General features: G+C 41.9%; 2 protein-coding genes across 2 annotated transcripts; one reads left to right on the top strand and one right to left on the bottom strand.

The window, feature by feature from the left end:
* Window positions 1–26,933: 26,933 nt before the first annotated feature.
* On the top strand, window positions 26,934–28,547 carry LOC116521173 (protein ZBED8-like). Its single transcript, XM_032235866.1, has one exon. The coding sequence runs from the start codon at window positions 26,934–26,936 to the stop codon at window positions 28,545–28,547; it is 1,614 nt and encodes a 537-aa protein (XP_032091757.1).
* Window positions 28,548–42,209: 13,662 nt separating this feature from the next.
* PDCD6IP (programmed cell death 6 interacting protein) lies at window positions 42,210–121,594 on the bottom strand. The gene is made up of 18 exons (XM_032234698.1): window positions 121,237–121,594; window positions 104,962–105,016; window positions 104,359–104,428; window positions 101,920–102,048; window positions 98,939–99,092; window positions 89,003–89,103; window positions 80,428–80,559; window positions 78,159–78,381; window positions 76,994–77,117; window positions 76,324–76,501; window positions 75,844–75,955; window positions 73,689–73,858; window positions 66,176–66,424; window positions 63,501–63,635; window positions 60,894–60,988; window positions 52,453–52,588; window positions 47,909–48,087; window positions 42,210–45,182 (listed from the first exon to the last, which is right to left on the bottom strand). The coding sequence occupies exons 4-18, from the start codon at window positions 102,028–102,030 to the stop codon at window positions 45,011–45,013; spliced, it is 2,271 nt and encodes a 756-aa protein (XP_032090589.1). The 5' UTR covers window positions 102,031–102,048; window positions 104,359–104,428; window positions 104,962–105,016; window positions 121,237–121,594; the 3' UTR covers window positions 42,210–45,010.
* Window positions 121,595–144,179: the final 22,585 nt, after the last annotated feature.

The raw sequence follows: 144,179 nt of genomic DNA, 5'->3' as shown, positions 1-144,179 counted from the left end.
AGTGTGGAAAGGAGAGATATCGAGCTGCAGAATGCTGTTCTCAAGCACTGGCTAGGAAACCAGAACACCCATTGGGTGGAAACCTACGAAACCTGGCCAGCGCAGGAAGGAGATGGCCCTGACCAGCAGGGAGATTGTAGAATCTCCACCTCCTCACCTCTTTGAGGAGGAAACCCCGGCTTCTCAGCAGGAGGGACCATATTCATCCGGAAGCAATCCAGAAGATGAACCACTGGTAAGCAAACCAATTACACCGCTTACCCTCACCTTAAGACTGTTTATCCCTAACTGGGAGAGACGTGGCTAACAGCTTTGAACCTGAAGTAGTGGGAGGTGAGGGCTGCCTTGAGTGCAAATGTACCATGACAAAGATGGAATGCTGTTGCTATGCAAAGACAAGTACAGGGGCACTCTTCGCTCCACACTTAGGCTTTGGCCATAAAAATGTAAGGTAAAAACTGGCATTAATATTAATGGAGAAAATATAATATACTAATCCTGCAAACAAAGCTGTAGTAGATGTATAATATCAGTACAAGAGCTAGTAGTCCTAATTTGAATTTCAAAGTTTGCTTACAAAACCCAGTGAGGTCTTTGCAGGCAGTGCTGTAGAATATATTTCAGTAGATGTAATGGTTTGTCCAGTTTTTGTTCATCACATCTAAAATTAATTCACAATTCTCACCTATACTTAAGGACAATCTGTTACCATGGAAACAGGCAGCAAGTACTAAATATGGAATATATATAAACAGCCCAAATACTCAATATATAAAGTGATGTAATTACAGCAGGGGTGTCAAATTCAATTTCATTGACAGCCACATCAGCATTATAGTTGCCCTCAAGGGTCTGTAGTTGGGTCACCATGTCTAGGTGGGCATGGCCAGCTCGATGCTGCTCTCTGGTCACACTGGCTAACTCGATGTGGGGACTATTCATTACCCGACAAAGTCCTCACCTCCCCAAACTGCTAGCAGCCAAGTGCCTGCATGTGTACGTGCATACATATGCATTCCAGGTTTGGCAACTTTTATCCACCGAGAAAGAAGAGGGGTGTGTCCCCAAGCCCAGGCATGATTGGCACTTTGTAAGGTCAGATGTGGACAAAAGTCTCCATGGAGACTTTGGAATGATGTGAGTGTGTGTGTCATTGGTGGGTTTCAAAATTTTTAGAACCTATTCTGTAGATGTGGCTGTTTTGTGGGAGTTGCTCGGCGGTCATGTGACTGGGTAGGCATGGCCAACTTGGAAAATGTGGTGAAAGTCATTTAACAACGCCCTTGCTTGGGCTCAATTGTGGTCATAAGTTCTATTTCTTCTTTCTTTCTTCCTTCCTTCCTTCCTTCCTTCCTTCCTTCCTTCTTTCCTTCCTTTCTTCCTTCCTTTTGTCTCTCTCCCTCTTTCTTTCTTCCTTCCTTTCTTTTTCCTTCTTTCTCTTTCTCTTTCTCTTTCTCTATCTTTGTCTCTCTCCCTTTTTTCCTCTCACTCTCCCTCCCTCCCTCCCTTCCTTTCTCTTCCTTTCTCTCTTTCTTTTTTTTCTCTCTCTCCCCCCTCTCTCTCACACACACATCCCTTCCAATTATATTCATAGATATATTATATGAACTAAAACCGGTGCCCAATAAATCCTATGATCACGGCATTCTGTGTCCTACAAGCCAATTCCCAGAGCTCCCAATTTAGCCTCTTACTGATCTGGGGGTTAACCGAATATGGTTAGTCATCCTGTTATCTCTTGGCCTTGGTTCCCGCCTTTTTAGTAGAGTGGCAAAGAGGGCTAATTTCAAACAGCTTTTTTCCTTTTTGTTGAAGCCCAATTTCTCTGCTGCTCAGTGGATGACTTGGTGGGTATCTGAAGGTGTTGGGCATGCTACAGAAGGCACGCACATCACACACACACACACACACACACACACACACACACAGAGCCACAGACACACTGTACTTGTCGCAATGCAAGGCGCATGTGTAAGTGGGACTGGAGCAGCTGGGAGGCTGGCAAAAAAAAAGCATTTGTTTCTCCTCTGCCGCAATTCACAAACAAAGGAGGCGGGAATGCTGACTGGCACTCTCTTTATTTACCGCTCGCCCCTGAGGCCCGCCAGCTGGGGGTGGCTGGCTGGGAGAAACAGAGGCTTCTTTTTTACCAGCCTCCCAGCTGATTCAGTTCCCCTTACACATGCGGTGTGTGTGTGAGAGAGGGGGGGAGAGACAGCCGCCTCTTTTCCAATGAAGGGGGGCAGAAATCCATGCAGAGGGAAGAAATTGTATGGATTCCCCACCCCATTCATTGGAAATGAGGCGGCTGTCAGAGAAGAGAGCAGCACGCGCCCATGGGCTTGTCCAATGAATCCTCACCTCCTGTTCCTTCTTTGGCTGTTGGAGAAGACTACGTGGTGTGTGCTGTCCTCTTCTCTTTGACAGTCACCTGGTTAAAAAGCCATCCTGCTTAAAAGTACCTGGCAGTGGTGCTTTTCCCTGGGGGACTCCACAGAACATCTCAAGACCAATACCACCACATCTGCCCTCTTCGGGGACAGGCCAGCTTCAGAAGGATGAGCCCCCATGGTTCCTCATCTTCCCACCCATGTGGATGGGCTCTAGAGTCATTGCTGGCTGTGCAGAACCTTGCCAGCTCCCTGCCATCAGTCCTGCAGTTTGGGCCAGCGGTTTTGTTCCCACTCTCTCCCGGTTCCTTTTTTTTATGCACTTACTGAAAGGCCACTAGTGGCCTAAAAGACGGTTGCAGCCCCACGCCATGGAAAACATAGGAGTACGTACACCCTACACAATTACAGCCCCAGTGGAGACTCCCAGAGGGAAGCCTCTGCACAAGCCCAGGCGAGTGAGAACAAGTTCCCACCATTACAAAGGCTCTGGGATGAGGGACACAATCTTTGCTGCAGGACAGTAAAGTCCCGTCCTCCAGAGGCAGCAGGACCAAAGCCCCTCTCCCAGCTGGCCCTTCCTTCCTCTGAGCGTGAGGGACCAGGCTGCCTGGCTGCCTCTGGCAGACAGGACTTTACTGTCCCCACCACTTTCATTGGAAATGAAGTGACTATCAAAGAGAAGAGGGCAGCTCATGTCCCGTGGGCTTCTCCAACAGCCGAAGAAGGAACAGGAGGTGAGGCTTCGTTGGACAAGCCCACAGGTGCACGCTGCTCTCTTCTCTGGCAGCCCCCTCATTTCCAATGAAGGGGTGGGGAATCTATGTGATTTCCTCCCTCTGCATGGATTCCCCATCACCTTCATTGGAAACGAGGCAGTATCAAAGAGCAGAGGGCAGCACATGCCACGTGGACTTGTCCAACAACTGAAGAAGTAACAGGAGGCGAAGGTTCCGGTACAGGGCCTCTGGAAGAACAGGTACACTATGGCATGCTAAATTTCACCAACTGATATGCCTGTACTGGTCCGTACCACCTGAAATCCCTCCCTGATGTGTGTTCTTCTACCACTCAAAGACATTGTTCTATCAGTCTACCACTCAAAGACATTGTTGACTTTTCCCGGTCTTGAGTCCCTCCATGTCTGGAATTTCCTCTGAGTACAACTTCTGCCTTGAAAGATCTCTGGAGAACAAGAGGAGGAGGCAGGGGATCAGTGCTCCCTCATCTTGCACAAGGGAGGCTGGCCTTTCTCAAAAGAGAATCCCTATTTCAAATTGTGTGCTGGCTTGTTGAGGCAACCTTCATTCATGCAGCTCCCAGTCACCTCCCTGTGAACTTTCTCTTCCACCATTCCACACCCAGCAGCATCCTCACCTCCACCTCCAGTGTGTGTGTGGGGGGGGAGACAGGTAAGTTTGGGAGGGAGGATCCAGAAGTCTCCAGTGGAGGAAGGCGAAACTGGGGCAAGCACCAAAAAGTAGTCCACCAGAGGGGCCTTATTGTGTCTCTCAGGCCACATAGAGGACCCCCTGGACAGTGGCATGGGCTGCCCAGAGCACCCTTGAGCTCCCAGGGCACTGGGACCCCACAGCCCATTACAGTCCTGCTTCCCCGAGAAGGTGCCCAACTATCCTTATCTCCTCCTTGAGGCTGCTGCTGCTGTGCTCCATCTCCTTGGCTGGGTTGCTATGAAGGGTGCAGGATTGCAAAGTGTAACCAAAGCATCCTCAGTAACAGGATGGGAGACCACTGGGAAATGCCAGGAGGAGGGAGCAAGGGGATGGCAAAAGGGTAGCAGGGCTGCTGGTAGCCAAGTGCTAAGGTAAAACTTTTCTTAGACCTTCCCTCCCTCCCTCTCATTCCAATCTCCATTTTTCATTCCTGTTTCCCTCCATAGTTAGTTAGTTAGTTTATTAAACTTGTATGCCGCCCTATTCCCAGGGGGACTCAGGGCGGCTAACAAACCAATAGGAAAGGGGGGCAATACAAAGAAAACAAACAAGACAGGACAAAATACAAAAAACAGATTAAAAAACTCCTCAACAGCCACAAAAATTCGAGTGGGGCTGGGAACTCATCAGCCCCAGGCCTGCCGGAACAGCAAGGTCTTGACAGCTTTGCGGAAAGCCTGAAGGGTGGTGAGGGTCCGAATCTCCACGGGGAGATCGTTCCAGAGGGCCGGAGCAGCCACAGAGAAGGCCCTCCCCCGGGGGGTCGACAGTCGATATTGGCTAGCAGATGGAATCCGGAGGAGGCCTAATCTGTGGGATCTAATTGGTCATAGGGAGGTAATTGGCAGGAGGCGGTCTCTCAAGTACCCAGGTTCGATACCATGTAGGGCTTTAAAAGTAACGACTAGCACCTTGAAGCGCGTCCGGAGTCCAATAGGCAGCCAGTGCAGCTCACGGAGGATAGGTGTAACATGGGTGTATCGGGGTGCACCCACAGTCGCTCGCACGGCTGCATTCTGGACAAGCTGAAGTCTCCGAATGCTCTTCAAGGGCTGCCCCATGTAGAGCGCATTACAGTAGTCCAGTCTTGAGGTCACAAGGGCGTGAGTGACTGTTCTGAGAGCCTCCCGGTTCAGGTAGGGACGCAATTGGTGCACCAGGCGAACCTGGGCAAATGTCCCCCTGGTCACAGCCGACAAATGGTGTTCTAAAGTCAGCTGTGGATCCAGGAGGACTCCCAAATTGCGAACCCTGTCTGAGGGGCGTATAATTTCACCCCCCAGCCTGAGAGTTGGAATACAAGGCCAATTATTGGGAGGGAAAAACACAAGCCACTCGGTCTTGTCGGGATTGAGTGCAAGCTTGTTCACACCCATCCAGACCCTAACTAAGTCCAGAATGCAGCCGCGCGAGCGATTGTGGGTGCACCAAGGTACACCCATGTTACACCTATCCTCCGTGAGCTGCACTGGCTACCTATTAGTCTCCGAATCCACTTCAAGGTGCTGGTCACTACCTATAAAGCCCTACATGGCATCGGACCTGGGTACCTGAGAGACCACCTCCTGCTGATTACCTCTGTCAGACCAATTAGATCGCACAGGTTGGGTCTCCTCCGGATTCCATCTGCCAGCCAATGTCGGCTGGCGACTCCCCGGGGGAGGGCCTTCTCTGTTGCAGCTCCGGCCCTCTGGAACAAGCTCCCTGTTGAGATCCGGACACTTACTACCCTCCCGGCCTTCCGCAAAGTCACCAAGTCCTGGCTGTTCCAGCAGGCTGGGGGGAGCTGAGAAGCATCTACCTCCACGGAAATTGTGAATGTTGGTTTTGTTTTTAATATGTTGTCTTTGTCTCGTTCCCCCCCTTTCCCTTGTCTTTTGTGAGCTGCCCGGAGTCCTCCGGGAGTGGGCGGCATACAAGACAAATAAATAAATAAATAAATAATAATAATAATAATAATAATAATAATAATAATAATAATAATAACTCCGCCGTTGCCGGTCCCAAGCCCGGATGAGAAAGGAGGAAGGTTGGGATCAGGTTGGCATCTGGTCCCGTAAAAAAAACCCCCGCCAACCCATACAATATGGTGAAAAAAACGAATAAGAATTCCATACCGCATCGGTCGTTGCGCGGGTTAACAAGGGCCGCGGCGGATGTTGGGGTCCCTGGACATCTGTCGACAAGTGGGCTACAAGTGGACCAGCCAACAAAACGACAAAAATATAGTGCAGATGAAAACCGTGCCATAATGGCCTGTTACTACAACTCAGAGCCAGAAAAAAGAGGATATTTAAAGCGAATGTATGAATTATGGAAACAACAATATCCAGATTCAAATGTTAGTGAACAACGACTAGCAGATCAAAGGCGATTTATTATACGGAATAAAGTGTTTAGTAAAGTTGAACATGAGGAAATTCAGGCAAATTGCAAAACCCAAAAAACAATATCACAAGCGGAAATAACTGATATTCAAGACACAACTAAAGACACTATAGTAGAACTCCCAGAAGAAGCTCTCAGGGAGGAAATAACATCACCACCACTAGAACCAGTTATCACTGAACCAACTGATGAACTAACTCAAAAACAAAAAGAATTGAAGGATAAGATCATGGAGCATTTTCTGCTTAATGAGGAAAGGCAACGTTTACCATCACTAAAAACTGTGCCTAAGAAAATTTTGGCCCCTATCATGAAAATGGTTAATGCAGTGTTTTCAACAATTGAACCGGGATCCATCTTGGAAACAAACCAGTTAATGTACAGCGCAGCTGTAATAGTCACTAATGAACTAGGCATTAAAATTAAAGTACCTAGTCACACAACAGAAAAAGCATCAAAGCCAAAGTGGAAAATCCGTCTAGAACAAAAAATCAAAAAATTAAGGGCAGATGCTAGTAACTTAAAGAACATGCATGAGCAACGGCTTAAAAACAACAAAATCATAGATCGGCTAATCAGAAGATATAGATTGGATACAAGAAACATCAATGAAGCTGTAGAGATTGTAAAACAGCAGATAACAGCAACAGCTAGAAAAATTGAAAGATATGAGGCACGAATCATCCAATATAAACAAAATCAGCAATTTCGATCAGACCAACGGCGTTTTTATCAAAGTCTTAATGTGAATGGTGACACCAAAAGTGAAAAACCAGAAAAGCAGGCCACAGTTGAATTCTGGAAAGAATTGTGGGAAAATGCAAAGGACTACAACAAGGAAGCAAAGTGGATACATGACTTTGAGAAAACCATTGGCAACAAACAAATGCAAGTATTAGAAATAACAACTGAGATGATCAAAAATCGAGTTAAAAAGGTAAAGAATTGGACATCACCTGGAAAGGACCAATTACATGGTTTCTGGCTCAAATATCTGACCAGTTTACATGCAATATTGGCCAGGCAACTGAATGAAATTTTACAAAAGGGCCAAATTGATGAATGGTTGACAACTGGAAAAACATACTTGATTCAGAAAGATCCAACTAAAGGAACAACACCTGAAAACTATAGACCAATAACATGCTTACCAACAACCTTCAAATTACTCACAGGCATTATTGCAGATAACATGATGGATTATTTGGAAACAAACAACATCTTGCCAGTAGAGCAAAAAGGCAACAAAAGAAGGAGCAGGGGCACAAAAGATCAGCTTCTAATTGATAAAATGATATTAGAAAATTGTAAGAACAGAAAAACGAACTTGAATATGGTCTGGATTGATTACAAAAAGGCATTTGACTCACTGCCACATAGTTGGATCATAAAATGCTTAGAAACAACTGGCATTAGCAAAAATATTACATCCTTTACTGAAAAGGCAATGAAACAATGGAGAACTGAGTTGGCAATAGGGAATGAGAGCTACGGAATGGTTAATATCAAGCGAGGAATTTTCCAGGGTGATTCACTTTCACCTCTTCTCTTCATCATCGCAATGATCCCACTATCAGTAATCTTTAAAAAAATGAAATTAGGCTACCAAACAGCCAAAAAAGCTGAAAAAAGTTCGCATTTACTATATATGGATGATTTGAAACTCTATGGAAAGTCAGAAATAGAAATCCAATCATTGACAAATACAGTCCGAGTATTCAGCACCGATATTTCAATGCAGTTTGGCATGGAAAAATGCGCCACTGTATCCATAAAAAGGGGCAAAATCACTGCATGTGAGGGAATTGAAATGCCCAATGGCCAACTAATTAAATGCAAAGAAAATGAAGCCTACAAATACTTAGGCATTCTGCAGTTGGATAACATCAAGCATGGAGAAGTAAAAACTATTGTCAGGCGAGAGTACACCAACAGAGTTAGGAAAATTTAGAAATCTAAATTGAATGGTGGAAATACAATCAAGGCCATAAATACCTGGGCAATACCAGTTATAAGATACACAGCTGGCATAGTTAACTGGACACAAGCTGATTTGGACCTTTTGGACCGAAAAACCAGGAAACTAATGACAATGCACTACAGTTTACATCCACGTGGTGATACTGATAGACTATATCTGCCCCGAAAATCAGGTGGCAGAGGATTATTACAAGTGAAGCAAACAGTTGAAGAAGAAAAACATGCACTGGCTGATTATTTAAAAGAAAGTCAAGAACATCTATTAATCGAAGTAAAGAACAAAAATCTACTGAAGGCCCAACAGACAAAACAAGAATACAGAAAAGATGTGATAAAATCAAGAATGGAGAGTTGGCAGAACAAAGCACTGCATGGTCAATTTCTGGAAAAAATAAAAGATAAAGTGGACAGTGAACAAACTTGGTTATGGTTAAAAACAGGTACATTAAAGAAAGAAACAGAGTCACTAATCCTGGCTGCGCAAGAACAAGCTATCCGCACAAATGCCATTAAGGCCAAAATTGAAAAATCCTCTGATGATGCCAAATGCAGACTTTGCAAAGAAGCTGATGAAACTGTTGATCACATACTCAGCTGCTGTAAAAAAATCGCGCAGACTGATTATAAATTGCGGCACAATTCAATAGCACAAATGATCCATTGGAATTTGTGCAAAAATTATAATATTAAAACAGCAACAAACTGGTGGGAACATCAGCCTGAAAAAGTCACCGAAAATCAGATGGTCAAGATCTTGTGGGATTTCCGTATACAAACCGACAAAATACTGGCGCATAATACACCAGACATCACACTGGTTGAGAAAAATAAGGTCACAATCATAGACATCGCAATACCAGGTGATAGCAGGGTCGCCGAGAAGGAACATGAAAAAATCGCAAGATACCAGGACTTAAAAATCGAAATTCAACGACTATGGCACAAACCAGCAGTGGTAATTCCAGTGGTAATTGGCACACTGGGTGCTATTCCAAAAGCACTGGAATTACATTTAAAACAGTTAAAAATTGACAAAATCACCATCAGTCAAATGCAAAAAGCCGCACTGCTTGGATCTGCACGCATATTAAGAAAATACGTTACGACGTCCTAGGCCCCTGGGTGGGGCCCGACTAGTAACCAATGCCAAATCCGGCGAAACAACTGGCCGCTGTGATACAATTGTATAATAATAATAATAATAATAATAATAATAATAATAATAATAACAACAACAACAACAACAACAACAACAACAACAACAGCCTCCAGGCACTGACACATCACGTCAACTGCTTCACTGAGTTGGCACGGGGCGGACAGATACAACTGTGTATCGTCCGCATATTGGTGGTATTTTATCCCGTGCTGCCGAATGATCTCACCCAATGGCTTCATGTAGATGTTAAACAGGAGGGGGGACAGGACCGAACCCTGCGGCACCCCATACTTAAGGGGCCTAGGGGTCGACCTCTGCCCTCCAACCAACACCGACTGCAACCTGTCCGAGAGGTAGGAGGAGAACCACCGAAGAACGGTGCCTCCCACTCCCACCTCCCGCAACCGCCGCAGAAGGATACCATGGTTGATGGTATCGAAGGCTGCTGAGAGGTCAAGGAGCACCAGGATGGAGGCATGACCCCCGTCACTGGCTCTCCAGAGATCATCGATCAGTGCGACCAAAGCAGTTTCCATGCTGTAGCCAGGCCTGAATCCAGACTGATAGGAATCTAGAAAATCGGTTTCATCCAAGGACCGCCGGAGCTGAGAGGCCACCACCTTCTCAACAACCTTCCCAACAAAGGGAAGGTTGGAGACTGGACGGTAGTTACTTAGAATGGCTGGATCCAAAGACGGCTTCTTCAGGAGGGGTCTCACCACTGCCACCTTTAGGAGGGGCGGGAAGGACCCTTCCCGAAGAGAGGCGGTGACTATCGTCTGGATCCAGCCCCGTGTCACCTCCCTGCTGTTTGCAACCAGCCAGGAGGGGCACGGGTCCAGCACGCAAGTGGAGGCACTCACTGCTCCCATGGCCTTGTCCACTTCCTCAGGTGTGACAAGTTGAAAATCAATCCATAAATTCCACTCAAGACCCTCCCCTGGTACCTCGGCTGGCTCTGAGCAATTGGAGTCCAGGTCTGTCCGAAGCCAAGCAACTTTATCTGCGAAAAATTGGAAATTCCTCAGCTCTACCTTATAAAGGGCTACCCACATCCCTCCCTTTCAAGAGGGAGCGGGTTATTCTGAACAAGGCAGCTGGGCGGGACTCAGCTGGGCGCAATCAGAGAGGCAAAATATGCGCCTTTTGATGTCTGAATTGCCAGGAGATAGGCTCTGATGCAGGCTCTCAGCAGTGCTCAGTCTGACTCGGACTTACTGGCCCTCCAGCGGCGCTCTAAGCATCTCTTTTGGCATTTCATCTCCCGGAGTTCCTCCGTGAACCAAGGAGCCCTCCTGGATCCACTACCTCAAAGAGGCCGTAAAGGGGCAATCCGGTTAAGAGCCTCCGCCGCCGCTGAGTTCCAAGCAGTGAACAAGGCCTCCACCGGACTGTGGACGAGAGTATCAGGTATAACACCAAGCACCATCTGAAAGCCCGGAGGGTCCATAAGGCGCCGGGGGTGGAACCACCTAATCAGTTCCTCCTCCCTACAGTGGGGGATTGGCCTCCGAAAGTCAAGCCTCAGTAGGAAGTGGTCCGACCATGACAGGGGCAAGATCTCAATACCCCTCAAACCAAGATCACAACTCCACTGCTCCGAGAGAAATACGAGGTTGAGCATGTGACCCACTGAGTGAGTCAGGCCCCGAATTACTTGGGTCAAGCCCATGGCTGTCATGGAAGCCATGAACTCCTGCGCTCCATCAGGGTGCTCGCTGAGCGAAGGCAAATTGAAATCCCCCAGCACCATAAGCCTGGGGAACTCAACTGCCAGCTTGGCTACTGACTCGAGGAGCGAGGGGAGAGCTGTTGTAATGCTGTTGGGAGGCAGGTACATTAACAACAAGCCCACTTGACCCCCAAGGTCCAACTTCACCGGTAAGGATTCACACCCGACAAGCTCCGGAGCAGGGATCCTATGAGGAACTAGAGACCCTCGGATAATAATGGCCACTCCCCCACCCCTTCCCTGCGGTCACAGCTGATGTGATGCAGGAGGGGTTGCACAGGTAAACCCACCAGTGGCTGGCCAGGTTAGGTGGTCTTAATAGAATGGACCTTATAAATTCATATTAGTTTGGCTTTTCATTCTAGTGCCCTGGAGTCCCATAGTTGACTTTTAGCTGGAGTGAACTTTCTCCCCAAACTTCCTTATAAGTATTAAAAATAGGGCTGAACAGTGTGGCAAGACCCTGTAAAGGGGGGCACAGGAAGCCAGACGTGGGCGAGAGATAGAACAGAGGTAAAAAAACTGCTGACAGCTTAAGACATTATAGGAACTGCTCTTTCTTGTATTTTTCCTATGTACTTCGCTGTAACATTCCAAATGAACTTCTTTTCGAAATGTCATGCTTGTCTCGTGTATGGAAACGCCTTGAGAATGCACCGTGTGGAACACGGCATAAAAGTAGCAACCTGGGCAGAGCCCAGGCAGTTCAGATTTTGGTGTGTGAACACGCTGAACTCGATGCATCCAATAAACCTATTTCTCTTCCTTCGTGGTATCAAGTCCTGGTCTTTCATAAGTAGATTACAAACCTCTATTTGCTGCAACATTTTTGGTGAGCCAGCCAGGAGTTGAGGGGTCTTTGGGACCCTCTGGAACGTCCACCCCGGTGTCAGGGCTCATCCTGTCAGGGGGAACCTCCCTGGCGCCAACAGACCCTTGATCCGAGGGACTTCCCAGCAACAGAGGGCTCTGGCAGCAGCGGTTGGCGATTCCAAGAACCACCAGAGAAGGACCAGAGACCAGGCATCTGAAGGCTGGCCAGCGTCGCAGGAGGGAAGCCAGGTACATGAGGCAAGTACTGTGGGAACCCTATTTAGGCCCGGACTCCTTGTTGAGCCGGAGGTGAGGCCTGATCTCCCTTGCTAGGTGGAAGGTTTTGAGGTGAATTGTCTAGTGTATGTGTGTGTGTGTGATTGAGGGGGGGCTACTGCATTTCCCTACGGTGGCCGTGTCCATCCGGTACCCTGGGTCAGAGCCTATGTGGGGTGATTGCTAGATTTTTGTTGTTTGGTGTCTTGGGAGGACCATGGGTGGGGGCAGCAGTGTTCCCTTGACCCCCTTACAATGTATGTTAAATCATTTTAAAGAAGGATATATGACTCAGGATTATGGCATTGAGTGGAGCAGGCATGAGCTTAAAAAAGTTTTGTGAATCTGAATGGCCCACTTTTGGTTTTGGGTGGCCCAACAAAGGCACTTTTGATCCCAACATAGCTTTGAATGTCCATAGGTTAGTGTTTGATCCTGATGTAGGACATCAGGATCAGGCCCCGTATATTGACGTGTGATACAATTTTTTGGGGAGACAGCTTGGCTAAAAAAAAAAAAATGCAAAGACCAACAGTAGATTCTTATGGCTGTTTGGGTTGCACACCCCAAGCAGAGATCACCAATCCTAGCTAGTGCCCCAGAAGAGTTGCCAGAAGAGGAAGAGGAAGAGGATCACCATGACCCTCACCCTGACCATGCCAAGGGGGGCTACACCTAGTAGCTCAGGAGACTCGAGGGCATCAACAAGCCGTTCATCTGTGGAGTGGATAGAGTGAGGGCTGGATGTTGTGACCTCTATGATGTCAGAAGAAAGTCCTGTCAGAGGAACAGGGGATGGGGACCCTCTGAGCTCACCAGAATTTTGGAAGAAGAAGGAAGAGGAGATAGAGCAGTCTGAAGAGAGGGAGAAGATTAGAATTGCAGTGTCTAACATTCTAAAACCTGATGTCCGTGCTCACACCAATCTGGCTGACTTCATTGAGCAACTCTTCCCTTCAAGGGACCCTAGATGGAGTCCCTATGACCCCCACCAGCTGACTCTGCTACGTAATCATCAACAGTTAATTGTAAGGGCTGTCCGGCTGGGAGGGAAGCCAGCCACCAATATGTCTAAACTCTGCCGAAAGCCCCGAGGGTTTTTTTTTATGCTAACCACTAACCTTCCTGAAAATGCTCGGATGCTGGCTATGGCCTTTATTTCTCAGTCAGCCCCTGACATCAGACAAGCTGCAGAAGCTGGAAGGGGCACTGGGGAAGCCCCTCAACGAGCTTATGGAAGTGGCTAGAAAGACTTTCATCAATAGGGACTTGTTGGAGAAAAAGAAAAAAAAATCAAAAGATGCAGAAAAAAAAAGCAGAAATGCTCGCGGCAGCAATTAGGGAGGGGGACAGGGCCCCACCCTTGGGACGGAACCGATGTGCCATCTGTTACAAACATGGCCACTGGGGAGGGGAGTCCCCCAACCGGGATTGGGCTCCACCCCCTGAGGAAAGGGAAGATGACCGCCCTAGGATCCCCCCCCCCTACCAAGCTGCCCTAGGAGACGTGAATCTCACAGGAGGCCCTTCAATGGCATGCAGAGGCGAAATGGTTTTCAGTCATTGATTCAAAGGATGCTTTCTTTGAAATCCCCATCCATCAGAAAAGTCAGCATTTGTTTGCCTTCGAATGCCCAGTCACAGGCAGAAAGCAGCAATATGCTTGGACACACTTGCATCAAGGCTTTGAAAAAACTCCCCCACCTTATTTGGGGCTGCATTAGCCATGGATTTGGAACTTTTAGACGTTGCCCCACCTGATGTGGTTTTGCAAATGTAGCTGACTTGTTGGTCAGAGGCCAGACGGAGGAAGCCTGTCATGCCAATGCAGCAGCCCTACTGCTCCTCCTACAGGAGAAACGCTACAAGGCCTCTCGGACCAAAGCCCAATTAGTCCAATTGGAAGTTAGATATTTGGGTTACGACATCCAATAGGGACAAAGGACTCCGGGCCATGAAAGGAAAGAGGCCATTTGCCAATTGTCAGCCCCATGAAATAGGAAGGAATTAAGGGGCTTTTGGGGAAGCAGCTGGGTTTTGCCGCATTTGGATTCTCAATTTCGCATTGTTAAAAAGCCACTCTATGAAGCTACCAAGGGGAATGGAAAAGGAACCCTTGAAGTGGGAGGAAGAGGAATAGAATAGCTTTTTGGAATTGAAGCATGCTGTGACTCAGGCTCCTAGTTTCCTGACTTGACAGGCCTTTTCAGTTGTTTGTGGACACTAAGCAGAATATGGCCTTGGGGTACTGACCCAAAAGTTGGGAACATGGTATCGTCCGGTTGCATATTTGTCCAACCAGATGGATCAGGTGGCCAAAGGGTGGCCAGCCTGTCTCAAAGCTGTAACAGGAACTGCCCTACTTACCCAGGAAGCCAATGAGCTCACCTTTGGACAGCAATTAAATATCTACACACACCCCCAAGCTCTTCGGGCTGTCCTAGACCAGAAAGGTCATTTGTGGCTTACCAATCCACGAATGTTGAAATACCAGGGGCTTATTACACATAACCCCCTCATCAAGCTTGTCCAGTCATATGCTTTGAATCCAGCAACCTTATTGCCTGAACCAGACTCTGAAATCACTCATGATTGCTTGCAAACAATTGAAGAAACCTATGCCAGTCGCCCAGATTTGAAGGATAAACCCCTCTCCCACCCAGATGCAACTCTTTTTACAGATGGAACCAGCTTTCTACATGAGGGCGTGCGAAAAGCAGCTTATGTTGTAGTCACCCTTGATGATGTGTGGGAAGCCATGCCCCTACCACCAGAAACCAATGCCCACCTGGCAGAACTACATGCCCTCACAAGGCTTTGGAATTGGCACGAGATCTACGAGTCAACATTTACACAGACTCCAAATAGGCCTTCCTAACTGTCCAAGTCCATGGAGCTTTATATCGGGAAAGAGGCCTCATCACAGCAGGAGGAAAGGACATCAAATATGGCCCAAATTATGCGTCTGCTGGACAGTGTATGGGCCCCCAAACAAGTTGCCATTATGCATGTATGGGTCATCAGAAAGGGGTTTCAACAGCTGAAAGAGAAAACAACAAAGCTGATCGAGTTGCCGGAGCAGCAGCTTTGGATCCCCCTTCTCTACAGGCCACATGCCTCACTCTGTGGACCCCAGCCCAGGAAGAACAACCCCCATCGTATAGTCAATCAGGAACCCAACAAGCTGAAGCGATAGGGGTGGAACTACTAGATGGGTGGTGGGTTCTGCCAGACAAAGAGGTGTTTGTTTCCCAGCAGTTGACATGGGATGCTGTCTCCTCCCTGCATAAGCATTTGCATTTAGGAAAAACGGCTTTCAAAAAAAAAAAAAAAAGCCTTGGCTCAGGGAGGTCTATATCAACAATTTGTCTAGCCTGGCAGCTGATGTTTGCTCTCAATGTCAGGTATGTGCTGCTAACAACCCATGTCAAGGCCCAGTTCAGGTGGGAGGGTCAAGAGGGCAGATCACACCATAAGGGATAAGTTGGCCAAAATTTGTCAGGAAACCCATCTCAAATGGCCGGATGCCCACAGCATGGCGTTCCTGGCAAAGAGGTGCGCTCCCACCAAGGAGTTGGGTGTCTCGCCATTTGAGTTGTTGTATGGGGGGGTTCCTAATTTGCTTGGCCCACAGGTGTTGCCCACCCCCAAGTTGCAGACATTGTGAAGCTCAAACAGTTGCAAGCCCTGAATGCCATAGTCCATCAATTACAAAAATATGTTCTGTCTTGTCGTTCTCATGGAATTGTAACTCCAGTCCACAACTTCCACCCAGGACAAGAAGTCTAGGTGAAGGACTGGTAGAAGGAACTCTTGGGCCCCAAATGGTGTGGGCCGTATGCTGTTGTTGTTTTTTTCTCCCCTTGTTGTTAAGGTAGCTGAAATTAAGCCTTGGATTCACTGGACCCATCTCAAATTGGCTGCAAAGACGTGCTGGACTGCCTCCAGGGACCCTGCCAAGCCTCTATACCTCACGTTTCGGAAACACCAGAAGGACGCCACCTCTTCTGCGGATACTCGGGAAGCTATCGCTCTACGAACAGGTGGTGAAGAACCAGCGCCCTCTGCCACCTTGTCTGCTGATACACCGGAGGCTATCGCTCTACCACCAGGTGGTGAAGAACCAACGCCCTCTGCAGGTGTCGCTCCAGGTGCCGCCGACATCCATCGCACAGGCAACGTAACGCGCCTACCGTGGAAACTCCACCCCCCAGGCACAACCATGGAGACTGACTAGCACCTACGCCAAGCTGCGTGCATTAGGAGAGGCCTGATGCCAGCAGTTCTGATCATGGTTTTTCTCCTATTCATTTCTATTCTCATTGACTCTCTTTATCTCTATCAGGCAATCTTGGCCAGAGCAAAGGGTGAGGCCCCATTGGTGGTGTGGGAGGTTCCAAATGATTACGAGGACCCAACCCCCTCTCCTGCTCCATCCTTTCCTATAGGGGGGAATGAGGTTAATGAGGGTACTCCCCAACAACCAGAAGCTAGGCCCCTCACCTCTACAAATGACTCCCCTCCACTGGTAACTTCTGAGCCAATGCTAGAGGAAATGGTTCAGGGCCCTTTCCCCTTTGCAAAGACTGCTTTTATCAGGGTGAACAGGGACTGCATTTTGTGTATAATGAACGCTGGTTATTAAATTGCCATCCGGAGGAGGAGCTATCTCCCTGTTCAGAGGAGACAGGGAACTATTGGCAGTGTCAAATGAACCCCAATGTCACAACTTGGGCACCAAACAAACGATACAATTCGACCATTAGGTGCCATTGCAAAAAGCCCATTCAGAGACCCTTCCCAGACCCCTTTCCAGAAAGGACAAGGGCTCAGGTGAAGTGGGCACCCCTTGATTTCAGTCTGAAAAATGGAATATGACATAACTTATGACCAGATTCCCATAATAGTGGAAATAACTTGTCAGCTTATTGGGGATGTAGGGAATCAGTGGTTTCTACAATGGTGGTCAGAGGATGAGAATCTATCAAGCATGAATGCACAAGATCTGAGTAAGTACTGGCGCATAGGTATAACGTGCAACACTAGTGCTAAAGCCAGTTGCCTGGAGATCTGGATAACCCAATCCAACTACTTGGAAACATATCAATGCCATGCGGGGACACTTGACAAGGCCCTCGGCAGAACAGCTATAGCCACCCTAAACACACAGGGAAAGGGAACGGTGGTTCTGGAGCCACTCCTACAACAGGGTAGGAACCCCCGTCCCACACGCACCCCTCAGAAGGGTGGGAGGGATGGCCCACAAGGGAAGGAAAAGGGAGCCCCAAGGGAACCCAAGGCCACAAGGGAGGCCATTACCCCCTCTCCATTGGAATGCACTCAATGCCTGCAGGATCCACAGAAGGACAAAATGGGAAAAAAGCCATGGACCCCATCTGGCACTTGGGAAGCCCCGGAGAACATGTATTGGATTTGTGGCACATTGGCCTACGAAGTCCTCCCTGTGTTCTTGGATGGATAAAACTTTCGTTCTTTCTGTTGCCCATCCAATCACGATAGGTGCTAGGGGTCCCGGTGTATGACTCAGTGGGCCCCACCCATCAGAAGAGGGAGGTGGACACAGCCTTCTCTAACTTCCCTTGTAAGGAACTGGCTGAATACGAGAAATCCGGCATGTGGAACTCAGAGAGAATCGTATGCACAGATGGGAGGGCCCTTGGGCATAGGATGGGTCTTGGGGTTACCGCACCCCAATCTACATGATCAATCAATCGTGCGCTTGCAGGCAGTATTGGACTTGGCTGGGGAGAGGATTGATAAATCTTTGAATATCCTCTCCACTGCCACTGACAAATTCTGTACCAAAATCGATTGGCTCTTGATTACCTCCACGCAAGGGAAGGAGGGTCTGTGGGAAGTTCAACTTGTTAAATTGCTGCCTTCAAATTGATGAGATTGGAAGTGTCATTAAGCAGCTCACCACAGAAATGAGGCAACTCACTCATTTCTCAGGGTAAGAATGGAAAGGATTTAATTTAACCTCCACTTTTAACTCCTGGTTCCCAAAACTGCCAAGGTTGCAGGCCATCATTGCCTTGATTGGCCTGATCGCAGCAGGCTGTGTAATCATCCCCTGCATTATGCCAATCTTTGTCTGTACTATCACAAACTCCTTACCCCTCTTGATGGAGAAATGGGCTACTGCAAAGGTCCTGGCCCTGGTGGGACGCTCAAAGGAAGGATGCTTGAGGAAATATGTTGGGCTCATGCTGAATGGAGAGGAACCTGCCATTTATGAAACTACACAATAATCTTAGGATTGGGTGAAGTTTCAATAGGGGGGAATGATGCAGGAGGGGTTGCACAGGTAAACCCACCAGTGGCTGGCCAGGTTAGGTGGTCTTAATAGAATGGACCTTATAAATTCATATTAGTTTGGCTTTTCATTCAAAGCCTAAGAGCCAGCGCTGTCCAAACATGTCTCCGTGATCATGTGGCCAGCACGACTAAACGTCGAAGGCATACGGAATGCTGTTACATTCCCACCAAAGGTAATGAGTTCACTCTCTGTTATGCGGCACTAGGGATTCGAACCACCGAACTGCTGATCTTTCTGATCAACAAGCTCAGCATCTTAGCTACTGAGCCACCACAGCCCTTATATACTGTATATGAAAATTTCTATACTTGGATTGAGATGCATCTTTTATTAATATAACTAAAGTCTTTTTAAGGTTTTGAGTGAGTTTATGTGCTAAAACAAACACAACTTGAATTTTCGAGGATGTAGGATCGAAAATAGACAATCAGCAGCAACTTTGGATGACCAATCAAAATGCACAGAGGCTAAATCTATGAGCCAATCAATGTCATATTCTCTGACTATAAATAGGCATGAAAAGCATTGAGAAATTTAATTTAGGTCTGGCTGCAGGCAAGGATGAAGGTCTTTGCTTTCACCAGTACTGAGTAGTGATATCACATCATTGTGCTTCATGAAGAGAGTTACTCCTGTACAAAAATAGCCAAGAGAGTGAAATGCCATTGCACCACAGTGAGCAGAGTGGTTGAAAAATACCAAATAAGTGGTTCGGTTGATAACAAGCTCCTCTTTGGAAGACCAAGAAAGTCAACAAAACTGCAAGATCGGGGAGAAGAAGGCGGGGCTTAGCAGTGAGAAGATGGAGTTTCAGGCTATTCCTGAAATTCCTCTATACCGAAGGATTTTTGGACGGGTTTTTGAACCCTAGCTGTCCCGGAGACGACAGTGAAAGGTGAGGGGAGACCCAGTGACCTCAGAGACGTTCGCAAAGTCTCGGGGGGGGGGGGTATTAACCCCTCTTGCCAATTCCTTTCTGGATTAGCTGCGTGCTAAATGAAACTGCAGGTTGCCCCTAAGAATGGCAGAAGTGATGTCATCTGGTAAGCTGATTTTATTATTCAAGAGAGACTGTCCGCGCTAAAAGCCTAAGCTAATTGAAACCAAAGAATAGAAGAATCTAGCGGCGAATTGGTCTCCTTTTTATGGATTTATGGCTGGTGGCTACTTTATTTCTTAAAAGCTTCAAGGAACTCTTCGACATCCCCCCCCCTCTGATTCTCTCTAAGTGGATCGTAAAGTTTACTCTCTACTAATTAGCCTTTCACGATTTGACATTTTTATTACTTGGTTGTGTTTACGATCAGATAAGATTGCACAGTTTTCAGCGTCTTTTTACTTGTAATTTTTAACTGCGACACATCATGGCTTCACTCCAGATTCTTTTTTCCGCATGTCGAGAGCTTTTTGACTCTTTTCAGAGATTGGAAAGAAAATTGGATCTGACTTTAAAATATGAAGGAAAAACTGAGATCGTTGAATGTTTGAATGTTCCTGAAATACAAATGGAAAATGTGAGAAATGGCGTCTGGTCTATCTCAGAGGAAGAAAGGAGGGGGGGAGCTATAAAGAAGATTCACTTAAAGAGACAGAGTGTAAGAGAAATGAAAACTCCACCCCTGAGAATTAAAGTCAATTTGAAAAATTTTACAAGCCCGGGACAACACTATTATTTCATCACCGACATTCAGAGCCAAAAGGTGCGAAGATATTTTTGTTTGGACTTGCTTATAAAAACATTTGGTAAATTTATCCAACGCGTGGCAATTGGTTTGAGAAGATTTTGCTATTGGAGAGACACAGGCTGACAGATGGAAGAACGCAATTTAAAATTAGCTAAATCTGATTACCTTAATTTATAATAGATATAGCTGAATAATGACTGATATGGATAGTAATGTATATAATTTGGAACTGGCTGATAGATTGAAGAATATAATTGAAAACTAGCTAAACCTAATTGCTCTTTTTTGTAACAGATATAGTTGAATAATAATTGATATTGATAGTAATGTATATAATGTGGAGTTGATATGATAAATAACAATTGGATATGAGAAAACATTTTTAGATTATACATAAAGAGTATTAACTACAATAATTATCACTATTAAAAAAACTAAATAAAATACATACAATCAAATGTTAATCAATACTGGGAAAATGTTATGATATATGATATAATTAAATATTATGGATGTTCAGCTAAAATAGGACATGAGGATTTGATGATAATAGAGGATTTTACAAATAAGTAAATGAAATGTCAGCATGTGTTATGGATTAATTCTTTGGCATAGCTAAGGATGAAGGATGTTTAAATAACCATAGGTAATTAAAACTAGAGGTATAATGATGTTGATATGGTAAATATTCGAGTTAAGATATTTGAATTAATATGAGTTAATGGAAGAGAAGCACCAAAGCATGTTGTAACCAGTTGATATACTTCTTTTTTTTTATAATAGATACCTGTGTTTTGTTTTGTTTTCCTGTCTTGTCCCTTGTCGTTTTTGTCTTTTTTTTGTATTATTTTTATTTTTTATTTTATTTTTATTTTTTTGCCCTTTCTTTTTGATTTTTTCTTTTCCCACCGGTGTGGGCAGGTATTGTTCAAGATTATTACTTTTATTAATATCTCTAAATAATAATTACAGTTAAATGAAAATTGATATATACCGTATTTATCGGCGTATAACACGCACCGGCGTATAACACGCATCCCCCATTTTAACACAAAAATTTGAGTAAAAATTTTTTTCATTAAAAATAAATGACTTCATTGGTACTACAGGAAAGTTGAACCATTCTAAAAGACTGATAAATAGTAGCTTTTCTTGAACCAAATCGTCATACGTAATCAAATTATGGTTTAATTTAGATAAAATATTCTTAAGCGCTCTTTCTCTAATTTCACACAGCTCGTGACCTGTTTATTTTTTTAAAAAGGGGGGAAATATTGCAAAAAAAGAGTTATTTTTTACATACATACATACATACATATATATATATATATATATATATATATATATATATATATATATATATATATATATATACACACACACACACACACACACACACACACACATTTTATAAATTCCAAACAATCTGCGGCGGAGTAAACAATTTCTTCCCTGTACATTACAGACCATAATTTAGCACAGTGCAGGTGACAGGCAGATGTTTTTAACTTCCTAGTCTAGGGCTGAGAGAGAGTGATTGGTCCAAAATTACCCAATGAGCTTCTGTATCTATGTTGGATTATTAGAGACTGTGCCTCCTCATATCTATATTCTTGTACATGTGATACCACACACATATTCAAAATTAGCCAGTGAATTGATTTTGTTAAAACAGCACACTGAAAATTTAGGATACTTTCTTAGGGAGGACAAGGCATGTGACTGTTCATTATCTTTCAATCATGATCTCATATAATCTATTCTTCTAAGCATTTTTCTTCTTCTTTTAATATCAGGAATAATAATCTTTATTGTTAAAAGCTTCTATTACTGTTTTTGTCACTTGCATTCTTTCCATTTCCTGACGGTGTCAATATTCCTTTTTAGTTTTCCACTCCATCTCCTTTTACTACATTCTAGCCAGTTTTGTGCAGTTCTGCTGCAACAATGTTAACATACCTACCCTCTTTATCAATTTTTCCTCTTTTTGGTATTCCCTTTGTATAGATTGTGAAGAACATTTATTTATTATGCGTGATCGTTAAGAGTTGACACTGATGGGATGACACAGTCACCAATCAATCAATACGTATAAAAATAGATGCGACTTTGAAAAGGGGTCGTATTGAGAATCTACCAAACTCAAAACCAAAAGTAGAGAAATAGGGGCGGAATATGCTACTTTTCTGCGTGCAATAAACAGATTCACACTGGGGTTTGTACATCCTGAGAATCCTGGTTTGGGATGTTTTGTGCAGTTAAGCAGTGGTTTGGGGTTACTTTTTTTCATCCCCAAAGCAAAGCCATTATCAACTTTTAGGAATCCAAAAGCAAAACAAAAAACAAAAAAACCCCAGCCTCTGAGTAGGCACACGGGCTATCGGTGCAGACAAACCAACCACTTACGAAGTTTCCGGATAAGCGGAGTCAACTCGATTGGGGGAGAAGCCGCATTAACATTGCAGCCAGCCATCGCGACCGCTTTCCCAGAGCGGCCCAGGTTCAACCGCCGCGCCGTAGGGAACGCGAATGCGCTCGGAAAAAGCGGGAGGCTATTTTTTCAAGAGGCCGCTGGGAAATGTAGTTCCGTCTGTGACTCCCCGCCCACCCGTTCTGATTATTCTCAGACCAGAGAGTACTATACTGGAGATCGAGTGGTTGGGTAATTCTCGCGAGTTTTGACCCGAGTCTTCCTAGTTGCCTAGAGAACAAGGTTTTCTCCCCTCGCCTTTTGGAAGCGCCGCTTTTCCCGCTTCGGCCTTTTTCAATGAATTCGCCCGGCTTTCAACTTAAGTCTTCTCAATGGCGAAATCTCTGCCACAATTGTTTCAGCGGCCAGCGGGGTCTCTTCTAGGCAAGCCAATGAAACACCTTTTCTGAACCGTCACTAAACCTAAGACTTTGGATCACAATTAACAATATAGAATAACGTGTTATGAAGTTGGTTCTATTTTCGAGACTGACTGGGAATTCTGAGAGTTGTAGTTGCGGCAATCTAGTGCAGTGTTTCTCAACCTTGTCAACTTGAAGATGTCTGGACTTCAACTCCCAGAATTCCCAGAAAACGCCGCGTTTCTTCCTGCAAAGCCCTTCTGGCGTCAAGCGGAACTCTCGGGTTGCCCGAAGGGCTTTGCAGGAAGAAACGCGGCTGGAGGCGCCAGGACGGTCCTGGCTGTGGGGCGCAGACTCGGTAAAAGCTCTCTTTGGTTCCCTCCTCCTCCCCCTCCTTCCACAGTCTGTGTGACGCTGCCGCCAGGCTGAGAGCTGCCGCTGAAACAAGTTTGGGAAGGTCCTTTGCAGGCAGCCAGTTCTAGCTGCCTGCAAAGGACTTCCCCACGTTTGCTTTGAAAGAAACCTCTGCGCGGGAGTTAGAAACCTCTGCGCGGGGGTTTCTTGCCACCTTAGAGGGAACAGTGGACCCGGCGTTGGACCCGTATTTATCGGCGTATAACACGCAGTATCGGCGTATAACACGCAGGCAGGGTTTAAGCTTGCAATTTTAGTTTTAAAACTGCGTGTTATACGCCGATAAATACGGTAATAATGCTTGAGTTAATATGAGATGTTGGTTGACTGTGGAGGAGATGTACCAAAACTTATCTGTAATTGATTGACACATTTTCTACAGATGTAAAGAAAGATGCTGTACCTGTTTTAAATTAAAATTAAAAAAACATTTATTTTTTTAAAAAAACTGCAAGATCGGGCTCTGCAACGCATTTCAATGGCTGACAGGAAGCTCACCTCATCTCAGATTACAAGAATTTGGGGTGAAACATGTGATGTATAAGTGTGCACAAGCACAGTGTGTCGCAGACTGCTTGCCAGAGGGTTCAAAGGCTGCAGGGCTCGAAGTGAACCTTTGCTCATGGCTGCTCACCACTCTCATCAATGTGCATGAGCCAAGAAGTATGCCAAGTGGACCAACAAACAGTGAGCCAAGGTCATCTTCAGTGACAAAAGCAATTTCTACTTGACAGGGAATCAGCGCAATAAGTATGTTGGAAGATTTCCAGCTGAAGAATTTAGGCTGCACTGCCTGAATCTCTCTGTGAAGCATCCATTGCACGTGATGATCTGGGGCTGTATCACTGCTTCTGGTATTGGTCGGATACAAATCATGCATGGAATCATGAATTCCAAGCAGTATGTTGAAGTCCTGGAAAAGACCATGCTTCCTTCAGCTAAGCAACTTGTAGAGAAGGACATTTACTTCCTGGATGACAACGCTCCTTGTCATTGAGCCAAGTCCATCCAGCAATGGATGAAGAAGCATGGTGTTCGACTCTTGGATTGGCCAGCTCAGAGCCCAGATGTGAACTCAATTGCGGACTTGTGGGCCAAGATTGGTTACGAAATAAGCAAGAAGCAACTGAAGACCAAGTAGGAGCTGATTGAATCTATTATTGCAGCCTGGCACCACATTGTCACCAAAGATCACATGCAAAGGCTTATACAGTCTATTCTGAAGTGATGATGCTTGGTGATAAGCAATAAGCTGGCCAATTTCATATTAGTAATCATGTTTGATTACCTAAACGGTCCTTTTCAGGGCCACAAACAATAAAAATGTTAACAAAACACTAGCATCGGCCTTAGTAATTGCAACATGTATACCACTGGGTATGCATCAGTTAATCTGTTTTCATAGTTATTGTAAGCATGCATTGTAAGCATGCAAGAAAATTCACAATCCCTATCCAAACACCACCAAATTGCAAAAAGCTTATGCTTTTCACTTAAAAACCACCAGTATTTATTTAAATATAACAATATAGCAGTTGGCATAAAATATCATAAAATTAATGTTCTATCCAAAAAATGTCATAAACTGTAAACCATAAAGCGTGCAGGACTTTTTCGCACAGCTGTATATATATTACACACAGAGAGAGACAAGGGCAAAAAGAGGACTGAGACCTACATATAAACAATAAGATGGAGGAAGAAATTAAGATGTTATCAATTAACATCAGTGGAATGAACTCGCCAGCAAAAAGAAAATAAACATTGACAAAACTTCAAAAACAGAATATGGACATTATTTGCTTATAAGAAGCAACATGGTACTGGAATTTTATAAGACCTGGCAGGAATCGTCGTCTCTCCCATTTAGAAGTTATGAATGAGGTAATGTCAGAGAGGAGAATACCCAAAACATGGTCAGAAGCATATATTACACTTTTACCAAAGGAGGAGGCTGATTTACTACAAATTAAAAATTACAGACCACTCTCCTTGTTAAATGCAGATTATGTTATTTGCTTCAATATTGGCAGAATGACTTAAAAATACTTAAGTGGTTTCATTCATTCATTCTGATCAAAATGGGTTTCTGCCAAAGAGACAAATTAAAGATAATATAAGGATAATCTTAGACACTGGAATATTATGAGGCACATCCTGAAAAACAATTGGCATTGATGCTTTTGGATGCACAGAAGGAATTTAACAATTGGCTGTTACAACTGGAACAGATGGGCTTTGGTGAGAAATTTACTCAAGCCATACAAACTATATATTATAAACAAACAGCTAAGATAATGATAAATGAGATCTGACAGAGTCTATTGAAATAAAGAAAGGGATGAAACAAGGCTGCCCATTATCACCATTACTTTTTGTCTTAACGTTAGAAGTTTTAAATAGGAAAGTCAGAGAAGGAAAAGAAATAAAAGGAATGAAAAGCAAAAATTAAGAATACAAACTACAAATATTTGCAGATGACCTGGTCTTCATTCTAGAGGATCCATTAGAAACAGCACCTAAATTGATAGAAGAAATAGAAGAATATGGAAAAGTAGCAGGATTAAAAATAAATGAAGACACAATGAAGATCTTGACAAAGAATATGTCAACAAGACAAAAAAAAGAGTTGGCGGAAACCTTGGAGATGCCCGTTACGAACAAGGTTAAATATTTGGGGATATATTTAACAGCAAGATGCAGCGCTCTTAAAGACAATAATTACTATTACCTCAAACAACAGATCTTGATGGACCTGAAGAAATGGGAAAATCTACAACTTTCGATGATAGGGAGAATATTTACATTTATAATGAATATTCTATCTTGAATTTTATATCTGTTCCAGACGATTCCAATTAGACTAGGGAAAGAATATGTTAATGGCTTAAATAAAATAGTGTTGAAGTACATATGGCAGGGGAGAAAAGCAAGAATAAAACTAAAATTGTTACAAGATGCAAGAACAAGAGGAGGATTGGGCCTGCCCAATTGGGACCTATATCACCAGGCAGCAACTTTGATGTTGGTTAAAGAATGGTTGACACTAAAGCAGTGGTTCTTAACCTGGGTTCGATCGAACACCAGGGGTTCGGTGAGTTAGTCTCGTGGGTTCGGCGGCGATCAAGACACACACCCGACTCATATGATTCGTGATGACACGCCCCGCTTGTCCATCATTGGCTGCAGGTGATAACGCCACATCGCTTGTACTGCAGGGAATTTGGTGCGCCCAGTAGTCAAATTGTAACTGTCGCGATGGTACATCGTGTGATTTCTTTCTTAATATTTTAATCCCTTCATATTATGTCGAGCAAAAAAAGAAAGTGGTCGGACGAATATGTACAATATGGATTCACATGTATAATGGAACGTGATGGGATTGCAATGCCAAGTTCAGCAATTCTAGTCTAGCACTGGCAAAACTAAGAGAACACTTCCTTAAGCTGCATGGAAAATACAAGAACACAATGCTCACTGAATTCAAGGTGAAGAGAGCTAGATTCGATGAAAAGGCTACTCTGCCTGTTCTCGGCTTTGTACCCACCAACAAACCGATTCTCACAGTATCGTACGAAGTTGCTTACCTGATCGCAAAGCAGGGCAAACCACACACCATTGCTGAAACACTCATAAAACCAGCTGTGTTGAAGATGGTGAATATCATGCTGAGAAAAGCGGCTGAAGTTAAGTTATCCCAAATTCCTCTTTCAAATGACACCATCAGCGACAGAATAGAGGACATGAGCAAAGACATCTTGGCTCAAGTAGTTGCAGATCAGATTTCAAGCCCGGCAAAATTCAGCCTTCAACTCGACGAGACCATAGACGTTTCCAATCTAAGCCAGCTTGCAGTATTCGTGCGCTATGTGAAAGACGACGTGATAAAGGAAGATTTTTTATTTTGTAAGCCTCTTACAACAACAACTAAGGCAGCCGATGTGAAGAAACTTGTGGATGACTTCTTCAAAGACAACAATCTTTCGTGGGATATGGTTTCTGCAGTTTGTTCGGACGGAACTCCAGCCATGCTGGGAAGAAAGTCTGGTTTTGGTGTGCTAGTGAAAGCCGATGCACCACACATCATTGTTACGCATTGTATTCTACACAGGCATGCGTTGGCAACAAAAACCTTGCCTCCAAAACTGGCAGAAGTATTAAAAATTGTAGTGGAATGCGTGAACTATGTGCGAAATAGTGCTCTGAGGCACCGCATCTTCAGGGAGCTGTGTAAAGAAATGGGATCTGAATTCGAGGTACTTCTGTACCATTCTAACGTTCAGTGGTTATCCCGGGGACAGGTGCTGAATCGTGTTTTTGCCGTGCGTGTGGAATTAGCCCTGTTTTTGCAAGAGCACCAACATTGTCATGCAGATTGCTTCAAAAATTCTGAGTTCATTCTCATTTTAGCGTACATGGCTGATATCTTCGCAGCTCTCAATCATCTCAATCAACAGATGCAGGGTGGTGGAGTCAACATCATCAAAGCGGAAGAAAACCTGAAGGCTTTTCAAAAAAAGCTACCGTTATGGAAACGACGAATAGAGAACAATAACTTTGCAAACTTTCCCCTGCTAGATGACTATGTAAGTAAGATCGAAGATGTATCTGGAATCAGAGACATTTCTGTACCCACGGAACTGAAGCAAGCAATTGCCACACACTTAGATTCGCTTGCAAAGTCTCTTGACGGATACTTCCCTACAAGAGAGTCATATCCAGCATGGGTGAGACAGCCATTCACGTTTAGTGTTGAGACAACAGATGTCAATGATGAATACCTCGATGAAATCATTGAAATTCAGCAGAGCCAGGTTCAACAGCAACTCTTCAGAACAACAACGCTCTCAACGTTTTGGTGTCAACAAATGGTAACGTATCCTGTTATTGCTAAGAAAGCTCTGGAGATTTTCATACTGTTTGTTACAACATATCTTTGCGAGCAATCCTTTTCGAGGATGCTGGACATACAAATGAAAAGGAATAGACTTTGTTGCGAAAATGACATGAGAGTGGCACTTGCCAAGGTAAAGCCACACATTTCTGAACCGGTCTCTGAAAGGCAACAGCAGAAGTCACACTGATTTGCAGTAAATATTCATTATTATCTTTTTGTTTTTGTGTGAAAATCATGTTTTAATATTTAATGGTTTTGTTCTTTGTTCTTAATGGTTTTGTTCTTTAATGGTTTTGTTCATTTTGTGCACCTATGTATAAAAATATACCTATGTATAAATATATACCTAAATATATACCTATGTTTTAAATTTGAAAAAATCATATTTTATTTTTCCAATTAAGAAGGGTTCAGTGAATGCGCATATGAAACTGGTGGGGGTCAGTACCTCCAACAAGGTTAAGAACCACTGAATTAGACTGAAGATGCAAGAACCCCCAAATAAGAGAATCAAAGAGGAAAAAGACTCGGTTAAACCTAAGTTAAATTTGATCTTCCAGGAAAAAATGGCCCAAAAGCTCAGGGCGACAAAACAGGTGCATTTTGAACATGCTAACAAACCAGAGAGATGGCTGGCGTATAAATTGAAAAAGGACAAAGAAAAAAGGTTAATAGTACAATTATAGGACAAAGAGGCAAATATCCATCATTGGATAGAAGAGAAGAGAATAGCCCAAGATAGCCCAACTCTATATAGACAGGAGAGAATAGAGGAAGAAGATACTATGCGATATCTAAAGGACAGAAATCTACAATACCAGAAAAAATGAAAGAAATGCTGAATGATAAAATCACAATGACAGAGATAAAGGTGGCTACTCAAAAGCAAAAAAAACGACCATTGGCTTACATGAACGGTCCTTCTATGTGTGCTACGAGGGGAATCCAATCATGGGTTAACTTTGTCCATTAGCCTAGAGACTGAGTATGCAAATCTTGAACACGCCTCCTCTGACTGGACCGGATCAGTTTTGCATGAAGTCAGCCGTTGAAAGATGCATGTCAATGTCACTCATGGCCATAGCCAAACAGGTATCAAGTCATGTCCAGATGAGTCCAGTCAGGAAACAAAGAGGCAAGGTCAGTCATAGAGTCAGAGTCAAGGTGAAGCCCTGGCCAGCCGAAACTGCGGGCGGGTTTGGATTCCCCTCGCAGCACACATAAAAGGACCGTTCAGGTAAGTCAACGGTCGTTCTCCTGTGTGCTGCTTGGGGAATCCAATCATGGGACATGGCAAAGCAATTAAGTCCCAGGGCGGGAGCTAGGCTGGTCAAGATCCTCCGCAGAAGAAAGAACCCTTTGCAACACTCTCCGCCCAAAGGAGGCCTCAGCCGAGGCGTATACGTCAACCTTGTAGTGTCTAATAAATGGCGAGGGTGACGACCAAGTAGCCGCCCTGCAAATCTCTTCCACCAAGGCTTGCATAGCCCAGGCTGCCGTGGTGGCCGCACTCCTGGTAGAATGAGGAGTAATACGCCTGGGAACCGGTCGGGAGTGACTGTCGTACGCCAACGCGATGCACGCCTTCAACCATTGGCCAATGGTGTGGGAGGACACCTTTTGTTCCATGGACAACAGCTGGAATGAAAGAAACAGCACCTCTGATCTTCTGAACGAAGCCATGCGCTTCACATAACGTCGGAGAGTTCTACGAACATCGAAATGATGCCACTGGTGCTCCTGAGGATGGGAAGGATGCGGGCAAAAGTCTGGAAGGACAAGCTCCTAAGCTCTGTGGAACGTGTTGTCCTTTGGGAGGAAGGAAGTGTCCAAACTACTCTGTTAGGATGAAATATGCAGAGGTCCGCACGAACAGACAGCGCTGCCAACCCTCCTGGCCGATGTAATGGCCACCAGGAACACTGTCTTAAGCGTCAGTAGCCGAAGGCTAATGGAGTGGATGGGCTCGAATGGAGCAGAGGTGAGTGCCCTGAGCACCAAGATCAAGTCCCAGGTAGGATAATGGTGCACCGTCGGAGGCCTCAAATTTGTCGCACCCTTCAGGAAGGCCTTGACCCATGAGTGCTGGGACAAGGAGCGGCCCTGACTGCCTCCAACCACCGTGTATAATGCTGTGACTTGTCTACAGAGTGTGTTGGGTGCTAGGCCCTTATTAAGTCCCGATTGTAAGAAGTCTAAGACTTGAGGCACCGAAGCCCTGATGGGGTCAGCCCCGGCTCAGCGGCACCACCTATAGAAGGCTTGCCAGGTGGCCTCGTATAGTGGATGGTCGTTGGGCTGCCTGGATAGTGTCGATAACTTGACTTGAATAGTGAAGGCCAGTCAGAATAGTCCGCTCATGTGCCACATGGCTAACTGCAGGAGCTGGGGGTTAGGATGGATGAGAGCCCCCTGGTTGAGCTGGATCTGGTCGTCCGGAATCCTCCACGGCTGTGAAACCGACAGGTGTACGAGGTCTGCATACCAGGGTCGTCTGGACCACACCGGGGCGACCAACAGCACCTCCGCCTGCTCCGTCAAGATCTTCTGGATGACCGACGGAAGAATCGGGAGAGGGGGAAAGGCGTAAAGGAGGCCGTCCGGCCAAGGACTGCGTAGAGCATCCACCCTCTCCGCTCCAGGAGCCTGGTACCTGGTGTAGAATCTCAGAAGTTGCGTGTTGTGTGGCTGTGCAAACAGATCCACCTCGGGACGGCCGAACCGGCGAGAGAGTTCCCGGAAGAGGTCGGGGTGGAGTTGCCACTCCGCTTGATCCACAGTGGCCCTCCTCAGCCAGTCTGCCTGTGTGTTGGCCACACCCGAGATGTGCTCCGCCCGGATTGACAAAAGCTTGGTCTCCGCCCAGCGATGTAACTTCTCCGCCTCCAGCATCAGGGCCTTGGAATGGGTGCCTCCTTGGCGGTTGACATGGGCCTTGGAGGCAACGTTGTCGGTCAAGACCAAAACGTGGTTGTGTGATTCAATGTCCCAAAACTCCAGAAGGGCTAGGCAGATGGCGCGGAGTTCCAGCCAATTTATGCTGTTTGACAGTTCCTGACTCGACCAGCGCCCTTGAGCTACCCAGTCCAGGGCATGGGCCCCCCCATCCAAATAGGCTGGCATCCATCGTAATCTGGATGCGGTCAGGTTCTTTGAAGGGGCACCCTTGGAGGAGATTGGAGGATATCCACCAATGAAGGGATGTGAGGGGCTTGTGCGGGAGCCAAACCTTGGTCTGGGAATGGCTGGTGTGGGCCCTCTGGAAGGGAAGCAGGAACCACTGAAGTGGGGGCGCATGGAACCTGGCCCAGGGAACCACGTTGATACAAGAAATCATCTTTCCCAGTAATTTGGACAGCATTGCCAACAGCAAAAGTCTCTGGGATGGAACTTGATTTGCCAGGTGCTGGATGCTTTGTCGCCGCTCCGGAGAGAGGGAGACTTTGCAAGACACCGAATCGATGATGGTCTCCAGGTGGAGCAGTGACGTGGTTGGCCGCAAGTGGCTCTTGGGGAGGTTGAGAATGAACCCGTGACTGCACAGGGAGTCCATCGTGACCTGCAAATCTCGTAGGGCCTGGGTCCGAGATGAGGACAGTGTCAGCCTCTGCTTTGCTACTGCTTCGGCTGCCATTGAAACGGGGAGGGGGGCAGGGTATTTGGGAGGGGAATCATTGTTGTGCTGGAGGAAGTTTCTAGACACTGAACTGACCACCTTACTGCACATGTGGAAGAGGAGTGTTTCCCGCCAAGGCCAACGGTTCAGCATTCCATCCTGGTGATGCTTTTCGAAGTTATCTCACACCTGACATTTGGGAGAATTATGATTGGACTGTGCACGGGGATGCCAAGGGGAGGGTTTAAGGTTTAAGGTTTAAGGTTTATTGGGATTTATATGCCGCCCTTTTCCCTGAGGGGACTCAGGGCGGCTTACAACCACAGGGGAGGGGGGTGCAAGGTCAGAAACAAACAATATGTGCACAAAGAAAAAAATAATAAAACACAACTTTCATTCAGCAATCAAACACTCGGGCGGGTAATTGGAACCTATCCCCAGGCCTGCTGGGAGAGCCAGATCTTGAGGGCTGCGCGGAAGGTCTGGATAGTGGTGAGGGTACGGATCTCCATGGGGTCGGGGCAGCAACAGAAAAGGCTCTCCTCCGTGTGGTCGCCAGTCGACATTGACTGGCAGATGGGATTCGGAGGAGGCCCAATCTGTGCGATCTAATTGGTCGATTTAGGGAGGTAATCGGCAGAAGGCGGTCTCTCAAGTACCCAGATCCACTACCATGGAGTGCTTTAAAGATGGTCATCAGTATCCTGAAGCGCACCCGGAGACCAACAGGTAGCCAGTGCAGCTCGCGGAGGACAGGTGTAACGTGGGCAAACCGCGGTGCACCCACTATCACTCGCGCGGCTGCATTTTGGACTAGCTGTAGTCGCCGGATGCACCTCAGGGGCAACCCCATGTAGAGCCCATTGCAGTATTCCAGTCTAGAGATCACAAGGGCTCGAGTGACTGTTGTGAGAGCCCCCCGGTCTAGGTAGGGCCGCAACTGGCGGACCAGGCGAACCTGGGCAAATGCCCCCCTGGTCACAGCCGACAGCTGGTGATCAAAAGTCAGCTGTGGATCCAGGAGGACTCCTAAGTTGCGGACCCTATCTGAGGGGTATAAAATTTGACCCCCCAGCCTAAGCGTTGGTGTATTAGCCAAATTATTGGGGGGGAAGCACAACAGCCACTCGGTCTTATCCGGGTTGAGTACCAGTTTGTTAGCACTCATCCAGTTCTTAACGGCCTCCAAACCCTGGTTCATCACGTCCACCGCTTCATTGAGTTGGCACGGGGCGGACAGATACAATTGCGTATCGTCCGCATATTGATGGTATTTTATCCCGTGCCTCCGAATGATCTCGCCCAGCGGTTTCATGTATATGTTAAATAGTAGGGGGGATAGGACCGAACCCTGAGGTACCCCACGTTAGGGGCCTCAGGGACGATCTCTGCCCCCCGACCAACACCGACTGCGACCTGTCCGAGAGGTAGGAGGAGAACCACCGCAGAACAGTGCCTCCCACTCCCACCTCCCGCAGTCGTCGCAGAAGGATACCATGGTCGATGGTATCGAAAGCCGCTGAGAGGTCAAGGAGAACCAGGATGGACGCATAGCCTCCATCTCTGGCCCTCCAGAGATCATCGGTCAATGCGACCAAAGCATTGGGAATGAATTATACAATATATTATTCGCTTTCGCGCCTAATTAACCAGACTTAGCTTGGCTTTGCAACTGTTCATTTATGATTAGTAAAAGTACACTTGATTTCAATACAAATGGAGTCCAGTGGTATTCTTTCCTGATTACTGAATGAAGTGCTGCTGACAATAAGCTAAGTCTCATTTTTCACCCATCCCAGAGCTAAAACCTACCGAGGGGGGGGGTGCCCTCACAAGAAGAAAAGAAATGTCTTTGCATGTGAATGACCAACAGGAAGAAGAGGGGGCAATGGCAGGACCATCTTTAACTGAAAGGATGGTGGGACTAAGAGTGGAAGAGCCTGCTGTTCGTCCTAGATGGACTTTGAGTGTGGGACAAAAAGAGGAGTCTGAGGAATTGGATGCTGGAGTCACGAGGAGACCAAAGAAAAAGTCAGCAGATTGGGGTGACTCTGGGGAAGAGGATTACAAGCTTTCCCACGCCATGAGACTCCTCAAAGAAGCTTGGACTGAACACAGAAGCTGTGAGAGAGCAGTGGAAAGGAAGCCGGCTGAAGATCTTGAGCAAAGGTACTCGATGCATAGTTTAAGGGAGGGTGAAGAAGCCGAGGGGGGTTGGGCGCAAGAAAATCCAGAACCAGCCTCCCCCCCTCCAGCTAGGGCCGCTCAAAGAGCAGGAGGGGGGCAGGCAACGCAGAATGGCAAAAGTCCCTCCCTTCACTGTAAAATATGATGGAGACCCTAAAAGTCTTGGGCTTTTTATAATTCAGGTCTGGAATTATATGGAAATCTATGGACCTGATTTAGAGACAGATGAGATGAAAGTGAGGATGGTGTTGATGTCCTTAGAGAAGGCGGCAGCCGAATGTATGGTTGGCCTACACAAATGCAATTCCCCTCTCCTGAGGAATTTTAATGACTTTATGGCAGCCATGAAGAGGAGATTTGATGACCCATTGACCGAGTGACGAGGGCACCTGAAATTTATGGCTCTGCAACAGGGGAATAAATCGGTGCCAGATTATGTCCAGGAATTTCAACAGTTGTCAGCCTATATGAGGGGATGGTTGGAAGACGCTTTGCTGGATCAATTCGCTGAGGGATTGAATGAAAAAATATACCAACAGTGCATAAACAGACGCATTCCACGCCGTGTAGCTGCTTGGTATGAACACGCGGCAGACGTAGAGTTGGATTTAGCCAGGCTTCAATGCATGAAGGAGGGAGAGGCGGAGAAATCCCCCCAGCAGCTCTAAAAGCCCCCCTACACCCCAGGAGTGAGGGAAAAGGGGGTTTCACTGGCAAAACCAAGAATTTCAAGTGCTTCCGCTGTGGAAAGGAAGGCCATCGCATCGTGAATTGCCGCATAAAATTGGCTCAGACCGCTCCACCCCCTCCCCGCAAAGAGGGACGAGCTATAAAGGCCACGAGCAAGAAGAGAGAAGCTGCGTTCGCCGCTGAGAATGTTCCTCAGCACTTCCGGCTGGAGGAGGAGGGAAGCGTTAGCTCCAGCTCATCTGACAAATTGGATGAGGAGCAGTCTCATTGCTGGGTAAGTTCCAGAAGGGGCCCCATGCTTATCCCAATTGAACTAAGAGTGCCATCTTCTGGCGCGACTGAAGAACTTTTAGCTCTCCTTGATTCTGGCTGTTCTCACTGCATGATAAGTCCTGAAATGGTGGAGAAATTTGGCTTAAAATTGAGGACTTTGAAAACCCCTATTGTTTTTTGCCAGATTGATGGTTCTATTGCAGGAGGTGGTCCTGCTCATTTTTCTACTGAGCCCATAGAGATGAAAATGGGGACCCATCAAGAATTAATAACTTTTGTTGTGGCACCTGGCATGGACCGGCCCCTTATTTTGGGACTCCCCTGGCTTCATAAGTGGAACCCTCGCATTAACTGGAGAAAGGGGTGGTTACATATTTGCACTAACATACCCCCTGAACGGGAAGTTGAGACTCCGGATCCTGCTGATACTAGCCCCACATTGGCAGCCAGGGGGCAGGAGAAAATACCAAAGGAATATTGGGATCTTAGGGGATTGTTTAGTGAAAAATCTTCTGATAAACTCCCCCCCCCCCGCACAGGCCCACTGATTGCACCATTGATATTTTGCCTGGGGTGAAGCTTCCCAAGCCCCAAATATATTCAATGTCCCCTAGGGAAATGGAGGAAATGAGAAGATTCATTGATAAGAATTTGGAGAGGGGATTTATTGAACCGGCAAGACCCAAGGTGGCGGCTCCTGTGCTATTCAGGGAAAAGAAAGATGGCTCTCTTCGTTTGTGTGTTAATTTTAAAAACCTGAACGGGATATCAGCTCAAAACCTCTATCCGTTGCCACTGATGAAGGACATGCTGGCCCAATTGGGGAAGGGCCGCATTTTCACTAAACTGGACTTGAGAGAAGCATACTATAGAGTCCGTATTAAAGAGGAAGACGAGTGGAAAACAGCTTTCAACTCCCCCCTTGGCTGTTTCCAATTTCGCATGATGCTGTTTGGCCTACAGGGGGTGCCTACAGTCTTCATGCAGTTAATTAATGAGGTGTTACATGACCACCTTTACAAAGGCGTTATTGTATATTTGGATGATATCCTTATTTACATGGAAACATGTGAGGAACACGTAAAGCTGGTTCGTATGGTGCTGAAGAAGCTTCAGGCTGCTGAGCTTTACGCTAAATTGTCCAAATGTGAATTCCATCAGGAGAAAGTTGACTACTTGGGCTATCGTATCTCCCACGCGGGCGTTGAGATGGACCCTGCTAAAGTAAAAGCGGTCACTGAGCGGGAGGCTCCTCGTACACGCAGGCAATTGCAGAAATTTTTGGGGTTTGCCAATTTCTATCGCCAGTTCATCCCCTCTTTTGCTAAGATAGTTCTTCCCATAACTTTTGAAGTCCAAAGGTGGGGCGAAACCCAAGCCTAGCAAGCCGTTGGATTGGACCATGGAATGTCAAGCTGCCTTTGAGAAGTTAAAGTGGCTTTTTGCAGAGGAACCAGTCCTCAAGCACCCGGACATGGACGTGCCTTTTGTGGTTCAAGCTGATGCCAGCGACGTGGCAGTGGGGGCCGTATTGCTTCAAGCCAATAGTCAAGGTAACTTACAACCCTGCGCATACACCTCTCTCATAGTAACTGACCTGGAGAGACGTTGTTTGTTTGTTGGCCATTTGGGAGAAAGAAGCATTTGCTGTTCGTTGGGCTTTGGCCACTTGGAGCCATTTTCTGGAAGGTGCCAAACACCCGTTTGAGGTATGGACTGACCATAAGAATTTGGAAGCTTTGAGGACTCCCAGAAGACTTTCTCCTAAACAGATGCACTGGGCTCAGCATTTCAATCGTTTTAATTTCACCCTGAAATACATTCCGGGGGGGGGGGGAGAATTTTATGGCTGATGCTTTATCCAGGCTTCCTCAGTACAACTGTTCTAAACTCAGTGTGGTCCAGCCTGTCATTCCCACGATGAGCCTCGCTGCTCCAGTTGTTACTAGGAATCAAGCACGTTCTAAAGTGGAGATGTCCCAGGACTTTCTTTCCAATCTCAAGAAAGCCCTCCCTGATGATGATTGGTTCCGGCAGCACGTGAATGAATGTACTATGAGAGATGACTTGCCCTGGATTGGGGCAAAACTTTACATTCCTGTGTCTCTTTGACTAATCGACTGGGAGAAACCCCTGTTGTAATGGGGAACATAGGTAGCAGGGGCGAATCCGGAGTCCCCGGCCCAAAAGGGCTGTCGTCTCTGATAAGGTTGCTGTCTCCTAGTGGCACAGCCACTGGTGGAAGGGAGAACCTTACGCTTATCCCTGGTCTGAATGAGGATGGGATCTAGAACCAACCCAAACAAGGCTCCGCCCTTGAAGGGCGTGGATGCAAGGCGCGATTTGGACTTGACATCAGCTTGCCAATGGTGTAGCCACAGCAAGCGCCAGGATGCTACATTAGAGACTACGGCTCGAGAGGCGAATTTTGCTGCACAAAGAGTAGCATACGCAGAAAATTCCAAGGCTGCCATCAATTTGGTAATGTCTTGGTGAAGGCACATTTCCTCTGGGGCAAGCCCACTCTGCAATTGCTTAAGCCAGACCAAGGAAGTCCTATTAAAGAAGGATGCTGCTGTAGCCGAGCGTAAGGCCCAGGCCGCAGCCTGATGGATCTTGCGAATGACTGTCTCGGCCGTACGATCCTCAGCCTTCAAACCCTCCGAAATTTCTGATGGAATTAATGCTGGAGAGGCGAGGGCAGCAATGGGAGCATCTACAGTGGGAAACTGGAGAAGACCTTCCAATTCCGGGGTAGAAGTGTACGCTTTCCTATCCCCATTGCTGGGTGGGTTAACCACGGTCGGTTGATCCCACTGCTTCTGAATCAGATCCAGAAAGAGCTTGGGCGAGGGAATAACATCCTGCAAGGCCACTTGCTCAGCAAAGAGGCGCTCAGTTGCATCCAATCCCACAGCTGTGCTATCCTTAGAGGCCGCCTCCCCCATGTGGGTGCTGGTCTTAGCCTTATACAGCAATGACGTAAAGAGAGAGTGGCGGAACAAACCCAGTGCAGTAGGTTGATCCAGTGGAAGCCCTTCATCATCGGAAAATTCCCTATCTATGACCTCACCTTCCTCCACTAAGACCAACTCCTCACTATAGACTGGCGAAGGTGGCTCTGTTAGAGGAATAGACGAATCCCCTTGCACTGTCTGGGGATCAAGGCCAGTCCGGGTCACAGTGGCCCTGGGAGCCTGGGCTCTACGAAGTAGTTCCGCATCCATCCCCTTAGAAATAGCAGTAGAAATCATTTGGTACAAATTAGAGGGGAAGCCCAAATCCTGGCCTTCCAGTGGTCTGAGGCCTGCAGCAGTAGGAGTGAAAGTAGCAGAAGGCCCTGCACGTGGGGGCGAGTGGGCCGAAGCCATACTTAGATCAGAAATGGGAGGGGGGAGGGGGCCCAACCCCCCCTCTGCTGCCATAGGAACCCGGGGCATCTGAATATCAGGGGACCAACCCTGCTCTGTAGGGCGTGCTGGGGAAGCCCGTTGCGGAATCAGAACCGGGGGTGAGCTGCTGGGTGTCCCAGAGGCTTTAGCTGGTGCCTTGGATTTATCCTTGTGCTTATGGGATTTGTCCCTAATGGCGGATGAGGCCCAAGGCCTATGACTAGTGGCCCTAGTAGCGGCCCTGCTGGGCTTTGGGCTAGCCCCCCCCTCCTCACCAGGGGAACGGGGCTCACAAGAGGGCTCCACAGTACCTTTGGACACAGACTGATCAGCCATTGTAATGATAGAAAGAGATTTGGAAAGGCTCAACCTCCTTTAATGAGTAAATGCCACAAATTTCTCCTCTGCACAAAGCGTCACATGAAAGCAGTAGCTGATTTGGAACGACCTCCTCAGTGACTCAGCTAGCCGCAAGTGAGGGAAAAAGTAGGGCCGTCAGGGTGGCGCCGATGCCTGGGCGCGAAATCATGCGACCCGCCTCCTCCGGCCAATTCTGGCGCATGCGCAGAACCTGATCCAAAATGGCGGCTGCCCTGGAGGGCGCAAATATTTAAACCGCCAAGCCCAGGGATCCTGCAAACCGCTGGCTCCACGGCGAAAACGCCGCTGCTGCGACCAAGGAAACTCCACGAGGCAATGGCAATGCCTGGGTTGAACCGCGCCGCACAGGTGGGTCGTTTCCGGCTCGCAACGGTGCAGGACGGTGCACCAGCCCAGGACGCGCCAAACACAAGGCGAGGGAAACAAACGCCAATCTCCGCAATTGGAAGCGCCGCTGCTGTCCCGGCACATGAGCCTGCGGACCTCGCAGCTTCCGATCCCAGGCAAGAGAAACGACGGCGGTGAGGGTCTGGGCTGGCAGCGAACTGCCGCCTCCACCTCTGAGCAAATATACCAATTTAAGGTCGTAATCTGTGCTGCTGAATCCAAGTAAAAGGTGAAATTTGTCGATTAGTCTAGAGAGAAAATTGAGATGCATCTCATTAGGCTGGACTGAGTAAAAAAACTGATCTGGTCCAGTCAGAGGAGGCATGGTCAAGATTTGCATACTCTAGGCTAATGGACAAAGTTAACCCATGATTGGATTCCCCAAGCAGCACACAGAATAATAAAACGCCAGGTCCAGATGGCATCCCTGTAGAATTTTACAAAGAAATACAAATACCATTGGAAAGCTTACTTTTGAATATATACAATGAAGCTCTAGAGCAGGCAAAATTACCAAAGACTTGGATGGAGGCATTGATAGCACTCATTCCAAAGGAGGGTGCAAATACACAACAAATTAAGAATTATAGGCCAATTTCACTACTTAATGTGGACTACAAAATATTTGTGATGATAATGGCAGGAAGAGCCAAAAAATATTAAATGAAATCATTTATTCGGACCAGAATGGATTCTTGCCAAATAGAAACAACACATGGATGATTATGAATTCATTAGAATACTATGAGGCACATCCTGAAAAGCAGCTGGCATTAATGTTTGTAGATGCCCAAAAAGCATTTGATAATTTAAATTGGAACTATCTTATAAATCAATTAACAAATATGAATTTCGGGGAGAAATTTACGGGTATGATTAAAGTAATGTATTCGAAGCAACTGGAAAAAATAATTGTAAATGGGGAAACAATGGAGATTATAACTAAAGGGGTAATATTATTGACACAAATTAGTCAAAATCGAACAATAAAGGGGGGCTGAAAATTAAAAAGGAAGAATATAGCAGTTAGACTGGAACTTGATAAAATATTATTAGGACCAAGGAAGAAAATGATTACTAAGGTATATAATTTTTTACTAAGATTCAAATTGGAAGAAGAAAATGTGAAAGAAACAATGATAATCTGGGCGAGAAATTTTGGGCACAGTATCGAATTGAACCAGTGAGATAAATTATGGGAGAGAAACTACAAACTAACGATGTCAGCTGCTTACAAGGAGAACCTCTACAAAATGTTCTACCGGTGGCATCTATCACCAGCCAGAATGGCTAAGATGTTTCCAAACAGATTGCCTAAGTGTTAGAGGTGTGGGTACAAACAGGGAACGTTCTACCACATGTGGTGGACTTGCCCCAAGGTTGGAAAATACTGGCGTAAAATAAGGAAGTGGCTGGAAGAGATAACTGAGCAAAGGACAGAGCTGAAGCCGGAATTGTTTCTCCTGGGAATCTTTGATGGAAAAATAGAGAAAAAATTATATAATACTACATATATTAACTGCAAATAGAATTATACTAGTACAGAACTGGAAACAAACAGATACTTCTCCAGAACCGATTATAAGAATGTGCAGAAATGTATAGACTCTCTGTGGAAATGAAGGAGAGGGAAGAAACCACGTACTATCAAATTTGGAATAGATGGTATTCCTGGCTTGAGAGTAAACATAAAACTTAAGGCATAAAGGATAAATGTATAAATGTATAGAGTATTTAAATAAGGATATAACTTAGGATAATGATATAGAAATAGAATTTTTTTGTAAATAGGATTGTTACAAAAAATATGGATATCAATATGTTACAAGTGTAAATTTGTGTTTTGAGTTTTGTCTTTTAAATGTTAGAAAATTTAATAAATATTATTTTTTTAAAAACCTGACATTTCTTTTATACATTCATTATTATTGACACTTTCAGTATATTTGCATTAAAATGTTTTCCAAAAGCTAGTTCAAAAGAAAATACAAGAACATATTATCAAAATCATCTCAGATATGGCACAGCAGCAGAAAAATTTATCATAATTGCCTTCAGTACTGATTCCGTTATACATTTTTTTAAACAAAAACTGAAATTTCTAAATGTTGTGTTATGTTATATAAAAGCTCTACCAAGAAAACCTTCAATCATGCTTTCCTAGATACTGATGTAAGCACCATCATAAAGAAACAAAGAGACTGATACAGCAAAGCTAATGATAATATAGAGAATGGATGCCCGACATAAATGTTTTAAAATTCTAGGTTGATCTTTGTTTGATGCATGTCTCTGATCTGAGAGATGAATCATTATTCAACTAGTCTATACCATCTTCCCAGAATTATGTAGATGATCAGCATTCACTAGACAGAGAAGACAGGTTTTATTTCCCTTCACCCCTCTCCTAATTAAAATAAAAAAATATAAAAATGTGATTTGGATTTTGTTTCCTAAAGTCCAGAAATACAGAACGTAACAAATGTTTAGAAAACCTTGCAAATATAAGGTGTAGTTGTGCAACCATGCAATTTGGAAAAGTTGTAATGAGAAATTGTCTTTTGAAGCAATGCAACTAAATCTGTAGGAATGGAAAGTTTTCCTTTGAGGAATGGGAAAGTAAAAATAAGGATGATAAGGAAAGACAGCAATCACACTGTCTTTCCTTACCATTCTTAATTTTACTTTCCCATTCACAAACCAATTGTGAAAATGTGAAACAAAATCAGTGAAGTTAGAACAAGCTAGTTAGATATTTGCATAGAAACCCAAGTATCAGATTATATTTTTGACTTCTTTCTCAAAGAAGAGATGCTTTGAGAAAAAGCATCTTAGCTTCCTTCTTAGATATTAGGTAGACAAATAAAGTTCTATTCTTGAGCAATAGTTTCACATTTTAATAGAAACAAAAAAGAATGAAAAATAGTTAAAGGAAAATATTTATTTTGTCTAATCTGGTTTATTTGTATATAACAAAGCATGTGATAGCTATATTCTGCTGCAATGTACACTTACAATTGACTAAAACAGTTAAAAAAACAAGATTGCCTGCTCAAACTTTTGAGAACTGAAGTTATAATTTCAAAACATCTTATTCTCAAATAATTTGCTCAAGAATTTCTTCCTTTCAGACGCCTTTTTCTGCCTGCTCTTCAGTCACTGAGCTGAAGAGCAGCTCAGGTAAGACACAAGGTAAGACACTCAAATAAGATAAGACACAAGGTAAGACAGAAGATGAGAAACTAAGGAATTGTCTTGGGTGCAATTATAGAAATCTGGTCCTTAGAAAGGCTGAAATAGTGAAGTTAAAAGTGTAAGATGAAGCTCTTTCATTTAAACAGCCATGATTCACCACGTTTTATTAATTCTGATATGTTCCTGCATAATGTTTTCAGTTTTTATAATTTATACCAATCTGATTTTATTTTTAATCATTAGCTCCCTTGATAATGTCAGCAGAATAATAAATTTATACAATAATTGTGTGAAAAAGCTTGATAGCATGGTTTTAGTCTGCCTTCTACTGGAGACTTTTAAAAAACTAGAACATGGACCTGTTTTTATTTGCTACTGTACTGTATTCAGAAGCAGAGTCTCAATTTTATATACCTGCAATCTAAAATTTAATTTAATATTTAATAAATATTTATTAACACTTGTGTATTTCTGTCTTATGATAACTGATGCATTGTAGGAAACATGAAATATATTTCTTGTTCTTCCATTTTTTAAATGGTAAAATTATACTCTCGGCTGCTATTATAAAAATGAGATTTATTTATTCAGATTACCACTTACTAGTAAGATAAGGAAGTTGTATCCCTTTCACAGGGTTATTAGTAATTTATAATAGAATTTTAGTAATTAAAATAAAGAATTAAATATTTCTTTCTCCCTTAGTTTTAACTTTTATGAAATTGAAAGAGAACATAAAACATTTGCACAGGTAGCAAATGGTGCCAGATATACGACACAACTAAAACAACTACATAGCTACCTCAATTGATAGTGTGTTTCTGGGTATAGTTCAAAGTATGGTTGTCCCCTTTAAAGCCTTATATGCCTTGGGACTGGGGTTACTTGTGGGATTGTCTTTTTCCAAGAGTCTCTACCCATCCAATTCAATCTAGATTGGATGTGTTGCCAAAGACGTTCGAATGGCAGGAACTAGGACATCATCTGCTGTAACCCCTGCTTTGTGGAACATTCTCCACTTGGAAATAAATATGACCTCCACCCTGTTAGCCTTTTGCAAGGCTCAAAAACTTAACTAGTACTCAGGCCTGCAATGCTCAATTTCTGGCTTATATTGTTAATTGGTTAATTATCTTGGCTACTGTATTTATTTTCTTGATTACTATTCTATAATTTTTAATTGTTTTAACTGTTTTAGAATTGTTAAGCCACTCACTTGGTCAATGTGAGAGCTATAGAAACTGAATGAATGGTCAATAAATTAAAATTTCTTGCAGGCTGCAAAATAATATCAGGCATGTATAACAGCTATTTTGCAGTTAGCAAAGTGGCAGCAGCACTGGAGATGGCAGTGTTAGCAGCGACACTTTGAGAAAGTGTACTTTCCACCTTTTGGTGGCAGTAGTACATTTATTACTTTTTTTAAAAATGCTGGTGAGTTGCACAGGCTTCTCAGCCAGGCACATTGCCTCCTATATGTCATGCAGGCGTGAACTATATTTAAATGCATGGATTTAAGACAAACAATTCTAATAGAATCTTATTTTAATTGCAGCATGAGATTCTTGTTCTTTTCAAAACTTTGAAAATGGAGTAAATTGGTTAAATTAATGTAATTATTTTTATGTATCCATGTTTGTAGCTTAAGCTTTCTTCAGACATCCCAAGAAAAGTAGATTGCACGGGATCATCTTTCTATATACAGAGGCACGTGCAATGAGGTAGGATAAAGGCAAGTTGCAGGGGACAACTGAACTTTCAGCATCTCAAAAAACAATATAATTAGATAAGCCAGAAGTAAAATATCAAAATGTCAAGTGTACATCCCCAATGAATACCTTACAAGCTAGGTTTTGAATGATTCAATAAAAATATGCTGATTTATTTTACCTTATTCTGGAAGAACATACTGATTTTTGAGATTGTTTGTATATTATAGGAACTTAATATAAGAAACCATGATTGGTTTGCTGAAATCTCAGCATCAAAAGCAGTGTTAAAAGAAGGTGCCTTAGCTTCAAAAACATCCATTAGTTATAGCGAAATATAAAATATCTAAGTATAATTTTCAAACTATCTTATGCAGTTTATTTTCCACTTACAATTTACAACGCTTTAAAGAAAACGTATTGGTAACTAAAAGCAAATCCAAAATACAAACCAATATAATATAGAAATTCTATTTACTCTTATAGTTTATATCAGACCAATGCTTGTGCCAGTTTGTTTAGATCAATCATTTAGTATTTATTTATAGGAGGGGAATTTTTGGTGTAAGTAAATTAGTACATAAATTGAATTTCACTAAAATCTAATTATGTTAATTTAATGTTGTAGTAGCTTGCCACTTTCTCAACAAGTCTGATATAACCAAAATTCAATTGAGAAAATATATATTTTGGAGTATTAATAGGAAAGGAAGTTATCAACCATTCCAATACAGTGAGGTACATCAGCTGAACTAGAAGTTTAGTATGCTTATTGCAAATTACTCTAAGTTATAACAAGCAATGTTTCTTTTCTAATACGTTATTGCTGTGGATAATATGGCTGTTGTGGATAAGGGTATCCAGGTTGCTGTGGTGGACCTGGATAAGAAGCTTGTCCAGGATTTTGGTACGCAGGTGATGGTGTATATGGAAGATTGTATTGGCCATACATATAAGGATTATAGGTCAATGGCAAAGGCATTTGACAATATCTGTGAAAACAAAAAAAAAATGGTATTTTATTAGAATGAAGAATCCCAAAAATCTTAGACGATGCAGAAATAATCTTCATTTCATAAAGCTATTAAACTAAACACTGAACAATCTACACATGAAAGTATCTAATCTAATCATCATGTGAGAAATAGTAATTCAATCTCTATTACCAAGTTTAGCAATGAAAGAAGATCGTAATAACTGTCTTACTTTAATCAAAACAATATGCAAATGGGCAAAATATAATTTCAGCATTTTTATATGGATTTTTTACAAATACAAGTAGGTTTGACTTATAACCATAGTGGAGTCTGCCAATTACAGTTATGATAGCTGATTGCAGATCATCGAATGCCAACCCCCCCCTTTTTTTTGCATCAGTCATTAAGCAAATCCATTGTTTGCTATGGATATTTATTTATTTTTTGCCAAAAACTGAACACAACATAGTCAAGTGATAGCAGGACACTGAAAACAGACATAAATACAAAACAGCTGAGCAGCCAAAACACCGTCACATGATTAGTGGATAGAGGGAACGCCATTAGAACTTTAGAACTGGGTCAAAAGTATCTTTTGTAACTTCAACCAGTCACTAAGGATAATTGAGAACTACCTGTACTACTTTATTTCTGGCTTAAATCAGCCCTTATACAAGACATTTGTATGTTTCTAAGCCAAACATGCAGTCACATGAGATCTCCATGCTATATTCTGAATCAGTCTCACTTTTTAAAACAATATGCTGTATTTTTCAGAGTATAAAACGCACCAAGATTTTGAAGAGGCAAATTAAAAAAAATTTTTTTTGCACTCTGCAGACCACCCGAAAACCACCTGTTTTTTGTGAAAATGCCCCCACTTTCCCCCCCCAAAAAAAGGGCACGAATAGCCTTTAGGAGGCTTGTAAAGTGCTCCTGAGGGGTGGGGTCAAAAATGAGCAAAAAAACGCCTGTTTTTCATGAAAACGGGCCCTTTTTTTGCAAAAAAGGGGGGGCATGCATAGCCTTTAGGAGGCTTATAAAGTGCTCCTGGGGGCTGGGGGAGAATTGAGCAAAAATGGCCCTTTTTTGCTCATTTCTGCCCTCTCCAGCCCCCAGGAGCACTCTGAAGGCCTCGTAAATGCTATGCATGGTCATTTTGGCGAAGGGTGCGGGATTTTGGGAGGCAAAAAATGCTGTATTCAGTGTACAAGACACACCCAGATTTTCAGCCCGTTTTTTGAGGGGAAATTTTTCTTATAGTCTGAAAAATACGGTAGATAGTGAGAGTTCCCTCTCATACATCATGGAAAATAAAAAGATATTATTAGCCTGTTATTTATAATTGATAATTTACATAAACATTTATGTATTTTTTTTAATATAAAAAATCATCTAAGGTGAATAGCAGATTGAATTGGTGAATTGATAGTCACAAATTTCTGAACCATATGATCACCTCACTCAATGACAGTTGTTAAGTGAATCTGGTTTTTTCATTTACTTTGTTTTCAGAAGGTCATAAAAAAGGATCACGTAACCCTGGCACATTGCAATTATCATTAATATGAGTCATGCCATGCACCCAAAGCTTGATCATGTGAAAATCAGGCATAAGTCACTTTTTTCAGTGCTGTTGTAACTTTGAATGGTCATTAAACAAATTGTTTTAAATCAAGGACTACTTGTACTGTATTATTTTTAAAAAATGCTTATTAATCAGCATATTGTGCTATAGGTTCCATTTATTTTCCTCAAAACATTTTTTCTCTTCTTATATTTTCCCAAAAGACCAGGTCCCACTTTTATTTTTTGGATCAGCTAAGCATTGTTCCACTGGTTACCACAGGAATTAACCAACTTATTTGTTTCTCAAGCCTGATGTTGTGAGCTGGGAAAGAGTCCCTTTGATAGAACTCACAGTGGTTTGGTGCCTTAACACTAAACTAAACGGGCTCTCTCTTCCAAACTAATATTGGAACTAAAACTATTTAATACATAAATATATTATGTTCAATATTAGTGGCACTAAGTTTAGAAGCATCTTAACTGTATATGTTAGAACTCCCAAGTAGACAAATAGGAAATAGGCCGAAGTGAGCTAATTCTGCTTTACTGTAAGGCTATATTAACAGAGTTTTGCAAGTCTGAAGATACAAATTTCCCACTGCCATTTTTAACCATCTGATCAATTAGGGCAAAAGTTTCTTCCACTGATTTGTTAATTTATTGGGGTCTCCTCCATCTCTTGTCTGATTGTTTCCTAGGCGGCTTATCTTTTTTTTTTTTTTGAGACATTTTATTAAGACTTATAGGCCGCCCTTCTCCCTGAGGGGACTCAGGGCGGCTTACAATCACAAAGGGAAGGATGTGCAGTAACAAGAGACAAACAATAAGTGACCAAAAATAAAATGATAAACCACAACATGCATTCAACAATCAACACTCGGGCGGGTAAATTGGAAACCTATCCCCAGGCCTGCTGGGAGAGCCAGGTCTTGAGGGCTGTGCGGAAGGTCTGGATAGTGGTGAGGGTACGAATCTCAACGGGGAGATCGTTCCACAGGGTCGGAGCTGCAACAGAAAAGGCTCTCCTCCGTGTAGTCGCCAGTCGACATTGACTGGCGGATGGAATCCGGAGGAGGCCCAGCCTGTGCGATCTAATCTTCCCTTTGTTCCCCAAGGTCATTCACACATCGCATTACGATGACATTAATTAGTTCACATCTTTGCAAACTTACGCAGGATATCCTGGATAGGTTGGATAAGGTGGCCCCTGGGCCTGTGAAGGTGTTAGATTAGCTGCAGAACCCACAGGAGCAGATGATATCCCAGTGGTTGCTGAACCAGGAGCAGTCACTACAGGTGCTATAGAAATTGCTGGTGGAGGAGGGCGTGCTGGTGGCTGAGGTTTACTAGACTAAACAACAAAATTATATAATCTAAGTTAGAACTACAGTTATATTCTTTATATTTTATATTTATGGCAACCATAGTCATGAAAGGCTGACTAAAAACACAAATAGCATTATATAATTGCCACACAATAAGAAAAAAATTATTTAAATTGTTTCCTTTTAAATATCCAAAAGGACTTCGGGAGGTCATATCAGGATAGAGTGGTGCAAAGGAATGGCAGCTCCATTCCTATTGCCCGATTTTTCCTACTTGAGACCTTAAAAAGGCAACATTAATCCCAGAGGGATCAACAAGAGAGAAAGGAAACTCTGAGGATGTCGAGGAGAAAGGCGATCTCCCAAACCGACATGAGAACCCCCTTGAAACCGACAGGAAAGAAACTGGCCATTTTGCTGGATTTGGAGCCGTGACAGCTGCAGATGAGGAAGACAATATTGAAATATAATGTGACGAGATCAGGGAAAGAAGATACATCGAACTACGGTAAAAGATTTACTTTTTAAAAGTTTTAGCTGTGAAATTGAGACTCTAAAGAGTCAGGCAGGATTTCCGGCCAAAGTTAGCGGTGGTAAGGAGATCGGAGCATTTAACAATATCCTCTAACTGTTCACAGTTTTGGGAGGAGAAGACAGAAGAGAAAGGAAAATAACTCCAGATTTATAGTTATAGTTAAAATGATACTAAAGACTAAATATTACTTACATTGGCAACAGAGTTGGACTGGGGGAAAAAAAAACCTTTGTAAACTGTAGAACTTAACAAACTTTATAATCTGGAAAATAAAACTTTTGAAACTTCAAGCTTCAAAGAGAACAAGAGTGCCATCTAGAGATTTGAGGAGATACAAACTGAATAAAATAAAGTGACTAAAGTAAAGTGACTAATGCAATATCCATAATAATTACAATACACAAGAAAATATTCTAGGAGATTTGGAAGTCTGAAACAAGAAAGAGAAAAAAGAAGAAGAAAACTTATTGGAACATATTTGGGAAAGTATAAAATAGACATTTAATGAACTCTTAAAGATGACTTGTTTGTCAATTAAAAAAAAAGATTGATTATGAACAATGAATGCAGAAATAGATACATAAATGTGTTGAACTGAATTGCTGATAAATTTAAAAATTGAAAGACTACTTTACTGATTATAGAGAATAGAAATAAGTGAAAATATGTATTTAACGTATAGGTGATTAAGCTATTTAATTAATTTGCATACTTATCTATAGCTATATCTTAATTTGTATATATCTATTTATATCTATATATAGCTGATATATATTTCCATATCTATATATAAATATACAAACTGATAACAAACTGATAACAAACTATAAAGACATTACAACTATATGAATTTAACTAACTTAATTAATTTACTATTAATTTATATAGCTACCTGGATATTTAAGGTATTATTACTATTACAGTGAATTAACTGATAAATAATTAAATATAACCTGAACTGGAAAGTGGGAGAAATATAATAGAAGAAGTGGAAGGGAAGATTTAAAAGAAAAATTCGAAAAACCTGAATTATTATATGCTATTTTAGAAAAAAATTGTATGTGCAGTGAAGATGACAAGAACAATAACTATCACTAAAATAAATAAGAAAGCATCATCAAACCCTGCAGCGTCATTGCTTTCAAACCAATGCTAAATAGAGAACATGCTAGACACAGAGAAAACAAGCTCAGCATTAAATTTACAGAGTATGCAAGAGACATTACTCATGATACAAGAAACAATGATAAAGACTCAGGAGTCAATAGCAAAAAATCATGAAGAAACAAAAAGAAACCAGGAAGAAATCAAAAACAAGATGGGAGAAATGAAAGGAGATATTAGAAGAATGGATGACAAAATAAGAAATATTCAGAAAAAAATTATTAAGAATGAACAAAAAATACAAACAGTAGAAACAAAAGTGGAACAAACAGAAAGGAAAATAGAATAGAAATTGACTCTGGCCAATACAGACTTAGAGAAAACTATTGTCTTCCTACAGATGGAAAAAGCAGCATTTTTTTAAAGATTCCAAAATATAGTGGAAGATAAGGAGGAAGACTTGGGAGAAATTATGGCAGAAATATTAGCAGGCACACTAAAAAAAAAACAGGATGCGGAGAGACATTGATGAAGTGTACTGAATTCACATGAACTATGCAAGGAGACATAGGCTGTCAAGAAAAGTACACGTGAGGTTTGCAAAAAAAATCAATAAGAAATGAAGTGTACAAAAAAGCAAGGGAGAAACCTATGATATACAAAGGAAGAGAAGTACAAACCTTGAGACAAACACCTAGGAGAGTGAGGGACCAGAGAAGGTATTACCAATTCCTAACCACAAAACTAATAAGGTACAACGTGATATTTAGATGGCTTATTCTGGAGGGAATTATGATTACCTGGCAGGAGAAGAAATTCAAAGTTACATGAGTTCTTTGAACGTCACTTTACAACTGAGGAAGAACAAGAGAGTAGGGAGGAAAGAAGAACAGCAATTAGAGGACAAGAAGGCGGAACAAGAAGAATGGAGCATGAAAGAGAACGAACAAGAGGGCACAAGAACAGAGATACAGAGAGAGACAAGACGAGAAAACTGAGAACTGTATATACTGTATATATGGAAGTATTAATCTATTCAAATGTATTAGACATAAACAAAATAGTAAGATATGAAGACCTATTAGATAACTAGGAGAAATTAAAAACGAAACAAGAACTTAAAAAACCAGGGAATGGACATCAATGCAGAATGGCCATATATGCAGATTCAGACCAGATACAAAAAAGTTTTAGAACTATATTGATTCTATAAAGAGCTTCAAGAACTGGATAAAATTTTACAAGGGACAGAAGAAAAACTGATTAGAAAAATATACAATTACTTACTGCAATTTAAAATGGAAGAAGAAATAGATAACTTGGGCAAAAAAAATTGGCTACAACATAGAATTAGAGAAACGGGAAAAATTCTGGGGAAAAAATTACAAATTGACAATATCAATAGCGTACAAAGAAAACTTATACAAAATGTTCTACAGATGGCATTTACCACCAGTGAGACTAGTGAAAATGTTTGCTAATACGGACTGCTGGAAATTCAGTCAGGCCCAAGAAACATACTATCATATTAGGTGGACATGTACAGTAGCAAAAAAAAATGTAAGGATAAGAATTAAAAAAATGACTTGAGATAATTAAACCACCAATAGAATTATAACCAGAACTATTTTTATTACGGATAATTACAGGGAATTATGAGGAAAAAATTCAATATTTAATATTACATGTCATAACTGCAGCTAGAATTATATACACACAAAATTGGAAGAATAAAAATATACCATCAGAGGAAAATGTGATAAGAAAAGTGTTAGAGTGCACTAAGATAGATAGATTTACAAAAGATAAAGCAGAATCTGAATATTATTTGGTATGGAATATATGATATAAATGGTTAGAAGAAAGATGTAAAGATTAGGAAAGCATCAAGGGAAGATTAAAGAATTAGAAAATAGGTACAAAGCCGTATAAATAGACATGATATAAAATGTAAGATGTACTGTATATAAATTAGTACACTAATAGATTAATATGTATAAAATAAATATATGTACATATGTATGGATATAAATATATATATGGATATATATATACCGATGCGGAAATGTTGCAAAGGTGATAATTGTGTTATAAAACTGGAAAAAAACTGTTCAATAAAAATTATTATAAAAAAATATCCAACAGAATCTTTCTTAAATTACCTATTTAAATCAAGTTTGCCAAGGATGATCCTTCATTTTTCTTATCTAATTAGTAAATCTGAGGAAATGTATATATAACTGAGAGAAATTTATAACATCACAAAATAGATTATATTGTAAATTGTAAATGCAATAGCTTTAATATACAAAGTGATACATAATATTCACAATCAGTATCAGGTTGTTGATCTAATGGCAATATTAGTTATCCACTTCACTGTTCCTGTGTCCTATCAATCATCCTTTCTCTTTTGCTTGGCCCATTTCTGCAATCCCTACATAACCACAGTTCTATGTAGCCCAGAATTTTGTTAGAAAAACCAAAACTCAAATCTCAAAATTATCAATTATCAAGAAAACTAGAATAGTTTTCAAATGCTATTTTGATTAGAGAGAAACATGGTATTATCTTTGTTTCTCTTTTTTTCTGTCTCATCTACTTGGGCTATGAATAGATTATTTTTCATCTGTGCTTTGCACTACAATTTTTCAATATATAGTATTCAGTATATTAGGCTACTCTTCCAATTCACTGAATTTACTGAAATAGAGGAAGCATAAAACAATAACTTTACTGTTGATTTACTTACCATATTGGTTCGGGGAGCTGGAGTTGGAGTAGAGGATGCAGAGGGCTTGTTTCCCCCAGAGGGAACAGTTTGATATGCAGGCACAGAAGGAAAAGAAGGAGCACTGGGTTCTCTGGCAATAGTCTGTTGCAAATCTCTTAAAATAGAAGCATAATAAAAATGGAAGGTGAACATGGAGCATTAGAATTTTAGCCTACAATAGAACATCTGGGGTGTATTTTGTATTGAGATCTTGATTTCAGTGTCTGAGAGGGAAAACTACTAATTAATATTCACTCCAAGTCAAGTCCTAATTAAATTCACCTTCATTTAGCTACAGCCTAGCATTATTAGATTTAGAGTTCCCCAGAAGTGTTTTTTCTTGGATGAAAAAGCATTTGATACAAAAATAGAACTTTTTGAAGGACTCTTAATAATTAAAGCAATACTCCAGACTTAAAACATTAGATTTTGTTTCAAGCACTGCTTTTGCACCTACAAAAGATGTTCTATTTATCCCCAACTCTCAAAATGGAATACAGTATGTTTATAAGCATAAATAATAAGTACAATACAGAGAATGCAGAAAAGTAAAGTTCCATGTTTAATTTAGAGAACTAGGCTTCTCAATCTATATTCATAAAATTTGATGGCTAACAGTATATGTTTTAGGAATGGCAGAATAGGTTAAATATATGCAAAGTGGTAAATCACAACATATGGGGGAAATTCAGTTAAAAATCATGTAATGGTAACACTAATGTGTTGCTATTTGAAGACCAGAAATGGAAAAGTTGTAACTCTCCCATTGTTGAGGTTTAAGAACAAGCAAACATGGATGGGTGGGGCTGATGTTGCAGTGATACAGTGGTGACTTAGTGGGGCTCTGATAAGTCAGCCAAATTCTACCTGTCAGGAGGCCCCCCTAGGGGGCCAAAGGTCACCCCGGAGAGGAGATGAAGAGGGGACACAGGTTGGATCGCAAGGAGAAAAGCAACCCCTTGCAGGTCTGGAGGAAGCCCTCAAACTGGCAGTGATCTGGGTTAGATTTTTTTCTTTTCTAACTCCTGGAGGGAATTTCCCCCCATTTCTTATTTTATTTTTTGACAGTGTGACTCAAGAGCGAGAGGCAGGATGTTCTTTTTCCCACTCCCCAAAGCTTAGCAGCGACTAAGATTCTGAGCCTTTGACACATCTGGAAAAAGCTTGATTTATTTTAAAAAATAAGAGACATAGGCTGAAACTACTGGAAAGCCTGAACTGATTCCCTTTGTTTTTTCCCACACTTAAAAAAAATGGAACTGATTCTATGGTTATTAAATTTGGATGAACTTTTACAAAAATATTTTTTAAATACTGTAGCAAAAAGGGAAAATTTAAGTGAGCACAACATCTACTGGTTTGAGAGGATACTACAAGTGAAAAGAAGTCTGTTATGTTTACAGCGGTTGTTTTTGAAAAGGAGTTTGAAACAAAACAGCACCTGAACACTGTTCACTTTGAAGATTTGGAGATACAGAGTGAAAATATTGAAATGCTTTGAACTATGCTTTGCATTATTGTGGATTACAAATTGAACTAGCAAAGTAAAGAACAGAAACAGCTTGGATATTTTTTTGAGACTAAGTGGATGATTTTTCTTTTGTTTATTCCCCCCCCCCCCGCTCTTTTTTGGTTCCTGGACTGGCTAGATACTGCAAATAGCGCGTTTTGTGTCCCCCACCTCTTTGGGATTATAAATATATTGAACAGTGAACTGAGATTTCTAAAGTCTTGGGGAATTGGTGGGCCTTGCAAATTACAAATATCTACTACTGAGAAAAGAAGAATACCTGTAAACTGTTTACTGCAAATATAATTAACAAAGTGAAACAGAAGCAGCTGTGAACTTTGAGCAATGAACTGAGACTTACAATGGCTTGGGAAATTGGTGGGCCTTGTGGATTATAGATACTAATTACTGAGAGAAGAAGAAGAAAAACAATTATTTGCAAAGAAGCATTTCACACTACTATGGGATTTATTATTGGACTGATCTGGTGGATTTTAAAAATTATAACATTGTGATGATACTGGTGGGAAATTGGAAAAGAAAAAGTGTTCTTTCCTTGGTTTAAAATAGGGGGAGGTGTCAAATTGGTTGAGGATTAGGAGATTATTGTGGTGTATTTTAGTAAATTAAGGTCTAAATTAACCTGGTTAATAGACACAAGTAGATACAAGCAGAAATGGCAAGTAATCCAAACCTAAATAAATTAGCACATCTGCAACATCAGCAGCAACATCAGCAGCACCATCAAGTCCATCAAATGAAAGATCGATAGAGAGCATGTTACAAGCAGAAAAATTAAATTCATTCCAAAAAGATGTGATGATGTTTGAATCTTTACAGGAGGCATAACAAAGAATCATAATGAGGTGAAGACTGAGTTGGGAGAGACGAAAGAAACAATACACGATATGAGGGAAAAAATAGGGAATTTCCAACAAGTGATAGAAAAAAATGAACAAAGAATTCAGGTAACAGAAGAAAAATCAGAACAAGCAGAGAGAAAAATGGAGGAAATGAATAAAAGGCTTACACAGGAAAATTAAGAGTTGGAGGAAAACGTGATTTCATTGCAAGTGAAAAAGGCCACTTACTTTGTGAGATTTCAAAACAGATGAGGAAAAAGGAGAAGACCTACCTGATAGAATGACAGAATTGTTGGCAAATGCCTTACAAATTACAAAACAGGAAATGCAAGCAGATATTGATGAAATATTTCAAATACATACAATCTACACAAGAAGACATACTGTCCCAAGAGAAGTTAATGTCAGATTTGTCAAGATGATGATAAGAGTTGAAGTACTCAAAAAAGCAAGAAACGAACCATTTCAATATAAAGGCAAATAAATTGTGATGCTTCAAAAGGTGCCAAGAAGAGTAAAAAACCTAAGAAAACAATACCAATTCCAGACAGGTTAGCTGATCAAATAGAATGTAAATTTCAGGTGGTTGTCACCAGAGGGAATTTTAGTAACTTGGAATGAAAAAAGATACAGATTGGACTCATTAGATTAGATGCACATGAATTCTATGAATATCAATTTGGAACTACTGAAGAACAGGAAAGGGGAGAACAAGTAGAACATAAAGGACAAAAAGAACCAGTAAATTTGGAAAAGACTATGCGGCAAGAAGAAAGTGAGGCCGAGAAAATAGAACAAGTAGAACGAGAAGGAGCAAAAGCAAAGGAACAAACGGAGAAATAAAATCAACTAGGCAATATGACCTATATATATGAGAAGATTGAAGAAGAATTAAAGATGCTATCAATTAACATAAATGGATTGAATTCACTAATGAAAAGAAAAAAAAACTTTCACAAAATTAAAATTTGATTTAATTTGTCTCCAAGAAGTCCATATTAAAAAACTGTATAGTAAAGCTTTTAGAATACTCCAAAATGGGAAAAGTATATTTCTCATTAGCACAACAAAAGAAAAGGGCGATGATTTTATAAAGGAAACAATAAAAAGGGGAGCATTTTGATGGTGGAGGTAATAATAAACCCAAAACAAGTACTGTTGATAGTAATATACACACCAAATAATAAGAAGGATTCTATTAAAAAAAAACTTCACATGAAAATAACTGAAATGGATTATGAAAACATTTGTGTGTTAGGGACTTTGATGCAATTGTGTGCGCAAAATTGGATTATAGAAGTAGGGAAATAGATAAAAAGGCACATACTGCCACTAGGACTTTCTTTAAAATGACAGAACTATCACATCAAGATGTATGGTGAGAGATTTATTAAGATGATAATGGCAATATACAATAAACAAATAGCAAAGGTATTGCTAAATGGAGATATGACAGAGAATTCTAACTTTAAAAAAGGCACAAGACAAAGATGTCCACTATCCCTTTCACTATTTATATTGACAAGATATAGAAATTAAAGGTATGGAAATAAAAAAGGAAAAATATAAACTACAGGCATTCGCAGATGATTTGGTCTTTATCTTGGAAGACCCAGAGGAAAATGGACTTAAACTAATTAGGAAAATAGAAGAATATGATGAAGTTGCAGGACTGAAACTAAATAAAGAAAAAACAAAACAATAGTTTAAAATGTTATAGACATAGAGAAAAAAGAACTAGGTATACAGGTATACAGATAGTCAAGAAAGTTGAATATTTAGGAATTCAATTAATGGCAAGATATATAATGATTAAAGAAGATAATTATTATAAATTGGTGCAACAAATTAAAACAGATTTGGAGAAGTGGAAAAATCTACAATTATCATTGATAGGAAGAGTAGCCACTATAAAAATGAATATCTTGCCAAGATTATTATATTCATTTCAAACAACATCAATAAAACTTGGAAAAAATATTTTGAAGAATTAAATAAAACAATATTATATTTGGCAAGGGAAAAAAGTAATGTTTGAAAATGTTGCAAGAGTCTAAAAATAGAGGTGGTTTGGGGCTATCAAATTGGGAATTGTACCACCAGTCTTTGATACTTAGTTGGGTGAAAGAATGAATTGGCTTGAGGAATAAAAGACAATCGACCTTGAGGGGACATGATCTTCAATTAGGTTGGCATCCTTTTTTATGGTATGGAAGAAATAAAATACATAGCTATTTCCAAAAACACTGTGTTAAGAATGCATTATTATTAGTATGGGAGAAAATTAAAGAACAACATTATTTGAAAATACCGGTTTGGCTCTCCACAATGGAGGCACTGATTTGCCCAATGTTATTATTGATATAGAGAATGTTACCAGATATAAAGATGTTTTAAATGAAAAGAGAGACCTTAAAACCAAGCAGGAACTGAGCGAGCAACGGATTGAGATAACATGGTAGTCATATGTGCAGATACAATCTAGATACAAAAAGGATGTTAAAATGTATGGTTTGTATAAAGAATTAACAAAATTAAATGAGATATTAATAGGGACAATGAAAAAATTAATACAGAAAATATATGTATTAAGATGGAAGAGGAACAAGTAAAAGAGACGATAGTATGGGCTAAAAATTTGGCTATTATGGGATAGAAATTATAAATTAACAATGTCTACTGCATATAAAGAAAATCTTTATAAAATGTTTTATAGATGGCATTTTCCACCCTCAAGGTTAGCAAACATGTTTAAGGATAAATCTGCAAAATGTTGGAAATGTCACAAGATACCTGGTTCATACTATCATATGTGGTGGACATGCCAAAAAGTGAAGAAATATTAGACAAGATGAAACTGTTACAACAAATCAAATTGTCAACTCGCGAAGCATTCCTGACCTGCTCTCGAGTTACCATAGGCAGGGGTATGGGGAATCGAACATCGCAGCTGCATTGAGGAACTTGCACTTCAGTCAAAATAAAGCACATTCCAGCCGAAGGGAGGGACCTCTACAACCCACGAAATTGCTTCATTGGAGAATGTGACTGATGACACACCTTGGGGGGAGGGGGAAACAGGGTCAGAGCCAGGACGCGAATTAAGTGAGGTCAGACTTGGTCCGTGCTGACATGAAGCTACTAATAAATAACTGGATTTCTTTTGAAGCTTGGCTTGATACTCATGATTTAATTAGGGCATTTAATCGGAACTGCCCTGACTGCTAGGGAAGATACTTCCGGTATTCCATAATTCCATTTTAAAACCCGTGATTGGGTCAATCCTGAGGCCACTATCTCATGAGCCCCTGAACCCAGTGGTCATAGGGAGCCAAACCCTTTACGAGGTGCAGCACATCCTTGACTCGAGGTAATACAGGATAATACAGGTAATACAATATTAGGCTCCAATACCTAATCAAGTGGAAGGGCTATCCCTTATCAGAGGTGTCTTGGGTAAAGAACAGAAACATTCAAGCTGACTGCCTCATAGCTAAATTCCATGAAGACAACCCATCAAAGCCTGGGGGGGATGCCACACCCCTAAAATCTATACCTGTACTCAAACTGTTTTTGTCTTGCACAAGTTGCCTTCAGGAAATGAGGGAAGCCTAATGTCAACTCGTGAAGTATTCCTGACCTGCTCTTGAGTTGCCATAGGCAGGGGGATAGGTAATCGAACATTGCAGCTGCATTGAGGAACTTGCACTTCAATCAAAACAAAGCATATTCCAGCTAGCCACGTCAAGGCAGACTCACAGTGGCCAGAGGCAGGGACCTCTACAACCTGTAAAATGTGACTGATGATACCCCTTGGGGGGAGGGGGTAACAGGGTCAGAGCTGAATTAAATGGTCAGAGTTGGTTTCACTTGGTTGGTGCCAACATGAAGCTCTTAATAAATAACTGGATTTTTTTGAAGCTTGGCTTGAGACTCATGATTTAATTAGGGCATCGGTCAGAACCCTAACTCAAATTAGACTTGGAGAAATGGAAAAATCTGCAGCTATCATTGATAGGAAGGATAGCTACAATAAAAATGAACATATTGCCAACTGTTATTCTTATTTCAAACAATTCCGATAAAATTAGGAAAAAAAAATCTTTGCAGAACTAAACAAAATGATACTAAAATATATCTGGTAAGGGAAAAAAGCAAGAATAAGATCAAAACTGCTACAAGATACTAAACTTAAAGTGGCTTTGGGTTGCCAGATTGGAAGACTCACAGGAGACTGCTGCTGAGTCACAACAGGGAGCTATATTACCAGGCCTCTGCATTTGTCTGGGTGAAAAAATGGGCAAATTTGAGACCTAACAGTCTCAAGACTATAAACTTTGCAGGGATACAATCTCCAACTGGGGTGGTATGCCTTTTTATGGTATGGGAAAAATAAAATATATGGATATTTTCAAAGGCACCATTTTAGAAATGCATTACTGTTAGTATGGGGGGAAATTAAAGAAAGATACTACATGAAAATACCAGTCTGACTCTCCACAATGGAGGCACTGATACATCCGAATGTGATTAATATGGAAAAAAATTGTAAGGCATAAGTACATTTTGAATGATAAAGGGGATCTGAAATCTAAACAAGAACTGACTAATCAAGGGATTGGTTTAGCATGGTGGCCACACGTGCAAATACAATCAAGATATGAGAAAGATGCAGAATGTATGGTTTCTATAAAGAACCAACAGAATTAAACCAGATATTACTAGGGACAGATGAAAAATTAATTTAAAAAATGTATATCTACTTATTGAGCATTAAAATGGAAAAAGAGCAAGTCAAAGAAACAATGATAAGGTGGGCTAAAAACTTTGGTTACTCAATAGAATTAGATAAATGGCAGAAATTGTGGGATAGAAACTGTAAACTAACAATATCAATGGCCTATAAGGAAAATGTATACAAAATGTTTTATAGGTGGCATTAACCACTAGCGAGGTTAGCAAAGATGCTTGGAAACCTATCAGCTAAATGTTGGAAGTATAATCAGATACCAGGTTCATATTATCATATGTGATGGACATTCACATATGATAAAAAGGCAAAAAATATTGGACTAAAATACATACTTAGTTAGAAAAATGATAAAGCAACACATAATTTGAAACCAGAAATATTTCTGTTGGGGATATTACCCGAACAGTATAAAAAAGAGAATACATATTTAATTCTGCATGTAATAATGGCAGCAAGAATAGTGTTTCTGCAACAATGGAAAAATGATAAGGTCCCAACAGATGAAAGTGTAATAAAAAAATATTAGAATGTGCTGAGATGGATAGATTGACACTTAAGATAAAAGAAAAGGAAGAAACAGAATATTTTTTAATGTGGGATTTATTTTACCAACAGTTAACTAACAGAAACAGAGGTTAGAATCTAAAAAGAATATTAAAAGATAATAGAAATTTGTACTGAAAATATTGTAAGATGGATAAACTATTTGTATTATTGTTTTGTGATTAATATTGATATGTTTATTAAGATTACTAATAGGATTATGTTTATTATTGTATCTTTACTTAAAATTAATTGTACCCAGACAACACGCTGTTCAAATAGACATGAATTTATTATGTTTTAAAGAAAAATGTACCAATAAAACATATATTCAAAAAAAAAAAAAAAAGAACAAGCAAACATTGTGTACAAATATCAATAACTACACAGGATCACAACTGTCCTCAAGATCTGTCAGACAAAAATACATATACTATTTAATTAACTTATTGGATTAATTGCACATTAGTTACTTTTATCTTAAGGATAACCAAGAAAATACCTGACCTAACTTAGAAAACATTCTATAATTCTATATATTACAAAAACATAAATAATGATTTTATAATTAATCAACATCTTGATAATTGTAAAACAGAAGCATTACCTATTATTTCCAGCTCAGCTATTATGGATAAATCTGTATTATGTGAAAGAACATTCAGTTTAAGCTGTTTTAATTACAAAGCTCTCTTTCCTTAAAATCAGCAGCCAGAAGCAAATATTTTTTACAGTATTTGTAAAGGCTTACTTCAGAAGTTCATCTCTTTCTGTTTTGCGGGCAAACACAATGTCACTGCATTTGTTTTGGAATTTCAAAAGGATTTCAGTCAATTCGTTATAGAACTGGAAAGGAAAAAAAACCGATGCATATATTCATACACACACAAAAACATACACATACATGTGTGTGTATGTGTATACATAGATGTATAAATTTCTGTATAAACATAAGGTAAAGGTTCTCCTTGCACATATGTGCTAGTCGTTCCAGACTCTAGGGGGCGGTGCTCATCTCTGTATAAAAGCCGAAGAGCCAGCGCTGTCTGATAATGTCTCCATGGTCATGTGGCTGGTTAAATGCTGAAGGCACACGGAGCGCTGTTCCCTATTTTTCTACTTGCATTTTTTTGTGGGTTTTCGAACTGCTAGGTTGGCAGAAGCTGGGACAAGTAACGGGAGCTCATTCCGTTATGTGGCGCTAGGGATTCGAACTGCCGAACTGTTGACCTTTCTGATAGACAAGCTCAGCGGCTTAGCTACTGAGCCACCACGTACATAGATATAAATTTATTGTAATGGCAGAAAAATATATTGATGAAAACATTTTATATAATTGTATTTTAACAATCTATATGAAATAGATAGTTTGATGGAACAAATACCAAGCAAATGAGGACCCAGATTGTTGGGGGCAATATGCTGACTCTCTGTAAACCGCTTAGAGAGGCCTGAAAGGCCTATGAAGCGGTATATAAGTCCACTGCTATTGCTAAATTTGCAAAATAAGCAAGTAAAATGGTTCAATTAAAATGTATTGCAGTATGTGTTACTGCATTTTTCCATAGTATAAGATGCACCATTTTCTCCCCCAAAAGTGGGTGAAAATCTGGGAGCTTATTATACATTGAATACAGCCTTTTTGGCCTCCTGAAACCCCACCCCTTCACAAAAATGGATGTGCAGAGGGTTTGGGACGCCTCCAAAGTGTTCCTGGGGCTGTGGAGGGCAAAAACAAGTGAAAAACATGCCATTTTTTGCTTGTTTTTACCTCCCTAGCCCCCAGGAGCACTCTACAAGCCTCCTAAAGGTTATGCATGCCCCCCCTTTTTTGGCAAAAAATGGGCTGTTTTTTGCTTGTTTTTGCCCCCCAGGCCTCCAGGAGCATTTGCAAGCCTCTCAAACTCTCTGCATGCCCGGTTTTTCACAAAAAATGAGGCGTGCAGAGGGTTTGGGAGGTCTGCAGAGTGCAAAAACGTTTTTTAATTTTACCTCTGCAAAATCTTGGTGTGTCTTATACTCTGAAAAATACGGTATATAAAAGCTCTTCTTGATATTACCTCCTACCATGCAGAGTGCTTTAAATTTAGTTAGAATTTTAACTGGTCATGGAAGACTGCATAAATCATGGTATGTAATCTTTGTAATACTATCCAAAGTAACACTTTTATTTTGGTTATTGAAAGCATTTCTCTACTTCAATCATTAATCAATATTATAATTTTAATAGATACTGAATATTAAATCTTTTTTAACTATATTATATTCCCATTTACTGTTAAAAAAAAGCCCTAGTCTGTCAGATCCCTAAAAGTGATACTTCCATTCAATTGGGAGAAAGAGGGTGTGTGGGCTTGGATTCCATTTATTAGCAGTGCCTGTGACAACTGATATTTTACAACTTGTTTTCTGACACTGAATCTTTTGGGGAATTGTTTATGATAGTTATGTTGGATGGTTCACTTTAAAGTCTAATGGAAGATACCCATGGGAATTTATGCTTATCCGATTCTCAGGGCAGCTGGTAAAAGAACTATCTTCACATTTGTATATTGGCTAAAATCTGCATTCTGACTAATGGGAGGGGTCTGTACTGCTTTAATTCTACTTGCCTTGTCTAAGGGGATTCAGACGTTGCTTTGAACTTATTGTTTTGACTTTGGCTTAATAAAAACTTTATTTTGAAATACTTCATTTCAAGAAACTTCACTTTCTTAAGTTAGAAGGAGAAGCAATCCTTATAGTCATTGCAGTATGTATGTATGTATGTATGTATGTATGTATGTATGTATGTATGCATGCATGCATGCATGCATGCATGTATGTATATTTAATGCCAAGGACATGCCATGCTAACCTTGCTGAAATGAGATTTTTATTTTCCAGAAAGAAACCTTACAAAAATAAATATTGGATGACACAGATGGTGCATCTTGATGCATGAAATAATTGAAAAACAGGTACCATCAAACAATGTATTCCATAATGACAAAACCATTTTCTAGAATTGGCTCCTAAGATTTGTTATTCTCACAAATTGTCTATTATCTTCTTATATCCTCTAACAGGTAGATAGATTTTTTTATTAATCTAAATTAATTTACTAACTTTGTTTAATCCTTTTGTTCTATTTTGCTCTAGTTTCTGTTATAAAAGTATGATGCTACAAAATATCCTTTAACATCTAGCAAAATTTTCAATTCAAAACTGGCATTTTTGCAATACATGACCCATAGATTCATTCAAGGACTTTTCCAAGTTGCTTATTGAACTTATGCTCTATTAAGTTTTTGAAAACCAGAAATAAAACACATCTATTGAGATATTATTAGTCTTGTGGACTCTTGTGTTACCATACCTTTGTGCCTTCTTTTAAGTTGGCTGTAAGTTCCACAAAGTTGTCATTAGCTATAGCTAAATTCTTCAGAACTTCTTCCCTTAAATTGGATTCATTATTTGACTGCTTCATCTTAGAAAATTCCTGATGAGAATTCTAAACATGAAACAGGATAAGATATAAAAAACCAACTACAAAATATTTTGTTCCCTCAACTTAGACCTAAAGATTCTCTGTTGGAATAATAATTTAATATTACTGTCTCAGTAAAAAGCTACATCAGATAATCCATTGCCTTACCTGAACGGGTATTCTCTGTGAATTGCAGGAAAATCCAAGCATGGGTTAACTTCAGCCCTTTAGTCTAGAGACTGAGTTAGAAAAAGTCTTGACCACGCCTTTTCCGCCCTCCAGAGTTCAGTTTTTTTAACGAGGCACAGCCAAAAGGAAGTATGTCCATGACAGAAATTATCTACTGCTAACAGGTAGGTTCCTTGCTAACCCTGGACCAACTGGTCACGGAGTGGGGTTGGATTCTCCCACAGCACACAGAGAACAGCCATTCAGGTAAGTCAATGAACTTTCTCCTGTGTGCTATTTGGAGAATCCAAGCATGGGATATATTCAAGCTAAATTCTTATGGGCGGGAAGAAGACTGGTACAGGGCCCTGGAGGTGGAGTGGACTCTCTGTAGAACTCGTTGCACGAATGAAGCCTCATCTGAGGTGAACATGTCCAATTTGTAATGTTTGATGAAGGGTGTCAGGGAAGACCACGTCGCCACCCTGCAGTTCTCTTCCACCAAGGCCTGAGTGGTCCAGGCTGCCGTGGTAGCCGCACTCTTGATGGAGCGGGCCGTGATACATCTCAGTAGTGGTCGAGACTGGTACTCATAGGTCATATCTATGCAGGCTGTAATCCAACTGCTTATGGTAAACGGAATCACCTACTTGCCCATGGAGGCCGGCTGAAAAGAAACAAAGAGCAACTCCAACTTGTGGAAGGATGCTGTCCGCTTAATATATTAGCAAAGAGCCGTCTGACATCCAGCAGGTGCCACTTCCTTTCCAATGGATGCGTTGGTCTCAGGCAGAAATTTGGAAGAATGACCTCCTGGCCCTGATGAAACCAGGAGTTTACTTTTGGAAGGAATGAAGGGTCCAATCTCAACACAACTCTGATTGCATGGAAAATGCAGAGGTCCCTCCTGATTGACAGGACTGCTAGCTCTGACACCCTACTCACTGAGGTGATAGCGATGAGGAAGTCCTTAAATGTCAGAAGCCGAAGACTAACAGTTCCTAGTGGCTTGAATGGAGGTAAGGCCCTGTAATACCAAGGGAAGGTCCCAAGTGAGATAACAATGGACCAAGGGGGGGGGTCGCAGATTAGATGCCCCCTTTAAAAAACTACATACCCTAGGGTGGCACGTAAGTGACTGATTGCCCACTCCTGCCAAGCATTTGGAGGGTAGTGGGGGCTAATCCCCTGTCCAAGCTGTCCTGCAAAAATTTGAGATCTGTGGGATTGAAACTGTCAACAGGTCAATCCACCTGCTCTGGCACCATCTGCTGAAGGTCACCCAACTGACCTCATATATTCTGGTAGTAGAGGGATATCTGGCCACCTGGATAGTGTGGATAACCTTTTTGGAGAATTTGGCCTGATTTTGGATGTCCCTGTCAAGTGCCACACAAGTTGAAGCCACTAGGGCTCTGGATGGAGTAGAGTCCCAGGCTGAGGACAATCCAGTTGTTGGGAATTCTCCAGGGACAGGAGATGGACAGATTGATGAGGTTGGTGAACCAGGGCCTCCTGGGCCAGTGAGGAGCTACAAGCAGCACTTCCGCTCCCTCTGCCAAGATCTTCCGGATAACTCTTAGAATGAGCAGGAGAGGCGGGAAGGCATACAGCAGGACTTGAAGCCAGGGACAGCGAAGTCGTTGACTTCCTTCATCCCCTGAACAGGAAACTTGGTGAAAAGGCAGAGAGCAAGCTGTAAAGGCTGAGGATGTCGAACCTCCAAGGAGCACCAAATTAAGCCTCCGCACAATACAATTCTCAGTGGAGAATGCATTTCCAAAATGGGGCAGGAGCAGTGAACCAGCCCTCACAGTGCCTAAAGTTTCTCGTGGTGCCCTGGTGCCAGCGCAAAATTCAAACAACCTCTAACACAAAAAATAGCACTTGAGATTGGTGAACCGGCTCTCCGCTTGCTAGCCACCTGAAAATCGGCTAGCCCAAGTGATCAGGCAATATCACCTGCCACCCGAGATCCCAGTCTGATAGTGGAACGAAAACCAATGATCAGGGCAGTGGCAGTTTTGTCTGGCAGACTGGGGAAACCCAGCACATTTACCAGCAGCTAAATAGCAGAAATGGGATTTTGCACACCAAATATCTCCAAAAGAATCCTATTATAAACTCACTGTGAGAAAACGGAGAATCCAACTTGGCAAAAACTCCCCACCTATGCCTATGGAAATAAATTGAATTAGAAAAGGTCTTGAATACGTCTCTTTCAGGCCAGACTGAATTAAAAAACTAGATTCCAGAGAGCGAAAGAGACATGTTCAAGACTTTTTCTAACTCAGTCTCTAGGCTAATGGGCTGAAGTTAACCCATGCTTGGATTCTCCAAGCAGTGTGCAAGAGAATATGCCAGATCTTTGATTTAAAACACTTTATAATAATTACCTGAATGGTGTTGAGCAGCTCCTCTTGTTTTCTCAGGGTTTCCTGTACTTTATGAGTAAGACCACCATAAAGATTATCCAATTCTGTGACAGAAATGGCTTCTTCATTTAAAGCACCATCCTCTGCTAGTGCTGTTAGGAATTTAGATGTCATGTCAAAGTTTACTGATTTGAGTTCATTCTCAAGTTGTTCTCTCTGCTTTTTTACTTCATCCAGACTAGCTAGCAACGATTTTAGGATGTTAACTACCTAATAAAAGAAAATAAATTAGAAATAAAATTGGACATAGTTTTTCATATTAATACTTTTATTATATCTATATTGCTTAAGAATATGATAGCAATGCTGAGCCTAAATACAATTCAAATTAAGACCTTGGGAGTTCTTAAGACTGTTGAATCTCAGAAATAATTTATTCTGCGTAAAAACAGATAATTTTATATGGAAAACCTGATGGGCCATCTCTGTTTGGTTAAATAGAACTGTTTTATGCAATTTTTGGAAGTTATTTAGGTGCTTTTTAGCAACAAAGGGAAATTTAAATGCATAAGCTGTCTAGAATACTTTTGCGAGTATGATGATACACAAGTAGTTAGTTAAACAAATAACTCATATTTAAACATGAAAAACCAACTGTATATACAGTTTCATATTACCATGAAAATGCCTAACTATAATCAGCAGCAATTACAGAATGAAAAGAACTAGAAAGACCATTGGCTTACCTGAACGGTCGTTCTCAGGGCGCTGCGAGGAGAGTCCAAGCATGGGTTAACACAGCCTATCTGCCCTTGGACTAAGTAATGATTTTCTTGATCACGCCTCCCTTTGCCTCTCCATGTTCAGTTTAAAAACAAAAGGACAAAAGTAAGGTAAGAGTTCACAGTCAATAATACAGTCACAGATTGTAAAAGAAAAACCCTGGGTGGGTTTGGACTCTCCTCGCAGCGCCCTGAGAATGACCGTTCAGGTAAGCCAACGGTCTATCTCCAGTGTGCTGCTTGGAGAGTCCAAGCGTGGGACATGCCCAAGCTATTGAGTCCCAGGGTGAGAAAGGCCCGGAGCCTCTGGAGTCTCAGCGACTCTTTGCAAAATTCTTCTTCCGAAAGAGGCTTCGGCTGAGGCAAAGGAGTCTATTTTATAGTTTTTTATGAAGGCGGTGGGAGAAGCCCACATGGTCACCCTGCAAATGTCCAGAATAGATGCCTGGGTTGCCCATGCTGCCGAAGTGGCCACGCTCCTGGTAGAATGCCCGGAACTGGCTTGCCCTGATGCTCATATGCCAACTTGATGCAAGCACGCAGCCAACGACCCACAGTGTGAGATGATGCCTTGTGGCCGAGTGCCCGGGAAGGAATGAGACGAAAAGAGCTTCTGACCGACGAAAGTCATTTGTTCTCTTCACATAAATGCGGATGGCACGCCTCACGTTCAACTTATGCCATTCGCGTTCCCTAGGATGAGAAGGTCTGGGACAAAAATTAGGCAATATAATTTCTTGAGACCTGTGGAAGGTAGAATTGATTTTAGGGATAAATGAGGGGTCAAGTCTTAATATAACCCTGTCAGGATGGACCACACACAGATCCTCCCTGACAGAGAGAGCTGCCAATTCGGAGATCCTGCGAGCGGAAGTAATAGCCACCAGAAATGCAGTCTTAATCGTCAGATGGCGTAAGCTCGTCCTCCGAAGGGGCTCGAAAGGGGATCCCATTAAAGCCCTCAAGACAAAGGGATGATCCCAGGACAGATAACGGTGAATTGCAGATGGGCTGATGTTCACTGCACCCTTTAGAAAACTTTTGATTTGGGGGTGCTGACTCAGAGAGCAAGAAGAACCCCTGGCCAGAATGGTGGACAAAGTGGATACCTGACGCCTAAGCGTGCTAGATGCTAGTCCCTTGTCCAGTCCCTCCTGTAAGAAGTCCAAAGTCTGAGGGACTGAGGTGGAGAAATCAACAATGCCTCTATCCTTACACCAAGAGGAGAAGGCAGCCTAGGTCGCATCGTAGATCCTGGTCGTAGAAGGTCTCCTGGACGCTTGAATAGTTCTGATGACCTTGTCAGAGATGTTTTGTTTCCTCAGAAGATCCCCCTCAAGTGCCAAATGGCTACTTGCAGCCACTGGGGTTCTGGATGATTGATGGCCCCTTGACTGAGGGAGATTTGGTCCTGAGGAATTCTCCACGGTCTCTGAATGGATAGACCGACAAGGTCCACATACCAGGACCTCCTGGGCCAGAACGGTGCCACCAGAATGACTTCTGCCCGCTCCCTCAGGATCTTTGCAATTACCTGAGGGATGAGGGGAAGAGGAGGGAATGAGTATAAGAGTTCTCGGGGCCACTCGCACCTCAGTGCGTTCGTCCCCTCCGCCGACGGTGAATGGTAGCCGGTGAAGAATCGTGGCAGTTGTGTGTTGGAGTGTGTGGCAAAGAGGTCTACTTGCGGTTTGCCAAATCTCCTCACGATCTGCTGGAACAGATCCGGATGTAGACGCCACTCTGAGTGATCGATGCGCTGTCGGCTTAGCCAGTCTGCCTCTCGATTGCTGGTCCTGGAGATGTGATCTGCTCTGAGAGAAGCCAGTCGTCTTTCCGCCCACCTTCCCAGGGCTTCCGCCAAGCTCATAAGCGTCTTGGAGTGTGTGCTGCCCTGTCTGTTTATGTGGGCATTTGTGGCCACGTTGTCTGTGAGTAACAGTACATGCCTTCCTTCGATTATGCGAGAGAAGCGTCTCAGGGCGAGTCGGGCTGCCCTCAGCTCTAACCAGTTGATGTTGTGGGCGGCCTCCCTCTGGGGCCATTGACCCTGGGCAAGTTGACTCTGGCAGTGGGCGCCCCATCCCAGAAGACTCGCGTCTGTGGTGACCACGATTCGTTCCGGTTCCCTGAACAGGCAACCCTTTACAATCGCCTTGGAACTCCACCAGGTCAGTGATTGGACCACCTTCAGTGGAAGGCACACCCGCCTGTGGGAATTGCTGGTTTTGGCTCTCTACATGGGCAGGAGAAACCATTGCAGTTCCCTGACATAGAGACGGGCCCAGGGCATGATTTTCAGGCAAGAAATCATCAGCCCCAGCAGCTGGGAGAGTTCGATGATTGGCACCGACCTGGACAAACAACAACGTTTGACTCTGGTCTTCAGATTGTTCCGACGATCTGGCGACAGGAACACCTGGCTGGAGGTCGAGTCGATGATGGCGCCTAGATGTTGAATACGTGTTGATGGTCGAAACTGGCTCTTCTCCAGGTTGACGGAGAAGCCCTGTTGCTGCAATGTCTGGACCGTGATGTGGACATCTCGTCGAGCCTGCTCTGCTTTGACAGAATGAATAATTATATCATCCAAATAACATTCCAGACGTATGGGGAAAGTCCGGAAGTGGGCTGCCACCACCGCCAGGATCTTGGTAAAGGTGTTGGGTGCTGATGAGAGACCGAAGGGGAGAACCTTGTACTGATAGTGCTTCCCCTTGGAGCAGAACCTCAGGAACCTCCTATGGGCAGCATAAATGGGGACATGGAGGTAGGCTTCCTTTAAATCTATGGAAGTTAACAGATCCCCCTCCCGCATGCAATCCAGAATAGAATGGAGGGATTGCATCTTGAACCTCTTGTAGGCCAGATGCTGATTGAAGCTCTTTAGGTCCAAGATGGCCCTCCACCCACCCCCCCGAACTCTTCAGAACTGTCGTTCCTGTTCTTTGGGGACGGGCTCTATGGCCTCTATCTGGAGACGATGGAGGATCTCCGCCTGCATGAGCTCCCGTTTTAACGGATTCTTGGGGGTGGGACAGCAGATGAACTTCCTCTGGGGAAAGGATAGGAATTCTAGAACCAGGCCCCTCTGGATAGTGGAGAGGACCCAGCTGTCTGAGGTGATTTCCTCCCACCTGTCGGTGTATAGTTGTAACCCTATGGGAGGAATCCCTTGGCAGTCACTTCCCCCTGTGGAACTGGCGAGAGCTATTGTTGTTGCCCCCTCGGAATGGCTTCCGAAAGGAGGACTGATGGTGCCTCCCCCGGGTACTGAAGGACCCCCTGTCCTGGTTCCTGTCGCCCCCGATGGAAGGTCCTCGGATAGGAGGAGGAGGAAGATGCCTGGGCAGAGTCCTGATTTCGAAAGGCCTGTCTACGAAAGGAACCGAACTGTTTGCGTTCGTTCCTCTTAAGGGTGGCCGGGAGAATCTTCCGCTTGTCTTTAGTTTCTATAACAAACTTATCCAGAGCATCCCTGAATAAGTGTCCTCTCTTGAAAGGAGCGGAAGCAAGCTTCCACTTGGCCTTCATATCGGCCTGCCAGTGGAGCAGCCACAGGAGGCGTCTAGATGTCACGTTGGAGGCTAGGGCCCTGGAAGCAAACTTCGCTGCATTGAGCGAAGCATCTGCTGAATACTCAATGGCGGTAATGATTTTTGTAAGATCATGGCACCATTTTGACTTTCTGGTAGGCGGTTAGGACCGCAACTGCCTCAGCCAGAGCAGTGATGCTCTGGTGAAGAAAGACGCTGAGGTGGATACCTTGATGGCCCAGGCAGCTGCCATGTGTGTTTTGTGGCATGCTTTCTCCGATCTTTTATCTTCGGCCTTGAGACCTTCAAGAAGGTCCGCAGGCAAATTAGAATTCGAGGTCAAAGACATTACTGGGGCCTCCACCTCCAGCAGTTTCAAGACCTCCTCCATTTGATCTTCAACTGAATAGAGAGATTTATCCCCCGCGCTGGGGTTGGTTAGGGTACCAGGTTGGACCCATTGCCTCTGGATCACGTCCAAAAAGAGATCCAGGACAGGAATGGATTCTCGGGTGAAAGGAGGTTCCTTAAACAGACCTGTTTGTGATCCTTAGAGGAAGAGGCCTGGACTGAGTCAGGTTTGGGACTAGATCCCAATTCAGTGGCCACCCTGGCCTTGTGAAGAATAGATTTGAATAGTGTTGGTTTGAAGAGGCCAGTGAAGGCCGGCTGGTCGGGGGGAAGGTCTTCATCCTCTGAGAGGACAAAACCCTCGGCCTTCTCTGAGGAAGCAGAGGCATCCGGGGAGGCCTGGTCTTTAGAGGTGGAGGCTGAGCTAGGCTGCTTGGATTTGGAAGGCTTGGACTTGCTAGAACCTTTGAGCTTTATGCCCTCAGCTATGCCCTGGGAAATGGCGACGGAAATGACATCCCTCATCTCTGCTGACAGAGCTGAGCCCTTGTCCTCCCTGGGGCGATGCCTACTGGGAAGATCAAGGCATTTGCGTTTGCCAGTGATACACTCCTCATCTGCGGGCAACATGCCCTGAAAGGGTCCCAGTTCCTCCCTGAGAAATGAGCTGGGTGAGTCAGGGTATCCCCAGGATGCATAAGGGGATGGGTCCCTGGAAGATTCTCGATCCAAAGATGGAGAGCCACTGTCCCTGATAGAAGGGGAGTCTCCACCCACATCTCTGACAGAAGACTCCTCAGGGGAATTCCTGGCCTGTTCTGAGGGAGGCCTCCCTTGGAGCTGACGTTCTGAGCCCTCCGTCTGCTTGCGGTGGCGAGGGCCCTGCTTGCCTTTATCACTGGGTTCAGAGGGACCCGGGGAGAGCTTCTCACGGGCACCTTTATCCCCTTTCCCCCCAATAGGGTTAGGATTAGACCTACTATGCTTGCTGGAGGGCCCTGCCTGCTCCTCCCGAGGCCTCACACTATCATCAGCCATGCTGCCCTGCAAACCGGAGCAAGAGGTCACGATGTTGCAGCCTCGGTTGCCTGCCGACTGAATTAGATGGCTGACACGCTGTGTGTAGTACTAGGGCACCTGACGCTGGCCTGATAGCTCAAGCGCGTCCGCAGACTCTTTGAGGGAGGGCCGCCGAGAGGTTGGAATCCTCCTCCCCACCGCACACCGATGTCGCTGCCTTGTAGAGGGTAAAGGGCAGGCCTAGCCGGCGCCCCAGATTAGGACCGCGCTTCCTGGCGGTTGCTGCGGCTGAGGGGTAACTCTGGGCAATTCACGCTCTCCTGGTTCCGTTCGCACCAAATCGCAACCGCTACCTCACGAGGTGGCTCGCAGGTCAAAATGAGCCCACAGGGCGAAAGTGTCACTCAAAATGGCCCCCGCTGTGCGTGCATCCGCCACATGCCAACCAGGCATCCAATGAGGAGAAAGCGTGTGAAGCCACTAAGATGGCCACCACTGTTGCCTGGCAGAATAAGCTGGAGTGCCTCAGAAGCGAGGAACACCTCGTAGGCTGAGAAACCGGAGAAATCAGCAATAATCGTCAAGGGATCTGCCCATCCCTATCTCTGCCAGCTGAATCTGGACGAGCGACTCACATGCGCCGCTCCGCTTGCGATCCGCGGAATGAAAGGCCTGGCCCCTCTCAGTATAAAGAAGCCTTCAAATGCAGCTCTTCAGCCTTGCAGAAGTATTTAGAGATGTATTTAAGATGGAAGTAGCTTGAGTGGTCAGATTTTCGGTTGGGAAACCCCAGTCTATCTACCCTTGGACTGGAGCATTCCCAAAACAGTCCCTACGGGCGGACTGAGTTTTTAAACTGAACATGGAGAGGCAAAGGGAGGCGTGGTCAAGAAAATCATTACTCAGTCCAAGGGCAGATAGGCTGTGTTAACCCACGCTTGGACTCTCCAAGCAGCGCACTGGAGAATAAACAGAACCAGTGTGATGTATTGTTAGAACCGGCAGTCCTAAGTTAAAGTTCCCCCTGTAAGCCTCAAAAGCTAACTGGACAGTCACTTTCTCTCACACCTCATAGGATTGTTTTTTGAGGAGGCAGGGGTGCTAGTGTGCAACTGTGAGCTGTTGAAAAGGTAAGATATAAAGCTAATACATAAAAAACATCTCCATTAGACTGTGTGCATGTGTGTGTGCACACGCATGCATTCCTTTGCATTACTATTGACTTCTAGTTACACATTACAAAATTATGAGATGAATCTATAAAAGCAGTATTCCTAAACTGTGGTTCTGATCTTTAAAACTCATTTTTAATAGATCAAACAACTGTAAACCAAACAGTGATAATTATGAACCAACTAGAGTATCTAACTATTCACTGTGTGAGGTTAATAATATGTTATATATGTGCATGGCTTAGAAACAGTGAAAGAAGTAGGCAAGTGGTGAGTGTACAGAAAGAGAAAACAGATAAGAGGATCCAGACTGATGTCTTTGCTTCAGTGGAGCCAGTTTATAGGTATAATAAGAGATATTGTTTGTTACATGTTCCTAGTATCATTAGGAGGGAGGAAAGCATGGTATCCAGTTTGTAAAATGGAATTTCGAAGTGTTTCAAAATAGAGTCTTCCCATATTATCAGATGCTACAATTATGATTTATATTGCTTTCTTTACTATTCTTACATAATATACAAGGTACATAGCCTATAGCCTTGCTTAAACCAAGATTCTTTTGAATTCTGTTGGCCAAGAATTAGTGTTGCATATATCTCCAAATGCTTTGATTCCTTTTTTAAATTGGTGTTTCCCCACAATAAATGTAATCATTAAAAATTTTTATTCATACCTCACTCCCTTGTATTGTTTTTGCTGGATTTGCTGATGGAATGGCTGCATTAAGTTCTTGTTCTGATTTAGATAACAATGAAATTGTATCTCGATGAGATTGGTATCGTTCCTTAACCTGTTTGTCAGCTTGTACTGCTTTATCCAGTACATTACGGAAATTGGTTCCTTCTATAAAAAAAAGCCCAAAGAAAAATCTGCAGCTAAAATATGACATCTTACTAATTAGCAATACAGTGAATTGTTAAGCCCTTATCAACTACTTACAACCAAGTAAGCAATATTCTCATAAAGTTTCTTTAATCAGATAAAAGGAAAAATGACTAGAGCATCTTAGAAATTGAATTATTTTACTTTACTTATATCTTAAGGTAACACTTCCTTGATGTCTTTACATTTCTTCCTAATAATCTCTTGGCACAAAAATGTTGCTACAATTCATCTGCTAAGGAGGAATACACTTCTGTTCTGGCTCTCCATTAGTTTGAAAATACAATATTCCTGGATTCTGGGGAACTGATTGTGTGAATTGGTTACCAATACTTTGTTAAATTGGTAGTTCCATGAATTTGATTGGGTCACGGTCAGTTATAGTATATTCTTCCCAGTGTTGGAAAACATGATTTCACATATCTTTGTGGTGGATTTTAAAAGCTTTATTAAATTATGACAGATGTCATATAGCCGGGATACCATACTGTGCCTTCTACTAGCAATAGCAATAGCAGTTAGACTTATATACCACTTCATAGGGCTTTCAGCCCTCTCTAAGCGGTTTACAGAGTCAGCATATTGCCCCCAACAACAATCTGGGTCCTCATTTTACCCACCTCGGAAGGATGGAAGGCTGAGTCAACCCTGAGCCGGTGAGATTTGAACAGCCGAACTGCCGAACTAGCAGTCAGCTGAAGTGGCCTGCAGTGCTGCATTTAACCACTGCGCCACCTTGGCTACTAGCAATCATTATAAAGACACAGTTTCTATTCAGATGCTTGTTCAAAAATTAAAATTCTACAGTACAAAAGGTAAAATTCCTTCTAACACTTGAACAAGAATGGTTATTTGAAATCCAAATTTATTTAGTGACACATAACCCAGTTTCAGAGTGGGTGGTGCTTCTATTTTCTAAACAGTATTTTTCTTATCATGAAAACAAAACATTTGAGATAGCATAACAGACCTTGAAACAAACAACTCCACCCTCATTTCTCATCTCAGGATCCTAATCTATACTAAGTACCACCTGCCAAAAACTGGTCAATGGGATGTTGTTTTTTAAATAAATATTTTTAAAATCAAATCCTATAAGAAGTTATTGGAAGCACAATACTTTTAAAAATGTGTGCTTGTTAAAATATTGAAAAACTATCAAACATTTGAATAGTATTGAGAAAAATTAGAAAGCCAAAAATGGAACCCAATGAAGGCAAAGATATTTAATCCATTTATTCTGAGTTGATGTTTTGCTTCATTCAAGCCCTGTTTGCACTTGAATTATAAATTCTGAGGTGGGTGAAATGAGGACCCGGACTGTGGGGGCAAGTTGCTGACTCAATTTGCTAAAAAAATTTGTAAACCACTTAGAGAGGGCTGAAAGCCCTATGAAGCGGTATATGTCTAATAAATAAATAAATAAATAAATAAATACATACATACATACATACTTCCCGGAAATAATAGCATAAAAATGGTCAATATTTTATTTTTTTCTAAAATTGAAATTAATCAACATTAAAATATTGTAATAATCATTTATTAAGGCAAGTCTTTATTATCTATTTTTACATTATGAATACTCAAGGATCAAAATAAATTAATATCTAGCTCTCTGAAATATAAAAGCAAAAGCATTAGTATCAATTTATTATATAAGCTAATAATTAATCAACATCTTGTATTGCCAAAATCTACCATCTGTATGCTGACTCAACGTAATCAATTCAGATTGGAACTTAAACATATCCTCTATTAAATTCAAGCCTAGTATAAGTTTGTTCCTGTTCTCAGAATGTTTCTTCTACTGTGCTCTCTTACCTACCTGCTTCAATGTTGTATCAATATATTTGGGGATAAAAATCATGACAAAAAGAGATTCATGCAAATGTCTATGTAGTAAGCAACCTAATGTAATGATCAAATACACAATAATATATTACCTGCCCTCAAAGACTTGTATAAATCATTTGATGGTGTTCTTTGCCAACGTTCCTTGAATTTGTTTTTCAACTCATTATCTGTTGCTTCTTCTTCATCCAATATCCTTAGTGACTTTCATTGTTTAAAAAAAACAATTAAAATAATTTTAGTTCATATTTTAATGGATTGTTGCCAGCATGGCTTAAATTATCTCCCATTAATAGATACGACTTAAGCTGGTGACTTAACAAAGAATTAACTTAAAACCTAAATAATGTATATCTAAATTAGATACCATGCTTTGCAATTATATCAGCCAGGTGTTATCTGAACAATAAAATATCAGGGTTAATATTTCTTAAACTGGTTCCCTCTCCTACTAAATAAATATTGCAACCCCTATCAATTAACGAATGAACATTTAAATGTGAAAATTTGCCCATTCTACCAAGAAAAAGGCATGTGATTTCTTAAGAATGCAATTATTACTGCAAACATACCTCATCCAGAATCTCTCTATTTCTTTGCAACAATTCAGGAAGATCTTTCATCAACTGATCTATTGCTTCAACACCTCCCTGTTCAATCACTGATTTAGACTTCTGTAGAATGGATTGAGGAATACTATCTCCAGAAACATCTTCAATAGCAGCAGGAAGATTAAGGGATGCTAGCACTCTAGAGGAGATTACATTATTTCAGTTTACCATCTTGTAGTCACTTCACAACAAACATACAGCTTAAACAAGTCAATTTAGTGCTTTATGCCGATGCTAATTTTTACATCAACAAAACATTACCAGGCATCTTTACTGTTAAGAAAGACGTGTTTTGATTGGGAGTATAAGGAATTCAATTATATATGAAGTTTCAATTGCATACCAATCAAAGAAGCCATCTGAAGAGACATTTTTAAAAACTGGACTTTTATTTTATAAATTGATTTTCTTGTTTGTGTTCCAAGAGGCATACACAAAAGAAGGAGTAACTATCTGGAGAGCGGGTCAAATGGCCATCAGAATCTCATTCCCAATCCAATGTCTGAAATCAAAGGGTCTTTACTATGGTATTAATACAGTATATCAACATTTATCAACTGCACCACCAAATCCTTTTCTGCTAATGCAAAATTTCTCTAGAACCTAGCAGACATCAAAATAATCATCTCACCCATTTGCCAAATTGGTGGCCTCTCTCATCTGGCCTATTGATCTATTAACCAAGTCTGCTTTTCTTTGGTTGTAGACAGCAAGAGCTTGCTGTACTGCCATAGGAACCATCTTCTCAAACAAATCTATAAAGCAAAACACTATAATTAGTAAAACAGATTCATATTCTTGCTCTCTCACCATTATTTATCTGAAATTACTGGACTTTATGCTCCCCATTATCTTTTCCGCCCAAAACAAGATCTACAAAGAATCAACATGTGAACTTGTTAGTAGTTTCACTTATACCCCAAAACATGAATAAAGAGGACTGAACTAATGAACCGCCTCAAGATACTCCCACTTAAAATTCCAAGTGATATTATTTAAAGATAATCTAATTTTATTCTTACCATATGAAACATTTGAACTATGGGATTATAGAGTAAAGGCAGGTTTTTTTTAATGTGAATGTGTTGAAACCTACAGTACTTTTAATGCAAATGCAATGTCATCAAAGTAACTCACATATTGCAAGCTAGACATGTAACAGTGATCTTGTATCACCAAGAATGCAAATGTTACATACCTGTTTTCAGAAGACTTGGAGCCTATTTGATAATATTTCACATTCAGTTTTTAAAACAAAGGGATTACTAAAACTTTGTAGAAGAAAGATTATAGATTTCATTTGTATATTGTATATTCTTTGAAGCACACTTAAAATGAAATTGGTATTCATTAAGAACATATCAAATGCTTCAAACACTTGTACAGATACCATTTCTCTTAAAATAAGCCCTATCAAAAAATAAACCCTATCATGTTTTATGTGTGCATTTAATATAAGCCCTACCCCCCAAAATAAACCCTACCTAAGAGCCTGCACAACTGGCCACAAGCACGTCAAGCAGCCCCCTGCCCTGCTGTGAACAAGCAGAAGTACATTGAGGGAAACATGGGTAGTTTAAAATTTTTTAATGATATCAAATAATATACTGGTGAACTAATATAGGCAATAAAACAAGTTCCCATTTGAAAAATACAAGTAAAAGTAAAGCTAATCCCACTCCAACTGGGTTGACATTCAAAAGAAAGACAACACAAACAACTTTATATTCCAAAATCTGAATGGGATTGCTGAAGTCATGTGCCCAATATCAGAATGCAGTGATAATCACGCTTACCTGTAAATTTCTGACTCAGAGGGAGAGTAATGGGAGTTGCTTTCACAAGACTGACTTTTCCTATTGGTTCAAGATCTTTAAGATCAGGAACTCTATCATGATAGATGAAGTCATTATCCTTCTTTGCAGCAGTAAGTGCACGGTTGATTTTGTCAGACAGGTCTTTAACATTTACATATTCATCATAACGAGATGTCACTGTTTTTACAAGATCCGCAGCATGCTAAATTAAAAACAAAACAATCTGAAACAGACAGTTTTGTAATAACCAAATACAATATTTCTGTAATATTCTGCATATTAATATCACTAGTTGTCAAATTACAAAAGTGGTGTGCATAATGAGTAGTGCTTTGTTCATGAATTGACTTATATTTTACTCAGAATTTCCTAGCATATCCATTTTGTTTTGTTGAATTTTGTTTTGGTTTTCCAAATGCCAGCTATGATAAATGGCCAAGTACTAAAGAGTTTTTACATATAAGTTTCACAAATTATTTTGATCGTTTAATAATCAATTATTACTTGGACATCATATGCCTTTCACATTGGCAGTAAAATATTCTAACAGAGATTTACCAATTTTAAATGTCCAATTTAAATCTTACTCACTGAATGTAATAGATGGATAACTTATGCTGATAATGCTGTACTTTTGTGCCAAACTCCCATAAAATGAGAACAGCACTTCAATATTTACCTTCTTAGTATAGGATGACACTTTTGATCAATCAACTATAAGCAAGATAGAATACTAGTTTTTGTTAAATATAAATGAATAAATGGCAAATCTATGGTAGTAAATTATAAATAATGTTCAATCTAAATGCAGATATAGTACAATCAAATAGCCATCAAAGTTTTTAATATTAAAGCTCTGATATAATGGCTGATAGTTCTCAAGTCTTACTCTAATTTTACCAAGTTGTCAGCACTATAGTTAGCAGCAGATGTGATTAAGGTACAGATCAAAGCTTGTTTTTTACCAATTACAGAGGGTCTTAAAACCTGGTTTTGGTCTCAAGCCTGGGGGTTATTTTGTTTATAGAGAATGGGCACTGTGCAGTTGCACTATGTTTTTAATGGATGTTTTTAGTTCAGGCTGTTTTGTTTTTGTTTTTAATTATATTAACTTAGCATCAGATTTTTTTAAAGCTATTCAAGGTCTGCAAGGTGGCTATAATAAATTTAATTAAAAAAATATCTTTATTTTAGCATCTCTCAAAACATTGTGCTTGATCAATTTAACTGGCACAGAATAGGGAATCCTGATTAGTTTCATCTCATTTTCTTTAAATGCCTTAGCAATAGCAATAGCAGTAGACTTATATACCGCTTCATAGGCCTTTCAGGCCTCTCTAAGCGGTTTACAGAGAGTCAGCATATTGCCCCCAACAATCTGGGTCCTCATTTTACCCACCTCGGAAGGATGGAAGGCTGAGTCAACCCTGAGCCGGTGAGATTTGAACCGCTGACCTGCTGATCTAGCAGTAGCCTGCAGTGCTGCTTTTAACCACTGCGCCACCTTGGCTCTTATTAATTGTGGAGCTTGAAAAAGCAAAAGAAAAGACGAAGAACTTTGGGTTATGAGCATCTACAATATTTGATTAAATTATTAGACTTTTCTACAGGAAAACCTAACTTTTCCCTTTGTTCAGATATCTTTTGTATCTAAGTGCATTGATGCCTTAAATAATTTGTCATCAGCAGTCTTGGAGGATAATTTTACAGTATTGTATTGTATAATATTATATGGGAGATAAAATCTGCTTTGTGTTATTGTGTAGTTTATTTATTTGTGTCACTCATGTAACTGTTTGGAGTATCAAATATTTATATTAGCAAGTATAGAACAATTGTTTCTTTTGTGTGACAAAATATGTGTAGTAGCTTTTTGAATGTTCCAAATGATATTTGAAGAATTAAGTTAATAATGAATAATTCAGGTCCTCAGCAGCAAAAAAATATGACAAATAACACATTCCTCTGTTTAGAAATTTCTTACAGCCACTCTGAGTCTAATGAAATATCTAGAGATCTTTGTTTGCCCATTTCCAAGTGTCAAGATTTTTCATACAGGATGCTTCATTTTTCTGAGACGTCCTACTTATTTCTAGGTGCTATCAATTGCCTCTATTAAACAGTAATGCTCGCAAAATTATGAACTAATCTACATAGATAAGATCTCAGTAAACAAATTAAGATTTTTCTTAGTGCAATTACAATTGAAGACACTATTATTTCTTTCCCATGAAAAAAAATAACTAACTTGCAATCTTGCAATTTCTTCACCAAATTTCTTCTGTTGCTTTGCCAGTACAGATTGATGGTACTCTGCATGGGCTTGCATTATGCAGTGTTTTGCAGCCAGAAGAGGGAACACCTCCTGGAAATAAAAATACTGACCAAGGGAAAAGTCCAACCACATAAACCATCACAGACAACATGGGATGCAGGAAGAAAAGAACATGACATTAGACACACCCAATTAATGTTTTAGATAAGGCCTGGGAGATAAAGATACCAACAGGCAGGGATTATATTTAGTGAAATTATTGATGCTAATTTGATTTAGAATTTTTGTAAATCATCCCTTTCATCATTCAGGTTATTTTAGGATTAAGAAATCTAATATGCCTTAGGAATTAGGGCAAGGATACAGTAGTTTACACATTACATTTATGAACCCAAATTAAACAAATTATCTAGACCTTAAATTATGAAAAACTAGTTTATGTAAATCACCAAGTTAACATTCTTGAGAAAAAATGATGAATTAAGTCCAAAGAGAAATGGGGGTCACTAAATAAGCTTAAGCACATGACTACATATAAAAGGCTAACATGATCCTTATGGTAAAGATATATAAGAAAATTGCAAATGTGCATAGATCAAGAGATTATGTAAAAGTGCCATATAAATCTTAATAAAGTTACTGAATTTTTTTAAAATTACTTTACTTGCAATAACTATCTAAAATGTTATATATTTCTATTTGCTATTTTATTGGAAATACCTGACCTTCAAGAACATGAAAATGAAGTATTTATCATCAGAATATCTTTGGCTTGTCTATTCTTATAATATTGCAAAAGGTATCACTAAAAAGAGAAAATATCATATAAATATTAACAAAATTGAAAGCTAATACCACTTCTGCCTTTGGTCCATTTTCAAATAAATCTTTTTCTTTAAAACTGCACATCCATTTCCAACTTGAATTTCTATTCGTATCTTGAAAGTCAATTCTACAATCAATTTAACCTCTAATAGGCTAACTTATTTCTTTATATCCTGTCTTTATTATTTTTACAAATAACTCAATGTGGTGAACATATCCAATACAACTTCCTATTCCAATTTCCTGAAAACAACCCTGTAAGATGAGTTGGGCTGAAAGAGTGTGATTGGACCAATGTTACCCAGTTGGCTTTTATAGCTAAGTTGGCACTTAAACTCATGGTCTCTTCTTTCTAACTTGGTGCCTTAAGCAGGTACAGGTTTGCTAAAAAAATTTACACTTTACATACTTTGGCTCTAAAATAAGAAGAAATGATTGCGAATCATTACTTAATATATTGAAAAGCTAAAGATATTTAAACTTTTTGTTATTTGAATTAAATCAAGGTTTGGATGGCATGGTTACTTATGGTATGATACAAGTAAAGATAATGTTGAGTTTAATAATCATTTTGTTAGACGTACTAAGAGTTTGTAATAAATATAAAACAAGGCTCTCTAAGAAGTTACCTCTTTGGGTATCACCCTAGGAAGCTTTCTTTAGAAAAGAAATGGCAAAATGGCAAAGCCGGACTGGTTGATATATGGTAAAAAAAATTCTTTCAACTATGGCAACCCAATATTAAAGCTGAGGGAAGACCTTGAAGAAGAAGGTTATGTTTGCCATTAGTTTACTTATCAACAACTGAAAGATTTAAATTGGAATAAAAGTGTTCTGCATTTAGACAGGGATGCCCTCTCTCTCCTTTGCTGTTTATATTAACTTTGGAAATTTGATTAAATGAAATTCGGAAGGTCCAGGGAATAAAAGGTTTAAAACTCAAAAATGAAGAATATAAGGCCCAAGCCTATGCCGATGACTTAGTATTTGTTCTAGAGGGTCCATTAGAATCCAGCCTGAAATTTATTCAAAAATTAGAAGAATATGGTGAAGTGGCAGGACTAAAGATCAATAAAGACAAAACAAAAATGATAACCAAGAACATGACAAAAAAGCAAGAAGAGGAACTGGAAGTAGCAACCAGAATGCAAATAACTAAGAAAGGATTATACTTGGGGATCTGGGTCCCGGCAAAATGTTCCACAATTAAGGATAATTATAATAAATTAGTGATACAAATAAAGAAAGATTTAGAAAATTGGAAAAATATTCAGTTATCACTCATGGGACGTATAGCAACAATTAAAATGAATATTTTACCAAGAATCCTATTCCTGTTGCAAGCCGCACCTATTAATTAAACAAAATAACCGCTAGGTTTATTTGGCAGGGACGAAAAGCGAGGATTAAACTAAAGGCAATGCAAGACAGCAAGGAGAGGGGAGGCTTAGCATTACCAAATTGGGATTTATACGCATCAGCAGTAACAATAACATTGGTGAAGGATTGGATAGAGCTAAAGAATAAAAGAATTTTGACCTTAGAAGGCCATGATCTGCAAGCAGGCTGGCATACATTCCTATGGGATGATAAAAATAAAACGCACAAATACTTTCAAAATCATTTAATCAGAAGAGCGTTATTGCAAAAATGGCTCAAAATAAAAAAAAACCACTATGTGAAAATCCCAAATTGGCTATCACCAACATAAAGGACGACTCACCAAAATTTTATAGATTTGAACAAAATACTAAGATACAGAGACTTAATTGATAGACAGCGAAATTTAAAAACAATTGAAGAATTGGCAGATCAGAACATGAAAGGTGACTGGCTAATTTACCTCCAAATCAAAACTAAATACAAGAAAGATACTAAATTATATGACATCGAAACAGAACCACATGAATTGGATAAAATTATTCAAAGCTCAGATAGAAAGATAACAGGGGGAATATGTAAATTCCTCCTGAAGTATAAAATGGAAGAGGAAATTGTGAAAGAACAAATGATAAAATGGACACAGAACTTTGGCTATAATATTAAATTAGACAAATGGGAAAAATTTTAAAAATGGGAACAAACTTAAAAATGACATTATCAGTTGCATACAAGGAAAACCAGTACAAAATGTTGTACAGATGGCACTTGGCACCAACAAGGTTAGCTAAAATCTTAACAAATACCTCCCCAAAATGTTGGAAATGTGAATCAATACACGGAACATATTACCATTTATGGTGGACCTGTGAGGAGGCTAAAATTTTTTGGAAAAGGATCAAAACTTGGCTGGAGGCAATAACAGGAGTTAAAATAGAATGAAAACCTTAGGTTTTTTTATTAGGAATAATGTCTACGAAATACAAAAAAGAAATCCAGTATTTAATACTACATATAATTACGGCGGCAAGGATTGCCTTTGCCCTGAAATGAAAAAACAAATTAATTCCAAGCGAAGATGAAATAATAAGAAAGGTTATGGATTGTGCTGAAATGGATAAACTAACTAAAGTAAAAGATAAAAAGTATAGATGGATGGAGGAAAGAAACAAAAATCAATGAAGGAATATAACAAAGCTCAAAAATAATAGTTATGAGTAAAATAAGAGGGTTAAGAATGGTGAAATCCAAATGAAATACAATAGAAGGAGAAAGGTGAGCAGTATCGATTGATAATTGCTATTATAAAGAACAGGAAGCTCCTGTTCGTATTGTATTGTATAAATGTGGTGTACGTCTAAGTTTTGTGTGTGTGTAATTTACATGTTTGTTAATGAAAAAAAGTGTTCTGCATTTGACTTTGTTAAAAATAAATTGGAAACTTTATTATATGGAAATGATGAACGTACCACTAAGATGTATAAAATGTTATTGAAATTGAATTTGGAAAATGAGTATGTAAAAGATTGTGTGATTCAGAGGGCAAGGAATTTGGGATATAATGCAATGCTCGAACAATGGGAAAATACGTGGATGAAGGGTTTAAAATTTACATTAAATTATAATCTAAACGAAAAATTTCTATAGGATGATGTATCACTGGTATTTAATAACAGATAAGTTATCTAAGATGTATAAAGGTATGTCAAATGAATGTTGAAAGTGTAAAAGTAAAGAAGTGACTTTTTATCGTTTATGGTAGACATCCGATAAAGCAAGAAAAATCAGAGTATGATTCATCTTTTAATACAGAAAATTTTGAAAATGAAGATAAAGGTGAAACCAAAATTTTTCCTTTTGAATCCAATGGAAAAAGCCCTTAAAAAATTTGAAACCTTGTTACTATATATGTTGACAGCAGCAAGACTATTGTATGCACAACAATGGAAGGACACCTCTATTCCTACCATGGACAAATGGTTGCAGAAGTTGATGGGAGTTGGCTGAAATGGCAACATTGATATTTTGATTAAAGAAAAGAATATAAGTACTTTTGTTTCCACATGGAGACTGTTTCTGAACTTTGTGCTTGATGTGGAAAAGAATGAAACTTTGATTTTGGATTTTATTGATTAAACTGATAGATCCTTATAGAAAAGGCTAGTTTATATTATTATGAAAAAACAAAAAGATGTGATTTGATGTTAATGCCTTATTTTACTGCAACAGAGTCAGAAGTCAATGCTTCTTTTTCTTTTTCCTAATCCTTCCTCACTTCTCCTTCCCCTCTTCCTCCCCATTGCTTTCCAATTTATTTTCATATATTGTATCTTATTTCATCTTATAACTCAATAAAAAATTTAAATCGGAAGAAGTTGGTAAACTTGATCCCCCCCACTTTAATCAATTATTTTATTTCACTGGGGTGGGGGGGAGGAAAGATAATGGCTGGACCAAGGTTACCCAGCCGGCTTTTATAGCTAAGTTGGCACTTGAACTCATGATTTCTTCTTTCTAACCTTTTGCCTTAAGTAGGTACAAGTTTGATTGCTAATAAATCTTACACTTTACATACTTTAGCTGTGAAATAAAAAAAGAAATGATTGAGAATCATTACTTAATATATTGAAAAGCTAAAGATATTTAAACTGTATAAATATGTCGACAGTTGATCAGCAGTGAAAAGCCATATTATTATTATTGTTGTTGTTGTTGTTATTATACAATTGCATCACAGCGGCCAGTTGTTTCGCCGGATTTGGCATTGGTTACTAGTCAGGCCCCACCCAAGGGCCTAGGACGTCGTAACGTATTTTCGTAATATGCATGCAGATCCAAGCAGTGCGGCTTTTTGCATTTGACTGATGGTGATTTTGTCAATTTTTAACTGTTTTAAATGTAATTCCAATGCTTTTGGAATAGCACCCAGGGTGCCAATTACCACTGGAATTACCACTGCTGGTTTGTGCCATAGTCGTTGAATTTCAATTTTTAAGTCCCGGTATTTTGCGATTTTTTCATGTTCCTTCTCGGCGACCCTGCTATCACCTGGTATTGCAATATCTATGATTGTAACCTTGTTTTTCTCAACCAGTGTGATGTCTGGTGTATTATGCGCCAGTATTTTGTCCGTTTGTATACGGAAATCCCACAAGATCTTGACCATCTGATTTTCAGTGACTTTTTCAGGCTGATGTTCCCACCAGTTTGTTGCTGTTTGAATATTAACATTTTTGCACAAATTCCAATGGATCATTTGTGCTACTGAATTGTGCCGCAATTTATAATCAGTCTGCGCGATTTTTTTACAGCAGCTGAGTATGTGATCAACAGTTTCATCAGCTTCTTTGCAAAGTCTGCATTTGGCATCATCAGAGGATTTTTCGATTTTGGCCTTAATGGCATTTGTGCGGATAGCTTGTTCTTGCGCAGCCAGGATTAGTGACTCTGTTTCTTTCTTTAATGTACCTGTTGTTAACCATAACCAAGTTTGTTTACTGTCCACTTTATCTTTTATTTTTTCCAGAAATTGGCCATGCAGTGCTTTGTTCTGCCAACTCTCCATTCTTGATTTTATCACATCTTTTCTGTATTCTTGTTTCATCTGTTGGGCCTTCAGTAGATTTTTGTTCTTTACTTCGATTAATAGATGTTCTTGACTTTCTTTTAAATAATCAGCCAGTGCATGTTTTTCTTCTTCAACTGTTTGCTTCACTTGTAATAATCCTCTGCCACCTGATTTTCGGGGCAGATATAGTCTATCAGTATCACCACGTGGATGTAAACTGTAGTGCATTGTCATTAGTTTCCTGGTTTTTCGGTCCAAAAGTCCAAATCAGCTTGTGTCCAGTTAACTATACCAGCCGTGTATCTTATAACTGGTATTGCCCAGGTATTTATGGCCTTGATTGTATTTCCACCATTCAATTTAGATTTCTAAATTTTCCTAACTCTGTTGGTGTACTCTCGCCTGACAACAGTTTTTACTTCTCCATGCTTGATGTTATCCAACTGCAGAATGCCTAAGTATTTGTAGGCTTCATTTTCTTTGCATTTAATTAATTGGCCATTGGGCATTTCAATTTCCTCACATGCAGTGATTTTGCCCCTTTTTATGGATACAGTGGCGCATTTTTCCATGCCAAACTGCATTGAAATATCGGTGCTGAATACTCGGACTGTGTTTGTCAATGATTGGATTTCTATTTCTGACTTTCCATAGAGTTTCAAATCATCCATATATAGTAAATGCGAAATTTTTTCAGCTTCTTTGGCTGTTTGGTAGCCTAATTCCACTTTTTTTAAGACTACTGATAGTGGGATCATTGCGATGATGAAGAGAAGAGGTGAAAGTGAATCACCCTGGAAAATTCCTCGCTTGATATTAACCATTCCGTAGATCTCATTCCCTACTGCCAACTCAGTTCTCCATTGTTTCATCGCCTTTTCAGTAAAGGATGTAATGTTTTTGCTAATGCCAGTTGTTTCTAAGCATTTTATGATCCAACTATGTGGCAGTGAGTCAAATGCCTTTTTGTAATCAATCCAGACCATATTCAAGTTCGTTTTTCTGTTCTTACAATTTTCTAATATCATTTTATCAATTAGGAGCTGATCTTTTGTGCCCCTGCTCCTTCTTTTGTTGCCTTTTTGCTCTATTGGCAAGATGTTGTTTGTTTCCAAATAATCCATCATGTTATCTGCAATAATGCCTGTGAGTAATTTGAAGGTTGTTGGCAAGCATGTTATTGGTCTGTAGTTTTCAGGTGTTGTTCTTTTAGTTGCATCTTTCTGAATCAAGTATGTTTTTCCAGTTGTCAACCATTCATCAATTTGGCCCTTTTGTAAAATTTCATTCAGTTGCCTGGCCAATATTGCATGTAAACTGGTCAGATATTTGAGCCAGAAACCATGTAATTGGTCCTTTCCAGGTGATGTCCAATTCTTTACCTTTTTAACTCGATTTTTGACCATCTCAGTTGTTATTTCTAATACTTGCATTTGTTTGTTGCCAATGCTTTTCTCAAAGTCATGTATCCACTTTGCTTCCTTGTTGTAGTCCTTTGCATTTTCCCACAATTTTTTCCAGAATTCAAGTGTGGCCTGTTTTTCTGGTTTTTCACTTTTGGTGTCACCATTCACATTAAGACTTAATAATAATAATAATAATAATGGCCTGTTTTTCTGGTTTTTCACTTTTGGTGTCACCATTCACATTAAGACTTAATAATAATAATAATAATAATAATCATCATCATCATCATCTTATTATTATTATTATTATTATTATTATTATTATTATTATTATTTCCCTCCCATTTCCCTTTCCTTGCAAGGTGACTCTATATTGCAATACTGGTATATTATGAAGTAAGAGTGGTAGTAAATTACTGATATTTTCAACTGAACAATGCAGTGCTGCTTATACACATGCCAAATGAAGCACTCTGATAGCTCACTATATAGCTTTTCCAAAATTAAATACAACAGTAAATTGTCTTAACCAAAGTATTATATTATGAAAGACTACAAAAAGTTGAGAAATTTTCTTCACTCTTTTCCCAACTGCATCTTTTAAGACCCAAATCAGCCCTGGTGTGTCTCCCAATATACAAAAAGATGATGGGATGTAGCAAAAGAATCAATCTCCTGGTCAATATCCACAATATAGTCTTATTACTTAAAAATACCATAATTAATTATATCACAAATTAAATGAGATATACAAAAGTAGCACATATAAATAAGAATACACTGAATTTTTATTTGCGAAAACTCATACTGATTCAAGCAATCAAATAACTCAGAATGTGAATATAAATATATTCTAAAGGAGCTCATTTGGCATTCTGTTTTCTGTTGTGTTTCTAAAAGCAACAAAATAAAGCGGTAACATCCTCAATATTAATTTGGACCAAACCAATATTAATTTCCTTGGTCACATTAAGAACAGAGAAGATTGAACTAATTAAGAAGTGTGTTAAGTTGAAACTACATTTACTAAAAGAAGAAATAAACAATGTACCTAGAAAAACAGTCACAAGCATCCCATGTTATATTTAATTACAATACTTATATTTCTTATACGATATACTTGTAGATTAAAAGTGGTAAACTGGGAATGGATTTACATGCTTCCTAAGAGGTATTGGGAATCATATACTGGTTTCACAAACTGTAATTCGAAATTAACTGCATCTTTTCATCTCATTCCACAAGCCAAATATCAAGCAAGGATCATAAAATATTTGAAAATGTCACTGATAGCTTCAAATCAGTAATTATCTCAACATGTATCATATTTGTACTCCTTTTCTGCTGCCTTCAGCATTAAATTACCAACCTTGGGTAAGGTATCCTTGTACTGGCACTGTTTGAATGCATCGCCATAGTAATCAGCAGCTTGATTTGTAAGTTTAGCTATGATTGCATCTTTCATTTTATCTACATAAAAAAGAACATATGTCAGTTTTGAAAAATTGATCCAGTATTTTTATATGAACAAAATCAGTGAGCTACACATACTGTTACCAGAAGTTAAAGTTCTCCATTATTTTTGTAAATCAAACAGCGACAATATAGAACTGTATACAATATTATTTTTAAAAATATTACTTAGTTTTTGCTTGAAAACAAGACTTCTGTCAACTCCTAAAGTTGCCATAGTGAGGAGAGAGGGGGGAGCATTCCACACATACTTTCGCTTAGAGTCGGATCTCAGATTACTGCAGCAGACTTGGAAGGGGTGCACATCATTGAGGAATGTGATTTATGACACAGACTGAAGGGAGGGAAGGAACAGAGGTAAAGTTCAGCTGTATTTCAAATAAGGCTAAGATCTGACTGCACAAAAATGGCATTGCCAAAATGCTCCTAATAAATGACTGGTTTTCTCTTGAAATCTGACTCGAGGCTCATGAATCAATTAGGGCATTTTTAGGAAACCTGACAGACAGTCAGGTCCGCTTTTAAAAATCTATCAAGATTACCAGGTCTCCTGAGTCCTGGACTCTTCAATTGCTTCCCCGATATAAGGGGTGCCTGGAGGGAAATTCAGGCAACCATGGCAGAGGGCCAGCTATCTGAAGAGAGCCTGACTGCAGCCAGAGTGCAGCCTGACTTCAGACATCAAAGCCAAGATGGGCAAAGCAAGAGGAGATGAGTATTCAGCCCCTAAAGCAGCTAAAGCTGAGCTTCCCCACCCCAATACCCAGAAAAAGAGAAGGGCCCTGAGTGAGTTGGGAAGAGTGGAGTGGATGCTGGACTGAAACCAAAACAAGCTCTCAAAAGCCTGATGGAGCCCCTGGGGAGTTCCATAGAGCAACGGAGGGAGGAATTTGACTGGGCCACCATTCGTGAAGATAGGCCATTATGCAGGCCAAAAGAGAGAGGAGGAGCAGTGGATCCTTTTGAGGTGATGAGAAGCAGATGGGAATGCAGCCCCCCTTCTCCACCCATGAGAAGGGGGATGAAACCAGTGCCTCTCCCATGTAGTAGGCAGGCTGCCCAGGGCAGACAATCTCCTCCCTCCCTCCAAACTAGAGCTGAGGAATATGGCCAGACATATCAAGCATAAGCATACAGAGGCCAATAGGAGGAGGGAGAGGCAGTGCTGATCGAACCACCATGGTTCAGGGGAATGTTTGATGAGGACTCAGACCAGATAGCCCTACTCCTTGACTCAGCTGAGATCCACACAGAATGATAACTGTACTCATCCCCCAGAACCATAGTGAATACTAATTCATTTCATTTTTTTTCCATTTTCCCTTTATTTGTATGCCGCCCTTTTCCCTGGGGGGACTCAGGGCGGCTCACAGTTCAAAAAAGGGGAGGGGGGAAGGACAAACAATGTTCCAACATGAAGACAATACAACATATTAAAAAGAAAACACAACAGTCACACAATTTGAGTGGGGTTAGAATCTTAACCCCAGGCCAGCCGGGACAGCCAGATCTTTAAAGCGGTGCGGAAGGATTGGAGGGTGGTGAGGGTCCGAATCTCCACGGGGAGTTCGTTCCAGAGGGTTGGAGCAGCCACCGAGAAGGCTCTCCTCCGGGTAGTTGCCAGTCTACACTGGCTGGATGATGGAATTCGGAGGAGGCCTAATCTATGCGATCGTATCGGTCTAGTGGAGGTAATCGGCAGTAGGCGGTCTCTCAAGTACCCAGGTCCAATACCATGAAGGGCTTTGTAGGTGATAAGTAGCACCTTGAAGCGCACCCGGAGATCAACAGGCAGCCAGTGCAGCTCGCGGAGGATAGGTGTTACGTGGGTGAAGCGAGGTGCACCCACGATCGCTCGCGCGGCCGCATTCTGGACTAGCTGAAGTCGCCGAATGCTCTTCAAGGGCAGCCCCATGTAGAGCACATTGCAGTATTCCAGCCTAGAGGTCACAAGGGCACGAGTGACTGTTGTGAGGGCCTCCCGGTTCAGGTAGGGACGCAACTGGTGCACCAGGCGAACCTGGGCAAATGCCCCCCTGGTCACAGCTGACAAATGATATTCAAAGGTCAGCTGTGGGTCCACTATCACAGAGAGACTAGAGGGAGAAGCAAGGGAATGGCTAGCAGCCCTCAACAAGAGGAGAGTCCCCAAACTGCAAGGTGTAGATGATTTCCTACAACTGCTAGAGGCCAGATTTGAGGAGGTAGAGGAGGATCTATATGCGGAAGATGAGCTCAGCAACCTAAAGCAGAGGGGCCGCCCCATTAAAGAGCCGCGAATTTAGGAGTCATTGGAAGGCCTCTTTACCAGAGCGTCTGTTAGTGCATTTTTTCAGAACAAACCTAGACAAGCAGATTGCCCAGGTAACTGCCTACCGAAATATCCCAAATCGACTCTCTGAGTGGTTCCGAGTAGCAATAAAAGTGGACAGAGGATTGTGAGCTAATGACATGAAAAAACCACCAGACACAAAAGAGAGAGGTAAACCCGACCTGAAACCACCCGACTGATGGGGACCCACTGCAACACAGCAGGCCCCAAACCCAGCCCCCCTCGAAGTCCATTGAAATGCTACAGATGCAGGGGGGTAGACCACATGGTATTTGTGCACATGACCCCAACCCCGATGCTAAGGCCAGAGCCACCACCCAGGGCACGACTGGAACGAGGCCACAAACGGACCACCCACACATCCTGGAAGGCCCTTCAGGCTGTAGAGGTGCCTCCCCATCCAGACAAAGGGGGGGGAGACCCCAGGCAACAACGACCAGTCACCAGAATCTTATGACAGTGATGACGAGGGCGAAAATGACCCAATAGTGAGAGGACCAGTTTACCTTTTCATTTTTCCAATATGCCTCACAGGGCGCCAGAGGGATTTTCAAGCCCTAATGGACTCAGGATGCACTAGATGCTTGATCAACCTGACCACAGTCCTGAAACTGGAGATCAGAGCAAAAAGACTGGCCCACCCAATCTGGTTCAAGCAGGTCGACAGGTCCCTAATGGGAAGAGCCTATGCCACCCACCTGACCGAACCAGTGAGACTAGAGCTAGCAGATCACTGGGAAGTAATTCAATTCATAATAGCCCCTAAAATGATAGATGCAGTCATACTGGGACTCTCCTGGCTAAACAAATGGGGACCGACCATATGGTGGCAAGGGGGTACCCACAGACTTAGGATAGAAAAGGGACCCCCAACCCCTTTCACGCCAGCAAACAGAAACACCACCCAAGCAAGGAACCCCCCAAAAGAGCCCACCATCCCAGATACCCTGGGAAATGCAAGAACAACTGGCAGCCACATCTGAGGAAACCCCAGAGACTGAACAGATCCCAGGGGAATATCAAGACCTTGCAGAAATATTCAGCGAGACCGAGTGCAACATTCTGCCCCCCCCCCCAATCGAAATAATCCCTAGGGCAAAACTACCCAAACTGAAATTGTACACCATGATGCCCTGGAAATGCAAGAAATGCGCAAATACATAGACAAAAACCTAAAACCGGTTCATCAAGCCAGCCAAGCCACAGCGCCAGTCCTCTTCAAAGAAAAAAAAAGGCAGAACTATGAGACTGTGTGTGGACTTTAGAGTGTTATAAAAATTGTCTTATATAAAAAACAAAGGGAAACCCCAAGCAACCAGCAATAAATCTTACTTTAAGATCAGAGGTTTATTGTTTCATGAACAATTTTGAACATGAATAGCAAACATAGCATTAATTAGACTAGCAACTTATTGCAATAAGGTCCACTGTCACAGCTAAATCCAGCAAGGATTAGCTACGGCCAGTGGCCCTGAACTCTTCCCAAAGACAATCCTTTTATACTTTTCTGCACGCATTTCACAACTTACTTCCTTATTCTGTTTTATTGACTGTCACTCTCTGCAAACACCTGTGTACATTTGAAGTTCTCATATACTTGTTACTTTCAGTTCCTCATTTCCGACCATCTCATACTTCTTGTTCTAAATATATCCATACAAAGTATAAACTGTGCAGAAAATGCAGACAAAAGTCAGCACATTTGGAAATATTAGTCTGGTACATTTTTCAATTATATTAGTTTAAATCTTTGGTTCAGTAAGACCTGCAAGCTCACTCTTAGGCCTATTACCTGCAACTTTCCAACTGATATTTTCTCCCCTCACAGGAGGAATCAATGTCATGTGCATACACAACCTATATCCCCTCCCCCTAATGAAGGACATGCTATCTCATCTGGCCAAGGAAAAAGTCTTCACCAAACTAGACCTCAGAGAAGCATACTACAGGGAAGAAGATGAGTGGAAAACAGCGTTCAACTGCCTCTTAGGGAGCTTACAATTCAAAGTGATGCCTTTTTGACGGCAGGGAGCCCCAGCAGTGTTCATGCAGTTAATAAACAACATGCTGCACAAGCGCTTCTACAAGGGGGTCCTCGTCTACCTGAACGACATACTCATCTACATGGAGACCATGAACAACCACATACCCTTGATACTGGAAAAACTTCTGGCAGCCAAACTGTACGTCAAGCTATCAAAATGTGAATTGCACTGTGCATGGCTAGACTATCTGGGTTACTAAGTGTCAAATGAGGGAATAGAGGTGGACCCACTCAAAAGTACAAACTGTCCTAGCTGGCAACCCCCTCGCACCCGCAGACGGCTTCCTAGGGTTTGTGAATTTTTATAGGCAATTCATCCCCTCCTTCACAAAGATTGCCAAACCCATGACAGACCTCCTAAAGACAGGGAGCCCAAGAACAAAACCTTGCCTGGGACAATCTCTACAGTGGGACCTAACCTGCCAAAAACATTCAAAATACTAAAAGAAATGTTTGCAAAGGAACCTGAGCAACCCTTCACAATCCAAGCAGACGCAGTGGAGAACTGCTACTCCAAAGAAACAACCAAGGAAACTTACAACCCTGCACCTACACCGCCTACAAGCTCACAGACACAGAGAGGCAATGGGCCTTATGGGAAAAGGAGGCTTTCGCGATGAGATGAGCACTGCTAACCGGAGACACCTGTTGGAAGAAACCATTCGAAGTCTGCCCTAACCACAAAAATATGGAGGCTCTCAGGACCCCGCGGAAACCCAAGCAAGTCCAATGGATTCAATACTTCAACCGTTTCAACCTCGTACTAAATCACATTCCAGGGGGAAGGAACTTTCTAGCTGACGCCCTCTCCCGCATGCCTCAGTACAAATGCAAACGGGAGCAGGTGGTGGACGCCATCATTCCCTCTACCCAAATAGCTGCCCAAGTGACCACCAGATGACAACGCTGTGACCGGCAAGACTAACCAGCAAACAACCTAACCATGACACTCAAACTGAACTGTTAGCAGACCCCTGGTTCTGAAACAACCAACACATCTTGACAAATAGAGATGACCTCGCATTGAAGGGGATGAAACTCTACATCCTGAAATCCCTATGCACTCTAATTCAAAGCTATAAGAAACAGGCAGATAAACATCGAGCTACAATGGACATTCTGGGTGGGAGAGAAGGTTTACTTCTCCACAAAATATTTGAGGTTTATATTCCCTAGCAAGAAACTGGGACCAAAGTTCATGGGACCATTCCCCATAGTAAAGATCATCAATCCAGTCACAGTGAAATTGAAACTGCCCCAACTGCTAGGGAACATACACCCGGTATTCCATAGCAGCCTCTTAAAACCCATGGTCGGATCCACTCTGGAGACCACTACCCTAGGCCCTGTGGTCATAGGGGGCCAAACCCATTATGAGGTGCAACGAATCCTTGATTCAAGGTCGCACAGGAGACAACTCCCATGATTAATCAAGTAGAAGGGCTACCCCTTGTCAGAGGCATCTTGGGTAAAGAGTAGAAATATCCAGGCTGATTGCCTTATAGCAAAATTCCATGCAGAACATCCAAACAAGTCTGGGAGGAGGACGTAGCCTTAAATCCTATACTTGTACTCTAATTGTTTTTGCTTCGCACAGGTTGCTTTTGGAAAGTGAGGGGAACCAAATGTCAACTCCTAAAGTTGTCATAGTGAGGAGAGGGGGGAGAACACAGTCCACGCATACTTTCAGCTGAAGTCGGATCTCAAGATTACCGCAGCAGACTTGGGAGGGGAGCACCACATTAGGGAATGTGATTTATGACACAGACTGTGGGGAAGGAAGGAAGAGAGGTAAAGTTCAGCTGTATTTCAAATAAGGCTAAGATCTGACTGCACAAAAGAGGCATTGTCAAAATGCTCCTAATAAATGACTGGTTCTCTTTTGAAATCTGACTTGAGGCTCATGAATCAATTAGGGCATTTTTTTGGAACCCTGACAACTTCTAGAAAATGCATAAAGCTAAATTATTTCTTAAAAGCTTCCCTCAAAGAATAAATTATTGAATGAAGCTCAAAGAATAGAGATTTCTCTTCTATGAAGAAATCTTAATAGTTAAAAGTTAAAAATCTTAAAAGTTATTTCAAGATTTGCAAACTTTTAATTTTTGCACTGTTATGAACCATACACTTTAAATTAATGCATTCAAATAATGCATACAGTATTGGTATGAATTCTGAACTGCACTATCCATCAGCAAGAATGTATCACTTGATGGCCATCCAGAAATGCATAGTACGCTAAGTTAATCATATACAATACTGATACGTATCAGTATTATCTGTATCTTTAAATCTTTAATCTTTAAAAATCATTTAAATTATTTCCATTTTAATGTTGATTCTTCTATTTTTAAATGTTTCTTTTTATATATTTATTGTCTATTGTATGACACCAGTTACTTACAAATTAGATAAGCTATTCATATAGTTATATGAATAGGATAAATTACACTTGAAAACTTTGATTGCCAATATGAGAAATGTTGTTGGCAGGTATTTTTATGTGGATAGGTACAATCTATCCCTATGAAAATATTCTATGGAAATAAAATATTTTTATCAAAGAAAACAATTTTATGTAGATAAAAATAAATCCTATACATTGGTCAAAGATGGTAATTGAATTTGTTACGGTTATAGAGTGCAGGTGAAACTCAAAAAATTTGAAGTTCATTTATTTCAGTAATGCAACTTAAAAGGTGAAACTAATATATGATAAGACTCATTACATGCAAAGATAGTTTAAGCCATAATTTGTCATAATTGTGATGATTATGGCTTACATCTCATGAAAACCCCAAATCCACAATCTCGGAAAATTAGAATATTGTGAAAAGGTGCAATATTCTAGGCTCAAAGTGTCCCACTCTAATCAGCTAACTAAGCCATAACACCTGCAAAGGGTTCCTGAGCCTTTAAATGGTCTCTTAGCCTGGTTCAATAGAAATCACAATCTTGGGAAAGACTGCTGACCTGACAGTTGTGCAGAAAACCATCACTGACACCCTCCATAAGGAGGGAAAGCCTCAAAAGGTAATTGCAAAAGAAGTTGGATGTTCCCAAAGTGCTGTATCAAAGCACATTAATAGAAAGTTATGTGGAAGGCAAAAGTGTGGAAGAAAAAGGTGTACAAGCAGCAGGGATGACCGCAGCCTGGAGAGGATTATCAGGAAAAGGCCATTCAAAAGTGTTGGGGACTTTCACAAGGAGTGGACTGAGACTGGAGTCAGTGCATCAAGAGCTACCACATACAGATGGATCCTGGACATGGGCTTCAAATGTCATATTCCTCTTGTCAAGCTGCTCCTGAACAACAAACGTCAGAAGCGTCTTACCTGGGCTAAAGAAAAACAGATCTGGTCTGTTGCTCAGTGGTCCAAAGTCCTCTTTTCTGAGGAGAGCAACTTTTGCATCTCATTTGGAAACCAAGGACCCAGAGTATGGAGGAAGAATGGAAAGGCACACACTGCAAGATGCTTGAAGTCCAGTGTGAAGTTTCCACAGTCTGTGTTGATTGGGAGCCATGTCATCTGCTGATGTTGGTCCACTGTGCTTCATTAAGTCCAGGGTCAATGCAGCCGTCTACCAGGAGATTTTGGAGCACTTCATGCTTCCTTCTGCAGACAAGTTTTATGGGGATGCTGACTTCATTTTCCAGAAGGACTTGGCACCTGCCCACACTGCCAAAAGCACCAAAACCTGGTTCAATGACTGTGGGATTACTGTGCTTGATTGACCAGCAAACTTGCCTGACCTGAACCCCATAGAGAATCTATGGGGCATTGCCAAGAGAAAGATGAAAGACATGAAACCGAACAATGCAGAAGAGCTGAAGACCTCTATTGAAGCATCCTGGTCTTCCATAACACCTCAGCAGTGCCACAGGCTGATAGCTTGCCACGCCACATTGAGGCAGTAATTGCTGCAAAAGGGGCCCAAACCAAGTATTGAGTACATATGCATGCTTATACTTTTCAGAGGTCCGATATTATTCTATGTACAATCCGTTTTATTGATTGCATGTAATAGTCTAATTTTCTGAGATTGTGGATTTTGGGTTTTCATGATCTGTAAACCATAATCATCACAATAGTGACAAATCACGGCTTGAACTATCTTGCTTTGCATGTAATGAGTCTATTTCATATATTAGTTTCACCTTTTAAGTTGCATTACTGAAATAAATGAACTTTTGCATGATATTTAATTTTTCGAGTTTCACCTGTAGCTGTTGTGTCCAGCCTTAACTATTAACTGTAGTATGATTGTGGTTTGCTATCATGGATATGGATATGTGTGTGTTTGTGTGTGTGTGTGTGTATAACTGTTCTGACACCCCACTTTGCTCGTTCAGAAACGACAGCCAGACAGAACTTCAAAGGAAATATCTTGATCAGTCCCAGCTTTTGCTGGCTGCGAGCCCAAAATAAACATAAATAAATTCTCTGGCAAAAAGTTAAACAGCAAATGCAAACCAGGTTTGCATAAAGCAAATCACTTATCCAAGTGCTTCTTTGAATCATGAACACGAACTAGACCAGGAACGGAACGGAACAAACGAATGAATGATGTTGACTTCTGCAACTAAGGCGTGGCAGCATCAGTCTTTTATCCACAGGAGGAGATCCTTAATGAGCCCCAGCTACATTGTTATCTTCTCCTATGACCATCCTGAACCACTCACAGTAGATTTCTGTGTCAGTCTGATAGCAGCTCCAAAGGCTCCTACCGAGCCACAACATAGATACATACATACATACATACATACATACACACACACACACACACACACACACAATTTATTTATTTATTTTAAATTTAATTCTTATTGTTATACATCAGCTAAAGTAGCAATAGACAGGTAATCTTTAAGTTCATTAAATAAATGAATAAATTAAAATTCCTCGAATCATCGTATGATATTTTGACTTCTACATTTAAATTACATTATAGGAATAACAATGTATAAATTACATTGCTAAGACGCTGAGTTTCTCAATCAGAAAGGTTGGCAGTCCAGTGGTTCGAATCCATAATGCCCTGTAACGGAGTGAGCCAACCTAGTGGCTCAAAAACACGTAAAAAATGCAACTAGAAAAATAGGGACCACCTTGGTGGGAAGGCAACAGCGTCTGTGCAACTTCAGCATTTAGTCATGCAGGCCACATGACCACAGAGACGTCTTCGGACAGCTCTGGCTCTTCGGCTTTGAAATGGAGATTAGCATCACCCCTAGAGTCAGCAATGATTAGCACATATGCGCGAGGGGAACCTTTAACTTTACCTTTAAAATTACATTAAATTTTCCAGCATTCAATATAATTGAAAGCACCCACTTAAAACTTGAAATTGAAAATATGTCCAATTTGAATAAATATACTAATATTTCCAATGATTTTAATTTCTGGCAAAAATAAGATTATAAAATCTATATATTTCCACTTTATATCACATACCTCTGGTAGCTTTCAGGAAAAAAACTTCTTGACCTTGAGCCAGCATGATAAGACTTAGTGTGCCAACTGTATCTGGAGAAATATCAACTGTAGGTTCTCGATTTAATGAAGAGAGGACGGTATCTTTAATATGCTGGAAAGCACCACTAGCAAACTTGGAAAAATAATACATTTTATTATAGAAGTGTGCTAAATACTATAGTGAAAAACACTAGAAAGATAAACATTCTATTTAAGGTACTGTTCATATTGCATTTAATTTAATTGGATGTGAATTGGATGAGAAAGACTACTATAAGTTTTACTGTATTTCTGCATCCAAGGCTGTTAGAATTTCATTGATGTCAATACAATTTAAGTCAGTTGAGAAGAGGAAGTATGTCTCAACCTTTTCAAATTAATGGTACATTTGGAATTTAGAGAACATATTGTTGATGATTCTTTAAAATGGCTATTAAGGATTTGTCACAAATAATTATCATTAGGATATAATTATTCATATAGCACATATTAGAATTCAGTATTGTAATTCTTTTTATTATTCCTATTACCTATTTAGCATTCCCTATTAACCCTTCTAGCCTAAATCCTGTTTCAGTGTAAGTCAGTTGGGTGCCAAGCCTACTTTTGGGGAGGTCTTATATTTTCCCCATTTTTTTTCCCACTTAGCACCTGCATGGCCTCACTAAACAGCTGATCTGCACCGCTTTCAGAGCCTGAACCTCCTCCACAAACAGCTGAGCTGAGCCTGCATGTCTTTGCTAAACAGCTTCGCAAAACAAATCAGCTGTTTAGTGAAGACACACAAGCTCAGCTATTTTGCAGAAGACATTCAGGCTCCAAAAAAAGAGCCTGAGCCTGAATGTCTTTTCTAAACAGCATTTTCCTGCTGAGCCTTCAGCGTTGCAATCCTGGGATACGCTGAAGGCTTGGCGGGGGAGGGGGGAACCTTTTCGGCGATTGGCAGGAAAATGGGGAGGGGGATTTTTCTGCCTATCCTCCTTTTCTTAAACTCAGCACAGAAAAGGGGGACAGGCAGGAAAATCCCCCTACCTATTTTCCTGCTGAGCCTTCAGCTGCAGGGGTGGGGGTGGAAGCAGCCTGCAAAGTGCACCCTGTCCCTTTCAAGAAATTGTCCGTGCATGTGTTCATGTGTGTGTCTGAGAGAGAGAGAGAGAGAGAGAGAGAGAGAGAGAGAGAGAGAGAGGGAGGGAGGGAGGGAGAGAGAGAGAGAGAAACAACAGAGGAGAGTAACAAGAATTGCAGGCAACTCACCGCCATTTCTCCCCCCCCCCCCTCTCTCTCACACACACAAACACAATGTTGAGAAACGGTGGAGGGCAGACAACCAGGTAAGGGAACTGACCCTCCCCAGCCTTCAGCTCGGCATCTGCTCAGGGTGGCGCCCCGAGGCCTGGCACCTCCGTAGGCAACCCCCACCTGGCTAATACGATGGGCTCCCTCGTAGTGCCTCCTCTCCCACGTGAGGCAGGCTACATCTGTGCGGCCATGCAGCAGAAGCGACATGGTCTATTCTTGCCCACAGCATTGGCAGCCAGGATCTGGCCACAGCTGCCACCAGCTGAGATCAGCAAGAAGACTTGGTGAACTGGAGGCTCCACGCACATGCAGCAGCCGCCCAGGAAGAGAAGTGTGTGCCGGAGCCAAAACGATGAGCCTCGCCAACTTCAGAAACCAGGGATCTTGCAGGCCATGTAAAGGACACCCAAATCCCTGGGTTGTTTGCAACTCGAGCAAGGCGCCTAACCATCCACCCCAAACCAAGCAGCAGGGAGGCTTCGGGACAATGCTTAGGACTACCCAGCTAAAGGCAGCACCCTTCTAACGCTTGCTGCCCTGGCAAAGGCAAGGTGGACGCAGGCATGAGTTGCACAGGCCTCTTTGATGGCCTCCCCGCCCCCGGCGCTGTGCAAGCCCCAGAGCAGTGCCAGGAAGGTGGCGGTATTGCAGGATTGCAACGCTGAAAGCTCAGGATGGAACCTTTTTGGTGATCAGCAGGAAAATGGGGAGGGGATTTTTTCCTGCCTGTCCTCCTTTTCTTAATCTGTGCTGAGCTTAAGAAAAGGCAGCCTTCAGTGTTGTAATCCTGGCATAGGCTGGAGACTTGGGGGAGTGGGGAGCCTTTTCAGTGATTGGCAGGAAAATTGGGAGGGGTTTTTCCCTGCCTTTTTCTGCCTATACTGCCAAAGCCTCCATGCTACTTGGGGACAGACAGCTGTGTGGTTTGCTCGAGTTGCAAAAAAACCTGGGGATTTGGGCAGCCTGGTTTCCGAGGCTGGCAAGGCTCAGTATTTGGGCTCCAACACACTCTTCTCTTACCGTGAGGTGACCATGCATGTGTGGTGCCTCTAGCTCATCAAGAGCAGGGGGGGAACCCTTTCAAACAGCGTTGCCTGCAATTCTTCTTACTCCCCTCCATTCTCTCTCTCTCTCTTTCTCTCTCTCTCTCTCTCTCTCTCTCACACACACACACACAGACATTTAATTGCTTGAAAGGGACAGACTTCACTTTGCTTCTACCATAAGCAGATGCATCCCACAATCTTTCAGAATTGCCTGCCTTTTTGTCCTTTTTCAAGCAGCAGCAGCCAAGCAGAGGTGGGGAGGAGGGGGGAGTCAATTCCAACAGGCCACATGGCTTTCTGCCTCATCGCTGGAAACATCTCCAGGCACCCGGAGAGACAGAACTCGGAGCCCTTGCTGGGTCAGTTGACCATGGGCTGTGGTTAAGGATCAAGGTGACCGGGAAGGGAAGATTACCTCCTGGGCTGGCCACACCCACCTTCTTCACTAGGGCTTAGTTTTGAGGTAGTCCCCCCCAAGAACAATCAGTGGAAGACTTACTTTCAGGATAGTCGTATTTTGGTGAAAACATGGTACTGATCTTTTAAAGATATATTCCTAATGTTTAACAAAGCAACTTCCAATTCTAATAATTTGTTAACCATAGAGAAGAATACCTGATAAAATTTAGCAGCAGCTTTCATCCCTTCATCACTCTCAAGATTCTGTTCTGATGCTATTTGACTGGCCAATGCTCCACAATTAAATAATACACATATTTTCTCCATAGCTTAAACTTGCCAAAGCTGAAACAAAGTGCATACAAAATCAACATTCTTATCTATAAACAGTAATGGAGCATGTAGTAATTAATAAAAGTAAAAACAATAATAAGCATACATCAATGAATCTGCAGATCTATAGAGTTCATTAAATAAGTTATACACAATTCTTTTTTTAACAAAATCAAAATTAATATTAGTTGATTTCCAGGTGATCTAGTTGCTAATAAAACTTTTATGATTTGAGATGAAAAATTTTAAATAATTGTCATTGCATTCATATCATTGTGTTTATTTGCCTTATGGGTTCTGGGTAAACACAACTAGCTTGATTTCCTTGAAAAATAATGAAGTGGAGCTGACAACCACAGCAAAATAAGGAGCCAGAGAATAGATTGGCTCTTCAGAATTCCAGATCAAGGAAATTGTGGTATTGGCCACAATCACTTTATGTAATAGTTCCCCAAAAGGGATCAAAACATAATCTCTCCAGCAGATTTTGGAGTTTTCCAAACCAAGTGAAAGCCTTCACTGATAAAGTTGTAGTTCAGAGCAAGGAGTCTGTAATCCCGGGTTACAAGAGTTCCCTTAGCAAAAGTTCAAAGTTATGCGACCAGCACCCCTAGTCCATGATGGCAAACCTTATAGCGTGCGTGCCATTTGTTAGGGCATGTGCCTCGTTGCCCTGTCAGCTGACAATCAGCCTTCATTTTCAGCCATTCCCAAATTCCATGTTGCCCATAGGGCTGTTTTTCACTCTCCGGAGGCTTCAGGAAGCCTCTGGAGCCTGGGAGGACGAAAACGAATCCATAGAGGGCCAAAAGCGGGGGGGGGGGGAATCGTGCATGCATGTACATAGGGGAGGTCGCACGTGCATGTGTGTCGGGATCATCCGCATAGAATTATGGGTGGACACACCATGCATGACAACCCCCCCCCCCCCTGCGCTCCCTCCACTTTTGGCACATAATGGGAAAAGATTAACCATCAATGCCCCTAGCGTTTATGAACAAGACCCAAACTACAAATCTTGCAACAGCACAACCTGTTGCAGGCCAAAATGGAGCCTCCAGGGATCCATCCCTCAGATGCTCCATTTGCCTGCAATGGGCCAGGGAAGGCCCGCAGAGGGCCAAGCAGAGCATTGGCGGGGCACACAAGGCTGGAGAGGAGACTGCTTGCTAGATCTTCACAGGGTAAGTGACCCAATGTAGTATGCTCCATGGGGGAAGCAATTTGGAGAGCATGAGGTATTTCAATGGGTCAGGGAGGCCTTGGGTGGCCTTACGCAGATAGCCTATTCTATCAGAAGGCCACCCAAGGCCTTCCACACCCTGAAATACCCTATGTGCACTTAATGAGCCTCACATTTGATTAGTGAATGCCTTCGTGAAATGAGGGAGTAATCTCATTCAAGATATGAGATTCACTCCCATGAATTGTCAGGTTACAAATGGAATGGGCAGGCTCCATTATATTCGTAACTCAAGGACTATCTGTATTTGCATACTTGGATTTCTTAATCAGTTCCAGAAATTGCTGGGCCAAGATATGGCTGCATTATTGGAAGGTAAGTAGTAGGGCAGCTCCACCTCCTCCCATCCCCACCCTAACTTAACCTGTGCACCCTGGAGAGGGTGGGGTCTTAATTAGGGTTTATTTTGGGAGTAGGACTTAAATCAAGCTAGGGCTTACTTTCCGAGTAGGTTGTATTTTTGGGGAAACAAGTACATTCTTTATAAACATTCAATATTTATATGTTTGCTTTTGGGATATATGTCTAGTGGAATAAGAACGCCAATCTGACTATCAAAATACAAAATGATAATGTGGTTCAATTCTGGTTCTGGCTTAATTCTAGTTTCTTTCAACTGATAAAGCATAGAAAGTAGGTAATGAAAAAAAAAACCTGATAGGATCTACAATATTTACACAGTTAGGTAGCCTCAAGGTGCCTCAACAACTTAAAACCTCTAGGATTTGTGAAGATGAAGATATATTTGCAAAATCAATAGAAAGTAGTTTTCTTAGCACAAACCAATTTCATATGTATCATTCCAATGAAAATTTTAGTAAAACTAAGCAATCTTTTAGTAAGCAAGTATATTATTCCATTCTGCTTGTTTCTAAGGATAAAACAAAAATTATGCTCAAATTCATGAAGGAAGACACATGTCTCTTCCGCAGAATCAGTTAAAGTGACTTTTAATTAGTCACATCAGTGAGATGAATTGTGTTGAAATGTAATAAATAATAAGCAATTCTTTAAAAATATGGTAAGTTAGAATACTTATGAGAAGATTAGATTTCATATATTTTGAATTCTGTAATTACCAAGTTTAACAGATCCGCCAAACAGTGACCCTTTGTCAAAGGCATCTTTCCAGGTAAAAGTTACACAGATCTAAAAATATAAATAAAAACAGTAAATTAATTTCTAGCCTTAAGATAGATGTAAATGTTCCAAAAACTTTCCTTAAGCAGAAATACAAATGTCAAAAACAGTAAAAAGCTGCACCTTATCATTATCTGATAATACATACAGATACAAGGAAGTTTTATGAGAAAATTTGATGTATGGTAAAGAAATGGGTATATTTGAAGTTCCTTTTACATCAATTATTGTTATAACCAGAATTCAATTAATTGGACTATTCTTAATTTTTGTAGAGTTAAGTACATACTGAAATTTTCTTGGGAAACTAACATATTCTAAAACTGTGGTTGATATGTATCCTTGTGATCCAAAAGAGTACTCACACTGTATAATAGATGCTTGTCCAAGGCTGATGTTTTCACGGCCTCACTTATTTAATTAGAAAGTATGACTTAAAAGTGTAGAATTCATTCAAAAGCAACTTTTTATTCCAAAGTCAGCTGCTCTCTTACACATTATATTGCATTTCAAAACAATATTTAAAAGCTTTAATACATCACCTGGTTTTCAGAAAATGGAAATTTTGGTTCAATGGAACACAGTTGATCATAGTATCTGAAATAAACAAATACCACCATAAATGTATATATTGTTGCAAATGTAGCAGATTTGGAATCCACAAACCCATGAATGAGATGGCTATCTCTATATGAACACATAGTTTGACCTTTTTCCTCCCCGCCCCTCCCGTATGTACAAATATACAAAGTATGCATATAAAAATATTTTCTATATATATGTATATGTACATACATGTATGTATGTGTATATATACACTTAATATGTATGTACGTATACATACATATAGAAAAGATGTTGTGTAGCCATTTTTTATGTACAATGTACAGCAATATCTAATTAATTAGTATGTATTTTAAGTATGTAATATGTTTTATGGATTGGTTACTGAGTGAAATTTAAAAATCTATTTTACTAAAGATTTTGTCTTTTTAAAACATAGCGAGCATAGTTCATAGAAAAAGGTTGAGTAAAGAATGGGATTTTCATTATTTTAGCTTCTGATTAAAGTTTGGAATCTCCAAAAACCTGGAAAAGTTCAGGAATTTTAAAAAGAGACACATTCACTTCAGGACATTTTCTTTCTGCAGAAATAAGTAATATGCAAAGCCTGGAATCTGTGTTAAGTTTTTTAAAATTCTATTTTTGATATTGTGCTATGTTACATGATCCAATCTGGGTCAGGCACCTGGACCAGAGGTTTTGTCTTCTAAGTTTTCAAACTCATGCTGGAGCCCATCTTCAGGGAACTTCTCTTGAGCAATGTGTGTGCTGTTCTGTGTGGTATTTATAGTGCCTGTTGTAAGTGGCTTTTTAGATATTGATTGGGGTAAGTCAATGGCTGGCTTTTAAATCACTAGCTGTCAACCACAACCGTAATGGAGTCCAAAATTTCCATTGCTATTTGCTTTTGCTGCCCAGCTCTCATCTTCTAAGTCAGTGGTCCCCAACCCCGGTCCGCGGACCGGTGCCGGGCCGTGGAGTACCTGGCACCGGGCCGCGCAGCGGCCGGGGGCCATGATCGCTCTTTTAAATCCGCTCCTCTTAAATGCATTTCTCTCTCCCCCCCTTTGGTCCCACCCTCGGCTCTCTCTCCCTCCCTCCCTCGCCGTCTCCTCCCTTCTCTCTCCCCCCCTCCCGCACCGATCCATCGCCAGGGAAAGAGAGAGTGAGAGAGTGAGAGAGGAGAGAGAGAGAGGGAGAGAGGGAGGGAGTCAAAAAACTGTTCCGGCCGCCGCTGAAATGACTCAGTAACTTTTGCGCTTGGATCTGCTTTTTCAAACCTCCCCAATCATCATCGCCACCCTCTTCCTCCTCCTCCACCACCACCGTTTGTTCCGCTAAAGCTCCTAAAGCTCTCTCCTTGGCTTTTCCTGCTTTCTCCCTGTCACCCAGATGCATGCTGTGGTTCGCGAGTGCGGCTCGGTTTTATGTGTCCGCTTCTCTCCCTTTCTCTCCACACACCCCCCACCTCCATTTAATTATTTTTTTTAAAAGAAAGAAAACCGTAGTTCTGCCAATTGCAAAAAAAAAAAAGTGTGTGTGCGTGCATATCTGCCGGGGTGTGTGTGTTTGTGTGGTGTGTGTGGTGTGTGTATGCGCGCGCGGAGAGAGACTGGTTGGAAAGGAAGGACAGGACTGGCGGTGTGTGTTCTGCAGCCCCTCCGGTGGAGGCTGCACTAGCCGTCAGATCTGGTGTTTTTTTTCCCCTCTCCTTTTTCTGGCAGGTCGTTTTAATCCTTGCTAATTACTTTCTGTTCTTCGCTTGCCAGCTTCCTTCCCCCCTCCTTCCTCCTCCCCCCCCGGCCGGGTGCGCCTCCCCACTTTTACTCCCAGTTATATATTTATATATATATTTATTTTCTCTCTCTCCACGGCATTCGCGCGCGCGCTGTTCTTTGCCCGCCGAATGTGGGGGGGGGGGAGGGCGGGCAGAAAGGTTGGTCCGGGTTGAGGGTTCAGGATGGTCTTTGAGGAACATAAGTCTGTCCGGGTGGGGGGGGGCATATTAAAGCACTTTATATTTATGTAATTGTATTTTATTTTGTAAGGCATGTTTAAATACAATAAAATAAAAGTTGTTTAATCAAAACAATCTGATATATAAACAATCAATGTGTCGCGCAACAACGCCCCCCCCCACCCCTGCGCCCGCTCAGCGGGCCACGGTAAAATTATCAAAGGCTGACTGGTCCGCGGCGATAAAAGGTTGGGGACCACTGTTCTAAGTAGTTGACTGTTGTGGTAAATCAACATTCCTGTTGGCTGATGAGGGGCGTGTTTCCCAGACTTCAATCACTTTCCTGGCTGTTTTATGCCTGCTTGTCCAAAAATCTTAGTAGCTGCAATCTACCTTCCCATCTATCCTACATAGTCACTGGCAATTCATGCAGGGATTCAGTAGATTACATCGGAAGTACCCCCCACCTCCAAGCCAATGAGATTGAACCTGGGAAACAGGTCCTCATCAGTCAACAGGAGTGCTGATGAGCCAAGTACTTAGAAGCACAAGCAAATGACAGCTAATGACTTAAAAGTATTCATTAATACACTCCAATCAACATCTAAGATCCACTTACTAGCACACTGTGCTAGAGAGAAGTTCCCTGAAGATGGGCTTCAGCATGAGTTCGAAAGCTTAGAAGACAAAATCTCTGACTGACCCAGATTGGATCCTGCAACATTATCCTGGGGCACGTATATTTGCCTTCATTGTACTAATCATCGCTTAACAATAATTCATTCAGCAACTGTTCAAATTAGGATGGTGCTGAATTAAAGGACTTACAACCAGTATCCAAAGTTACAATCATTGCAGCATACCCCGTAATCACACGAGTGCAATCTGGCCTCTTGGCAATCTGTTCATCTTTACAATGGGATGTCAAGATTCCACAATCATGTGAACCTCAGAAAGTCTATAGTGAAGTTTGCAGGAAAAACATATCACTACTGCAGAAATCCTTCTGGTTCTTGAGATCAGGCTGAAAAAGGTTGTTGAGACCCATTTTGGGACACATCTTTTTCAGCCAGTTTCTTGGAAAGCAGAATGACAGCCTGCTGCTGACTTAAAAAGTCCTTTATGAAAACCAAGCAGGATTTTAGTATGGCTCATTTTCACCATGGCATTTGTAACCTTTTGCATATAGAGGGAACTGGCACCGTCCATGGGAGAAAGGATTTCAGCTTTCTTTCTCTGGCACAGTGTAGCTTCTCTTCTCCATGTGTGAAACAGAACAGCCATGCTGGGTTAAAGAAAGAAAGGTTAGATCTTTGGGATCTGAGTTTTGATTTTCCAGCACAGACTAGGAATTCCCTTGTATTCACAAGGGAATGATGCCCGTCCTCTTTCAGAAGACAGCTCTTTCATTCTAGCCTCTTAATGACCTCTGTGATCACTTAGCAACTGCAACTGGGAAGGTGGAAGTGCAATCACTGAGCAAGCAGTCATAGGGGCACCTCATTTAACAACTGCAACAACGTTTAGGCAAAAGTCAGGCATACTTGGGGTCATATGTGTTTTATCTTTCTGAAACTGGTATTTAATTGCAGCTTTCAGGCTATGTTTATGAAAATGTATTTTTTCTCAGAATCTTATTGTCATTTTTAATAATTTGAACTTTTTCTGATCTGAAATGTTTTAGGCAAAATATTCTTAATTCATAGCAACCCATATCAGTCTTTAGGCCATCAAAATAGTATTTCATTTCAGAAAACATTCTTAACTAATTTGCAACATCTTGGTTTGAACAGCTCAATAATGGTATTTCCTTAAAAAAGCACTTTTAAAAAATGAAGCTTGATTTTATCCACCAAGTTTATCCACCAAGGGAGAAAAAGAGAGAGAAATATGAATCTATATGGAATACAACCAGGAAGTGCTATTACAGAAATTATTTCACTTTTTGACTGTAACATAAAGGCAATACAAGGCACAAAAGCTCTTCTTATCCAGACCTGAGAATTACTGTGGATGTCAAGTTAGACACCCTGGAAGTCTAATCGGAAGAACTAGCAAGCCGTTATACCAAAATAGGATGAGGCATTAAGTGGAAAAATTAAAGGTTTTGGACCTCCAACCATCCCCACTCAGCATCATTACAGAAGTCCTTAACCACAACTGAGTCCAAAATTCCCACTGCTGAGCATGGCAGTTAAGTGAGCTTTGCCCCATTTTACAATCTTTTTTTTTCAAAATTGTTAAGCAAATCACTGAATTTATTAAGTGAATCTGGCTTCTCCCATTGACTTTGCTTGTCAGAAGCAAGATGGGAAGGTTACAAATGATTATCATATGACTGCGGGACAGTATCATAAAGACATAATAAATAAAGTAAGTACATGCTACTAGCCAAGTGCCTGAATTTTGATCATGTGATCATGAAGATACTGCAATGGGATAAAACCAATGATAAATCATTTTTTTTCAGTGCTGTTGTAACTTTGAATGGCCACTAAAAATGGTTGTAAGTCAAAAACTACCTGTCTAAACATTACGAGAGATTTGTTGTTGATTATATTAGGAAATAATGAAAACATAACCCACTTTAATGCTGAAACTGGAAAATAGTTAAGAAAGTCTTCCTGGCATTTTTCTGTACATGCAGGGTTCCTTTTTTTCCAGATCGATCAATTGTTAATCCATTGATTGCCACAGGAATTGACCAACAAGTTTGTCACACAGGCATCCATGTGGCTTTCATGCCTAGGGTGGGACAGACTCAGTCTCCTAGCTTTGAGCTTTTTGCCTTAAACACTACACAAAATTGGCTTTCTCTTTCCACTTCTTAGCAACGGAAAATATCCTGATTAAGTTTTATTTCAGTTAATATATAAACAGAACACACATCAATTCTTTATGGGATATTCTATTCTATAAGTAAGCATTCCTGATTTTGGAATAGTTATTTCTGAAGATTTTTTTAAAAAAATTCCAGAAGAATTTTCTGCACTCATGGTATTTTAAATGAACGAGAAATAGTTATAACTAAAATGTCTGTGCCATCATTAAGTTACTGGCTTGATTTTTATACTGATCTGATTTATTTTAACACAAATAGTGGGCAAATGTATTATCTGCATTTCCATGCCATTCTTTCCAAAATTATTGTGATTATGAATTAGTGTCCCATACTTATGAAATCATATGTGTCAGGGCTGCTTCGTTCAGTAACCAAGAAAAAAACCACTCAACTCCATTTTGCAGAATTAAGAGTACTTTTACTGGTCATGAGTAGATAGTAGCCAGGCAAAGCAAGGTCTGAGGCAAAAGCGCGCATAGGCATAGATATCAATATGGGACCCAACCTCTCCCTGGTAACCTCAGCCCATAGTTCAATCAGTACACCCCACAGGTGTCATGTGGGAGACATCTTCAAAAAGCATCATCAGGCTGGTATGCCGGACAGTTGGCCTTGGCGGCAAATCCTTTATCTGCAGCATGTGCAGTAGATGGTGAGAACACCTCCCTTTTACAGTCACCCCTGTGCTGACACTTCCCCACCCACATACAATGCCCCCCCTCGCCGTTTCAATGGCAGCCGAAAGCAAGCAGCAAAACAGAGGCTGACATCCGGCCCTCCGTCAGGAAAGGAAATCATCCCTGCAGAAAAAGAACAAACACACAAACAACATAAAACAGGAACAAGGAAAGGTGAAAATGTTCACGCCAATCCAGGTCAAGGCTTGTCGGGGTAGGCAGAGTAGAATTTTCGCAAAACTCAAGGAGCCCTCACGTAGGACTTATCGACCCATTCAGCATGAGAGCGTGGAAAATGCTTCCAGAAAACGAGATACTGAATCTGATTTCTATGTTTCCGAGAGTCCAAAATGTCCTTAACCTCAAAATGTTGCTCTCCCTCAATGAGAAGAGGGCCAGGTGGTGCAGGTCGAGGAACTCGCAGAGAGGAAGTGTGTTCTGGCTTCAAAAGGTTGACATGAAACACTGGGTAAACACGGTTAAGGTATTTGGCAGTTCCAGTCACACCGATACAGGGTTAATAATCTTTACAATAGGAAACGGACCGATGTACTTAGGACCCAGTTTCTTAGACTTCTGGGTGGTTTGGAGAAATTTGGTAGACAAAAACATATGATCTCCAACCTTGTATTCCCTTTGCTTAGTCTTCTTCTTGTCAGCCTGTTTCTTGTGTGCTCTATAAGCAGCATCCAATGCCTTGTATGCCAAAGGCCAGATTTTGCGGAGTTGGTCACTCCATTCTGACAGAGACAGGACTTGTGGCTTTTCTCGTGGTACCTCTGGAATAGGTACAAAATCATGGTCAAACACTACTTTAAATGGCGTAAAACCTGTACTGCTGTGCACCGAGTTGTTATAGGCCACTTCAGCATGAGGTAACAACTCAACCCAATTAACTTGCTGATAATAATGAAACACCGGAGGTACTGTTCCAAAACAGAATTAGTCCTTTCACAAGCTCCGTTAGTCTGCAGATGGTGGGCGGAGCTTAGCCCCTGGGCAGAGCCAATCAACTTCAAAAACTCCTTCCAAAATAAGGAGGTGAATTGTACCCCCCTATCAGAGATAATGCGGTCTGGTACACCATGCAGGTAATATAGTAATAAACAATTTAGCTAAGGATTTAGGAACATGGAACAAAATGAACTTGTTTGGAAAACAAGTCTGTAATAACCCAAATCACAGATTTCCTTGACTTTCAAGTAATTCAACAATGAAATTCATAGATATTTATTTCCACGGTGCCTCCAAACGGGCCATGCCCTGGAGCAGGCCCTGGGGTTTCCTTGGTGGGCCCTTCGCAGCAGTACATGTGGGGTAACTGGCAACATAAGACTCAATGTCCTTCTTCAATGACGGCCACCAAAATTGTCTTTTAATGAGATGCAGAGTTTTCACAAATCCAAAATGGCATGCCATGCATGAGTCATGGGCCCGATGTAGAACCAAAGTTCTAATGGCAGCAGGAACATACAATTTAGCTCCTATCCAAGGTAGACCGTCTTTCATGGTATACTCATTGGAATGCTGTTTAAACCACTCATCGGAATCAAGGCCCTCCTTAAGTTTGGAGACAAGGTCCTTTTGTGTCCTCAAAATTAGAGCTGCTCTGGCTTCTAGTGACCACCAGAGCAACAAGATTCTTCGCTGGGATGACTTGGTGAACCACGCTAAGCTTTGAGCTGTTGTATTGAGGGAGTCTGGAAAGAGCATCTGCCATAAAGTTCTTCCCTCCTGGGATATACTTTAAAGTGAAATCAAACCTGTAAAGTGTTGTGCCCATCTCATCTGTTTGGGGGATAATTTTCGGGGAGTTTTTAACGCCTCCAAGTTCTTATGAACAGTCCACACCTCAAAAGGGTGTTTAGCCCCTCCAAGAAATGTCGCCAGGTCATTAAAGCCCACCTGACTGCAAAAGCCTCCTTTTCCCATATAGCCCATCGTCTTTCTGTCTCAGTTAGCTTCCGAGAGGTGTAAGCGCAAGGTTGTAGTTTTCCATCAGCATTTGCTTGTAGTAACACCGCCCCCACTGCAACTTCACTTGCATCTGCCTGGACCACAAATGGTGAATCCATGTCTGAGTGTTTCAACGCTGGTTCAGCTGCAAACAGTCATTTTAGTTTTTCAAATGCGGCTTGACACTCCATAGTCCAATTTAAGGGCTTTCCTGGTCTAGGTTTGGCCTCCCCCTTTGATTTCAGGAGGTTCGTAATAGGGAGGGTGATGCTGGCGAACGAGGGAATAAATTGACGAAAAATTCGCAAATCCCAAAAAACTTTGTAACTGTTTGCGGGAGTGGGGGGGGTGCCCATTCAGTGACTGCTTGGACCTTTGCTTGGTCCATCTCAATGCCATCATGGGAGATGCGATACCCAAGGTAGTCAATTTTCTCTCGATGAAATTCACTCTTAGACAATTTCGCATACAGTTCCGCTGCCCGGAGTTTTTTAAGTACTGAGCGGACAAGTTTTACATGTTCTTCACATGTTTCCATGTAAATAAGGATGTCATCAAAATAGACCATTACGCTTTTGTAGAGGTGATAATGCAAAACGTCATTAATTGCATGAAAACAGCTGGTGCCCCCTGTAGGCCAAATGGCAGTATCTGGAATTGAAAACAGCCAAGAGGACAGTTGAACGCAGTTTTCCACTCATCACCCTCCTTAATTCTGACCCTGTAATAGGCCTCTCAATTTTCATTGGGAATGAAAATTTATTTAGATATGAAAACTATATTAATGATTGTAAAAATTACTATCTGAAATTTTGTTTTGAATATGAATAAGGGTACATCTATGGAATTTGTATGGGATGCAAGCAAAGCGTATATGAGAGGAGTTCTGATGAATTAAATAAAACACATAAATAAGCAAGGGCTAAAACGAACAGAACTGGAAGAGGAAATTAAGAGAAAAGAGCTGGAGTTAACAAGGAAACCAGACGATACAAAGGTTAAGGAAGCTATTAACATATTAAAATCTCAATTTGACATGTTGATCTCTGACCAGGTAGCTACTAATTTATTATATGCAAAACACAATACTTTTTGTAATGCAAACAAACCTGGCAGATGGTTAGCTTATCAGATTAGGAAAAAAAGGAAAACTCGAAATATATCTAAACTGATTTACAGAGGGAAGGAGGTGTTCCAACAGGAAGAGATTCAAAAGGCTTTCTGGGAATTTTTTACAGAACTGTATAAAGGGGATAAAATTATGGTTTAGACATAGACAAATATTTAGACAAGGAGAAAATACCTTCAGTTAGAGAAGAACACAGGCAAAAATTGAATCAACCAATAACCTCGGGGGAAATCCTGCAGGTAATTAAGCAATTAAAGCCAGGGAAAGCACCAGGTACAGATGGCTTGACAGCGGTTTACTACAAAAACTTACAGTTAGAAATGGTAGAACCTCTTAGAGAATTATTTAATATGATTCAAACGGAAGGTAAAGTCCCTCCATCTTGGAAGACAGCGTTTATATCTTTGATACCCAAAGAAGATCAAGATACTACTCAACCCAAAAATTATAGACCCATTTCATTACTGAATGTAGATTATAAAATTTTTACTAAAATATTAGCAAATAGGTTAATGTTGGTCATTCAACAATTGATACATACGGACCAAACAGGTTTTATACAAGGGAGACAGATGAAAAGTAATGTCAGATTAATTATTAATGCATTAGAATATTTGGGAAAGAACAACCAGATCCCTGCTGCGTTTATTTTTGGATGCTGAGAAGGCCTTTGATCGAGTTAACTGGCAATTTCTGCTGAAGATATTGCAAAAAATGCAGATAGGAGATAATTTTTTACAGTCAATTAAAGCAATATACCAACAGCAAACAGCACAAATCATAGTCAATGGAAGTTTAACAGACTCTTTTCAAATTGGAAAAGGTACAAGACAGGGCTGTCCTTTGTCCCCATTATTGTTTATTATAACTTTGGAAGTATTGTTGAATAAAATACGGGGCTTGGATGGTTTAAAAGGGATCAAGATTAGGCAGCAAGAATATAGAGTCCGCGCTTTTGCGGATGATTTGGTCATAATATTGGAACAACCGCAGGAATCCAGTATGGTTTTAATGAATACGATTAATCAATATGGTCAAGTGTCTGGCTTTAAAATAAACTTAGGAAAAACCAAAATATTAGCTATAAATATGAATATTAAACAAAAGGAAGAATTAGGAGTGATGCTAGGATGTGAGGTAGTTAAAAAAGTCAAATATCTTGGAGTTAACATTTTAACTTCAAATGGGAAATTATATAAGCATAATTATGAACCACTTTGGCATAGCATACAGACAGAGATGAAAAAATGGGAGAAATTGCACTTATCTTTGCTGGGCAGGATAGCGGCAGTGAAAATGAACATTTTACCAAAATTTTTATTTCTTTTCCAAATGTTACCTATACTTAAAAAGATGCGAACCTTTTAGAATGGCAGAAGGGTATCAACAAATTTGTGTGGGCAGGAAAGAAGCCGAGGGTAAAGATGAAAATAATGCAAGATGTACGTGAGAGAGGAGGATTGAAACTACCTAATTTAAAACTATTATGATGCAGTGGCATTATCTGTAATTAGTGATTGGATTCATTTAACCAATGATAGAATATTGAACATTGAGGGACACGATCTGGTATTTGGTTGGCATGCTTACCTGTTATTCAAAAAATTGGATAAGAACTTTAAAAGTCATATTTTGAGAAATGCTTTATTGCGGGTTTGGAAGAAATACCAATATAAATTAAATGACAAGATACCCATGTGGGCAATTCCTAGACATGCAATTGAAAATATGAATACAGCACAAAAACAGGATAGATTACTTACAGACAGCTTCTTACCTCGGAAAGGGGGGTATTACAATTAAAATCTTTAGAGGTATTAAAAGAGGAGAAGGTAGTTCAAACATGGTTCCAGTATGGGCAATTACAGGCTAGGTGGAAAATAGATCAAAAATTGGCTTTATTCAAGTTGAGGATAATCTGTTTAAACAAATAAGAGATCAAAGCTTAATGCATATAAAGAGGATATATAATGTATTAATACAGATGGATTCGGAAACAGAATTAGTTAAAGATTGTATGATAAAATGGGCTCAAAATATTGAGGAACCAATAATGTTGGATACATGGGAAAGAATTTGGGTAAGAAATGTGAAATTTACACAAGCTCAAAATCTGAGAGAAAATTTTTACAAGATGTTTTATAGATGGCATTTAGATCCTAAAAAGTTGGCTTCTATGTATCCGAATGTACAGCCTAAATGTTGGAGGTGTGGTTCTCTCGATGCTACATATTATCATATATGGTGGACCTGCCAAAAGGTTAAGGCATTTTGGATAAAAATATGGTGGGTCATGCAAAATGTTTTTAAAAAAGGATAAAGTTTATTCCTCAGTTATTTTTACTAGGTATATGTACTGATTTTACAGTGGTAGAGACCAATTTGATTCTGCACCTGATAACTGCAGCAAGACTGTTGGTGGCGCAATATTGGAAGAAGGAAGACTTGCCTACAATCCAAGAATGGACATTGAAAGTAACAAACTTAGCTGAAATGGCTAAAATATCGGCATATCTCAAAGATCATTCAAATGAGAGATAAACGAGACTGGAAAAAATGGATTGACTATATACAAAATAAATACGGGACTAAGAATTCCAGTTAGCCTATGCTTAAGACCAGAAATGATTTAAACTGTTAAAAGTTAGTTCAGTAAGAAGAAGCTAAGTTCAATCTAGAATGTCATTAATTTCTTTATTTCTTTTTTCTCAATAGATTTTAGACTGTGTTAGTTAAAAATCCATACCGTGTACGGGTTCTGGGAAGTCGGGGGGGAAGGAGGGGGGGATGGGGGGGTGGAGGGAGGGAGGGGTACACACAACAAAAAAAATTGTATTTCAATGTCTTAATGATTGACAAATGATGACATATTTGTGTTTGTTTTTTTTTTAAAGAAAAATAAAAAAGTTCTCTAAAAATAAATAAATAAAAAATAAAAAAATAAATAGACCATTACGCTTTTGTAGAGGTGATAATGCAAAACGTCATTAATTGCATGAAAACAGCTGGTGCCCCCTGTAGGCTAAATGGCAGTATCTGGAATTGAAAACAGCCAAGAGGACAGTTGAACGCAGTTTTCCACTCATCACCCTCCTTAATTCTGACCCTGTAATAGGCCTCTCAGAGGTCTAATTTCATGAAAAATTTTCCTTTACCCAACTGGGCCAGCATGTCCTACATTAACGGTAATGGGTAGAGGTTCTGTATACAGATCACGTTAAGGTTCTTGTAATTAACACATAAGTGAAAGGATCCATCTTTCTTTTCTCTGAACAAAACTGGAGCAGCAACTCGGGGTCTAGCAGGCTCAATGAATCCCCTCTGCAAATTTTTGTCTATAAACTTCCTTAATTCATCCATTTCGCGGGGGGGGGGCATTGAATAAATCTGAGGTTTTGGAAGTTTTACTCTGGGAAGAATATCAATGCTACAATCAGTGGCACGATGTGAGGGTAATTTATCAGATGACGTCTCACTGAAAACATCTTTCAGGTCCCAATATTCCTTTGGGATTTTCTCTTCCCCCTCAATTTTTTCTTGCCTCCTGGCTGCTAAGTTTGTTTGTTTGTTTGTTTGTTATTTATTTATATGCTGCCCTTTTCCCCCGAAGGGGACTCAGGGCGGCTCACAACTCAAACCAGGGAAGGGGGATACAGACAAAAAATTAAAAAAAAATGACACATAACAATGCAAAATTTAAAACACACAACAGTCATACCATTCGAGACAGGGGCAACAGCTCTTTAGCCCCAGGCCTGTCAGAACAGCCAGGTTTTAAGGGCTTTGCGGAAGATCTGGAGGGTGGTGAGGGTTCGAATCTCCACGGGGAGTTCGTTCCAGAGGGTCGGAGCGGCCACAGAGAAGGCTCTCCTCTGGGTAGTCGCCAGTCGACACTGGCTGGCGGATGGAATTTGGAGGAGGCCTAATCTGTGGGATCTAATCGATCTAGTGGAGGTAATTGGCAGCAGGCGGTCTCTCAAGTACCCAGGTCAGTGTTACTCCATTTGGGAGCCTCCCCCTCTCCTTTACTCCGCTTGGGAGCCTCTCCCTCTCCTTCAGTGAGAGTAACAGATCGGATGCGTATCCACCCTTTCCTCCAATTGATGTGTGGATCAATAAGATCAATAATCAAAATAAAGATCAATAAGAGCCAAGGTGGCACAGTGGTTAAATGCAGCACTGCAGGCTACTTCAGCTGACTGCAGTTCTGCAGTTCGGCTGTTCACATCTCACCGGCTCAGGGTTGACTCAGCCTTCCATCCTTCCGAGGTGGGTAAAATGAGGACCCGGATTGTTGTTGGGGGCAATATGCTGACTCTGTAAACCGCTTAGAGAGGCTGAAAGCCCTATGAAGCGGTATTTAAGTCTAAGTGTTATTGCTATTGCTATAATATGCAACCAGGGTAAGCCTAATATAAGAGGCCGATCCATTCCTGGAGCCACAATAAAACTTATTGACTCTTGGTGAGTTCCCATCCACATGTCTATTGGCTCAGTCACAAAATGGGTCGGACTCCCTCCAGCTATCGAGCCGTCCAAAAACCAATTGGGACCTTCGAAGTTTTTAATCTTAGGCCCAATTTTTCCACTACTTCAGGGCTAACGATGCAACGTGTGCAACCCGAATCTAAAAGAGCCAGCAACTTTTCTTGCGCTCCAGTAGAGGGCACTTTAAGTTCCACTAGGATAGTCATGGGCCCCAATCAGGAGCTTACTAGATGATCGTCATCAGTTTCGGTTTCACTTTCCTCCTATGGTGATTCCTCTTCCCCTGGGGCAGGGTGGATTTGCGGATGAGCCTCCATTGCCTTCATGGCGGTCTCCTCCTCCCAGGCAGTTTCTCTGCCCCCCTCTCCCCTCTAATAGAGCGCCTTGGGCTCAGTTTGAGATGAGAAATTTGGGTTTGCTTGCCACTTTTCCTTTCATTTAGAGTTCCTTGGGGGGGTTGGGGGGTGGCCTTCTCTCTCCCACTATCTTTGCTATAATTGTCATGGATTAAATCACTTCCCATCTCCGCAGCCAGTTCATAGCAGAGCTGCAATTTGGGGGGGGGGACCCTGTTTACCTAGTTCTTGTTTCCCTGGTTAAGGGATTGTTGGCTTTTGTTTGTTGCTCTGTGAGCGTATCATCAAAGTATTTACTCAGAGCAGCCATAAATCTTTTATAGTCTCTTCGGGGGGGGGGGGGGTGTAGCATCATGCGGGGCCTCCATCCCAATGGCTGCCTTACTTCCCAAAGCCATAGTCATTTTTCTTACCTTGGCTTCTTCAATAAAAAATACGTCTCCGAACTGTTGCATGTAATTCCACAGCTGCCTGAGGGAGAACCATAAGTCTTTTAATTGTCCCTCGGTTTTCACACTCTGAGGGAGGTTTTAGCCATCCGGCCTCTGCGAGGGCCCCTCCTCCTCTTGGAATTTTTTGGCTGTTGTCAGTGGGGTCATAACTAAATCATTTCAATCAGTTCCTTCAGCCCCCTCCCCCCCCGGCTTCCCTCAGGCAGAGCAATCTTTCTACAGACTTCTCCTCTGTTCATGGAGATCTGTTTCTTTTCCAGGGTCATGACTTGAATGTTTCTTTTTCTAAGCCTCTGCAAATGGTTCATGAGGCTTTCCTCATTCTCCCCTGGTCGCCGCCTTGCTGGGACATGTTCCAGGGTGTGTTGTAGGAATTGGGTGCACTCCCCTCGGAAGTTATCAGCTCCGCGGTATCTGTGACCTTGCTTAATGTCAGGGACTGCTTCGCTCAGTAACCAAGAAGAACCACTCAACTCCATTTTGCAGAATCAAGAGTACTTTTATGGTCATGAGTAGATAGTAGCCAGGCAAAGCAAGGTCTGAGGCAAAAGCGCGCGTAAGTATAGATATCAATATGGGACCCAACCCCCTCCCCCCTGGAACCTTAGTCCATAGTCCAATCAGTACACCCCACAGGTGTCATGTGGGAGGACATCTTCAAAAAGCATCATCAGGCTGGTATGTGGACAGTTGGCCTTGGCGGCAATCCTTTATCTGCAGCTATGCGCAGTAGATAGTGAGAACACCTCCATTTTACAGTCAATCCTGTTCTGACACTTCCCCACCCACATACAATGCCCCCCCTCGCCGTTGCAATGGCAGCCGAAAGCAGCAGCAAACCAGAGGCTGACATCATGGTTGTCTTAAGCATGGGTCACTGATTCATAATCACAATATTTTGGAACAGAGTGGTACAGAAATGCTGTTTAATACCTATGCCCCTATTTTGTGTCATAAATCAATAATCAAAGAAACTGAGTTAATTAGAAATATGTTAATACTCAGGCCATCTTAATAAGAACCAGTCTAGGTTTCTGCACACTACCCACATATTAATTTTTAGTAAGAAATATTCTTTAATGGATTTTTTTACAAAACCAGTATGCTGTACAAGATGTTTGACTTTTAGATGAGTAGCTGCTGGACACCAATATTTGTATACATTATATATAAATAATCTGTGCATAACAATGTATTTCATAAAGGCATTAGTAGAAATATTGAAAATTTAAATAATACCAAATGCTATTTTTTCTAGTTTATATTAATCTACCCTAGATTTTCAGTGAGAAACATTATAATTTAAATATAATCTTCAAATTGTCTCTAGAATACTATTGTTGTTATAATTATTTAGTGTATAATGAGAACATGAAAGAAATGTATATACATACTATACATTTACAGGAACATTATACTTGGCTCCTTGTTAAATTCATCATCCGGAAAACTTAACACTTGCCAAATTAGTGACAATTCAAGAATTTTATTGGAAGTAACAATTTCAAAAACAGATTTAATTTCTACTTCATTAAATATACTTCATATAATTCTAGAAACTACATCTTTTTTGAATGCTTTCAAACAAGATAAGCGCGTAATAGAACAACAATCTAAAATTTCACCGAACAACCATTAAAGATAAAGAAAATTTGCCCAGATGGCGAAACACCTATACATAAATATCATAAAGAAATCTACAATCGCATAAACTTCCTGGTCAGTTTTCTCTATTACTGTAGTATAAGAGGGCCACTCAGTTCTCTATTTCATCTTTACGTCTTTTGGTGAACTCATACATCCTTCAACCAACTTATGCACATAATCCAACTGTGAAGAATTAAGAATGAACTGGTTCCCAGAATGCCCACTATTGGGTGCGGGGCGAGGCTGTACCCAAGTATTAGTCACAAATAAATCCAGGAGGAAGAAAAGGTAACCTAGAAGAACGGGGCGCATCACTTTGCCCGCATCTGCTTCTACTGCCCTAAGGATCGCCAAAGCACCAGGAATGAGTTCGTCTCTTCTATTCAAAGATGCCCAACGAAGACGCTCAAGGATAGCAGTAGAGCGTCGGGTCCTTTATATTAACTCTCAGCTACTAATCCACACTCAACTAACACAAAACCGATGTAATTCGCGTTGTCGTTTTTCTTTTTAAAGGCAAATAGGAGTGCTGTTTGGAAAGCATCCAAGCCGTCGCCTCTACATTCATCCACCCATTGGTAGCGTGATGGCCAGTTGTCGCCGCCACAGCATGGCGCCCGCCTCCGCTCGGGGGCTGGCTCGGTTTACTTGCTCGCAACTCAGCAGGCAAGGCCCACGCGCAGCCTCACTGCGGGCCCGCCTGCGTGCCCTCCTCCCACCCCCCCACCCCCGTCTTCCGTGCGCCTCACCTCAGGAGGGTCTCCAGCGAGTTCTCGTGTTTGTCGAGCGAGCGCCCGAGCGCGCTCTTGCGCAGCTTACTGAGTTCTTCGGCGGCTCGGCAATGTTCGGCCTGAGATTCTCACACCCGGTAGGTCTGTTGTATGAACTTGCAAAGAGGCTTTGCCAATCTACCTCCGAGGTTTTCTTTAGTTGCACGGTAATAAACGACGCCATCTTCTTCGTTCCTTTCTCGTCACGTCTCGTTCCCACCCACTACTCACTAATTTTCTACCTCGACACGACGCTACACCAGATACTGCCTAACCGTTGTCCGCAACTCACTTCCTGATTCTACGTAAAAGTTCCAAGTCTCTATGGTACTTTCGGATCATTTACGTCATGTCCACGCGCCCGCAGTCGCAGTGACCTGGCTCCGCCTATTCCAAAGGATTTTAACATAGTTCCACCCAATTTTCTTTACTTATTTCTCTGGTTCTGCCCAGTATTTCGAAATGTTAAATTTGTGAAACTTCCTGGTGCTTATAAGTACAAGGAGGTGGAGGAGCAAGTTAAGGAAAGATGGTTTCTCTTGCAAATAATGCTGTATTATAATCATATAATCTGTAAATCCGAGGAAAGTTTCCGATGCAACAAAAGCAACCGCATATTGTCTTATCTTAAAAGATAAGATAAACTACTATATTACATCTGTTAATCTGGGAAGAAATCTTGTGGATGGGGCTTTGGAATGACTACAGAAAGGATTGTACAACTTTTTTGTTGTAACTGGCATGTTCATTTTTTCCAATGTACATGTTCGATGAAATGGTTTCTATATATATAACTATAGTTTGCCATTATAGTTTGTACCTTGAGGTTCTTGGTATTATTTTAATTAATTTTTTATTTATTTTTGTTACATAATAAAAATTCTTTTGTGAACAGAGTGTCCCTTTAATTTCTCCTTTAACATTCTCACCAAAAAACATAATTCATTTTACATTATATTCCCATTATTTCCAATTTTAGCGTATTACTTTTCTTCTCCTATTTTCCAATTTCTAGTTTTTAACATGTACAAACAATATAGTTTTTCTTTCTCTTTAAAAATAAACAATTTATCATTTCTTTACATCTATTTTCCATTAACAATATGAATCTTCAAATTTCAAATTTTATATTGTTTTCCATTAACAATATGAATCTTTAAATTTCAAGTTTCATATAATCAACATAACAATTTTTATCAGCTTTAAGGTCTTAATATAATTCCCATAGATTCTAATTAAAACATATTTTTACCTTGATAACAATCTCTTTCTACTGAATCATAACATTCTACTATTCTCCTATTTCTAAATTTTCTTTTCTCTTTTTCTTTTTATGTGTCATATATCTTTTCATCTGTATCTTCCCTATCACTTATTGATAGATTTTTTTGAGTATCTTTCCCCCAAGTTTCTCTTTCCATCTCCCTTTATTTCTCTCTTTATTTTTGGCTACTTTCTTTTTCAGATGCCCTCTTCTCTTTTTGTGCCTTTACCATATTGAGTTTTATTTTCCATTTCTATCTTGTTAATTCCTTGTTCATTTATGTTGATTGTCTATTCTCCTCCTGTCTCCCACTTTCAACAATTTTTCTGGTTCCTTTTCTACCTCTTTGTTACCTTTTAATGTTGCTTGTGCACTTTTTAGCATTTCCAAACAACTCCTCTAACATCTCACCCTCCATGATCAAATTTAATACACTTTTAATATTTTTATATTTTACCACAATTAATTTAGTCCTCCTTAGTTCTTCTCTTTGATATCAGATCCCAAGATAATCCAATCCTTTCCAAAGTTCTATATTTTCTTCCGTGTAAACAAAATAGTCAGGTAAAAAGACAGACCACACCCTTCTTCTATTCCTTTGTTCCAAGATGATATTAGGTATCCTCTTTCCAGTAGGTGGCTTTTGTTGTTTCTTTATGTAATCAAATCACTAATTTGTCAAATCTTGTCGATAGTCGAACCAAAAGTTCAAAGTACATATTCCAATTTTCCTGATCTCCCCCCACCTTTTTTTTTTAGCTTTAGGTTTTTCCAATTCCAAATTTATTAACAAAGTTGTTCTTGGTCTCAGTACTCTCTCACCGTTAGCTTTCCCCTCCTTCTTTCTGTCCTCCATATTCCGAGTGATGTTTTAGACGCTAGCTTAGCTCCGGAAAATTTTTAAGCTCCAAAATTTGTTTCTCTTACTCTTACATTGGCCAATCTTCCTTCGTATCAAACACTCCATCCGTTTTCTCCACACCTACACAAATCTTGTTCCAGATGCCCATCTCCAGAGCAGTCATATGTATACGGCTGCAACCCCCGCTGCCAATCTCCAGAGAGCTTTGAATTGGACCTGCTGGGGAACTTGCCTCTCGATGGTTTGCTAGCTGGATTTTCCTGGAGCTCGCCGGAGCTCGCTATTTCCCCAGTGTCAGCATTTCTTCATTCAGTAATCAGGAAAGAAACTACTGGATGTTGAAATCAAGTGTACTTTTACTAATTATAAATGAACAGTTGCAAAGCTAAGCTAAGTCTGGTTAATTAGGCACAAAAGCGAATAATATATTGTATAATTCATTCCCCTCCCCTTGGCATCCCCGTGCACAGTCCAATCATAATTCTCCCAAATGTCAGGTGTGAGATAACTTCGAAAGGCATCACCAGGATGGAATGCTGGACTGTTGGCCTTGGCGGGAAACACTCCTCCTCGACATGCGCAGTAAGGTGGTCAGTTCAGTGTCTAGAAACTTCCTCCAGCACAACAATGATTCCGCTCCCAAATACCATGCCCCCCTCCCAGGGGTGGGTTTCAAAAATTGTTCGAACCACCTCTGTGGGCGTGGCCTCCTTTGTGGGAGTGGCTTGCAGCCCATGTGACCGGATGGGAGTGGCTTGCCACCCATGTGACCGGATGGGAGTGGCTTGCCGCCCATGTGACCGGATGGGAGTGGCTTGCCGCCCATGTGGCCGGATGGGAGTGGCTTGCCGCCCATGTGACCGGATGGGAGTGTCCAAGACGATGTCACTGAATTCTTTCCCCCAACTACAATATGATTAAAATAAGTACAAAAACAATAAAAGAGCTACTTACAGATGGAAGATGCCTGTTCTTGCCAGTCTTCAGAATCACGGACTCCAATGAATGGGCTGCACAAAGAGAAGACACAGAAAGCAAGACTTAATTGCATGCACTGCATTGGGATGAAACCAGCACACAAAATAATAGAAAAGGAAATTACTCTCCTTTTTTGCGTCTTCTGCACCACCACCTCACCATCTTGCTCCAAAAACCTGCACAAAGGACAGACACAGAAAGAAACGCCTTAATTGCATGCACTGCATTGGGATGAAACCAGCACACAAAATAATAGAAAAGGAAAATTACTCTCCTTTTTTGCGTCTTCTGCACCACCACCTCACCATCATGCTCCAAAAACCTGCACAAAGGACAGACACAGAAAGCAAGACTTTAATTGCATGCACTGCATTGGGATGAAACCAGCACACAAAATAATAGAAAAGGAAAATTACTCTCCTTTTTTGCGTCTTCTGCACCACCACCTCACCATCTTGCTCCAAAAACCTGCACAAAGGACAGACACAGAAAGCAAGACTTTAATTGCATGCACTGCATTGGGATGAAACCAGCACACAAAATAATAGAAAAGGAAAATTACTCTCCTTTTTTGCGTCTTCTGCACCACCACCTCACCATCTTGCTCCAAAAACCTGCACAAAGGACAGACACAGAAAGAAACGCCTTAATTGCTGGCACTTCACTATCTCAAGGAGGAAGACAACACAGAGCACACCACACCCAGCAATAAAGACAGGTACTTACAGGGGAAGCATCTCTGGCTTGCCGGTCTTCTGCACACCACCGTATTACATCTAGGCTGATTGGCTTGCTTGGCTCCAAATACCTGCACAAAGGACAGACACGGAAAGAAACGCCTTGATTGCTGGCACTTACACCTTACATAAGAATAACACAATGAAAGAGATACACTCAAGTACTTACTTGTCTTACTGCTTTTCTGGTTGTTGATATCTCCATACTGTTCTTAGGCTTCCCGATTCCTCTGTTGCAGCTTTCTTCTTCTTTACGCGTGGATCATCAGCCGTGTGGTGGTGCGCTCTGAGCCAAACTTTCACTGTAGGAATTGGGTCCCATCTCTCAACAGGTATGCCAACAACACTTATCACCATCTGGTTACTGATGTTTGGAATGGTTAGGCTTGTTCTTTGCTGTGAACATATGAGGTTCATTTTTGAGAACCCCCTTTCCGCCTCTGCTGAACTCACAGCAATTGTCCTGACAATGTCTCTAGCTCTTCTGACAGTGTCAGGAATTTTGTAGTTCTTTGGATTTTTCAGCACATTTTCCAAAAAATCCCTGTAGTCGTTCAAATCAATTTCATAATTAAAAACGCGGCGAAATTCAACCAATGCTTCCTCTCCATCAGCCCATGGAACGACTACATCTTTCATGTCCCAGCTATCTGGCTCCAAATAGGTGATAAAGTGTAACTTTGTGCTGCTGGCAATAGGCTACCTGTTCTTAGATGGTCGCAATCCATCAGCCTTTTCTTTAAGTTGGTGATAATGCTTTCCAAAAGTTTTTCACGGGGAAGGGCAACAAACCGTTGATTTGGAGCTAAATTCATGTTTTGGTAGGCTTGTGTTTCTAACAATTTCTCAAGTTCATTCTCATATTCGCCCTTTCTCTGTAGTAGCACTTCAACACCACCGATTGTTCGCAACACTAGCTTTTCGGCCACGATGATGTTTGTCACTCTCTCCTGTAGGGAATCTGACAGGGCAGCAATCTGAAGTAGGATGTCAATCATCAGGGCCAAATCCTGCAAAAAATTTAAATTTTGAAAGCGGGAAGCCATGCCTGGGAACCTTTCGTTGCCTTGAAAAAGTGATATAGCGCTGGATAAGCACGCCACACAGCCATGGTTGCCCTTAAACTACAGGCAGCCCATCTTGGTCCCAAAACTCTGCCAATCTTCACTATTTCGATGCCCAATTGTGCAGAAATTTGGAATAGGTCCCTCTGGCTCTTGCAGGATTTGTGGAAGATGGTGTGCACTTTATCTAGGAAGATCTTGAAGTGGTTGACCTGCTTCACTTCTCTTATTGCATCATCCAGCACAAGTTGCAGGCGGTGGTTCAAGCAGTGCCAGATGATGATCCTTGGAAATTCTTGAGTTATTCTGGCGCTGACTCCAGATTTTCTTCCAAGCATAACGTTGGCGCCATCGGAGCAGAAAGCGATTAAGTTCTTCCATAGATATTCGGTGGTGAATCCAACTTTGTGCAAGCTTTCCATTGCTGTGGAATATATGGTCTCCGCATCTTGTCTCTCTAATTCCAGAAGGTCAACAAAGATGGTTGCTGGGCATTCTGGATCCTCAACTCTAACAAAAACTATCAGCACTGCTGTCATTGAAAGTGTTGAGGCTTCATCAATTATTAGGCACACCTTTCGATTATTTGCAATAATCGTTGAAAACACGGTGGTCTTGATCTGTTTCGCAATGAACTCAACAATTTTTACTGCAGTTCTTCGTGAATGCAAGCCAACTCCAACATCCACTCCAAGCGTATTCAGCAAATTTACTTGCGCTTCGATGTCTGAGAATGGCTGACATCTCTGTGCCAGATCGTAAACGGTGGAAAATATTGTGCAGGTACTGGATAAATGTTTCTCAGTTGACTTATCCAGGGATTTGGTGAAAGCTTCCTGCTCCTGTTGCTTACTGGTCTCCACGCAATAAGGTGTGCCTTTGACTGAAAATGTTCCCTTAATTTTTTTTCTCAGCGATGCTTGTTGTACATCCTTGCTTTTCCCTGATGTTGACACCTGGAAATGTTTCCACTCTTTGGAAACATGAATACCTTTCTCCAACGCGAACATGGGTTTTGCACAGTATGCACAACCCAGCTTCATGTTGGATACTTCCAGTCCATCAAACCTCTCCTTGAAGTGTGTGTATTGCTGCAAATTCCAGCAGTCAGGAAGTTGTGGAACTGCAGTGGAGTCGATGGACTGGCTGCTTTCTCCGATCTCAACTGGTGGTAGTGGTTGTGCTGGCGGTGCTGGTGCGGCTGGCGGTGCTGGTGCAGCTGGTGCAGCTGGTGGTGCTGGTGTAGCTGGTGGTGCTGGCGGTGCTGGTTCGGCTGGTGGTGCTGGTGCAGCTGGTGGTGCTGGTGCGGCTGGCGGTGCTGGTGCAGCTGGTGGTGCTGGCGGTGCTGGTGCAGCTGGTGGTGCTGGTGCGGCTGGCGGTGCTGGTGACTGCTTTGGATCAGCTGATTCATCAACTCTTGGCTTTTTGCAGAAGAAAGCGGTCAAACTCTGTTGCCTCTTCTTCATTGTGCTAAGTAGATCTAACTGCTGCCAAAGAAATAAAACAATATTGGACTCAATTGTGGTTGTAAGTTGAGGACTCTGTAGGTAACAAGAAGGGACCTCTGCTTTCAACCAACAATGTACAGTCTTTTCAGGAAGGATGAGAAACAGGAAAGATATAAACAAACAGGAAAGATATAGTCTTTCATCCAAGAAGATAGTTCAAGAATGAATGTCATATTCCCAGAGCAATACAGATTTCCTTTTTCTGAAATTTAGTTCTCAGTTCCAAAAGACAGGAATATATGAATGCATATGAAATTATGAATTAGTACTTAGGTCGGTCCAAGAAGCTATTCAGAAGTTAGTGGTTAGAAGAGCAATCGTAAAGGTAGATTACGTGGGATGTGTTTGCACAACAGTGGAAAAACAGAGATATGTAAATGAATAAATATTACAATGTGCAGGAATAAATAAATTGACAATTAAAATCAAGAAGGCTTTGAATACTTTTTCACGTGGGATTGGTTTTAGCTATTGCCAACTAACGGAAACAGGAATTAGAAAGCCAAAAGTATGAAAGAAAAGACCAATTATGTAAAGAAAGGTCCCTAAAATGTATAAGGAAATATTACTAGATAATTATTAATGCGTAGATAACTGCGGGACATTACACACACACACACACACAAACTATGATGGAAAACACAAAAAAATAAGAACCCCCCCCCCCAAAAGACTGCAAATGAAACCAGGTTTTTTTTCCCTAAGCCTAAGGACAGGAAAGACAAAGCCACTGGAATAAAAACCATCAAGGCATTGCGGGCAATTTAAAGGACAGGCATTCACAGAACCATCAACCACCTCAGAATTACCTAAACAATGAGGGTAAAACCCACTAAATCTGATTTTCTAGGATACATACACTTAGCGACCATTTTTCACACTTAGCGACCATTTTCACACTTAGCGACCGTTGCAGCATTCTCATGGCCACGCGATCAAAATTTTGATGCTTGGCAACAGATTCGTATCTATGCTGGTTTCAGTGTCCTGGGGTCCTGTAATTGCCTTTTGTGACCTTTTGACAAAGTCAAATGGGGAAACCAGATTCACTTACTTATGTTAGTAACTTGTCAGCTGCAGTTATTCACTTAAGAACTGTGGCCAGAAAGGTGGTATAGTGACCAAAGTTACAATGGCATTGAAAACAGTGACTGATGACCATTTTTCACACTTAGCGACCATTTTCACACTTAGCGACCGTTGCAGCATTCTCATGGCCACGCGATCAAAATTTTGATGTTAGATCCCAAGGTTTCAGTAAAACTATTCAATCATAATTAGTTTCATGCATTAGGATTATTTCAAAGCACAAGCAATAATTCATATTTCATTTCAAACTATGCCAACACACAATAACATAAATGAAACCATTACTAATATTCCACACACAATAAGTACAATAAAACTATTATAAAAAATTCAATGCACAATACATTTCAAAGTATGAGTGAAGAATACTTTAAAAAGGTTTATTTTAATTTATTTTGGATAGAATCTTTTCTTAAATAGTCTAAGACGATTTTAAAAAATGTTATATCCAAAATAAATTAAAGTAAACCATTTTAAAGTATTCTACACTCAATACTTATATGTAAAACTATTATAAAAAATTCTATGCATTAAATAAAATATTTTAAAATACATTAAAATAATAATTAAATAAAACCGGGCCGCTTACCAGCAGCAGCAGAATCAGCAGCACTCCGATGCGATGGATGGATCCTCGTCGCGATGGCAGGCAGCAGGAACAGGTAAGAAACCTGACTGGAGGGACAAGGCTAGGTAAAGTCACTTAGGTTGCCTGGCATGCTTAGCAAAACAGGCGAGGGTAGAGGGGGGGTGGGGGGCTTCCCTAGCGAAAACTAGACGGCCGCCGCCACGGCCACGCGTAGTACGCGAGGCCGCGGCGTTCGCAAGGGAAGGCCTGGAGGACTTCCCTTGCGAAAGCTAGGCGGCTACCGGCGCCCCCCCCACCCGAAAGCGGCTACGCGAGGCCGCGGCTTTCGCAAGGGAGGCCGCGCCCCCAGCCCGACCAGAAGACGGCCACACGTAGTACGCGAGGCCGCGGCTTTTGCAAGGGAAGGCCTGGAGGACTTCCCTTTCGCAAGCGAGGCCGCCGCCGCCGCCCGCACCACCCGGAGGTGGCAACGCGGCCTACGCGAGGCCGCGGCTTTCGAAAGTGAGGCCGCCCTCCCCCAACGACCTGAAGACGGCCACGCGTAGTACGCGAGGCCGCGGCTTTCGCAAGGGAAGGCCTGGAGGACTTCCCTTTTGCAAGCGAGGCCGCCGCCGTCGCCCGCACCACCCGGAGGCGGCCACGCGGCCTACGCGAGGCCGCGGCTTTCAAAAGGGAGGCCGCCCACCCCCAACGACCAGAAGACGGCCACGCATAGTACGCGAGGCCGCGGCTTTCGAAAGGGAGGCCGCCGCCGCCCCCCCCCCACCCGGAGGCAGCCACGCGGCCTACGCGACGCCGCGGCTTTCACGAGGGAAGGCCTGGAGGACTTCCCTCGCGAAAGCTAGGCGGCTACCGGTGCCCCCCCCCACCCGAAAGCGGCCACGTGGCCTACTCGAGGCCGCAGCTTTCGCAAGCGAGGCCGCCGCCGCCGCTGCCACCACCCGGAGGCGGCTACGCGAGGCTGCGGCTTTCGAAAGGGAGGCCGCCGCCGCCTCCCCACCCGGAGGCAGCCACGCGGCCTACGCGACGCCGCGGCTTTCACGAGGGAAGGCCTGGAGGACTTCCCTCACGAAAGCTAGGTGGCTACCGGCGGCCCCCCCACCCGCAAGCGGCCACGTGGCCTACGCGACGCCGCGGCTTTCACGAGGTAAGGCCTGGAGGCCTTCCCTGGCGAAACCTAGGCCGCTACCGCTGCCACCCCTATCCCCCCCAGCTTCCTACCGCCGCTACCACCGCTGCCGTCGCCACCGCCCACCCGAAGTCCCGCCGCTAGCGTCCCGAGTCTTGCCGCCAGGGCTTGGTTGCTTACCTGTGGGGAAAGCAGCAAGCTCCTGGAAGGCGAAGGGAAGGCGTGAAGCGCGAAACGAGGCGTCTCGGCAACAAACAAACCCTTTGGAAAAGACTCTTTGAGAGAAAGATTCTTTTCAAAAGAGGAATGTTAGCCGTTGGCGCCACACTTTTAAACGAAGCCAGCCCGCTCACTGATTGGCTGGACTCCAGCCAAACAGTGAGCGGCAGGCTGCGCTTAGTCCAGACGGGCGGGGGAGCGCGCGACAGGGCCCAGGACCGGTACCGGCATTCCCAGAAGTTCCTTACTTCCGGGTTCACCGACGAACCGGATCGTGCGATCCGGTGCGAACCGGTAGGAACCCAGCCCTGCCCCCTCCCCATTTCAATGGCAGCCGAAGCAGTAGCAAAGCAGAGGCTGACACCCAACTGTTTTTGACTGGGTGCTATGACTCTTCTCGAGGTTCTTGTTATTGATGGATTGATTGAGACAATCAATGTTGAGTCCTGGCAACTACCTGAATTTGCATTTGTGGCCACGTTAAGCATTCTGCAATCATGTGACCATGATGGTTTTTCTGAAAATTGGCATTTTTACTTTTCAGCAGCTTTAATGCTAGCAAACATTGGTTCACTTAATCATGATGACAAAGGTCATAAAATCAGAATGGCCATGTGGGTGTTGAAAGAAAATATATCCATTTAGTTCACTTTCTAAGGAGAAAGGCACTGAAAGCATGGAGGCTGATTGGAAAGCAGAACCACATGTGATTCTGGGCAGTTCTGGGCAGTTCTGGGCAGTTAAGAAAATGGAGTTGAGAGTGGGTGGGTTTCATACCTTTTTTCGGCTTTGTATTTGAGCTTCCTGTTCCTGTGCAAGAACATGTCCTTTAATATTCTATTAAATCTGTTATCAGATCCCTATGGGGGTCATGTAGGGATTATGTAGGAATCATAGCTGGCTCTAGGCAAAAGAGGAAATTCAAATCCTAGGTGCTTGTTTGAGCTAATCTGGTCAACCTCTCGTTTATTGTTTATCTGAGCTCCCAGGCTTCTGTGACTTTGAAGTTTGGACTGCTCTGGGGATGCAATGAAGGGGCTTGTGTTCTGAAAGGATGTTGGGCAATTCCTATTGTAGCTAATGGCTTTTGTCCTGTATTGAATCTTGGGTGAGGGGCTGCTTCTAATCCTATCACTCTGCTTTTGTTAGCTGTCAAACTTTGCTGCAAACAGTTTTAAAATATCCTGTCTTGAATGGATTTCTGCCTGCAGTATTTGCTTTGCTTATGAATAAAGCCATCTAGATAATTGGCTTCTTTCAATAAGTTCTTAAGTGCCGGCATCTGCTGTGAGCTATTAAGAAAGACTTGGGGGCTGCTTCCTGCCTCTAAAAACGTATTTCTCCATTTCTCATTTAGGGAAATATAATATTCTGCCTTTTTAATATTCCTTAAAATATTTCATTTTTCTGGGCAGGACTTCCCACATAGGTGACCCAAATTATTATGGTCATGAGTTATGGCAATGATGGACAGTTTCCATTACAGTTGTAACTCAACTACCTGTATCATTATTCTTTCATTTCATTATTCTCTTTTACACTAAGCTAGGAAAGTGCTTACTGTGCTGCTGAGTGAGCTTATATCTATTAAGAAGAGTGAATGTATAATTTGAACAGCACCTGGAGGAGAGTATATATTAATACACCTATTCCACTCCCATTTGTGATTTTGTACCTTGTACAGCTGTTGAATTCTTTCAGCTTTAGAAATAAAACATTTTAACACCAGTATTGTTAATGATAACTTAAGGTCCCTTATATTATGGGGCAAGGTAAAAGGATCCTTAAGGAAATGCAACTAGAAAAAAATGAGACCATTGTTAGGTAAGCTCCCCATTGGGAGGGCGAGTGCGTTCAGAGAAGCGTTGTGATAGTGGTGTTGGAGAACACACAAACCAGCATACAGAGACACTGTAATTTAAATAGGTTTTTACTTTCGCTCCTGGCAGGATTTCTATAGCATAGTCAGTGTGGTGGGGATGGGGGGGTAGGACATCACATTCTTTCTTGCTGAACACCTCCCCCATGTCATTTTTAGGGATGTGTGGGAATCCCTGGTGGCTGCACAGAGGTGGCTTTCAAGTGTTTATCCTCACTCCTCTTGACTCTCTACCACTCTGCCTCTCCACCAGGTTTTCTTGTTGAGGAAGGGTGTTGCCCATCTTCACTCATCTCTCTCTTTTTCACCACTATATAGTAGGGGGTCACAACCCTAGTATTACTGCCTCCATCATTTTCGGTGCTACCATGAATTGGATGGCTTCTTGGTGCTGGCCTATATCTAGTTGCATGAGCTCTGTCAGGTGTATCGCTGGGGAAATCCCTATAAGCGAGCCATCCACCTGCTTGAATTTCATGGATTAGGACCCTAACCCTTCCCTGTGTGCGAGAAAGGCGCCTGCTTGCCAAGCGCCGCCGCGCTGGTTCCTTCGTGCCCTTCCCACCCCTCTGCCTCCTCAAACTACCACGCAAGACCGGCGGAGGCCGTCGTTTTAAACGAGGCTCCGCTCGCTGCTCATCCCGCTCCGAGCTGGGAAAGGGGCGCTTTGGCAGGGCTTCCGCAGTGCCCCCAAGGACCGTCGTGCGAGGTTGGCGGCGGCTGCTGCTGCCGCCACTGCTGAGGCCTTTAGTAACCTGTGCGGGGTTAGTGAAACAGCTGCAGCCGCCCTCCTCCCCTTCCCTGTGTGCGAGAAAGGCGCCCACTCGCCAGCTCGCGCCAGCCCTCTCACCCTTGGGCTCCGGGGGCAGCACTTTCCCAGCTCCGCCGCTGCCGCGCTGCTTCCTTCGCGCCCTGCAGAGTTTTCCCTGTGTCTCCCAGGTCACGCCCGTCCTGTGTGCGAGAAACTCCGCAAGGCGCGAAGGAAGGCGCTGTGGAGGTGCTGCCCCCGGAGCCCAAGGGTGGGCGGGCGGACTGGCGAGCGGGCGCCTTTGTCTCCCAGGTTGCGCCCGTCCTGTGTGCGAGAAAGGTGCCCGCTCGCCAGCCCGCGCCAGCCCGCTCACCCTTGGGCTCTGGGGGCAGCACCTTCCCAGCTCCGCCGCTGCCGTGCTGCTTCCTTCGCGCCCTGTGGAGTTTTCCCTGTGTCTGCCAGGTCGCGCCCATCCCCTCTCAAAAGGATTCGTCCCGCTTCCTCCTCTTCTTCTTCCTCCACCTCCTCCTCCTCCCCATCCATGGTGGCAGCCACAGGATGGGGCAGCGGCGAGAGAGAAAGAGAGGTTCCGTCCCGTGAGGAGACGCCCACCGAGCTGTGGATCCCCCCGCCACCTTCTTTCCCTTGTGGTCGCTTCCCTTCTTTCAACTTGTGGTCGCTTCCCACCGCTGGCAGTGCCTCACTTCCCACCATCCCACCATCGCCAGGCGCTGCCGCCGCCTCCCCTTCCTCCATCCCTCCCCCTCGGACTCCTCTTCCCGCCCCCACTGCCTCGGCTTGGAAGGGTCGGGAGAGCAAGAGAGAGAGAGAACGGGGGAATCTCTCGGGGCTCGCCAGAACGCTGCTCCTTTCCCAGAGCGAGGGCGGCGCGGGAAAGACAATCCGCCGGAGGAGCCTTCCAAAGTGGAGGCGGTGGCGGCGGCTGGGCGCACGCTGCTCTTTCCCTCCGTGCCCTGGTCCTCTCCGTTCCCAAGCAGCCCCGTCCTCTCCTCCTCCCTCGGTCCTTCCCGCGGCCGCCTCGCCAAAATCTCGCTCTCCCTCCCCCCGCTTCAGCCGCTGCTGGCCATCGCCCAGCCGTCGCAGTCGCCTCCCCTTCCTCCCTCCCTCCCTCCCCTTCGGACTACCTTTTGCGAGGCTACCTTTTGCGGAGAGAGCAGGAGCTTGGCCAACCATGAAAAGATGCCCTGGGGCTGGGATCCAAGGCCCGCTTAACTAGGCAAGGAACTTGTGCGGACCTGCCGGGGTGTGGGAACTGAGGAAAGGTTCCCAGTAGAGAGTGGGGCGTGTGGAGAAGAAAAAGCGTGCCGAGTCCTAAGACACTGGAGATCTGGGGCTGCTGTAAGCAGGCGCTGGGCTTCGGGGGAGGGGGGATGTGCAAAGCCCCCTCCTCTAATGCTTCTGGCTCTTCTAAAGAACGGGGTGGGGGGGGGGCTTGTGCAGACCCCTCCCCCTATTCCCGCATCTCCTTGCAGGAACCCCCAATCGCCAGGGGCATTGGACTCCAAATCCCATCGCAGCAGCCCCCAATGGCCAGTGTCTTAGGACTCCAAATCCCATCGCAGGAATCCCCACTCGCCAAGATCATAGGACTCCAAGTCCCATCCCATCTGCTTCTAGATCTCCCTTGCAAGCTTCAGCAGCCCCGATGACAGCTCGGCACGCTTCTTCTTCTCCCCCCCCCCCGGTCTCTATTCTTTTCTTCACTTCCCATGCCCCGGCGGGTCCGCACAAGTTCCTCGCCTAGTTAAGCGCGCCTTGGATCCCAGCCCCAGGGCACCTTTCCACGGTTGGCCAAGCTCCTGCTCTCCCCGCAAAAGGTAGTCTCGCCGCCGCCTCTCTCTATTCCCTTTGCCCGCTGTCAGTTAAGAACAAAGCCCACGGTGGGGAAGCTGCTTGTTTGTGTTCCTGGGATTCTTTGGGGTGTGTGTCTGTAATTGTCTCCAGCTGAAGGAGCGGAAGCGGGAGGAACGAAGCTCGGAGAAGCCAGGGAAAAGATGCAACCCCCCCCCCCCAAACTTCCTGCATGGGTTAAAGTAGAGCCTCGGGATGCCTTCATATGGAATCTCCCCCCTTCCTCTCGGCTTTGACCTAGGGAGATCCCAGGCGCTCCCGCCACCCAGCTGGAAAGGAGGAAAATTGCGTGGTTGGGGAGAATCAGTGAGCCAGCACGTCCTCCACACCCTTAAAATCCCCATTCCCTCCCCACTCCAGGGGTAGGATACTATAAAATCCTCATTCCCTCCCCCCTCCAGGGGTAGAATACTGCAAAATCCCCATTTCCTCTTCCCTCCAGGGGAAGGATACTATAAAATCCCCATTCCCTCCCCCCTCCAGGGGTAGGATACTGCAAAATCCCCATTTCCTCTCCCCTCCAGGAGAAGGATACTATAAAATCCCCATTCCCTCCCCACTCCAGAGGTAGGATACTGCAAAATCCCCATTCCCTCCCCCCTCCAGGGATTAGGATACTGCAAAATCCCCATTTCCTCTCCCTCCAGGGGAAGGATACTATAAAATCCCCATTCCCTCCCCACTCCAGGGGTAGGATACTGCAAAATCCCCATTTCCTCTCCCCTCCAGGGGAAGGATACTATAAAATCCCCATTCCCTCCCCACTCCAGGGGTAGGATACTGCAAAATCCCCATTCCCTCCCCCCTCAAAGGGTAGGATACTGCAAAATCCCCATTTCCTCTCCCTCCAGGGGAAGAATACTATAAAATCCCCATTCCCTCCCCACTCCAGGGGTAGGATACTGCAAAATCCCCATTTCCTCTCCCCTCCAGGGGAAGGATACTATAAAATCCCCATTCCCTCCCCACTCCAGGGGTAGGATAATGCAAAATCCCCATTTCCTCCCCACTCCAGGGGAAGGATACTATAAAATCCCCATTTCCTCAATGTAACCACTGTCTGTGATCTGGTTCGTGATGGAAGGAGGCAGGAAAGCGCGGGGCACCGGAGAGCTCACCCAGCTGTATTTCTTTCATTAATTTATCCATTTCGGCACAGTCCATAATTTTTCTGTATAATTTTTCCGTATAAAATTTTTAATCAAGCCCCCCCCCCCCCCCCGGCCAAAGGTGTCCCTCTTTACCAATCTGAAAATCTGATCACCTTATCTATGAGTGCCTTCATCTCTCCCTGGGCTCCCAACTTTGGCACTATGATCTTCACAGGGATTGAAAAAGGACTCCACTTGCCACGGGGTTGTTCTCCCCGTCGTCCTCACTCTCGTAGAGGATCAGCTGCTGGTTCTCCTTGGTCAGGGTTCCCTCCCCCTTGCTACTAGCAGCGGAGACCTCTGTGAACTGGTGCACCACGTTTGACTTATCTCACCTCTTCTGTGGCTTCTTCAGCTTGGGTGGGGGACTTTGCTGCTGGCTGGGGAGTGAGTGCCAGGCACTCAGCCACTTTAAGAACCTGCCTCTCCCCCCTTCAAAAAAGCATAGACTCTTGAAAACCTGGTATTTCAAAAGAAATCTTTTTATTGAAAAGGGGTGAAAGCAAGCCAACATTCAAAACATGTTCTGAGAGCCTCAGGCTATACAATCCATGATAAAGGAACTTAGGAACCCCTCCCACCTGACCAATATGGATTCCCACCAATCCGCAGGTGTGAAGATGTTTTTGTACTGGCCTCTCTGAGAAGCAGATAAGCAGGGATTTTCAGGATCCTATTCCGGAGTTGCAACGCACATGTCTCCCCGCCCCCTTTGCATCCTCCAAGTGGTGAGGATTTTCCAGACCTCTGAGGTGCCTGGCCACAGTTATAAATCAGGCAAAAAGTTATACAAACAGGCAAGGCAAGACCTAGAATAGTTAGGATACATAGAAAAAAGAGAAAGAACAAAATGTATCAAATCCAACCCCCCATCTTTGTCCACTGAAGAATGGCAGATATACGGATCTGATAATTTTCTATTTATCATATATAGATCTTCTTAGAATATCATAGAACTGGCCAGCATTGGTATAAAAAATATGGTCTGCTTAAAATTTATTTCAGTCACATCACACAGATTTACCTTTTTCTCAAATAAGTCAGGGGGTTATCTATTAGAATTTTAACAGCAAGTTTGAATCCAGTGCTTACTTAAACTATAAATAATTTACTTACTAGCTTTTTATAACAATGATAATTTGTCTTCAGAGTTTCTTTTGAGTGTTTTTTATATAGCAACTTAATGTTATACTGTGTAAACAGCCAACTACAGATTTGGTTGATTCCAAAATATTTAAACAGTTACTTAAAGAAGACTAAATGCAGACATGCTCCATATTCACAGCAATGGTAGTTGTTTGGTATTGTCACCTTAGATCATTTCTTTTATTTAAGGTAGTATTTTCTAAAAATAGAAAATCCAACATACCTAATGTTAGGAAAGCATCTGGGTCAAGGTGCTATTCTAGATTATGGTACAATGAGTGCTTAGCAGTATCTTAATGCAATAGAGCCATATTGTTTTGGTGGTTAAGGCAGCAGGCTAAAAACTGGAGGAAAGAAGGAAGGAGATGGGAATGAGGAGGGAGGCAGGGAAGGAGACAAGGAGGAAGGATGGAAGGAAAGTAGGAGGGAGATTGGAATGTGAGGGAGGGAGGATCTGAGGGAAATCTGGTCTCAACACTTGGCCACCAGCAGGCCTACTTCTCTTGTCATTCCTTTGCCCCCTTCTACTGGCCTCTCCCGGTAGTCTCCCAACCATTGATGAGGATGCTTTGCTTACAAAGCTGGGTCTCCTCGCATGAGGGAGTGGTCTTCCCTTTGATCCATGCATTTTGCTTTCTGCTGCCACATGACCCTTGGTTCTGTGCTCAGCTCCTAGGCCATGTATGTGCAGGTGGCCAGCATAGGGTCAGGACTGATGTGGGAACCTCCAGGCAGCCACTGTGAACAACCTAGATTTATATTTAAAAGACAATAGTAAACTAAAACTAAATACTTTTCCTTGTTTTTCTAAAAAGGTTTACTGCCTCTCTGATTTATTTTCAAAGCAGAAAATAATCTATTTATAAATAAGCTTTTCTTCCTTTTGATATTTTGTTAATAAATTATAGTTTTTTTTTTAAACCAATTCACTTGGTCACTCACAGCTGACTTTCAGCATAAAATGTTTATTGTCAAAAACAAGCTATGACCTACAGAATAACTCACACCATACTTTCATAAATGCTGCTTTAACCCATTTCTGTTCATGAAACTTTTCTGAAGAAGTAAATTCTTTTAAAGAGTTAAAGATAAACGCTACTGAATTACAGTTCCCATTTGTTTTCCATATTTACTGAATATTTTAAAACATGATTCTACTTACAGTTGTAGTAATGTTCTAGCATAATTTGGGCGTGCGCACAATGGACAGTATGAATTTCAGGTTAGAAATACATGTCAAAGTCATTTTACTAAAATTTAGTGCTTCACTATTGTAATACTGGTCTTTATCAGAGAATCTATTAATCAGCATAATTTCCTCAGATTCTGATTATGTCATCCAGAGAAACAAATGGTGTTGATTTTTCTTGATGGACAGAAGGCGTTTGATAATGTGAATTGGCAATTCGTGCTAATGTAATTAGTTATGGATTTTGGGGAGAGATTTATAAACATGATTAAGACAATTTATTATAAACAATCGGTAAAGGTGATGGTAAACAGAGATATGATGGAAAAGATTAATATTATGAAAAGTACAAGGCAGGGACGTTGTCAGGATTCCAAATAACATCCAAAATTAAATCAGAGTCCAAGACAAAGTATTGCTCAAAGTTCCAATTTATTAAGAGAGTCATGTTGGCACACCTGAATCTGAGCTTCCTGGGTTTCCCCCACCCAGTTGAGAGTTCATAATCTTCCCCCACATTCACAAGTCCATCACACGGTCCAATCTTCCACTGCCATGCTGGCAGTTCCACCCATCCAGTTCTGCTCAGGTGCAGAGGTGTAGAGACAAAAGATGACCTTGGATTCTAGAAAGGAATTTTATTTTATCACATTCTACTCCTTATTATTCCCCCTCCCAATTCCCCACTAATGAAACAACATAGTATAATAGAATATTAGTGTGACAGACCAAAGATCCCAAAAGGAACTGGCTACAGGTGTCCTTTATCACCACTATTTGTATTGACGTTGGAGGTATTAAACAGAAATATAAGACAGGAAAGAAGATAAAAGGTATGAAAGTAAAAAAAGGAAGAATATAAATTACAGGCATTTGCAGATGATTTGGTGTTAATTTTGGAAGATTTGAAAGAAACAGGGCCAAAATTATTAAAATGAATAGAAGAATATGGTGAAGTAGCAGGGATGAAAATAAATAAAGAGGAAACTGATACTAGTGAAAAACACTACAAAGAAGCAGAAAAGGGAGTTAATGAAGAAGTTAGATATTCAGATCACTAAAAAAGTAAGATATTTAGGGATCCAACTAACAGCAAGATGTGTAACGATTAAGGAAGATAATTACTATAAACTGACAAGACAAATTGAGGCAGATTTGGAGAGATGGAAAAATTATTGTTAATATAAAGAAAAGCAACAATTAAGATGAACATATTACCAAAATTACTGTTTCTATTCCAAATAATCCCAATAAAATTGGAAAAAAATATTTTGAAAATCTCAATAAAATAATAATGAAATTTATTTGGCAGGGGAAGAAAGCAAGAATCAGTTTTAAAATGTTACAAGACACAAGAACTAGAGGAGGGTTTGGACTATCAAATTGGGAATTATATTACCAGTCAGCAATGTTAACATGGATGAAAGAATGGATTGTATTGAGAAATATAAGATTATTGACATTGGAGGGACATAATTTGCAATTGGGTTGGCATGCCTTTTTATGGTATGGGAAAATCAAGATACATAGTTATTTTCAAAGACATAAGAAATGCTTTATTATTAGTTTGGGAGAAAATTAGAGAAAACATTACTTGAAGATACCAGTTTGGCTTTCAACAATGGAAGCACTCATACACCAAATATTATCAATATGAGAAATATTGTTAGATATAAAGATATTTTGTCAGGAAAGGGGGAACTTAAAAAGAAGCAAGAATTGGAAAAACAAGGGATTGATATGGTGTGGTATACACAATTTCAAATACAATCTAGATATGAAAAAGATGTTAAGTTATATGGTTTTTATATGGAATTGACAGAATTGGATAAGATATTAATAGGAACAGAAAAAGGGCAATAAAAATTTGTTCAGCTATTTACTGTGGATTAAATTAGAAGAAGAACAAGTAAAAGAAACAATGATAGCATGGGCAAAGAACTTTGGGCATACAATAGAATTAGATAAGTGGCAGCAACTGTGGGATAGAAATTATAAACTAACAATGTCAACTGCATACAAGGAGAATTTGTATAAAATGTTTTAATGGTATGCATATATCATCCGAAATATTAGCAAAATATTTAAAGACAAATCAACTAAAGGTTGGAAATGTCACCAGACACTGGGATCGTATTATCATATGCATGTGTAGAAGCAAAAAAATACTAGGCAAAAATTCATATGTGATTTTAGAAGATGCAGCAACATATTGATTTAAAACCTGAACTGTTCTTGTTGGGTATCATGTAAAAAAATATAGTAAAAAAAATGTATATTTGATTATTCATGTAATAACTGCAGCTAGAATTGTATTTGCACAAAATTGGAAGGGTGAAGAGATCCTCACAAATGAAAATGTGATTAAAAATATTAGAATGTGCAGAAATGATTAGATTAACACTTGCAATTAAAGGAAAGAAAGAATCTGATTATTACAATATATAGGAGCTATTCTATCAATAGTTAGAAAATAAACATGAAAATGATGTATTAGAAAGTTAAATAAATTAAGAAGATAAATGTTATAACTATACACACACACACACACACGCACACACACACACAAATACACACATACATACATTGGTGGTAAGCTCTAACTATTATGACACAAAAAATTGTACCCAGAGGACATACTGTTTAATGATGAAATGCTTGTATGGAGAAAACCATGAAGAGACATGATGGCCATCTATGATCAAGGGTCATCCTACAGAACAGAATTGTTCAAGGCTGTTCCAGCAGCAGCTAACAAATTTGTTTAAATTACAAAAGTAGCCTAAAAATTAGTTTAAATTACAAAAAAGTAGATTTGGTTTGTAGATTAACTATAACTTCATAATTGTAAAAGCTATTTCATTGTGTGACAGACTGCTTCAGAAGACTATGGCCTCTGTTAGGTTTAAACAAACTTGAGTGGTCTAATATCAAGGAGTAGCAGATTTCTCAAAACGCAGGGAGTAGATAATCTCCAAGGTACTTTCCACCCCTTATAGTCAATGCTCCATTATCCAATAGCAAAAAGACATATTTTTTAAAAATGCCATTATAATTTCCTGCCTCTAATAGATTAAAACTCCCTTTCTATGATCCTATAATTCTATTCAGGATAGAGCAATTGGATGGAGCTGAGAGTTTATTGGATGGATGCCTTAACTGAAGCCTACACGGAGTTCACAGCAGATATTTTTGCTTTGCACTCTCGGAGAGAAACATCTGCTGCCAGTGACGTGCAGTCAGGGGAGGCAGGGCCTCACCACTGTCATCATGAAAATAAAAGGAAATTAAAAGGAAAAAGACTGAGGTAGTTGCTGCCAGAGTCACAGTGGATGACTCTGCTTAGTGCTTAAGTGTTTAAAAAAGCCTCTAAAAAAGTGCCCTCTACAGAAGGAGGTGGGAGAACCATGTGCCTCATTTAGTCTATCTTTATGATCACTCAAGCAGACTTAAACAAGGGTTAAAAGCCGAAAAATTCCTTATGTAGATGAGGCACTTGGTTCTCTTGCCTCCTCCTGTAGAGGGCACTTTTTAAAGAGGCTTTTTTAAACAGTTAAGCAGAGTCATCCATTCGGGACTCTGGCAGCAGCTAATCCAGCCTGACCTCAGCAGCTCGTGCCTTTTTCCTTTTACATTTTTACATTTTCATCATGGCAGACAAGAGCAGAGTTGAAATCCTCTGTGAAACAGCTGGGTCAGAGAGAGGGGGAGGAATTCAAAATTAATGTAATTTGTAAGTAATTGCATTATTGTAAGTAATTTGTGTGTGTGTGTGTGTGTGTGTGTGTGTGTCTGTGTGTGTTTTACCCGCCTCTGCTGGCACGCGGGCTGGCACTTTTTTTTATGTCGGACATAGCGGCAGGGCTTTTGGACATAGCAGCAGGGCTTTTGGACATAGCAGCAGGCCAGGGCTTTTGGACATAGCAGCAGGCGGCTTTTGCCTCTAGGGCCGGGGCAGCAGGGCGGCTTTGATTCCATCCAGCATTGATTCTTTGAAGCTTTCCATAGGTCCTCCACTGGTTCCATCCAGCATTGATTCTTTGAAGCTTTCCATAGGTCCTCTCTGCTTTTAAAGCCTTCCATTGGTCTAAGGAAGTTTTTCCTCTATGGCGGACACAGCGACAGGGCTTTTGGATGTCCAAAAGCCCTGGCACTGTGTCCGCCATTAGAGGCAGGATGCGTCCCACCTCTATGGAGCACACAGCAGCAGGGCGTCCAAAAGCCTCTATGGCGGGCGCTTTCAAGAAAGGCTTTTGGCTGTTCCAGCACTATGTCCGCCATAGAGGCAGGGCACGTCCCGCCTCTATGGCGGACATAGTGCAGGAGCGGCCAAAAGCCTTTTGACAGCGGGTGCTTTCAAGAAAGAGGCTTTTGGCCGCTCTGGTGCTATAATGGCGGACACAGCGCCGTCCAAAAGCCCCGCCGCTGTGTCCGCCATTAGAGGCGGGACGTGTCCCGCCTCTATGTCGGACATAACGCCAGAGCATCCAAAAGCCTCTTTCTTGCTAGGGCCCAAAAGCCGCTTTCTTTCTTTTTGCCTCACCAGCCATAAACCTCACCGCACGTCACTGTCTGCTGCTATCTAGGATTAAACTCTCAACCTTCCTAATAGGAGGCTATCATGCCACTCTTCTCCAAAAGATTAAGATAGAACGTTATATTTAATTCTATAGAATTAAATGCAAGACAAAGAACTACTTTTGTGTAGTGATTAGGGCATCAGGCTGGAAACTGAGAGACCATGAATTCTAGTCCCGCCTTAAGCATAAAGCCAATTAAGTGATCTTGGCTTGTCATTCTCTGTGGTTCCACCACAAATCCGCGAAGCCCTTATCCGCGGAGACATAAGCGTGAAGACTAATCCGCGCCGTTCGAAGCGCTAAGGAAAAACGCGACCCTACCGCGATGACATAATTGTGGAGGGCAAATCTGCGCATTCCCAAGCACTCAGCATCCTAAACCTAACTCTAAACCTAACCCTAAACCTAACCCTAACCCTAAACCTAACCCTAAACCTAACCCTAACTCTAACCTAACCCTAACCTAACCCTAACCCTAAAGCAAACCCCTAAACCTAATCCTAACCCTTACCTTAATTTAAATCCGCTTTCTGCCACTGTGCTGTTTTAAAGCGCCCTTCTGTCGCCGCGCTGTTGTCGCGGCGGTGATGACGCACGGTGATGACGTCGCGGCTTTAGCGACGCGGTTTTATCACCGCTATTTTGATGAGCGCGGTTTTGTCGAGCCACGATTCTCTCTTACCCTAGGAGTAAGGCAATGACAAACTTGCCAAGAAAACTGCATTTGTCTAGTGAAAGCCAAATCTGGCTCTATATTCTGCCTCAGTTTACCTTTCCAATAAGCAACTGAGTCGGAAGATCATTTAAAAGCAGTGTATTAGGGTACCCGGATAAGAGAGAGAACCTCAAGCCCCATGTTTCCCTCATTTTTATAATTAACACAGCAAAGAAAATGCACAAGGAAAGTTGATTGGACAG

Source organism: Thamnophis elegans, chromosome Z, assembly GCF_009769535.1.
Source record: "Thamnophis elegans isolate rThaEle1 chromosome Z, rThaEle1.pri, whole genome shotgun sequence".
NCBI classification, from domain to species: Eukaryota; Metazoa; Chordata; class Lepidosauria; order Squamata; family Colubridae; genus Thamnophis; species Thamnophis elegans.
The sequence above is the reverse complement of the archived record's forward strand: the minus strand, read 5'-3'. Positions and strand labels throughout refer to the sequence as shown.

Bases quoted from the DNA above. Each gene is read 5' to 3' on its own strand.
- LOC116521173 (XM_032235866.1), top strand. From the start codon at position 26,934: ATGCTCACTGAATTCAAGGTGAAGAGAGCTAGATTCGATGAAAAGGCT.
- PDCD6IP (XM_032234698.1), bottom strand. From the start codon at position 102,030: ATGGAGAAAATATGTGTATTATTTAATTGTGGAGCATTGGCCAGTCAA. The intron at 73,859-75,843 runs GTAATATATTAT...TTTTTTTTATAG, and splicing joins ATACAAGTCTTTGAGGGCAG to AAGGAACCAATTTCCGTAAT. The intron at 45,183-47,908 runs GTAAGTTTGCAA...TTGTTTTCACAG, and splicing joins ACCTATCCAGGATATCCTGC to ATATTGTCAAATGCCTTTGC.